General features: G+C 42.7%; 7 protein-coding genes and 1 long non-coding RNA gene across 21 annotated transcripts; 3 read left to right on the top strand and 5 right to left on the bottom strand.

The window, feature by feature from the left end:
* Window positions 1-14,546: 14,546 nt before the first annotated feature.
* On the bottom strand, window positions 14,547-24,263 carry LOC112230388 (U2 small nuclear ribonucleoprotein B''). 2 transcript variants are annotated; one of them, XM_024396675.2, is made up of 7 exons: window positions 24,174-24,263; window positions 23,750-23,829; window positions 23,395-23,567; window positions 23,018-23,152; window positions 16,527-16,565; window positions 15,579-15,667; window positions 14,547-14,938 (listed from the first exon to the last, which is right to left on the bottom strand). In XM_024396675.2, the coding sequence occupies exons 2-7, from the start codon at window positions 23,811-23,813 to the stop codon at window positions 14,779-14,781; spliced, it is 660 nt and encodes a 219-aa protein (XP_024252443.1). In that variant the 5' UTR covers window positions 23,814-23,829; window positions 24,174-24,263; the 3' UTR covers window positions 14,547-14,778. The 2 variants fall into 2 exon arrangements, with proteins under 2 accessions (XP_024252443.1, XP_024252442.1); XM_024396674.2 differs by having other exon boundaries at window positions 24,046-24,185.
* A 28-nt stretch (window positions 24,264-24,291) lies between these two features.
* LOC112230387 (kinesin-like protein KIF16B) lies at window positions 24,292-51,501 on the top strand. 11 transcript variants are annotated; one of them, XM_024396667.2, is made up of 28 exons: window positions 24,297-24,711; window positions 26,186-26,255; window positions 26,434-26,547; window positions 27,866-27,982; window positions 29,739-29,836; window positions 30,803-30,912; window positions 31,114-31,256; window positions 31,708-31,876; window positions 32,218-32,349; window positions 34,675-34,850; window positions 35,449-35,514; window positions 35,689-35,748; window positions 35,912-36,031; window positions 36,174-36,225; window positions 36,369-36,506; window positions 37,263-37,345; window positions 37,682-37,770; window positions 38,830-38,862; window positions 39,223-39,276; window positions 39,544-40,908; window positions 41,444-41,602; window positions 43,317-43,422; window positions 43,513-43,560; window positions 43,881-43,931; window positions 47,882-48,007; window positions 48,160-48,249; window positions 48,356-48,439; window positions 49,200-51,501. In XM_024396667.2, the coding sequence occupies exons 1-28, from the start codon at window positions 24,665-24,667 to the stop codon at window positions 49,368-49,370; spliced, it is 4,071 nt and encodes a 1,356-aa protein (XP_024252435.1). In that variant the 5' UTR covers window positions 24,297-24,664; the 3' UTR covers window positions 49,371-51,501. The 11 variants fall into 11 exon arrangements, 10 of the variants coding, with proteins under 10 accessions (XP_024252431.1, XP_024252432.1, XP_024252433.1 ...); XM_024396668.2 differs by lacking the exon at window positions 43,513-43,560; XM_024396671.2 differs by lacking the exons at window positions 47,882-48,007; window positions 48,160-48,249; window positions 48,356-48,439; window positions 49,200-51,501 and adding exons at window positions 44,430-44,483; window positions 44,572-44,679 and having other exon boundaries at window positions 24,295-24,711.
* An 11,370-nt stretch (window positions 51,502-62,871) lies between these two features.
* On the bottom strand, window positions 62,872-75,397 carry ndufaf5 (NADH:ubiquinone oxidoreductase complex assembly factor 5). Its single transcript, XM_024396677.2, has 11 exons — window positions 74,952-75,397; window positions 74,810-74,850; window positions 74,608-74,671; window positions 74,126-74,173; window positions 73,806-73,909; window positions 73,638-73,677; window positions 73,262-73,459; window positions 73,032-73,092; window positions 72,770-72,853; window positions 63,417-63,499; window positions 62,872-63,330 (listed from the first exon to the last, which is right to left on the bottom strand). Exons 1-11 carry the CDS (start codon window positions 75,276-75,278, stop codon window positions 63,244-63,246), a joined length of 1,137 nt encoding a protein of 378 aa, XP_024252445.1. The 5' UTR covers window positions 75,279-75,397; the 3' UTR covers window positions 62,872-63,243.
* A 292-nt stretch (window positions 75,398-75,689) lies between these two features.
* On the top strand, window positions 75,690-87,706 carry LOC112230392 (ESF1 homolog). Its single transcript, XM_024396681.1, is given in 17 exon segments — window positions 75,690-75,774; window positions 79,628-80,076; window positions 81,508-81,845; window positions 81,963-82,076; window positions 82,191-82,221; window positions 82,224-82,299; window positions 82,391-82,543; window positions 84,607-84,715; window positions 85,140-85,308; window positions 85,550-85,717; window positions 85,936-86,063; window positions 86,140-86,230; window positions 86,355-86,440; window positions 86,593-86,736; window positions 87,030-87,093; window positions 87,096-87,165; window positions 87,167-87,706. Coding segments are annotated over 16 exon segments (2,319 nt in total). The 5' UTR covers window positions 75,690-75,774; window positions 79,628-79,652; the 3' UTR covers window positions 87,321-87,706.
* Window positions 87,707-87,777: 71 nt separating this feature from the next.
* Window positions 87,778-92,275, bottom strand: LOC112230391 (BTB/POZ domain-containing protein 3). Of its 2 annotated transcripts, none has more exons than XM_024396678.2 (5): window positions 91,941-92,275; window positions 90,515-90,761; window positions 90,229-90,319; window positions 89,801-89,919; window positions 87,778-89,585 (listed from the first exon to the last, which is right to left on the bottom strand). In XM_024396678.2, coding segments are annotated over exons 1-5 (1,491 nt in total). In that variant the 5' UTR covers window positions 91,942-92,275; the 3' UTR covers window positions 87,778-88,552. The 2 variants fall into 2 exon arrangements, with proteins under 2 accessions (XP_024252446.1, XP_024252448.1); XM_024396680.2 differs by lacking the exon at window positions 91,941-92,275 and adding an exon at window positions 91,095-91,768.
* Window positions 92,276-95,883: 3,608 nt separating this feature from the next.
* On the bottom strand, window positions 95,884-96,827 carry LOC112230395. The gene is made up of 2 exons (XR_002950315.1): window positions 96,736-96,827; window positions 95,884-96,541 (listed from the first exon to the last, which is right to left on the bottom strand). It is a non-coding gene; the product is annotated as an uncharacterized LOC112230395 (long non-coding RNA).
* Window positions 96,758-130,850, top strand: LOC112230393 (ERO1-like protein beta). 2 transcript variants are annotated; one of them, XM_024396682.2, is made up of 16 exons: window positions 96,758-97,257; window positions 100,239-100,358; window positions 103,787-103,870; window positions 106,635-106,676; window positions 118,139-118,221; window positions 118,396-118,469; window positions 119,351-119,471; window positions 121,110-121,156; window positions 121,712-121,726; window positions 121,823-121,849; window positions 122,737-122,829; window positions 123,243-123,489; window positions 123,803-123,872; window positions 127,385-127,471; window positions 128,203-128,336; window positions 128,738-130,850. In XM_024396682.2, exons 1-16 carry the CDS (start codon window positions 97,087-97,089, stop codon window positions 128,796-128,798), a joined length of 1,476 nt encoding a protein of 491 aa, XP_024252450.1. In that variant the 5' UTR covers window positions 96,758-97,086; the 3' UTR covers window positions 128,799-130,850. The 2 variants fall into 2 exon arrangements, with proteins under 2 accessions (XP_024252450.1, XP_024252451.1); XM_024396683.2 differs by lacking the exon at window positions 96,758-97,257 and adding an exon at window positions 98,178-98,462.
* A 415-nt stretch (window positions 130,851-131,265) lies between these two features.
* On the bottom strand, window positions 131,266-138,196 carry LOC112230394 (G protein-coupled receptor 137Ba). The gene is made up of 7 exons (XM_024396684.2): window positions 137,394-138,196; window positions 135,086-135,135; window positions 134,756-134,978; window positions 133,854-134,003; window positions 133,513-133,641; window positions 133,044-133,162; window positions 131,266-132,292 (listed from the first exon to the last, which is right to left on the bottom strand). The coding sequence occupies exons 1-7, from the start codon at window positions 137,850-137,852 to the stop codon at window positions 132,181-132,183; spliced, it is 1,242 nt and encodes a 413-aa protein (XP_024252452.1). The 5' UTR covers window positions 137,853-138,196; the 3' UTR covers window positions 131,266-132,180.
* Window positions 138,197-143,440: the final 5,244 nt, after the last annotated feature.

Raw genomic sequence — 143,440 nt, 5'->3', positions numbered from 1 at the left:
TCCAATTCAAAGTGAATTTCTCTGGCCCTATCAGACGAAGTGATTGTTCGGATGTAGCATTGTTTGAATGGCCAATTTCTCTTGCTTTTGCTCAGGCAAAGACTGTGCTCTATCATGCTGGGACAGAATGAAAGCATGCCCTCCAGGTGAATGGCTGACTGATCCCACCTGAGTGTCTCAGATCTCCAAGGAGACAGAGGTCACCAACAAAGTAGTGCAGATCAACACAAATACCTGTGGGCAACAGAGCTGTCTTGGCCTCCTGAGTGGCGCAGATGTCTAGAGGTGTTACTACAGACCTGGGTTCATTTCCCAGGCTGTGCTACAACTCTGGGTGTTCCTTTCCTGGTTGCGGTCCTCACGAGAGCCAGTTTCATCATTAACGCTTGATGGTTTTTGCGGCTCCACTTGAAGAAATGTTTAACGTTCTTGAAATGTCCCAGATTGACTGACCTTCATGTCTTAAAGTAATGATGGACTGTCATTTCTCTTTGCTTATTTGAGCTGTTCTTGCCATAATATATACTTGGTCTTTTACCAAATAGGGCTATCTTCTGTATACCACTACTACCTTGTCACGACACAATTGATTGGCTCAAACACATTAAGAAGGAAAGGAATTCCACAAATTAACTTTTAACAAGGCACACTTGTTAAATGCATTCCAGGTGACTACCTCATGAATCTGGTTGAGAGAATGCCAAGAGTATGCAAAGCTGGCATCAAGGCAAAGGGTGGCTACTTGGAAGAATCTCAAATATAAAATTTATTTTAACACTTTTTTCCTTACTACATGATTCCATATGTGTTATTTCATAGTTTTGATGTCTTCGCTATTATTCTACAATGTAGAAAATAGTAAAAATTAAGAAAATCCCTGGAATGAGTAGGTGTGTCCAAACTTTTGACTGGTACTTTACATGATATACATGGAGTACACAGTGCAATTAAATGTTTACTTGCAGGTTCACCTCTCGACAATGCAACAACATAAAAATTTTGAAAAGTAAGTCCCTAAGTGAATAAAAATAATATTAAAAATAAAAGCTCAATCAAATAATTTCACCAATTTAGTAATGGGCAGTTTTTTTCTCTCCAAAGAGTTAACCAGCCTAGATGGAAATAACAGACGTGAGCCAATTATGTTTACCTGTGGAATTAAATAAATATTTTTATTTTATTTATTTATTTCACCTTTATTTAACCAGGTTAGTTGAGAACAAGTTCTCATTTACAACTGCAACCTGGCCAAGATATAGCAACTCAGTGTGACACAGACAACACAGAGTTACACATGGAATAAACAATAAACAAGCCAATAACACAATAAACAAGTCAATGTCACAGTAGAAAAAAAAGAAAGTCTATATACAGTGTGTGCAAAAGGCATGAGGACGTAGGCAATAAATAGGCCATAGTAGCGAAGAATTACAATTTAGTAGATTATCACTGGCGTGATAAATGAGCAGAAAAGTAAATAAAATGAGATGACGTAGGTAGATTGGGTGGGCTATTTACAGATGGACTATGTACAGCTGCAGCGATCGGTTAGCTGCTCAGATAGCTGATGTTTAAAGTTGGTGAGGGAAAGAAAAGTCTCCAGGTTCAGCGATTTATGCAATTCGTTCCAGTCACTAGTGTAACCGATGTGAAATGGCTAGCTAGTTAGCAGTGGTGCGCGCTAATTGCGTTTCGGTGACATCACTTGCTTTGAGACCTTGAAGTAGTGGTTCCCCTTGCTATGCAAGAGCCACGGCTTTTGTGGAGCGATGGGTAATGATGCTTCGTGGGTGTCAGTTGTTGATGTGTGTAGAGGGTCCCTGGTTCGCGCCCGGCAAGGGGACAGACTAAAGTTATACTGTTACATTGATGCTGTTGACCCAGATCACTGGTTGCTGCGGAAAAGGAGGAGGTCTAAAGGGGGGTGAGTGTAACCGATGTGAAATGGCTAGCTAGTTAGCGGTGGTGCGCGCTAGTAGCGTTTCAATCGGTGGCATCATTCGCTTTGAGACCTTGAAGTAGTGGTTCCCCTGGCTCTGCAAGGGCCGCGGCTTTGGTGGAGTGATGGGTAACGATGCTTCGTGGGTGAATGTTGTTGATGTGTGCAGAGGGTCCCGAGTAGAGGCGAGGGGACGGACTAAAGTTATACTGTTACACTGGCAACAGAGAACTGGAAGGAAAGGCAGCCAAATGAGGTGTTGGCTTTGGGGATGATCAGTGAGATATACCTGCTGGAACGTGTGCTACTGGTGGGTGTTGTTATCGTGACCAGTGAACTGAGATAAGGTGGAGCTTTACCTAGCATAGACTTATAGATGACCTGGAGCCAGTGGGTTTGGCGACGAATATGTAGCGAGGGCCAGCCGACTAGAGCATAAAGGTCGCAGTGGTGGGTGGTATAAGGGGCTTTGGTAACAAAATGGATGGCACTGTGATAGACTGCATCCAGTTTGCTGAGTAGAGTATTGGAAGCTATTTTGTAGATGAAGTCGAGGATCCTGCTGATCCGAAGTCGAGGATCGGCAGGATAGTCAGTTTTTCTAGGGTAAGTTTGGCGGTGTGAGTGAAAGAGGCTTTGTTGTGAAATAGAAAGCTGATTCTAGATTTTACTTTAGATTGGAGATGTTTAATATGAGTCTGGAAGGAGCGTTTACAGTCAAGCCAGACACATAGGTATTTATAGTTGTCCACATTATATAGGTCAGAACCGTCCAGGGTGGTGATGCTAGTCGGGCGGGCGGGTGCGGGCAGCGAACGGTTGAAAAGCATACATTCGGTTTTACTAGCGTGTAAGAGCAGTTGGAGGCCACGGAAGGAGTGTTGTATGGCATCGAAGCTTGTTTGGAGGTTAGTAAACAGTGTCCAAGGAAGGGCCAGAAGTATACAGAATGGTGTTGTCTGCGTAGAGGTGGATCAGGGAAGCAAGAGCGACATCATTGATATATACAGAGAATTGAACCCTGTGGTACCCCCACAGAGACTGCAAGAGGTCCGGACAACATGCCCTGGGATTTGACACACTGAACTCTGTCTGCAAAGTTGTTGGTGAACCAGGCAAGGCAGTCATTTGAGAAACCAAGGCTATTGAGTCTGCCGATAAGAATACGGTGATTGACAGAGTCGAAAGCCTTGGCCAGGTCGATGAATACGGCTGCACAGTACTGTCTTTTATCGATGGCGGTTATGATATCGTTTAGTACCTTGAGCGTGGCTGAGGTGCTCCCGTGACCTGCTCGGAAACCGGATTGCACAGCGGAGAAAGTACGGTGGGATTCAAAATGTTCAGTGATTTGTTTATTAACTTGGCTTTCGAAGACTTTAGAGAGGCAGGGCAGGATAGATATAGGTCTATAGTAGAGGTCGAACGATTCATCGGAATGGCCGATTAATTAGGGCCGATTTCAAGTTTTCATAACAATCGGAAATCAGTATTTTTGGGCGCCGATTTGCCAATTTTATTTTTTTATTTTTTTATTAATTGAAATGTTTTTATACCTTTATTTAACTAGGCAAGTTAGTTAAGAAGACATTCTTATTTTCAATGACGGGCTAGGAACGGTGGGTTAACTGCCTTGTTCAGGGGCAGAACGGCAGATTTTCACCTTGTCAGCTCGGGGGATCCAATCTTGAAACCTTACAGTTAACTAGTCCAACGCAATAACGACCTGCCTCTCTCTTGTTGCACTCCACAAGGACCGGCTGGTAAACTAGCACACACTGAAAAGGTGACAGGTTAGTGGAGGAGTGGCGGAGGGAGTTTTGAGCCATCTCTGCCCAGGGGAGAAACACCGCCCACTCCCCCAGCCGGTCCTGGCAATAGGACCGCAGAAACCTACCCACCCCTTGGATGACTCTTTCCAACTGCCCGTTGCTCTCGGGGTGAAAACCTGAGGTAAGGCTGACCGAGACCCCCCGGCGCTCCATAAACGCTCTTCAGACTTTAGACGTGAATTGGGGACCCCGATCAGAAACTATATCCTCAGGCACCCCGTAATGCCGGAATACGTGGGTGAATAGGGCCTCCTCAGTCTGTAGGGCCGTAGGGAGACCGGGCAATGGAAGGAGACGGCAGGACTTAGAAAACCAATCCACAACAACTAGGACCGTGGTGTTACACCGCGAGGGTGGAAGATCCGTCAGGAAATCCACCGAGAGGTGTGACCACGGTCGTTGTGGAACAGGAAGGGTTGTAATTTCCCTCTGGGCAGGTGTCTAGGCGCCTTGCACTGTGTGCACACCGAACAGGAGGACACATAAACCCTCACGTCCTTGGCTAACGTGGGCCACCAATACTTCCCAGCAAGACAGCGCACTGTCCGACCGATGCCAGGATGACCAGAAGAGGGTGAAGTGTGGGCCCAACAGATCAAACGATCGCGGACATCGAGCGGAACATACTTACGCCCAACCGGACACTGGGTAGGAGTGGGCTCTGAACGTGACGCCCGTTCGATGTCCGCGTCCATCTCCCACACCACTGGTGCCACCAGGAAAGAAGCTGGAATAATGGGAGCGGGATCTGCGGACCACTCCTCTGTGTCATACATCCGGGACAGTGCCTTAATGTTCTGGGAACCTGGTCTGTAGGAGAGGGTGAAAGAAAAACGGGTGAAAAACATGGCCCACCTTGCCTGACGAGGGTTCAATCTCCTCGCTGCTTGAATGTACTCCAGATTGCGGTGGTCAGTCCAAATGAGAAAAGGGTGTCTGGCCCCCTCAAGCCAATGTCTCCACGCTTTCAGAGCCTTGACAACAGCCAACAACTCCCGGTCCCCCACATCATAGTTTCGCTCTGCCAGGCTGAGCTTCTTCAATAAGAATGCACAGGGGCGGAGCTTTAGTGGCGTACCCGAGCGCTGAGACAGCACAGGCCCTATCCCTGCCTCGGACGCGTCCACCTCAATGAAAGCTAAGGAGGGATCAGGATGAGCCAGCACGGGAGCCGAGGTAAACAGAGCCTTCAGGTCACCAAAAGCCCTGTCCGCCCCAGCTGACCACTGCAGTCGCACCGGTCCCCCCTTCAGCAGTGAGGTAATGGGAGCCCCTACCTGACCAAAACCCTGGATAAACCTCCGGTAGTAGTTGGCAAACTCTAAAAACCGCTGCACCTCCTTTACCGTGGTTGGAGTCTGCCAATTACTCACGGCTGAAATGCGGTCATTCTCCAACTCTACCCCTGACGCGGAAAAGCGATACCCTAGGAAGGAGACGGACTTTTGGAAGAACAGACATTTCTCAGCCTTGATGTACAGGTCACGGTTCCAACAGTCGACCAAGCACTCTGCGTACCAGGGACACATGCTCGGCGCGTGTAGCGGAGTATATTAGAATGTCATCTATATACACCACTACACCCAGCCCGTGCAGGTCCCTGAAAATCTCATCTATAAAGGATCGGAAGACTGATGGAGCATTCATTAACCCGTACGCATGACGAGGTAGTCATAATGCCCAGAAGTGGTGCTAAATGCTGTCTTCCACTCATCTCCCGCCCGGATACGCACCAGGTTGTAAGCGCTCCTGAGGTCCAATTTTGTGAAGAAGCACACCCCGTGTAATGACTCGGTCATACTGGCTATGAGCGGTAGCGGGTAACTGTATTGTACTGTGATATTATTTAAACTTCGATAATCAATACACGGGCGCAAACCTCCATCCTTCTTCTTCACAAAATAGAAACTCGAGGAGACAGGTGAGATGGAAGGCCGAATGTATCCCTGTCCCAGAGATTCGGTGACATATGTCTCCATAGCCGCCGTCTCCTCCTGTGACAGAGGATACACGTGACTCCTGGGAAGTGCAGCATCTACCAAGAGATCTATCGCACAATCCCCCTGTCGATGGGGTGGTAATTGGGGTGGTAATCTCTTTACAGAAGGCGAGTGCCAAATTGGCATATTTGGGGGGAATGTGCATGGTGGAGACCTGGTTTGGACTTTCCACCGTAGTGGCACCTAAGGAAACACCTACACACCTCCCTGAGCACTGACGGGACCCTCCCTTGAGAGCCCTCTGTTGCAACGAAATAGTGGGATCATGTGAAGCCAACCCGGGAATTCCCAACACAACAGGGAACGCAGGAGAGTCGATTAGGAAGAGACTAATTTGCTCCCTATGACTCTCCTGCATTATCTTAGTGAGCGGAGCTGTGACCTCCCTAATTAGCCCCGACCCCAAAGGACGACTGTCTAAGGCATGTATAGGAAAGGGAACATCCCTAATCTCATAGCAAAGGAACGGTCGATAAAGTTCTCAGCTGCACCTGAATCTACTAGCGCCTTATGCTGGGAACGTGGGGAAAAGTCAGTAAATTCAATCGACAACCACATGTGTGCAACAGGGAGCTCTTGGTGAGTGGTGTGCCTTAACTACCTGGGATGACCCACCAGCACTCTGCCTGCTACCTCTACCTCCTGGGGAATCCCCCCAGCACCAACCAGCAGTGTGCCCTCTGCGGCCACAGTTGGTGCAGGGAATGGTCCCCCCCTCCGGTCCCCCTTGTTGCAGCGCCTCCCAACTCCATAGGTATTGGATCAGGAGCGCTGGGGGATGGAACTGACGGACCCCGATCAGGACGTCCGCGGGAGGACAACAGGTTGTCCAACCGGATCGATAAGTCCACCAGCTTTTCCAGTGTAAGGGTGGTGTCCCTGCAGGCTAGCTCCCGATGAACATCCTCTCATAAGCTACACCTGTAGTGATCGATCAGGGCCCGCTTATTCCATCACGCGCCGGCCACCAGAGTTCTAAAGTCCAACGCAAAATCTTCATCCCCTGAGCACTCCTCATCCCCTGACGTAGATGAAATAGGCGTTCCCCCGCTGCTCGGAAATGGCGGGCGAACTCCTCATAGTCATCCAACGTCTGACCTTCCCTGCCCCAGATGGCGTTGACCCATTCCAGGGCTTTACCGGTCAGACAGGAGATAAGGGCTCTCACTTTCTCACGTCCCAAAGGAGCTGGCCGGACAGATGCCAGATAGAGCTCCAGCTGGAGTAGGAACCCCTGACTCCCTGCAGCTGTCCCATCAGTAGCCCTTGGGAGTGAGAGCTGAATCGCACCGGATCCTGATGATGGAGAGGCGGACATCACGGTAGGTAGTGGTGGAACCTGAGGAGACGACACAGGGTTCACAGGAAAAACCCCTCTCTCCGATCGGTCCATGGTTTGCAGCACACGATCCATGGCTGTACCCAGACTCTGCAGCATGGTCACGTGCTGCTGAACGCGCTCCTCCATTTGAAGCGGAGGGCTGGCTGCACCTGCTGACTCCATGTATGAGGTGCGTGATTCTGTCAGAGTCTATCTAGAAGATAGCGAAGGAGTCAGGCGCAGGTCACAGGTAAGAATAAAAAAAACACTGTATTTACTCAATCCAAGAACGTAACAAAAATCTCGTTACGAAACAAGGACAAAACAGGACTCCAACTCCAACACACGAAAGACAATCACGCACAAAACAGAAAGGGAAACCAGAGGGTTAAATAAGGAACATAATTATGAGATGGGAACCAGGTGTGTAAACAGACAAAACAAAAGGAAATGAAACATGGATCGGTGGCAGCTAGAAAGCCGGTGACGTCGACCGCCGCCCAAACAAGGAGAGGGAACAACTTCGGTGGAAGTCATGACAGGCACCTATGATAAAGTACAGTCCAAACTGTGATCTACATGCAATGTACTGGATGTGTTGGGTGAAACAGTGTGGAAATAGGGAAACACACACAATACAACATTATTTCTATAATTTCCATCATTTGGTAAGCTGTAATACGTGATCTAGTCTATTCTTTGTGAAAAACACCTGGGCTATAAATTAACAATATATAGTTTTAGCTACCATCTAGATAGGTAGCCTACTGCATAGGCAATTAGCTATCCCTTCACCCAAAGCTAGCCTACATTTGTATCAACTCTACCCAATTATATATTGTATCAAAGTTATTGTGATGGAAATGTTGTACATGTGCTTTTCTTATAACTCATTTCTGTGTTCTATTCATGTGCTGTTCTATAAACTGAATTGGTCCACTCACACAGACAGCATCGTGAGGAAGGCGCAGCAGCGCCTCTTCAACCTCAGGAGGCTGAAGAAATTCGGCTTGTCACCAAAAGCACTCACAAACTTCTACAGATGCACAATCGAGAGCATCCTGGCGGGCTGTATCACCGCCTGGTATGGCAACTGCACCGCCCTCAACCGTAAGGCTCTCCAGAGGGTAGTGAGGTCTGCACAACGCATCACCGGGGGCAAACTACCTGCCCTCCAGGACACCTACACCACCCGATGCTACAGGAAGGCCATAAAGATCATCAAGGACATCAACCACCCGAGCCACTGCCTGTTCACCCCGCTGTCATCCAGAAGGCGAGGTCAGTACAGGTGCATCAAAGCTGGGACCGAGAGACTGAAAAACAGCTTCTATCTCAAGGCCATCAGACTGTTAAACAGCCACCACTAACATTGAGTGGCTACTGCCAACACACTGTCAATGACACTGACTCTACTCCAGCCACTTTAATCATGGGAATTGATGGGAAATGATGTAAATATATCACTAGCCACTTTAAACAATGCTACCTTATATAATGTTACTTACCCTACATTGTTCATCTCATATGCATACGTTGATACTGTACTCTATATCATCGACTGCATCCTTATGTAATACATGTATCACTAGCCACTTTAACTATGCCACTTGGTTTACATACTTATCTCATATGTATATACTGTACTCGATATCATCTACTGTATCTTGCCTATGCTGCTCTGTACCATCACTCATTCATATATCCTTATGTACATATTCTTTATCCCCTTACACTGTGTATAAGACAGTAGTTTTTTTGGAATTGTTAGTTAGATTACTTGCTCGTTATTACTGCATTGTCGGAACTAGAAGCACAAGCATTTCGCTACACTCGCATTAACATCTGCTAACCATGTGTATGTGACAAATAAAATTTGATTTGATTTGATTTGATTTTATAAACACATTTCTGTGTTCATGCAAGTGGATGACTGAACGAATCCTCACTATCAGTAGCTGCAATTTGGCAGTATGCCCAGACCTTGTTTTGAGAACGAAAGATATCTCAGTTTCAAGGTCTCAGCTTAGAGAGAAGACGCCCCTTGAGTTATTGGTCTGTCACATGTTATGAACCAGTATTGGTCGGTGACATGAATGAAACAAAACGATAATGATGAATGAATTATGCTAAATCATGCAAATATAATTTGTCTGTGTATAGCCGCATATAAGACAACTGCTGGGATTTCCCAAGCAGAGCTCCTGATTGACATGTGTACTATGGTGGATTGAGTTGGTTGGAACCTCTCTGGTGCGCTGGCAAATAAACAATGATTCATATTAAAATTGACTTATTATAACATTATTATTAACATTATACACTGCTCAAAAAAAATAAAGGGAACACTTAAACAACACAATGTAATTCCAAGTCAATCACACTTCTGTGAAATCAAACTGTCCACTTACGAAGCAACACTGATTGACAATAAATTTCACATGCTGTTGTGCAAATGGAATAGACAACAGGTGGAAATTATAGGTATTTAGCAAGACACCCCCAATAAAAGAGTGGTTCTGCAAGTGCTGACCAGACCACTTCTCAGTTCCTATGCTTCCTGGCTGATGTTTTGGTCACTTTTGAATGCTGGCAGTGCTTTCACTCTAGTGGTAGCATGAGATGGAGTCTACAACCCACACAAGTGGCTCAGGTAGTGCAGCTCATCCAGGATGGCACATCAATGCGAGCTGTGGCAAGAAGGTTTACTGTGTCTGTCAGCGTAGTGTCCAGAGCATGGAGGCGCTACCAGGAGACAGGCCAGTACATCAGGAGACATGGAGGAGGCCGTAAGAGGGCAACAACCCAGCAGCAGGACCGCTACCGCCTTTGTGCAAGGAGGAGCAGGAGGAGCACTGCCAGAGCCCTGCAAAATGACCTCCAGCAGGCCACAAATGTGCATGTGTCTGCTCAAACGGTCAGAAACAGACTCCATGAGGGTGGTATGAGGGCCCGACGTCCACAGGTGGGCCCGACGTCCCAACACCGTGCAGGACGTTTGGCATTTGCCAGAGAACACCAAGATTGGCATATTCGCCACTGGCGCCCTGTGCTCTTCACAGATGAAAGAAGGTTCACACTGAGCACGTGACAGACGTGACAGAGTCTGGAGACGCCGTGGAGAACGTTCTACTGCCTGCAACATCCTCCAGCATGACCGGTTTGGCGGTGGGTCAGTCATGGTGTGGGGTGGCATTTCTTTGGGGGGCCGCATAGCCCTCCATGTGCTCGCCAGAGGTAGCCTGACTGCCATTAGGTACCGAGATGAGATCCTCAGACCCCTTGTGAGACCATATGCTGGTGCGGTTGGCCCTGGGTTCCTCCTAATGCAAGACAATGTTAGACCTTATGTGGCTGGAGTGTGTCAGCAGTTCCTGCAAGAGGAAGGCATTGATGCTATGGACTGGCCCGCCTGTTCCCCAGACCTGAATCCAATTGAGCACATCTGGGACATCATGTCTCGCTCCATCCACCAACGCCACGTTGCACCACAGACTGTCCAGGAGTTGGCGGATGCTTTAGTCCAGGTCTGGGAGGAGATCCCTCAGGAGACCATCCGCCACCTCATCAGGAGCATGCCCAGGCGTTGTAGGGAGGTCATACAGGCACGTGGAGGCCACACACTCTACTGAGCCTCATTTTGACTTGTTTTAAGGACATTACATCAAAGTTGGATCAGCCTGTAGTGTGGTTTTCCACTTTCATTTTGAGTGTGACTCCAAATCCAGACCTCCATGGGTTGATAAATTTGATTTCAATTGATCATTTTTGTGTGATTTTGTTGTCAGCACATTCAACTATGTAAATGAAAAAAAGTATTTAATAAGAATATTTCATTCATTCAGATCTAGGATGTGTTATTTTAGCGTTCCCTTTATTTTTTTGAGCAGTGTAATAATAAATTACATTTGTTGAGCACTTTTCATTTACAGATGTAAATCACAAAGCTCTTTACATTGAGAGCAATCATTAAAATTAAAAAAAGCTTTAATAAAGACCTGAAAACAAATGAAAATATAGCTAGCGGTCTAGTACTATACATTATACACAAAATAATAAGGGAGGTGACAAGGACAAAACAACAGAACTTGAAAATAATGTATAAGACCAACAACAGATACCACAAGATAGATCACATAAAGCGAAAGCCAGTTTGAAGAAGTGTTTATTGAGCTCAGACTTAAAGGCAGTGGTGGTCTGGGGCGCGCAGGGGTGTGGAGACAGTAGAATGCTCGGTCACCCATTGTTTTTTAGGCGTGTCTTTAAGTGAATGTGAAGACTGCTTGGGGCTGAGGAGTTTTTGATGACTAACAGGAGGATTTTGAAGTTGATTCTGAATTGGATGGGTAGTCAATGGAGAGAGGCTAGAATGCGGGCGATGTGGGCAGATCTCCAGGTTCCCTCGAGGACACCGGCAGCTCTGTTCTGCACAAGCTGCAGCCTGTGGAGGCTTTTTTAAGGGGAGACCACCATGGAAGACATTGCAGTAATCGAGTCCGGAGAGTTTGTATGAACTCTAGCTAGCCAGTAACATTTGTATCAACTACAGCAAGTGATATCTGTATCAATTCTACTCTTGGAACTTTTGAAGAAAATAGCTACCATTTTGAATTTGCAGACAAATTGCATTGACACTCAAATTTGAATACGAGTAAAGTACAAATACAGATTAAAGAAGGAAGTAACTCCAGAAATAGTTTGGTCTTCCTGCCAACAGGAAACAGGAATGAAATATCAATATGACCAGGCAGGGCCAGCAGCAGTGTAGGAGGATATATACAAATAACATGGGAACAGTAATTGTTCTATTATAATCAGATTGCCTTGTGACGTAATGTGGCGGGCCAAACCCTCCATCCCACCTAAACAGGCTGAAATTCCAGGCTTTTTTTCCTCTTCAAATAGCTTACACAGAAAGGGGATTGTAATAATTTTCACAATTTCAGAGTGTTATTTCAACCTCATAGTGTGGAAATATCATTTAACAATATATATGTTTTTAACTGCATTGCCCCTTTACTGATTTTGGGAAAGTGTTCGCATTAAGTATAAACAATAAATAAAATGAACAACTTATTTCTTCAAAAAATGGAAATACATTGGATTGGATATTAAACGATTGATTCATTGAAAGAATGAATCATGTTATGCCTAATGAACACGTTTTCCTCGTGGATCAGTGTTAGGGTATATTGCACTTTCTTGAGTTGGACATCTTCCCATTAAGAGTCTAATTCAATTCCTGAAACCCCAACCTGAAAGGGATACTCAAACTAAAACAGCATGCCTGTCATTTGTAGGTAAGTACCCTTTTCACTTTAAAATAATAGTGTAGCATCTTCCTCATAGTTGAACTACTAAAGAGTTTCAGTCATTAGCAATCCACACAGGAAACAGGTCTGGAGCACTGAGATAATTAAGCAATTAGGCACGGGGGGGTGGGGGGGGGTGTAGTACATGGTTATAAACTGGTTACCAATGTAATTAGAACAGTAAACAGTACTTTTTTTTTGCCATGGTCATACCCACAGCTTTCAGCCAATCAGCACTCAGGGCTCGAACCACACGGTTTATAATACAGTATATTCTGTCAAAGGGCATTTTTGCCACACATCGCTGACTGAAATAATGCATTTTGCCCTCACATTATGTCCCGTTTGATACCAAAACCCAATAGAATTGTATGCATTGGGTAATAAAATAGCTTCATTGTTGTTCATACGCATGTTTATGCATGCGGCTTATTTCTCATGACAGGTGGCAAGATTTACTTGGTGGGCTGACAGAGGAGTAGTGTGAGCATTCTAATTGGGTATATAGAACAATTCAGATTGGAAAAACACCCTATTCATAGTCAAATAAACCCATACTGTTTCTTTTACATTTTTATTTGAAATAAGGTTCCTGAAACTGGTGGATTGCGTATCCAGGCCAGCACAGTAGCCTACAACTTGGGTTGGTTTAACATGGCCTGGCTCAGTAGTATGAAAAGGGTGCTAGACATTTTAGCCCGACGCAGTTTGCTATTAATTGAATAAGTAAGATAAATTAGGTATTTCTCAGATGGTAACAGTGTCTCTCTAACCATTTGGTCGATCTCTCTCTACTAGGCTACAGTGCTTTGCGCTGTCACTGACAGCCATGCAGGTTCATTGTTCCAAGCCCATTCAAAGGATGTGTCCCAAATGGAAACCTATGGGGCCCTGGTCAAAAAGTAGTGCACTATAATGAGAATAAGCAGTGGGACCCAAACCATCAGTCACTGTGATTGCACCCTATCACAGCCTGCACTTTGAGCCAACAACTGAGTGTGTATGTTTTTGTGGTACCTGCCAGGTAAAGTAAAGTTTAAATGACCCTGAGGACTAGCTTTGGGGAAATGACTCTCTTTGAGGCCAGTCAGTGCTAATATAGAGCAGGATATATAACTACAGCTCAAGCAGACCAGTTAGAAGTGGAGCAGATCAATATCCAATGTCCTAAATGGCACCCGATTATGTAAAAAGTGCACTACTTTTGACTGGAGCCCTAGTCAAAAGACAGGCACTAAATACGAGAATAGGGTGCCATTTGGGACATGGACATACAGTATGATCTTTATGAAAATGATCTTAAACCAGTTGGACCATTTACCAGATTCCCCCTCATGGAAAATGTGTTCTATCTTCGAGGCACTTATCATAGCATGCGACAATCGAAAGCAGTAAACATCTGGACTCATGTCATCACGTTTTATAAATCTTTGGGAGATAATCTGTTTCTCATTTTACCCATCTCTCTCCATAGCTCCAGGGAGCATACACAACTTGATGACATCTGCATTATAATTATTCATTGGGAAATTGCTGAACCCATTGTCTGCACTAGCTTTCATCAAACATTTGATCAATATGTTGTGTTCTGACTATATACTCGTAGACAACATTATTGATGTGCCTGTCTGTTGAGATGCCGAAGTATTGCGAAGGCACGCAGACAGCGCTAGATCCGAATAGTCTGAATGAATCGCGGTGAATTGCTGGGAATGCGGATCAAAGGAGCTTTCTATTAACCTCCAATTCAAATTTAGGAAGTCAATCCAGCCACTTTTAAGTATTGTTTTGGGCCAATGACTGCAGGAGAGCCCAGATGTTTCACCCAACAACAGAACTGGTTAGAGGGGTTTCAACTGAGCTGTAATAACTGTATTCAGGCTGTTAGCATATGACTGGGATGGGAACTATGACAATTTACACACTTGATCACTGGACCAATGATTGGTATCCCCAACTACGTGAATTTGAAAGAAAACAAATTTCACGTTTATATGTTTTCAGAGAATAAGGATGTCATGACACGACATTTTTTACATGTTATTGGGCTTGAATCTACAATCACCATCTGTCCTTTTGGGGCCTTCAGGACCAGGGATAGAAACTTGGAACATGTCAGAGGAAGCATCTTAGGCACCACAGTTGCACAAAACATCTTTATTACTGTGCCATACAAAAGAGAGGCGATGTTTAGAGGATTCTCTTCACAGTCCACCTCACAGCGACTGCACAGAAATCAGTCAAAAAAAACAACAAAAACTCCTGGGAGATTCCACAGCCGATACAAAAAAACAAAGTAAAAATCAGGGGGTCCAACCCATCTCTAACCCAGAGTCCAATGTGTGTTCCCTGTCCAGTGACGTCATCGTGGGAACTACTTCTTGGCATAAGTGATCTTCATGGCGCATTGGGCCGTAATCCGGAAGCCCTGCAGTGCATCTTTGGCCACTCCCGCCTGGCCCTCGCTCTCAAACTCTACAAAGGAGATGTCGTGTTTGCCAGGGACGAGTCGCACCTCTTTGAAACCAGGGAATCTATGAGGGAGGCGAAATGTTCAGAAATGTAATGAATAGAGCTGACATGATCTCCCTTTTCTACATGGTAGATAAGCAGGTTTGTTCGACACAATGCATTTCTATCTCAACGTCCTGTACACCCTCTTGAACAGAGCTCCAGTTGCCATTCTGCAAAATATCATATATCAAAGACTTCACCACCTGGCAATGGTGAAGTCTGAATTATATAAAGCAGAGGTTCTTAAACTTTTTCAGCTCGGAGATCAACATTTTTTTCATTTTACCTTTATTTAACTAGGCAAGTCAGTTAAGAACAAATTCTTATTTTCAATGACGGCCTAGGAACAGTGGGTTAACTGCCTGTTCAGGGGCAGAAATGAGAAATTGACCGTCCTCCTGTGACCCAAATCGTCCTCCAACGACCCAAATTAAGAAGAAATAGTGTGTGATTATACGTGTATTCTCATAACTCACAACCTACCTCTCTCACATGCCCAAGGGCTCCTACCCATATTTTAAGAAACCCTGATATAAAGCAACTACTGTATATTTCACAAGTTCACGAGCCAGACTCAATAACAATTGCTGCTGAAAAATGAATGCAATCAGGCATCTAGGCGAGTTTACTCATTTGACAACAAGATCATTCAATACTCACTGATTGAACAGCATGGAGAGCATCATTTCATTTGTTTCCTCTGGCAGGTTATTAAGGAATAAAATGTAGTTGGGTGGATTGTCTGGAACCTAAAAAGACAAAGAAATTAGTCTGTGATTGTCACATAAAACCTTCCTATGGAACATTTTTGCAGCTTAGTCAATAAGCAGACCAGACTATCTGTAGCCCTCCAACAGTTAAACCAAACAGGGCGTATCAAAACAGTAAAAGGCTCCTTAAGTAGTGAGAGAAGAGATTTTTTGCAAGAATACAAGTCACTTCAACATTGCGCTTATTAAGAGTCCATCATCACTAGTGATTTAGTCCGTCACACACAGGGGACGTATGCTGAGTAAACACAACTCCATTATACATCTCAATGGAGTTGAGTTGTGACGCGTGTCAGCGGAGTGTACCCCCTATTCAGTCGGTATCAGTCGATACTCGAAAAAAAAAAATGCATTCTTTACTGTGTAACTTGTACCTATGTTTCTCCTGTGTAACTACGTTATTTTCTTTGGGTGGTGCAAACCATATTTTTCAAACAGCATTTTACGCGACCGCCGCCCAGGGAGCCGTTGTTTGTCAACGGAGAAGGCGCAGCCACGTCACTGCGCGGCAGATTCTTTTTTGGGGGGGCAGGGGATGCATAGAACGTAATTTCTTATCAAAAACTATGGATTCCAACTCTATAACAAATCAGGACAAGCATTTAGCATTAAATCATTTATAGAAGTATCATGTGATAGCGCATGTTCAAAGTCACTAAACTTCATATTCTATTGGAAAACAGTGGATTACACAGAGCAATCTGACAGACGTCACATAAAATTGTATCTTTTATCAAACACTTACAGATGGCAGCAGGAAAAGAACACAGTTACACAGGACAAACCGTTTACTCAGCAAACTAGGTTATAATTCTTGATAGGGCTAAAAAAGGCTTACCTGCATGGTTGTTGGAGCATTGTTTGTGTTGGCTGATCCCTGTTAATAGAAAGGATAAACAAGTTATGAAAATAGCGTTGGAGTACAATTTCTGACTACATTCAAAAGCGTACAGGATGGCTATGCGCAATAGGTTGACAAATACTCGTGCCCTATGGCAGGGGTAGGCAACGAGATTCAGCCTCGGGACAAATTGTCAGAGCGGATGGTCAGGGGCCAGAGCATAATTATAACAATCTAAGTAGTGCCTTCTATTTTATTTTGCACCGTCTCTACGCACACTCACAGGACTCTACACACTCATTTTTATTTTACCTTTATTTAACTAGGCAAGTCAGTTGAGAACAAATTCTTAATTTACAATGACGGCCTAGGAACAGGGGCAGAATGACAGATTTTTTTCCTTGTCAGCTCGGGGATTCGATCTAGCAACCTTTCGGCTACTGGCCTAGCGCTCTAACCAGTAGGCTACCTGGCACCACTCATGCACCATGACACTCAAACACACACACTTCATTTGTTAACACATATAACATGTACACACGTCTATACTGACACACGTACTCACATATACGCTGCTGCTGCTCTATTTATCATATATCCTGATGCCTAGTCACCTTACCCCTAAACACATCTACTACCTATTTCTCCAGTATCCCTGCACATTGTAAATATGGTATTAAAACTGACCCTGTAAATAGCTTACTTACTTTCTTGTGTTCTTATTATTTCTGTTTTTGTTCTACCGTATGTTATTTTTAGTACTACATTGATCTTGATTACTGCATTGTTGGGTTTAGAGCTGGCAAGAAAGGCATTTCACTATACTTGTGCACATGACAATAAAACTTGAAAAATGTCATACATTGAAATACATTGAGACACGATCACATACAGTCGAAGTCGGAATTTTACATACACCTTAGAAAAATACATTAAACTCAGTTTCACAATTCCTGACATTTAATCCTAGTAAAAATTCCCTGTCTTAGGTCAGTTAAGATCACCACTTCATTTTAAGAATGTGAAATGTCAGAATAATAGTAGAGAGAATGATTTATTTCAGCTTCAATTTCTTTCATCACATTCCCAGTGGGTCAAAAGTTTAAATACAGCATTGCCTTGAAATTGTTTAACTTGGGTCAAACGTGTCAGGTAGCCTTCCACAAGCTTCCCACAATAAGTTGGGTGAATTTTGGCCCATTCCTCCTGACAGAGCTGGTGTAACTGAGTCAGGTTTGTAGACCTCCTTGCTCACACATGCTTTTTCAGTTCTGCCCACAATTTTTGTATAGGATTGAGGTCAGGACTTTGTGATGGCCACTCCAATACCTTGACTTTGTTGTCCTTAAGCCATTTTGCCACAACTTTGGAAGTATGTTTGGGGTCATTGTCCATTTGGAAGAACCATTTGTGACCAAGCTTTAACTTCCTGACTGATGTCTTGATGTTGCTTCAATATATCCACATATTTTTCCTCCCTCATGATGCCATCTATTTTGTGAAGTGCACCAGTCCCTCCTGCAGCAAAGCACCCCCACAACATGATGCTGCCACCCCTGTGCTTCATGGTTGGGATGGTGTTCTTCAGCTTGCAAGCCGCCCCCTTTTTCCTCCAAACATAACGATGGTCATTATGGCCAAACAGTTCTATTTTTGTTTCATCAGACCAGAGGACATTTCTCCAAAAAGTACAATCTTTATCCCCATATGCAGTTGCAAACTGTAGTCTGGCTATTTTTAATGGTGGTTTTGGAGCAGTGGCTTCTTCCTTGCCGAGCAGCCTTTCAGGTTATGTCGATATAGGACTTGTTTTACTGTGGATATAGATACTTTTGTACCGGTTTCCTCCAGCATCTTCACAAGGTCCTTTGCTGTTGTTCTGGGATTGATTTGCACTTTTTGTACCAAAGTACGTTCATCTCTAGGAGACAGAACGCGTCTCCTTTCTGAGCGGAATGACGGCTGTGTAGTCACATGATGTTAATACTTGCATACTATTGTTTGTACAGATGAACGTGGTACCTTCAGGCGATTGGAAATTGCTCCCTAAGGATGAACCAGACTTGTGGAGATCTTCAATTTATTTTCTGAGGCTAATTTCTTTTGATTTTCCCATGATGTCAAGCAAAAAGGCACTGAGTTTGAAGGTAGGCCTTGAAATACATCCACAGGCACACCTCAAAATATGTCAATTAGCCTATCAGAAGCTTCTAAAGCCATGACATAATTTTCTTGAGTTTTCCAAGCTGTTTAAAGGCACAGTCAAAGTGAATTTAAACTTCTGACTAGAGGTCGACCGATTAATCGGAATGGCCGATTAATTAGGACCGATTTCAAGTTTTCATAACAATCGGAAATCGGTATTTTTGGGCGCCGATTAAAAAAAACAACGTTATTTAATCTTTATTTAACTAGGCAAGTCAGTTAAGAACACATTCTTATTTTCAATGACGGCCTAGGAACGGTGGGTTAACTGCCTCGTTCAGGGGCAGAAAGACAGATTTTCACCTTATCAGCTCGGGGGATCCAATCTTGCAACCTTACAGTTGACTAGTCCAACGCAATAACGATCTGCCTCTCTCTCGTTGCACTCCACAAGGAGACTGCCTGTTACGCAAATGCAGTAAGCTAAGGTAAGCTGCTAGCTAGCATTAAACTTATCTTATAAAAAACAATCAATCAATCATAATCACTAGTTAACGACACATGGTTGATGATATTACCTAGCGTGTCTTGTGTTGCATATAATCTGACTGAGCATATAAACATACAAGTATCTAAGTATCTGACTGAGCGGTGGTAGGCAGAAGCAGGCGCGTAAACATTCATTAAAACAGCACTTTTGTGCGTTTTGCCAGCAGCTCTTCGTTGTGCGTCAAGCATTGCGCTGTGTATGACTTCAAACCTATCAACTCCCGAGATGAGGCTGGTTTGACCGAAGTGAAATGGCTAGCTAGTTAGCGTGCGCTAATAGCGTTTCAAACTTCACTCGATCTGAGCCTTGGGGTGGTTGTTTCCCTTGCTCTGCGTGGGTAACGCTGCTTCGATGTGGTATGGTGGCTGTTGTGTTGTTGGTTCGAGCCCAGGGAGGAGCGAGGAGAGGGACAGAAGCTATACTGTTACACTGGCAATACTAAAGTGCCTATAAGAACATCCAATAGTCAAAGGTTAATGAAATACAAATGGTATAGAGGGAAATTGTCCTATAATAACTACAACCTAAAACTTCTTACCTGGGAATATTGAAGACTCATGTTAAAAGGAACCACCAGCTTTCATATGTTCTCATGTTCTGAGCAAGGAACTGAACCGTTAGCTTTCTTACATAGCACATATTGCACTTTTACGTTCTTCTCCAACACTTTGTTTTGCATTATTTAAACCAAATTGAACATGTTTCATTATCTACTTGAGGCTAAATTGATTTTATTGATGTATTATATTAAGTTAAAATAAGTGTTCATTCAGTATCGTTGTAATTGTCATTATTACAAACAACGTATTTATTATGATTATTTTTTTATTTAAATTATCGGCTATTTTGGTCCTCCAATAATCGGTATCGGCGTTGAAAAATCATAATCGGGCGACCTCTACTTCTGACCCACGAATTGTGAAACAGTGAATTATAAGCGAAATAATCTTTGTTTCATGACTCCAACCTAAGTGTATGTACATTTCCGAATTCAACTGTAGGTCTCTTGGGAACATATTTCCTAAATTAAACAAATTTTAGCTGAATTTTAGCTGAATGATGATGGCTGGTGATTTTACAGTCTTTTTTACCCAAACAAATGGGGCCAAAAAAAGCCTGCAGTTGAGCAGGTTGCCGGGCTCTGGTCAAAAAGATTCACTATAGTATATGGTATAGAGAATAGGATGCCATTTGGGACGCAGTCATATAGCCTATGTGCCGATGCTGGCACTAAGACAGTGCTCAATGAGCTGTTTTCAGCCATATGCAAACAGGAAATCACTCATCCAGAGGCGGTGCTCCTAGTGGTTGGGGACTTTAATGCAGGGAAACTTACATCCATTTTACCTCATTTCTACCAGCATGTTAAATGGGCAATCAGATGAAGAAATAAAAAATAAAAAAATACACTCGAGACCACATACAAAGCTCTCCCTCTTCCTCCATTTGGCAAATCTGACCATAATTCTATCTTCCTGAATCCTGCTTACAAGCAAAAACTAAAGCAGGAAGTACCAGTGACTCGGTCAATAAAAAAGTGGTCAGATGAAGCAGATGCTAAGCTACAGGACTGTTTTGCTAGCACAGATTGGAATATGTTCCGGGATTCTTCCGATGTATTGAAGAGTACACCACATTAGTCACTGGCTTCATCAATAAGTGCATCGACGACGTCATCCCCACAGTGACTGTAGCATACATACCCCAACCAGAAGCCATGGATTACAGGCAACATCCGCACTGAGCTAAAGAGTAGAGCTGACGCTTTCAAGGAGCAGGAGTCTAACCCGGTAGTTTAAAAGTAATCCCACTATGCCCTACGACGAACCATCAAACAGACAAAGCGTCAATACAGGACTAAGAATGAATCATACTACACCGGCTCTGACGCTCACCGGATGTGGCAGGGCTTGCAAACTATTACAGACTACAAAGGGAAGCACAGCCGAGAGCTGCCCAGTGACACAAGCCTACCAGACGAGCTAAATGACTTCTATGCTCGCTTCGAGGCAAGCAACACTGAAACATGCATGAGAGCATCAGCTGTTCTGGACGACTGTGTGATCAGGCTCTCGATAGCCGATGTGAGTAAGACCTTTAAACAGGTCAACATTCATCTGGCTGCAAGGCTGGATTACCAGGACGTGTACTCTGGGCATGCGCCGACCAACTGGCAAGTGTCTTCACTGACATTTTCAACCTGTCCCTGACTGAGTCTTCAATATCAACATGTTTCAAGCAGACCACCGTAGTCCCAGTGCCCAAGAACATTAAGGTAACCTGCCTAAATGACTACCGATCTATAGCACTCACGTCTGTAGCCATGAAGTGCTTTGAAAGGCTGGTCATGGCTCACATCAACACCATTATCCCTGAAACCCTACACCCACTCCAATTTGCATATCGCCCCAACAGATCCACAGAAGATGCCATCTCTATTGCACTCCACACTGCCCTTTCACACTAGGACAAAAGGAACACCTATGTGAGAATGCTATTCACTGACAACAGCTCAGCGTTCAACACCACAGTGCCCTTACAGCTAAGAAACCTGGGCCTACAAAGCTAAGAAACCTGGGAATAAACACCTCCCTCTGCAACTGGATCCTGGACATCCTGACAGGCCGCCCCCAGGTGGTAAGGGTAGGTAACAAAACATCCGCCACACTGATCCTCAACATGGGGGCCCACCAAGGGTGCGTGCTTAGTCCCCTCCTGTACCCCAGGTTCACTCATGTGTGCATGGCCAGGCACAACTCCAACGGTAACACAACAGTAGTAGGCCTGATCACAGACAACGATGAGACAGCCTATAGGGAGGAGGTCAGAGACCTGGCTGTGTGGTGCCAGGAAAACAATCTCTCCCTCAACGTGATCAAGACAAAGGAGATAATTGTAGACTACAGGAAAAGGAGGACCGAGCATGCCCCCATTCTCATCGACGGGGCTGTAGTGGAGCAGGTTGAGAGCTTCAAGATCCTTGGTGTCCACATCACCAACAAACTATCATGGTCCAAACACACCAAGACAGTCGTGAAGAGGGCACAACAAAACCTATTCCCCCTTAGGAGACTGAAAAGATTTGGCATGGGTCCTCAGATCCTCAAAAGGTTATACAGCTGCACCATCAAGAGCATCCTGACTGGTTGCATCACTGCCTGGCATGGCAACTGCTCGGCCTCCGGCCGCAAAGCACTACAGTGGGTAGTGCGTACAGTCCAGTACATCACGGGGGCCAAGCTTTCTGCCATCCATGACCTATATACCAGGCGGTGTCAGAAGAAGGCCATAAAAAATGTCTTAAGACTCCAGCCACCCTAGTCATAGACTGTTCTCTCTGCTACAGCACGGCAAACTGTACTGGAGCGCCAAGTCTAGGTCCAAAAGGCTTCTTAACAGCTTCTACCCAAAGGCATAAGACTCCTGAACATTTAATCAAATGGTTACACAGACTATTTGCATTGCCCCCCTCTTTTATGCTGCTGCTACTCTCTGTTCATCATCTATGCATAGTCACTTTAAAAACGCTACCTTCATATTACCTCACCTAACTGATACCCTCGCACATTACCCTGTACCGGTACCCCCTGTATATAGCCTCGCTACTGTTATTTTACTACTTTAATTATTTGTTACTTTTATTTTTCACTTAACATTTACTTGTCTTAAAACTGCATTGTTGGTTAAAGGGCTTGAAAGTAAGCATTTCACTGCAAGGTCGACACCTATTATATTCTGCGTACGTGATAAATAACATTTGAAAATGTGATTTGATATACTATACTAGTCTCACCAGTGCTGGTTTCTTGGCCACGTTAGCCACTTGATCTTGAGCCTTCTTCTTCCTGTCCTTCTTCTTGTCCTTGTCCCCAAATGTGCCTCTGATTTTGGAGATCACCTCAGAGTCTGTCTTAGCATACTGAATGCGCTGAAAATAAGAGACAAGTACAATAAGATTTTTGCTTAGCACAGACCTGGGTCGTATTCACTAGAAACCAAATGGAAGAAAACAGACCAAAAAGCGGAGGAACTGCCTGAACTTGTCCACTAAGAAACTCCCCATTTTCACAGCAAAATGTTTAGCTGCTACGGTGCAAAAAGTTTTGCTCATATATGGTAATGAATACCACCCTGTACTACTCCCATTTGTGAAACTAAGTAGTAACTTACCATGGGCTTATTGTAGAAAGGAAAACCTTGAAGTTGACGCAGTGCGTTCGTAGCCGAGGCAAGCTCTTTGAACACCACAAACGCCTGCCCTCTCATCTTCATGGTTTTCATGGCAACAATGTCCATGACTTGCCCAAACTGAGAGAACAGGGCATAGAGTGACCGCTTCAGTTCTAGAAGGCAACAACAAAAAATGTTACTTAACTGTTGTTACTTATAGACAATTTACACAGACAAAGAAATCTATGTAAACTTACTACAGCTCCAGTACAAGAGGATAAATAGCTATCTATTCCTGAAGGAACGCTGTAGCTAGAGACATGATCTTGGAACAAAGTTGCAATGTGATTCTTACCATCCTTCTTGATCTTATCATTTACATTATTGATGTAAATGGTGTGGTTTGGTCGAATATCCATGATTAACAACTTTCACCTGGAACAACAAAACAAAAACATAGCCACATTAGCTGGGCACTTTTTTTAAACAAAATGAACAAATAAAGAAATAAATGAAAAACAAGCGGGGTACATTAGCTTGCTAGCTAGCTTTAGCTACTACTGGCTAGCTAGTACAGTACAATGAATGAAGCGGTGAGGCACGCTAACTAGCATTAGCTAGCTATTTAACATTTCTAGTAAGCTTCATCACCTCGAACTGATAGCTGGTGCCGCTGACCAGACAAATGTACAGACTAAACAGATCTATATGTATGCAAACAGAGCATTTCCTGAGCCCTGATTGCAGATAAACTGACTTGAGACTGTGAGAACACTCACCTCTCTCTACACACTTTCAAGAAAACACAGGAAGTAAATGTGTGCGCGCTGGTTCATGGTTCTTCTTCGGTTAATCAACAGTTCTCTACCGCCACCGTCTGTACAGGAGTGTAACTATTTTCCCCACGAATGTAATTTGTCCTCACCAAGTACCCGTATCAGCTTTGTGATTTACTATCGTATGACACTTTGTGTGTTTGATTATTTTTTCTGTGACGGTAATGTTAGCAGGCTAATATAAAGTGCACGCTCAAGTCTCAGGGAGGCGCATAAAGTAGCTAGCCCTCTTCTTTTGAAAGTAAACTTGGCTCTGTGTGTAACCGGTCGGGTTGTACAAAGGAAATTGGAAACAGACTCAAGATACCGAATCGCGCTTAGCCAGCTGGTTTTGGGTGCTAGCCACATTTATTTGTACTTCTCACGATTGGGTTGTTCCTTTCAAGGATACCTGGATCTAGTAGCAGGTGACGCCGACAAAACAGGGATGTGCAATGGCATCGGTGCGGGTGGCTGTCCGGCTCAGGCCTATGAACAGACGGTAAGTAAAGAAAAAAAAAACATGCTAAACATAAACGGCCAAATTATGCTATTGTTGTTACTGGTTATATTGTTTCCTTTGAAGAGAGGCGCCCGGCTGGACACTGGCTCACTGTGATACATTGTAACCATTTCGAACGTCTAACAGTTTAACACATTCTAATTTGAATGGCCATGTTGCAGTAACACTGCGTATTATATTTTGTCATAACAAGCACTGACGTTGCCACAACGGGGTCTTCCAAAATTTAGAGGGAGACAACATTTGGGATTTAAATGCCAACCCCACTCAAGGGAGCACGGGCCCACCACACACCACATTGATCATCTACCAATAAGAACGCCTGGAGGTTGGCACACACACACAGTATTTTAGGTAGCAGACAGCTGGCAAGGTGACGGGTGAACAGGTTAACCAACAAAACAAACATGAAGAATAGGAACTAGAGCTACCATTGCTGTGCTGTGTCCGGTATTAGGTGTTAGTATTAGCAGCCACCCAGGGATTATGGGATACCTTAATTTTCTGATCTCTATCAAGAATTGCATGGCATTTAAAAAAAATCACAAACTATTTCCTACAGTAAATAGGATGCATACATAGCTGCATGATAGAAGACAACCACCCTGCCACTTACTCTACACATCTATGCTGGGGTGGCAGGTAGCCTAGTGGTTAGAGCGTTGGGCCAGTAACCGAAAGGTTGATGATCAAATCACCAAGCTGATAATGAAAAATCTGTCGTTCTGCCCCTGAACAAGGCAGTTAACCCACTGTTCCTAAGCCATCATTGTAAAAAAGAATTTGTTCTTGCCTAGTTAAATAAAATAAAAATGTTAAATGTAGGTGTGTGAAATATTATGTACAGATTCCAAATAAGATCCACTATGAATCTGTGGGGAAAAACAAGGAAGGATTCTGAAGGAAGTGACCTTTGACACATTTTTATACCAATTGGCCTAGAGTATAACCTGATCCAGTTGGCATTGTGTTAATGGTAATCTGTTAGGCACCAGAAAGTACGGTGTTATTTCATTACAGTATGTCATACTGGAAAGGCCACTAATAATAAAAGCTTGAACTGAATACTTCCACAGAGAGACTAGGAATAGTCATACCAAGAGACGTTTCCTCCAGACTTTTAGTGATCAATTAAGCAAATATGAACTAAGAGGATTCAGTTGGCATTCTTCCCGACCCCAGACGGCATACACTAGCCCGATCTTAGAGAGAATGTAGTCTTCTGATTAATTAATCACAGTAAATGTATGTTGTCTTTTGTTGCTAATGTAATTGGTACCTTTCTTGTTGGTCCAATTTGTGAATCACAAAGTACTGCATTTTGGTAATCATTTTTTAAACTCTGATGCTCCTTCATTGGTTCACTGTCTCTGTTGCATCCTGGTTTGGCTCAAAGATAGGTGAAGGTTAGTTATTTGGAATATTAACCTGTTTTATGTTTTGATTTTTACAGGGAGAAGGACTTGACTGCCAAAAACATAATTGAAATGAAAGGGGACAAGACCACCATTACAAACTTGAAGGTCATTTTAAGTTTTAAACAGCATTTCTATTGCAATAATAATCAAGCGTTGTCCGGGTGAGGGTTTGACCGGGGTAGGCTGGGGTTGCCATTGTAAATAAGACTTTGTTCTTAACTGACTTGCCTACTCCACTTTGTCTTTACAGTATATTTCATCCTATTTTGTTGTATTGAATTAGATACCAGATGGCATTACCGGGGATTCGATGAGGGAGAGTAAAAAGACCTTCACCTATGACTTCTCCTATGACTCTGCTGACAGTAAAAGCAACACCTTTATCTCCCAGGAAAAGGTAAATGTCATATTTCAGTCGGAAAATGTTATCTGGACTAACACTTTCTGTTTAAAAAAACCAAACATTTTTCAAATGATTTTGTTGTTGTTGTCCATATCAGATTATAGTCAAAGCAGCTTACATTTGCCTCTGTTCAGCGGTCATTTACATTTTTTTTTTAAACTTGTAGGACATTTTGTTATGGATGGAAGTTCATTGAGTCAAAACAGTTGGCTAATGTTCTGATAGTCTAGTATGCATGTTGACTCCCAAGCTTCTGACATAAGATATGACTTACTGTTGCGCAACCTTTAAAAAAAAAATCGTAATATTGCATCATACAGGAGTCAAAGTAGATTTAATTTCTTACTGGTACAGTACCTTATCACACACACTTTTTGGGAGGCTGAAACAGAATAACTTAGAATCTCTGTGGGCCTGAATGTATTGCATTTTTAATGTGGCATTAACATAAACAGTCATGACATTTTCATCTGATTATCAAACAATTAGAGGACAATGCTCCTGTAAGCCTGGCTATTTGCACACGTTCCTCCACTATAAAATAATTCCTGAATGCGTACAGTGCACTGTGCACCTGCCATTTGATGAATGGAAGGAGACATCAGTAACAAAACGCCAAGAGGTGTAATGAATGACATTCAGTGATTTTTGGTTTTTGATTAGGCTTACACTTGTAACCTGAATTGATGCGTCCACTGTCCACATGCATCTTGGTCACAGCCACTCACCTCTGCCTTTGCAAAATGTGTTATCGCCAAACCACATCGCATCTTGAAGCGTATTGCACACAATTGCCAACTTTTCATGTGGATGACATGCGGTAATGATAAATCATTTTTTTGAGGTCTACAGTTTTCTTGGAATCTTTGTTTTAATTATTGTGATATGTTCAACCGGTACAGCGTACCCCCACTATTTATTTTGACGGTTCTCTGTCCTGGACCTTACTGGCTTACTTTCACCCCTGGCATCATGTCAGTGCAGTTTCTATAGTAACACAGCCTATGAGCTAATTGTTATAAATGTGTTTTAAAACTATGCATACATGAATTCCATATTTTTGACTTTGTACTGTATTGGCTAGATTCTTTCTTTCACTGACTGCTTACTGTGAGATCTGTTTGAGGTAGTTAGATCTGGGGCCTGTTCAGGAGGTCGCAACTTTACAGAACATTCAGATCTAAATGTACTGTTTGGAACAAATGAGTGCCTGTCATTGTAAATTGTATCAGCTACATTACATTCCAATTTGCCAAAGCTCTGAACATTTCACCTTATTGAACAAGCCCATGTTTGCCCTCTTCCTTTGCAGGTGTTCAAAGACTTGGGCTCAGATGTTCTCAAGGCTGCGTTCCAAGGCTACAACGCCTGCATCTTTGCCTATGGCCAGACCGGCTCGGGGAAGTCCTACACCATGATGGGAAATCCAGTGAGACAAACATTCCCTTTCTTGGCCTGTGGTCATAAAACATATCGGAGTAGGAGCGCTGATCTAGGATCAGGTCACCCTTGTCTATATAATCTTGTTCATAATTATCCTACTCTGAGACGCTTTATGAATACAGGCCCAAATCAAAGACTGGGCTGTGTTCAGCAGTTCACAATGTTGTGGAATGATTAAATATACAGTACCAGTCAAAAGTTTGGACACGCCTACTCATTCCAGGTTTTTTCTTTATTTTTGTACTATTTTCTACGTTGTAGAATGATAGTGTAGACATTACAACAATGAAATAACACATATGGAATCATGTAGTAACCAGTGTTAAAAAAATCAAAATGTATTTTATATTTGAGATTGTTCAAAGTAGCCACTTTTGGCATTCTCTCAACCAGCTTCATGACGTAGTTACCTGGAATGCATTTCAATGAATAGGTGTGCCTTGTTAATTTGTGTAATTTCTTTCCTTAATGCATTTGAGCCAATTAGTTGTGTTGTGACAAGGTAGGGGTGGTACACAAAAGATAGCCCTATTTGGTAAATGACGATGTCCATATTATGAGAACAACAGCTCAAATAAGCAAAGAGAAAGTAATGATGGACTGTCATTTAAGACATGAAGGTCAGTCAATCTGGACAATTTCAAGAACTTTCTTCAAGTGCAGTCGCAAAAACCATCAAGCGCTACGATGAAACTGGCTCCCATGTGGACTGCCACAGGAAAATAATCCTCAGAGTTACATCTGCTGCAGAGGATAAGTTCGTTAACTGCAGTTAACTGCACCTCAGGTTGCAGCCCAAATAAATGCTTCAGAGTTCAGGAAACAGACATCTACATCAACTGTTCAGCGGAGACCGTGTGAATCAGGCCTTCATGGTCAAATTGCTGCAAAGAAACCACTACTAAAAGCACACCAATAATAAGAAGAGACTTGCTTGGGCCAAGAAACACGAGCAATGGACATTAGACCGGTGGAAATCTGCCCTTTGGTCTGAGTCCAAATTTGAGATTTTTTGTTCCAACTGCCATGTCTTTGTGAGACACAGAGTAGGTGAACTGATGATCTCAGCATGTGTGGTTCCCACTGTGAAGCATGGAGGAGGTGTGGGGGTGCTTTGCTTGTAACACTGTTGGTGATTGGTTTAGAATTCAAGGCACACTTAACTAGCAGAGCTACCACAGCATTCTGCAGCGAAGAAAAACCCTTGAATGAGTAGGTGTGTCCAAACCTTTGACTGGAACTGTATAACGTACAACAATCATGCCTCTCTGACATGGAGATAAGGAATCAGGTCTACTCTGTTCATGACATTTCTGGAACTTTCCACAACATTTGCCAACTCAACAGAGCTGTTGTTTTTATTATCAGACTATTGGGACTTCAATCAGTCGTGGAGACCCTAAGCAAATATCACAGTGACGAAGGAGGGCTCTGACAGTCCTGTCTAGGGGAAGTCTAGGGGAAAGTGATTAGGGGAAAGTACAAGTCAAAGTTCAGTGTCAGTTTTCTCTGTGGCCTCTTGTATTGGATTGTTTTGGAGAAAGACTAAAGCCAAACATGTGACATATTAAGAGTTTTCCCTGTAATGAGTAATGGATTATTTTAAGATCTATTCTGTAACATATCAACAGGTTTCTTCAATCCAGTCCTCCACTGAACAGGGTCAATTATTGTCAGGTTTAACGTCAAATTATCGTCTGCGATTGATTAAGTGTTTGATCTATGGATTTATTTTTCATCAGGGAGATGCTGGTCTCATTCCACGGATATGTGAGGGTCTGTTCAGCCGGATTGCTGGGATGACTCGTTGGGATGAGGCCTCCTTCCGCACCGAGGTCAGGTAAGAGAACTCTGTCCATTGTCATTCTCTGGAATAAAAAAATAAAAAACGTTTTTATTTAACCAGGCAGGCCAGTTGAGAACAAGTTATCATTTACAACTACGACCTGGCCAAGATAAAGCAAAGCAGTGCGACACAAACAACAACACAGAGTTACACATAAACAAACATACAGTCAATAACACAGTAGGAAAAAAATCGACGTACGTTGTGTGTAAATGTAGGGAGGTCGGCAATAAATAGGCCAGAGGAGAAATAATAAACATTTAGCATGAACACTGGAGTGATAGATGTGCAAGTAGAGATACTGGGGTGCAGAAGAGCAAGAAGATAAATAACATGGGGATGAGGGGGATGAGGTAGTTGGGTGTGCTATTTACAGATGGGCTGTGTACAGATACAGTGATTGGTAAGCTGCTCTGACAGCTGATGCTTAAACTTAGAGAGGGAGCTATGTCTCCAGCTTCAATTAAGAAGCTTAAAGGAATAATCCACTCAAAAACAGTACTTTTGGTATTTGTTGCATTAGTCCACTTTTGATACTGTGACAAAATGTTGTGCATGTCAGCAATAAAGTTTTCAAGATTATATAATTTTCCAAACACACATTTTCACAGCCGGCGTGATGCGTTTTGCATCATATGATGCACTGGCTGTATTTCTACCTGTTTGAACGGCAATAGGTCCAATACACACGAATTACCCTGGGAATCGATAGAACATTGCTCAGAGATGCACTAAAAAGTTATAACATTAAAAATTGGATAATCTTTCCTTTCTAATGGTGGCTCAATGATCCTTTTTTAAAATGTAATAAAAAGTGATTGCACATGATCAGTAGACAATCCAGCAATTCGTACCTCATCCAAGAGATGACAAAAAGGGTCCCTTAATAATAATTGGTAGATATCATCAGGCTAAACTTGACCTCTGAATGACCTCTTTATATCCTCTCAATGTCATCAGCTACCTGGAGATCTACAATGAACGTGTCAGGGACCTGCTCAGGAGGAAGTCCACCCAAACCTACAACCTGAGGGTGAGGGAGCACCCAAAAGATGGACCCTACGTGGAAGGTAAGACAACAATATGCTTTTTAGATCATAATGAATGAGATTTATAGGCGCATATGGGACCTAATTTGGTATTTTCTCTATTCATTCTGAGACCGATCCCACACCTGTCCTGTAAGGCAGAATGGTGGCTCCCAAGCTCATTATAACAGTGGATATCTCTCTGTATTATGAACTCCAATGTTAAATCCAATCTGACCCCAGACCTGTCCAAGCACCTGGTGCAGAACTACCACGACGTGGAGGAGCTGATGGAGGCGGGCAACATCAACCGTACCACGGCCGCCACGGGCATGAACGACACCAGCAGCCGCTCGCACGCCATCTTCACCATCAACTTCACCCAGGTGGGCTGCTAGGCAAGCTAATGCTACAGCTACCACTAGGCTAGCTAGCTACGGTACTGCTACTCCAGGAATGCTCAACTCCAGTAAACAAAGGCCGCAGTGTAGTAGTCCTTGTTTATTAGTTAGGGACTGATTCAGTTACCAAGTGAGTGGACTCTTAGCCAATCAATGAAATTGATTGAGAGAAATAAAAAAGTAGCGGGACTGTGGCTTTGGAAGACTGTATGCTGCATTATATGCTGTATGTTAACCCTTAAAGGGGTTGCCACTAACAGCATCTGTGATGGCACTTATCCATATTAGGAAAAATTAGATGCATACAGTGTTGATTGCACCCACCGTTTAAGTGCAAAGTTTTGACTCAAAGTTCTTCATCAGACTTAACAATATTAGCCTTTCAGCCTCTTTGAAATCCTTCAGGGTTTTTACGCGTTTTCTCCCTCCTCTCCAGGCTAAGTTTGATGCGGAGATGCCCTGCGAGACAATCAGTAAAATCCACCTGGTGGACTTGGCGGGCAGCGAGAGAGCAGACGCCACCGGTGCCACTGGAGTCCGGCTCAAGGAGGGCGGCAACATCAACAAGTCACTGGTCACCCTGGGCAATGTCATCTCCGCTTTAGGTGGGCAACTGTTATACCAACTGTTATATCATTGAGACAGCAGATATGAAGACGTATTCGTTGAAGTCTCATAATATTTTTTTTTGTATGGAATGAAACCCCTTATCTGGCAATGTCTTTTAGCTTGAATATGCAGGCCACAATAATACATTTTCCCCTTTACAATATTTGAACCACAGCAGTGTTCCAATGTCTGTTGATTTGGCCATTGATCAGACCTGGATTCAAATACTACTGAAATCTTTCAAATACTCTTGAGTGTTTGCTCTAGCCTGCCTGAAGTGCCAATTATTTTTCTTATTGATTGATTGATCTGAAATCTTTTCCTTGTCTTGGTCCAGCGGACCTGAGCCAGGACGGAGTGAACACCAACCTGAAGAAGAAGCAGGTGTTTGTGCCTTACAGAGACTCTGTGCTAACGTGGCTCCTCAAGGACAGCCTGGGAGGCAACTCCAAGACCATCATGATCGCTAGTAAGTCCTTAATAATGCAAAATGTCTTGCATTTAATCAAACGTTTCCAATCCTCCCCTTGAAAAGCCCCAAATACACCGGACTAGGAACCCTGGTTTTTACCTGTCTACTTCAGTGTATATATGGGGAATCTTGGATTGTCATTAATCAGATCCTGAGCCCAGACACGCTTATTACTGGGATAAAACAACGGTGTCGCTGTGGATCTGACTCTTCTGGACCCTTCTTCCCGACAGCTAAATGTTCCGAATGCTTCTGCGCATGTATGGGATTCTCTACTTTAAACACAGTCTCTACTCTACTCATAGACTCGAATGGTGCTCGTTTAATGAAGTTGGATCAAAGCTTAATCAATGTCTGCAAGATATATCATCTATATATAACGTATAATGTTACTTTAGGACAAAAGCACTTTCTTATGAGATTTTAGGATGATTGTGCAAAAGATCAACAATTTTCTCTCGTGGCCAAAACTCAACAGCAAGTCCCACTAGGGACTTGTGCTTTGATTTAAACTAAACACAGGTAGACTATCCTATAGGTTAACACAATTTGCTCTTTGTAAATAATTAAAAATAACAGAGTGATTCTGAGACCCAGGGTGACCAGTGACTTGTTGATGTTGCCGCCCTCCTTGAGCTGGACTCCCGTGGCACCGGTGGCATCCGCTCTCTCGCTGCCCGCCATGTACAACTCTCTGCAGAAGGACTACTTTGAACAATTTCCACATACAATTTTACAAAAACACATTTACTTGAACAGTGCGATTGCAAAGTTTTGTAACAGAATGACAGTCTGTCTCAGCATCATTTTGTTACTGTGGAATTGCCCATATCCCCATAAAACTGATTGAGATCAAATGGTTGAAGAATTAACATTCACAATAGACCGTAAGAAATGTGAAGGGAGGTGATCGCAAATTCAGAATTTGTTCAACGTGAGCTGTAATTTACGGTTTTTCTTACAAAAACATTACAAGAACATAGTCTTTTGTCTAAAGTAACACTTAGCAAAATTAGGTAAATTAAGAAAGCACTCTTTTTGTTTAACCTCATTAACCACGTTTCCATCCACAGTTTTTATGCACGTAAAGTCATCATAGAAGGGAAAAAAGAAATCAAGACATCTGTGATGGAAACAGAAAGTTTCTGTACAATTGTATAAATGTCAACATAATTTGTTCGTTTGACATGGTGGGATCTTTTTGTGTCTGTAAAATTAATTATGGAAGAAATGGCGGTGGAAACGCCTTTATGTGCAAATATTGATATAATAACCATCATATCGAAGTAAACCTGGGAGTCATGCGATGACATGGTGTGTGGTTCTCCCCACTACAACTCAGGAAACCATGCAGTTTATTAGGCTACAAATTAAATAAGTTATGATGAACTTCAAAGCGTGGTGAAAGTGCACAGTATGAGCTTGATGCTCCTTTCAAATGAATGTTGAAGGGTCTGATTCTGGTGACATGATCGATGCTCGACTGCCGTTTGACAAATTAAAATATTCTCGCTCTTATCCATGATAATCACGTGCTGTTTTTGGCTAGAGCGCACGTGCCAAGACCAGAGAAGGCACATTTGCTATTTAATTGCACAGTTTTTGTGACAAAACTATCCGTAGATTTGAAAATGCGATGGAAACATATCTAACTTTCAGAGAAAAAAATATTTGGTGCATGAAAACTGAAGCAAAAAAGTTAAATTTGTGTGCACTACGTCATCACGCACTGATAAAAAACAAGTCCGTTTGGTGGAAACACACCACTGGTGTGAAAATATGCTAATTTTCTTTGAATTTTTTGAATATTCTCATTAAAATCTGTTGCCAATTGGATGGAAACCTAGCTATAGTCAACATGGTTTTTACATGGCATTGTACATTATGTATTTTGTATGTTTTCAGTGTGTTTTCAACTCACTAAAATTACAAAGTTAATTTAACTGATTTAACTCTGGCAGTCCAAGCATGTGCAGAACGTGTTTTGGCTCTTCGGCTCAGGGTAAAATGGATGATGGGGACGGTTACCTAGAGATCTTCAGCCATAAAACAATAGGGGCCCCAATTCTTTACAATTTTACCACAGCAGGAATCATGAATCTGCTTTGCAGACATTGTTGGGTTCCTAGTCCAGTATACTTGGTGCTAGAATTTGTGAACATGGCTTTCTAAACCCTTGTTAAAGCTGACTTTATGTATATGAGGCTTAAGTTTGGGAGTGGCCATAAATTAAATATCTGTGATATGTTTGCAGTCAAAGATGTAGAAGTGTTTTGTAGTACGACAAAGGTTTCAAAGATGTTTTGCTCTCATTTGCGGCAGCCATTTCACCTGCTGACGTCAACTACGGCGAGACGCTGAGCACTCTGCGCTACGCCAACCGTGCCAAGAACATCATCAACAAGCCCACGATCAACGAGGACTGCAACGTCAAGCTCATCCGAGAGCTCAGGGCCGAAATTGCCCGACTGAAGGCCCTTCTGGTCCAGGGAAACCAGGTGGGGATTTGTCACACTGACCTGCATTGTTTTGTGTGTGTGTTGATGGTTTAGGGCAGTGGATCTCAATCCTGGTCCTGGGGACGCAAAGGGGTGCACATTTTAGTTTTTGCCTTAGCACTACACACCTGATTCAAATCAACAACTCCTCATCAGGCTTTGATGATTTGAATCAGGTGTGTAGTGCTAGGGCAAAAACAAAAATGTGCACCCCCTTGGGTCCCCAGGACCAGGTTTGAGGACCACTGGTTTAGGGCATTGGAACTCAACTATCCTGTCCACTACAACATTTTCTCTGTATGTATTTATTTAAAAAACAAAACCGCTCTACAATACACTGCCTTACAAGTTACGTAAAAAATTGTTAGGGTACACAAATGGGTATAGCAAAAATGTGTTTTGGGCACTTTTTTATAATGCATAACTAGTACATTATGTTTTATTCAAATGTAACATGTCCACCTTTCCAGCTGCTGGCCTATGACCTTGTTGTGTTTTTAAATGTCTCATCTTATCTAACTAGGTCACACTGACTTAGGGAGTATTGATGTGTGATTCAATAATGTATTGATTGTTGGTTTGTTTTCATCCTTCTCAGATTGCACTTCTTGACTCACCCACCGCTCTGAGCATGGAGGAGAAACTACACCAGAACGAAGCCCGAGTAAGGCCATGTGGATGGTTCTTTTACGAGTAAAAATTAACACGATTACCCCAAATAAGCTATTGATACTTTGGAAGTGCAGTGTTCTATTCTTCGAATCCATAAACAAACAAGTCAAGCATTACAGCAAGTTAATGATATTCAAGAAAAATATTTTTGCACTTTCTGTCATAGGTGTTGGAGCTAACCAAGGAGTGGACTAACAAGTGGAATGAAACTCAGAACATTCTCAAGGTGAGTGGGTATATATTTGTATAAAATGTCAAATTCAGTTTAGTTCACAGAAGCACTCTGGTTTTATGCCTTTTTATATTATAGTCGGCTGTGAAATTGAATTGACCTAAGTCAGAATCATCAATCAATTCCTAATGACTGACAATTGATGTCGTCTTTACAGGAAGAAACCCTTGCCCTGAGGAAAGAAGGAATCGGTGTCGTCCTCGATTCGGAGTTGCCTCATCTAATTGGTATCGACGACGACCTCCTAAGTACTGGCATCATCCTCTACCATCTAAAGGTTATTCATTTGACTCTTTAGTTATTTTTACACTTAGTTTTTTTCTCAGATTGCTTCACATAAGGTCATTTGTCCTCCTATTAAACTTAAATAGAAGTTACATGGACTTGACATACTGTATCGCTTTCATTTGTTTTTCTAGGAGGGCAGGACGAATGTTGGTCGAGATGATGCGTCGACTGTTCAAGACATTGGTGAGTGGCCTCTGTTACATACTCTATCCGCTGTCGTACTTTGCTACAAATCACGACAAAGAAATAATTGATAATGCTAATGCAGGCGCACACACACACACACACACACACTGTCTTTCCCTCTCATACTCTCTCTTCCCTAGTTCTCCATGGGCTGGACCTAGAGAGTGAACACTGCATGTTTGCGAACCAGACCGGCACCGTCACACTGGTTCCACTCAATGGGGCCCAGTGCTCCGTGAATGGAGTGCAAGTGACAGAAGCCTCCCCACTAAACCAAGGTATACGCTTTTGGTGGCACGTTATTTTGACTGTCTGGATTTTCCATTTGTAGATGCTCTACAGATGGTCATAGGCTACTATCAACAAACTGTTGATAAGCAACTGCTTGCTACGCTTACGGTTAGAGTTAGGTTTAGAATAAGGGTGTGGCATATCATGAAGCTGATTAAATAGCATGATCATTACAAAGGTGCCAGTTGCCAGATAATTTAATATTGATTTCTCTACCATAAGCCACCTACAACGTTATTTTAGAGAATTTGGCGGTACGTCTAGCCGGCCTCACAACCGCAGACCACGTGTATGGTGTCGGATTGCTGATGTCAACGTTGTGATGGAGTGCCCCGTGGTGGGGTTATGGTATGAACAACCGACACAATTGCATTTTATCGATGGCAATTTTAATGCACAGAGATCCATTGTCATGCCATTCATCCGCCACCATCACCTCACGTTTCAGCATGATAATGCCCGGCCCAATGTCGCAAGGATCTGTACACAATTCCTGGAAGCTGAAAATGACTCAGTTCTTCCATGGCCTGCATACTCACTAGACATGTCACCCATTGAGCATATTTGGGATGCTTTGGATCGACATGTACGACAGCGTGTTCCAGTTCCTGCCAGCCAACACAATGATTGTTCTGTGAATGCCCAATCAGTAGTAAAACCCACCCATGTGCATTTCCCTTCCTATGTATTTTTTCCCCCTTATTATCTTTATTCCATGTTTATCGTTCTATTGTGTTTGATAGGTGCTGTTATCCTTCTGGGGAGAACCAACATGTTCCGTTTCAACCACCCTAAAGAGGCAGCTAAACTAAGGGAAAAGAGGAAGGTAACACCAAAGGCTCTATGTCTCTCAAAGGCCTTTTATAGAAGCTTATTAGTGGCGGTATTATTAATTTGTTGTTATTATTATGTGTGGATGACCTGCTCCCCAAGGGTTTAAATCAAGTAAGTCATGACTCATATAGCTTATTACTCATGTAGCCAAGCATTTCGCTGCACCGGCGATAACATCTGTGTACGTGATCAATAAACTTTGATTTGAAATAACCATCTAGTGGAAGGGCACGTTTACTGTAAGCGTTGTAGGATGCAGGCGACTTGACCAATGAGTCATTATGAGGTCAATGATCATGTTGAACTTAGTGTTGGTAATTTTTTCCAGAGTGGACTGCTCTCTTCCTTTAGTCTGTCCATGACCGATCTCAACAAATCATGTGAGAACCTCTCCACAGTAATGCTCTACAACCCAGGGTGAGTGTATGTATCACCTAATCCCAAATCGGCCCCTAGCCCCTACTGTCTATGCACTTGTGGAGATCTGAGAGGATTGGATAGGTGTAGGCAATATGGCGAAAACTCCACCTAGCCTATCAGAGGGCAAGGATGAAGCTATTCCCATATTGCTTATACTAATCTATTCCTCTCAGATCTCCAGAAGTGCATGGGGAGTAGGCAGTAGGGCTGGTTTGGGATTAGTCAAATGTGTGCTCCAGGGCATGAATGATTCCCCCAAACTCCCTCTGCGCAGTTCCCTCAGGAGTTCGTAAGCGCTCCTTTTCCTCCATTCGCTTCGGTCCGTTGCTGCTCACCCGCGTGACCACAGACTGAAGCAGTGGATTGGTTGGAAAAATACAACAACAAACAATTGGGCTGAAATACAATGTTACAGTGCCCAGTCAAAGACATCAGTGTTCTGGTAGTTTATGTGTAGCTCAAAGTGGAAATAGGGAAAATATTTACTTTGGATTGGAGGGAGGTCTGTAACATTGCAACTGCTGTGACTCAAGCCAAAATCATGTGAGCTGGTCATGCTGCACGTCACAAATGCCACATCACTCAAACTGTATGGCCTTCATTGATTCTATTACTAACTCTCCAAATCTGAGCCAGAGATGAATTTTGCTTGTACAGAACCTCTAAGCAATACGTTTGTTGTACAGCACCCCTTGTGGAGGATGCAACTAGTCTTCATTTAAGTTTTGTACAGTACAAGTGATGCCATAGCACTTACTCCTATTTAGACCTAAACCTGATTTTTTTTTAAATACATTTTTTTAAACAAAAAAAACCAACCTAGTATCACCAACTAGGTATCTACTAGGTAGATATGCACGCACAGACAAAACCCCCCGACTATTAATAGGTCCAGAGCAACCATGGATATTCTGAGGAATACACAGCCAGTATTTAGTGAACGTTGGTAATGGTTATGGCTGTGTTTGAACTCTCTTTGTGTGATTATTGCTCTTCATTGAGTCTCTAATTTTATAAGTACAGTAACTAATGCATCTCTGACCCCTCCCTCGGCAGTCTCTTCACTGAAAAGGGGCCTATCTATCTCAGGTAGACCCAACCAGAGTGTTCAATGTTCACTGCTTTGTTTTAACAGTGCTTGTGAAACATCATTTTCACTTTGTCCCGCCACCACCATGTTTGAACATAAGCCGCCATCGTCTCGTCTTGGTTTTATTATGATTTTGCACATCGCCTCGCTTGCTTCAATCACTGTTTTCGCACAAAATGATGACATCAAGCTTTGACATCCATTGCCTTGTATGAAGCTCTTCAGTCATTCCATGTGCCAATTGCAGCCTTCATTTCTGTTATCATGCTGTCTCGTTGAGTAATACTGGTGTATGTGTGTGTGTCCAGTCTGTGTCATTGTTATTAAGCCAGCTAAATGATAATGGTGTACTTGCCTAGGTTGGAATTTGAGAGACAGCAACGGGAAGAGCTGGAGAAGCTGGAACACAAAAGGTGTGAGGGGAGACGCACACAAACATGCTCATATTTTGACTAAATAAGGCCAATAATGCTTACTTACTAGTCACCTGTAATGCACCACGTTGTAGGAATGGTGTGCTTTAAAAGCAAATATGCTGACATCACATGATTATTGTAGACTCTTATTGTTAATACCAATCGTTCAAAAAAATACCTTGTTTACTATGCATGTGTTTGGCGAATGACCATAGCGTATTGCATAGTGTTTCATGATTTTGTTTGTATTTGCCTGGGTTGCAGGAGGCTTATTAAGGAGATGGAAGACAGGCAGAAGTGTGAGAAGGCGGAGCTGGAGCGCCTGCAACAGGAGGTGGAGTCCCAACGCAAGGAGTCGGAGCAGGTGCAGCAGCGCATCCGCCGCCAGGAGGAGACACTCCGCTGCCGCAGCCAGGACATCGAGAGCCGCCTGCGCGACCTCCTGGCTGAGAAGCAGCGCTTTGAGGAGGAGCGCCACCGCGAGACCAAGGAGCTGGAGCTACACAGGCGCCAGCGGCGAAAGCAGCAGGAGGAGCGCGAGGATGAGAAGTCGCAGGACGAGGAGGCGCGACGCCATAGTGAGGCGGCAGAGCGTGCCGAGCAGGCGGAGATCTTCCGCGAGCTGGAGCGGCTGAAGCGGGAGCACGAGGAGCAGGCGGTGCGGCTGGAGGCAGAGAGGCGGAGGCTGGAGGAGCGCGAGATGGAGCAGCTAGGCCTGGTGGGGCGCCTAGAAGAGCAGCTGAGGGAGCGCCACGAAGCGGCAGCTGCCCTGCTGACCCGCGAGGACACCCGGCGCCTGGAAGAGGGGCGACGTGCTTTGGCCGAGATCCGCTCCGCCCTGCTCTGCGCCAAGGAGGCCAGCGGGCGCTCCGACTGCGACGGAATGGGCGAGGAGGCCGGGCGCGCCGCCCAGGTCCGTTACACGGACTTCAAGGCAGCGCAGGTGGAGGAGCTGGGTCAGTTGGAGGAGGGTCTCCGGCTGCAGAAGGAGTGCCTGGAGAAGGAGGTGGCGTCAGAGCGCGCAGCCCTGGCCGTCCTGGTCCACGCCCACAAGGAGCGGCAGCGACAGCTGCGAGAGACCCAGGAGAAGGGGGCACAGGACTCCTCAGAACTCTCCCAGGAGGAGCAGCGGATGCAACAGGCCGAGCAGCGCCTCCTCTTCAAGGAGCGCCGGCTAGCCAGCCTAACCGACAGCCTCCTGCCGGCGGTGGCTGAGGAAAGGCAGAGGGCGGAGGAGCTGCTGAAACTCGGAAGCTCCTCTGGCGCTGGCAGCATTTCGAACATCTCCTTGGGACTAGACAACACCCTGTACCAGGTGGAAAAGGAACTTGAGGAGAAGGAGGAGCGCCTTACCTCACACTGCGCCAGCGCCGAGCAGCTTCAGCAGCTGCAGGAGACGTACGAGTTCACGGCCAATGTGGCGCGCCAGGAGAAAAAAGTGCGGCGCAAGGAAAAGGAGATCCTGGAGTCACGGGAGAAGCAGCAGCGTGAGTCCCTGGAGCAGGCAGTGGCGCGCCTGGAGAGAAGGCACTCGGCGCTGAGGCGCAGTGTCTCACTGGACCCAGAGAGTGTGGAATCCAGGCACACGGCCTCCGTTCTGGGGCCCGCGCGGGAACTCGACCAAGAGAGGTGCGCACGCTTGTTATTCACTGTCACTACAGATACATCTGTAGAATCAATGAATAGTACAACATTTGTCCTCTAGTGGAAGGTGTGCAGTAGACCCATTGCTATCCACATAATTATAGAAAATGTAGATAAGCTGATGTCAGAAAGTTTCAAGAGATGATGGATGATGAGGGATGGTAAATGAGTGTCGTCGATGAGTGATGATGGTATTACCACATTGGTCAATCCCTCCTGCCTAAAATGGTGTTCCTCAATTGGTAATATGATTATGGACATGATAAATAAGTAACTCTGCCTTTTTATAATTATATTGTACTATCACAACCGGACGTAATTGGGAGTCCCACAGGGCAGCGCACAATTGGCCCAGCGTCATCTGGTTTTGGCCAGTGTAGGCCGTCATTGTAAATAAGAATGTGTTCTTAACTGACTTGCCTAGTTAAATAAAAAAGTAGTTTTGTGGAATGAGCGTATTTAGCATGACTCTGTGGGTCGATAGACACATGACGACTCCATCTTCTCTCCACATCCTCAGGATGGACCGGGAGATCCAGAAGCTGAAGCAGAGAATCAATAAAACTGAGGGAAGTGGAAGGAGTCACACTGGGAGCGGCGATGAAAAGACCAGTCTCAGCACCCCCCCTGTCAGCCCAATCCAGAGCCTATCCCCAGTGCTGCCGATCACCGATGACGGGTACAGTGCCTTCAGAAAGTTTTCAAACCCCTTGACTTTTTCCACATTTTGTTGTTTGCACAGCCTGAATTTCAAATGGATTAAATTGAGATTTTTTTTGCCACTGGCCTACACACAATACCACGTGGAATTTGTTTTTAAAAATGTTTACAAAAAAAACTAAACAATAAAAAGCTGAAATGTATTGAGTCAAGAAGTATTCAACCCCTTTGTTATGGCAAGCCTAAATGAGTTCAGGAGTAAGAATTTGCTTAACATGTCATATAAGTTTGCATGCACACACTGTGAGCAATTATAGTGATTTAACAGGATTTTTAAAGGACTACCTCATCTCTGTGCCCATACAGTTATCTATGTGGTCCCTCAAGCGGACAGTGAATTTCAAACAGCTTCAACCACAAAGACCAGGGAAGTTTTCCAATGCCTTGCAAAGAAGGGCACCTATTAGTAGATAAAAAAAAAATTAAAAGCACACTTTGAATATCCCTTTGAGCATGGTGAAGTTATTAATTACACATTGGATAGTGAATCAATACACCCAGTCACTACAAATATACAGGTGTCCTTCCTAACTCAGTTGCCGGAGAGGAAGGAAACCACTCAGGGATTTCACCATGAGGCCAGTGGTGACTTTAAAACAGGGTTTAATGGCTGTGATAAGAGAGAACTGAGAATGAATCAATAACATTGTAGTTACTCCACAACTAACTTAATTGACAGAGTGAAAAGACAGAAGCCTGTACAGAATAAACAATATTCTAAAACAAGCATCCTGTTTGCAACAAGGCAGTAAAGTAATACTGTAAAAAATTGCGGCAAAGCAATTAACTTTTTGTCCTGAATACAAAGTGTCACAATGTTTGGGGCAAGTCCATACAATGTTTGGGGCAAGTCCAATACAACACATTTCTGAGTGTCACTCTCCATATTTTCAAGCAGAGTAGGGGCCGCATCATGTTATGGGTGTGCTTGTAATCGTTAAGGACTGGTGAGTTTTTCCAGGATAAAAAAAAAAAGAAACGGAATTGAGCTAAGCGCAGACAATCTCCTAGAGGAAACCCTGGTACAGTCTGCTTTCCACAAGACACTGGGAGATGAATTCACCTTTCAGCAGGGCAATAAAGGCCAGATCTACACTGGAGTTGCTTACAAAGAAGACAGTGAATGTCCCTGAGTGGCCGAGTTACAGTTTTGACTTAAATCTGTGGCAAGACCTGAAAAATAGTTGTCTAGCAATGATCAACAACCAATGTGACAGAGCTTGAAGAATTTTGAAAAGAATAATGGGGAAATGTGTGGAAAGCTCTTAGAGATTTACCCAGAAAGACTCACCGCTGTAATCCAGATTCGAGCATTTATTGGATACCTATCTAATCATGTGGGTTTAAAATATATTTTTTTTTACAAATGTTAGAACATTTCTTCCACTTTGACATTTTGTGTAGATCGTTGGCAAATCAATTTTAATCTCACTTTAACACAACAAAATGTGGAGAAAGTAAATGTGTGTGTGAATACTTTCTGAAGGCACTGTATGTGTCATACTATGTAATATTCACAATGAGCCAGAAACAGCACAGGCAAATGTGTTGTAGGTTGGAGGAGAATGATGAAATGTAGATCATAATAAAGATGCAATATTTTTGGACAGTAGGGTTGACCTGACCATTGCCGATTTTTGAGTATCTTAATAAGTTTCCTTATCCGTTGACAGGATAAATGCATACATTGAGGAGGAGGTTAAGAGAAGGTTACAGAAGCTGAACCGCTTCAATGGTGACAAAAACATTGAGCTCTCGCTTTCATCTGAATCTCTGCAGGTAAGCATCAGTGATACATTGTTTTGTTTGCCTGGCAATATTAAGATTGCTGTAAAAATATAAATGATATGAAGTTCTTCAATCCTACAGGAGGACAAAGAAGTTAATGAATCTAGCTCTGTTAGATTAACAGATGAGGTAAGCCCAGGTCCTCGACACAGGGTATACAGAATGGACTATAATCTGCATGCATTTCTGATAATTCTCTACTGAGGTTACATGGACCAATCAAGTGGGGTCTTTTCCCAACCTTTCTCAAAAAAAATTGTATGTGGATGATGTTTTGCTTGGTTTGCTTTTCTTTTCCCCAATATGAGAGGAACTCTTGCTTGCCTAATGGCAAAGTTGTCCATTTACCACAGCATATGCAGTTTTGGTTTGAAATGAATTTGACATTGCAATGTATCTTTTTAGGAATTGTTTGTCATTGCTTAGAAGTGTGGTCTTATTCATTACAGGATGATGACAAGCTGCAAAACCTTGTCAACCCTAGGAAATTGAAATATGAGGTAAGGCTTGAGTTTTTTTCTGTTGGTGATGAAGAAAGCAACCAGACATTTTTAAACAATAATTTAACTTGACTGGAAATCATTCTGAATCTTCACTAACCACCACACCAACTATGAAAAAATGCATGCCGTTTATATAAAAGGCGCTTTAGGGAACATCCTGCTTACAGGAATCCCAACTTTGTATTTGATAAACATAGAAGATTCCTAAACCAAGAACGTAAGACCTTTTTATAAAGAAATTGCAAAAACATAAGAATATAAAAGAAGCAGGAAATTGGATAAAATACTCAATTGGCTAAAGGAAACCAGTCACTGACAGAGGAGGTCGACATAAGTGTAGAACCAAACCGGGTTGATATCTGGTTTTGTAAGCAAAAAGGAAAGGTCAATATTGCATGGAAGCCTGGGATGTGTAATTTTGTATTCATGCTGCATAACAATCATCAGTCTCTTTAATTGCCTTTTAAATTGTAATCTTGCTCATCTGGATTATAGTTCAATCACAACTGGATTTTTACACTTGGTGGAGGAAGATCTTAATTTACTGGGGTGAGAAGGAATACATGAAAGACTATAATTCAGAGCTGTGATCTCTGGTTTGAAGTTATAGTCATGGAATCCCCCCTTGTCCACACAGAAAGATTCCATGCCCTTGCTGTGGCGTAGCTTCCTGTGTGTCCCAGAACGTGAGACGAGCACTCACCTGGAAGGGGCTACAACAAGTTCAGAAGAAGAAGGCGGCAAAGACCGCTCTGAATTAGATAAAATTGGCAATCCAGAAAGGGAAACCAAAGTCTTGGCAGAAAATGATAGAATGCCTTATAAAGAGGGTGACAAAGCAAAATGGGGGCAGGTGGAAGTGAAGGGGAAGGTTGACCAAGCTGACTTTGAGAAGAGTAGCTGTGATTTTAAAACCAAGGACTGTGGATTTAGGTCTATAAACACCATAGTCGGTGAGGAAGGAAATAACAGCCAATGTAGGCCAGATGAGGAAGAAACCAATTTTAATTGCTACATTGTTGATGACAAGACGAAAAGTCTATCTTATTATCAGTCCATAGAAACCAGAACAGAAAACCCACTGTTGCTCTCACAGTTTGACTCTTTGGAAGGAACTAAGGACCAAGTTCAGAACACAAGCAAGACAAGTAACGACACTGCAACCGTGATCAATTCTGAATTCCCCATACTGAGACGAAGTTCAAAGAGACAAATCACCATCGAGGGCTACTTTGGTCTCAACAAGATCCCTGAAGAGTCTGTAAATGGGCAGGTGCAGAGGAATCTGAGAACTTCAGAACCGGATCTATTAACCAACGAACTGGGAGCCAAACAGAGTTACGTCCTTGGATACTTGGCAGGCAAGCTGTCTGGAGTTTACAATGACGCTGGACGATATCTGCAGAGTACACGGGATATCATTCGGCAGGTTCGAGCAGGAGAGACTTCAGCATTGACTAGTACATTCTCTCCGTACATGACCATAGTTACAAAAGATCTTCCACTTGCTCAGGAAAAGCAGCTTGAACCTTCAATGAAACCTGACTCAAGGCAGAATAAAGTTCATTTTGCCAATTTGACAGGCAATTGCCTTTTCAATGTACCTGAGAAAGGTAATGTGTCTCCAATTCCGGACATTTCATTATGGCCTAAAGGCTCTATGACTACATACAAAGACGGGGAGCCTGTAATTTATTGTCAGACGCTCGTGCAGTTTCCCACATGCCTTTCTGAATTACAGTCTCTTCCGCTTCAGAAGATGCTCTATTGTTTGTACTGTGTTACGCCCAAAATCGCTGCCATTTCCCACCACCTTTTGGGTATCTACTGGCTAAGCGTTGCCAATTGCAAACAGCCTACACCACAACCAAGTTGCTTACTGTTATCTGAAACTGACCTCTATGCAGTCTCTGCTGGTACTGGTTTAGGTAACAACCAACCTTTGGCAGTTTTTCAGCACTTCAGTCTCTTGCACATCAAAGAGATCCAAGTGAGCTTTGCTGGGCAGCATTTACGACTCCTGGGCTCCACTAAAGACACCATCTTGGTCATCTTCACCCACAGCAAAGAGCTTACCCAGGCGTTATGCTGTACCCTGCTGAAGATCCTTGCCCCGGCAGAGGTTCAGGAAGGCCCAGGAGCCCACCCCTTGCTTTGTGGAGACCTCTCGCGCCTCTCTCTGGACTGGAGGTCCCACGTTCCAGACCTCCTGCTGGATAGTGGCCTCTGTGTTACCTCACGCTTTAAGAGGATCATGGCTGATCTGCTCTACATCCTGCACGGCAACATGGAAGGACCCAACAAGCCCTCCTTGGCTAACATACACCTTCTTCTCTACACTTCCATCAAGGTGGAAAACTATTCCACCTCGCGCCAAGTTGTCCTTTGCCAGTTCTTTCTCACCAACAATCACATAGGCCTGGTGCAAGAGGATGCTGTGTTCCACCCGGAACCTCGAGGCTCAACTCTGGTTCCCATCCAGCCCCAGTTTCAGGGAGTAGAACTGCGCAGACGCTCAGACATCCGATGTGTGCTTGTGAGACACAGCGATAGATGTATGGTGCTTGACATCGTATTCTCCGTGACTCACAAAGGGCAGATTGAGACCAAAAGAAAAACCAGGAAAGGCTTAGGCATTGTCCCTCTACCTTCTGATTGCAGGCCCCCAGCTGATTCCTGGAAATTAACTTTCAGCTCTACCTTGGATGCAGCAATCCTAATCAATCACCTGTCGAACCTGATTTAAGGCTGTGCTTACAGGTCATAAAAGGATGTAATGCTAATAGGTAATAAATGGAAAGGAGTTTAACGGCCACTGCAAGCCTGAAGCGTAATGACTGTGCCGTCCTGCTGAACTCCTCTTGTTTTCTTTCAGTATTGCACTTGAGCAAGAAAGCCATGGTGAGTTGGCTAGCTAGCTACATTCAGTATTGTCAGCCAACTGCATTTCTGAGTATAGTATTCAGATAGCTAGTCTGATAACATTAGGGTTTGCATACTACAAGAGTTGAGCAACATTGTATTAAAGATTTCACTTGTAAATCTTTTTTTGTTTGAGCATGACGGTACCATCCTACCACTTCCAATGTGTATTTAAGTTTAAATTATTTGTTTTGATTAGTTGAAAATCATATTCCAAAAAAACATTATTCTTGTAACATGTCCTTTTGTAATTGTTAATGCATGTCCATAATGTCAGTAACATTTTATTGAAACTTCTACAGGGTCCTCATGAATATTGTGTTATAAGAAAAGACATGTCCATATTATAAATATAGATCAAATACTAAAATCTAAAGGTCTAACTCCAATGGCTGCTATTGATTTTAAAGTATTTTATAGTATATTTTAATGCTTCTCTTCTTAACATACTGCCATTGTGGTACACCTTAATCAAATCCTAGTCAATCCTTAATTGTCACTTTTAAGAACAATTTTACTCCTAAACCTAAGTGTTTTGTATTGGTGTAGTTAATTAATTGGATATTTCATAGATTTTCTTCCCTACTACAGGGAATAGAGTGACCTTTTGTTTAGACAGCTTAGCTCTCCCTCTCTGTTCTTACATGAATGCTCACATCAATCATTTATGGCTGGTAGAATGTGTTTTCTTCCAATATGTTTGTGTACACGTTTATGCATATTCATCATATGGTAATGTATAATATGATTTTGAGGAATATGTATGAATAGTAATATGAAGAATGTCTGAAGTATAATATGACTTGACTATGATCACTGCAATAATGTTAATAAAAGATGGTTAATTGTTTCAACAAAAAAATAAAGATGGGCTTACACAGAACACTTTGTGTTGCCTGGTTGTATCTAGCTGTTCTGTTTCGTACCTATTCACTGTTGTCATATAAATAAGACTACACCTTCCTGTCCATGTTTCTATCTCTCTCTCTCCCGTTTTCCTTTCATTCCACCCATGTCTTTCCCAGCATCGATTTGTCTCTGTCCCTCTTGGGACCAACTCCGACTGCCTAAAGGACCCTGTTAAAATTAGCATTCCTCGCTACGTTCTCAGAGGGCAAGGGAAAGATGAGCACTTTGAGTTTGAAATCAAGGTAAGCTTCTCTTGTTAAGTATCTCTCAAGATCCAGCATCATGGCTTTGCTGCCTCTGGTCTTGTATACATGTCTGACAGGTCCATATCCCTTCTCCATTGTTGAGTTAGATGTATCAGTCTTGTACTCAGTATTTCCCTCTGTCTCTTTAGATCACTGTAATGGATGAAACGTGGACAGTCTTCAGGAGATACAGCCGCTTTCGGGAAATGCACAAAACTCTCAAGATGAAATTCCCTGAGGTAAAAGACTTTTGAACTAGGAATTACCACATACTACACATCCTCTCCTAATTATACCAATTATATTACTATTATCTATAATCTTAATGACCTCCTTCCATACCAGCTTGCAGCTTTAGAATTCCCTCCCAAAAAACTCTTTGGAAACCGAGACGAGAGAATGGTTGCTGAGCGGCAGAGTCACTTGGAGGTGGGTGCTGGCATTGACACATACTACTGTGTTTCTTAAAAGTTGTAATGATTGGACAGGGTTATCAAAGTCTTGTCGGTGACAAAAGTCTGAAGGTGTGTCATTCTCATCCGTCAGTTCAGAGACCTATTTGTTCCTTGTCATACATGTAACGCAGTAGTCACCAAACTGTCGATCGCAAAGACGTTCCTAGTCGATCACCAAACATTTCTGTAGAAAAGCCAATGATAAAGCCTTTACGCTCCAATTTTTTTTGTATTAGTCTTGCGCTGTTGGTGGTCAGTGCACTTGAATCAGAAGCCCTGTGTGCCGGGTAGGCAAAGTGTTCCCATTTTGAACCATTTCATTTGTCTGAAGGGACATACTCTGCCTACCCTGCAGACCAAGAGAGCTAAATCAAGTGTACCTACTGTGCTGGCCAATCGGATAGCTCAAATTACTGTGCCTACAGCTTCAACGACCCCAAAGCAAAGTTTGATATTAGCGAGCAGGGAGAGCAGGGAACTTGAGAGGGCAGACCCTCTGCTGCTCTCTCCCTCCGCTGAGACTGACCATCAGATGCAGGTACCATCTGATACAACAACTGATCTATTTTGTTATCAAAGCTCAAGTTTTGAAATATAATAGTCTGAGAAGGCCAAGCATAGCCAATATGTTGTGATAATGTATTAGTGCACAAACCTCATTCCTACAGAACTGTTTTTATTAGGCTAATTTTGCATGTGCTTACATTTTTTGCTCAATTTTTTTGCTCCTCCAGAAATATCTGAAAAACTTCTTCAGGGTTATGATGTCGCCCTCCTCGGGCTCTCCACTCCGCACTGATTCAGACTCTGAGGGTGGTCTGCAGCTGTCCAAGCACGCCATCTGTGACTTCTCCCCGTTCTTTAAGAAGGGCGTCTTTGACTACAGCAGCCACGGAACTGGTTGAAAACATTTTGAATGAGGACGGGTTGGAGCTAGTCTGGCCCTGGATATTTTTGTGCTGTTTTGCCATTTCCTACAGTCATTGTTAAGCATTGACCATTGGAGTTGACAAGACAGCGCCAGCAGATCTGTGACCAGTCTACGATGGAGCAGCTTTAATCCCAAAACCAAAGTGTGCTGTGCCTTCCCAGGTCGCAGTCTAGGTATTGACCTCTGTACAACCAAGTTATCAGGGGCACCAAGGAACAGATATCTAACTTACTACTCACCTTACTACTTTTTCTTCTTCTAGCTCTCCGGCTTTCCTACTCACTCTCTTCCTTTCCTACTCACTTTGCTTCCTTTCTTGTTAGGCCAGTACATTTGGAAATGGTACTTTTTTATGAGGACCAAACGCATGAGAAATAGTCTTATCTTATAAGTAAGTAATGTAATGACAACAGGTGTAGAATATTTGCTATTACAGTGACACAAAATGGTTCTTAAGCGAGCCTTTCAGAAATGCAATGCAACCGCTGCCAATCTAGAAGACATTGCAAAGTCCTGGCATTAGTGACTTGCTAAGTCATCTACTCTGCTCTCTTCCTGTTCACCACAGTTTACTCAGAAATAATGTTCTGAAGGGAGGCTTTACAAAAAAACGATTTTTATGCAGCTATAATTTCGATGGCAACTCTAGTTTCTACCATTTCTGGTGATATGTAATTGAGACTGACATGTGCTGTATCTATGGGAACTGACCATGAAGGAATTACTCTTCACTATCTGTAGTATTGATAAGGGTGGGCTGTTTCTGTATTGTATGGGTCATGGCTTCTCAAACTTGCTTAAAGGGGATGTTCAGTATTTTATGACTTAATGTTAGACGGTTACTCATCCTAAAAGTAGACTAACCCAACCATGGGTTATATTTCTTCTAGCCCATAGATTACTTTCTTGGTTAGAAACCAAAAAACTGAACTTCCCCTTTTAATGTTGATATCATGTCTCATTATTGTACAATGTATCAGTTGAAAATAGTCTGAGGAGAGGTACTTTTGAGTGCAATAACAAGGACTCATGATCACTCCCAATTTTCAGAGAAATGTTGAGTTTAGTCATTTTGGTGAGCTTTCGAAGTAATAGTCTTTGACTTCACCTTTAATGGTAGCTACTACAGTAAAAAAAAAAGTCAAGCTGATGTCACATATGGCATTTGTGCAGGTTGAATCATAGTATTCAGGATTGTGAGAATAATTGTTGAACTAAGTGTGGCACATCTCTCAAGACGTCAACACTTAATTGGGTATGTTTGGGCCTAGGCAGTTGGTGTGCCTACTGGTCCTGAAAGCTGTTACTAACAGTGTTGCTCTCCATGTTTCTAACTGGGTAATAGAATTACACTTTTATTGACCACATGTCTTCCAAGTTTCACACTTAATACAATCACGGCTGCGGATTCAACACTTGACACAACACTTTCATAACTGGACATACTGTGCTAATACTTGTGTTGTGGATGTCAGTTTACTTGGGGTTAGACTTACTATGTCTTTGTAAATATGTAACAAAATATAATTATTTCTGAAATAAGTAATAAGGTGGTACAAATATACTATAGTTTCACATTAAATGTAGCATTAGTGCAAGATCTTTAATCACTCCCTTTGTAAAGCATATTGTATACATATAATGTATATTTGAATGTTTATGTGCATAGTTTTCTACATGAAGTGCTTGTAAACACACAATGTAAACTATTGACATTGAATGTCATAAAAGGGATTGTATATTATAACTGCTATAACTGATTTTGCTTTCAAAGGCTTTGATATCGTAATGATGTAAGAGGAGGACCAGTTTGCTTTACTGGTGTCCATTTTGAGACTCCAAGTTGAGGGATTGAAAGTCAGTAATATGTAAGTACTGTAGTAAACTTTTTTTGTTTGTTTTTATATAATTTTTTAGAACTGGAATATAATTAGGATTATATTGATTTTCATAACTGACATTTATGTGTATTTATGTCCTGTAAAAACACTTGGCTATCTGCAAAATAATGTACAGCAAGAAACGGATTAGTTGTACCATTTTTATTGACGTTGTAACTGACACATTTACAAAATCAATACATTTGATAAAACTCCTGCAAAATATTTTGCTGTGGCATTGTGTGTGTATAACATGGATGCAGCTCATTTAAAAAAAAAATAGGGACAGTTTATGACCTCTTGAATATCTTACAGGAGAAATACACTTACTGGTGTAATACACAGCAAGGATATCAAACTATTTCTTATTTTACTTTTTTTTTTTATTCCACCTTTATTTTACCAGGTTGGCTAGTTGAGAACAAGTTCTCATTTACAACTGCGACCTGGCCAAGATAAAGCAGTGCAACACAAACAACAACAGAGTTACACATGGAATAAACAAACATACAGTCAATAACACAATATAAAAAAAAATCTATATACAGTGTGTGCAAATGAGGTAAGATTAGGGCGCTAAGGCAATAAATAGGCCGTAGTGGCGAAGTAATTACAATTTAGCAATAAACACTGGAGTGATAGATGTGCAGAAGATGAATGTGCAAGTAGAGATCAGCTATGTGCAGTGATCTGTGAGCTGCTCTGACAGCTGATGCTTAAAGTTGGTGAGGGAGATATGAGTCTACAGCTTCAGTGATTTTTGCCATTCATTCCAGTCATTGGCAGCAGAGAACTGGAAGGAAAGGTGGCCAAAGTGGGAAAAGGCTTTCGGGGTGACCAGTGAAATATACTTGCTGGAGTGTGTGCAACGGGTGGGTGCTGCTATGGTGACCAGTGAGCTGAGATAAGGCGGGGCTTATCAAAGACTAGCAAAGACTTATAGATGACGACCTGGAGCCAGTGGGTTTGGCGACGAACGAATATGAAGCGAGGGCCAGCCAACGAGAGCATACAGGTCGCAGTGGTGGGTAGTATATGGGGCTTTGGTGACAAAACGTGTGGCACTGTGATAGACTGCATCCAATTTGCTGAGTAGAGTGTTGGAGGCTATTTTATGAATGACATCGCCGAAGTCGAGGATCGGTAGGATTGTCAGTTTTACGAGGGTATGCTTGGCAGCATGAGTGAAGGAGGCTTTGTTGCGAAATAGAAAGACGATTCTAGATTTGATTTTGGATTAGAGCTGCTTAATGTGTGTCTGAATGGAGAGTTTACAGTCTAACCAGACACCTAGGTATTTGTAATTGTCCACATATTCTAAGTCAGAACCGTCCAGAGTAGTGGTGCGGGTAGCGATCGGTTGAAGAGCATGCAGTTAGTTTTACTTGCATTTAAGAGCAGTTGGAGGCCACAGAAGGATAGTTGTATGTCATTGAAGCTTGTTTGGAGGTTAGTTAACACGGTGTCCAAAGGGCCAGATGTATACAGAATGGTGTCATCTGCGTAGAGGTGGATCAGAGAAACACCAGCAGCAAGAGCGACAAGAGTCGGCCCAAAAATGGAACCCTCTGGCACCCCCATAGACTGCCAGAGGCCCGGACAACAGGCCCTCCGATTTGACACACTGAACTCTGTCTGAGAAGTAGTTGGTGAACCAGGCGAGGCAGTCATTTGAGAAACCAAGGCTGTTGAGGCTGCCGGTAAGAATGTGGTGATTGACAGAGTCGGAAGCCTTGGCCAGGTCATTGTAGACAGCTGCACAATACTGTATTTTATCAATGGCGGTTATGATATCATTTTAGGACCTTGAGCGTGGCTGAGGTGCACCCATGACCAGCTCGGAAACCAGATTGCATCGCGGAGAAGGTATGGTGGGATTCAAAATGGTCTGTGATCTGTTTGTTAACTTGGCTTTCAAAGACCTTAGAAAGGCAGGGTAGGATAGATAGATATAGGTCTGTGACAGTTTGGGTCTAGAGTGTTTCCCCCTTTGAATAGGGGGATGACCGCAGCAGCTTTCCAATCTTTGGGGATCTCAGATGATACAGATAAGGTTGAACAGGCTAGTAATAGGGGTTGCAACAATTGCGGCGGATAATTTTAGAAAGCGAGGGTCCAGATTGTCTAGCCCGGCTGATTTGTAGGGGTCCAGATTATGCAACTCTATCAGAAAATCAGCTATCTGGATTTGGGTGAACTTGTTTGAGTTTGTGCTACAGTATGCAAATTTCTGTTTGAAAAAGCTAGCCTTAATGCTTTCCTAACTGCCCGTGTATATTGGTTCCTAACTTCCCTGAAAAGTTGCATATCGCGGACACTATTCGATGCTAATGCAGTACGCCACAGGATGTTTTTGTGCTGGTCACTGGCAGTCAGGTCTGGTGTGAACCAAGGGCTATATCTGTTCCTGGTTCAATTTTTTTTTAATGGGGCATGCTTATTTAAGATGGTGAGGGAAGCACTTTAAAAAAAAAAAACCAGGCATCTTCGACTGACGGAACGAGGTCAATATCCTTCCAGAATACCTGGGCCTGCTCGCTGAAGTGTTTTAGGGAGCGTTTGACAGTGATGAGGGGTGGTCTTTGACCGCAGACCCATTACGGACGTAGGCAATGAGGCAGTGATGCTGAGATCCTGGTTGAAGACAGCATAGGTGTATTTAGAGGGCAGGTTGGTCAGGATGATATCTATGAGGGTGCCTGTGTTTACAGATTTGGGGTTGTACCTGGTAGATTCATTGATAATTTGTGTGAGATTGAGGGCATCTAGCTAGGATTTGAAAATTTGATTTGATTTGAGGATTGTAGGACGGTCAGGGTGTTAAGCATGTCCCAGTTTAGGGCACCTGCAGGCTGTCTCTTCAGTAGATTGCAACTCCGCTCCCTTTGGCAGTTCTATCTTGTCCGAAGATGTTATAGTTAGGGAGGAGTAGGATAAGGGTACGGCTAAAGGCTATAAGAACTGGTCGTCTAATGCGTTCAGAACAGAGAGTAAAAGGAACAGGTTTCTGGGCGCGGAAGAATAGATTCAAGGCATAATGTACAGACAAGGATGTGAATACAGTGGAGGTAAACCTAGGCATTGAGTGACGATGAGAGGTTTTGTCTCTAGAGACATCATTTAGACCAGATGAGGTCACCGCATGTGTGGGAGGTGAAACAAATATTGCATAACTCATGTTCAAATGGGTGTGATTTAGAATTACAGTGCATTCGGAAAGTATTCAGACCCCTTGATTTTTTTTCTACATTATGTTACAGCTGTATTCTAAAATTGATTAAATCGTTTTCCCCCTCAATCTAAACAAAATACCCCATAATGACAAAGAAACTAGGTTTTTAGAAATTTTAGCAAATGTATTCAAAATACAAAACTGAAATATCACATTTTACATAAGTATTCAGACCCATTATTCAGTACTTTGTTAAAGCACCTTTTGGCAGCGATTACAGTCTTGAGTCTTCTTGGGTATGACGCTTCAAACTTGGCATGCCTCTATTTGGTGAGTTTCTCCCATTCTTCTCTGTAGATCCTCTCAAGCTCTGTCAAGTTGAAAGGGGAGTGTTGATGCACAGCTATTTTCAGGTCTATCAAGAGATGTTCGATCTGGTTCAAGTTCAGGCTCTGGCTGGGCCACTCAAGGACATTCAGAGACTTGTCCCGAAGCCACTCCTGTGTTGTCTTGGCTGTGTGCTTAGGGTCTTCTCCTGTTGGAAGGTGAACCTTCGCCCCAGTCTGAGGTCCTGAGTGATCTGAAGCAGGTATTCCGTTTATAAACCTGTTTTTGCTTTGCTGTTATGGGGTGTAGATTGATGAGGGGTAAAAACTATTTAATCCATTTTTAGAATAAAGCTGTAATTTAACAAAGTGGAAAAAGTCAAGAGGTCTGAATACTTTCCGAATGCACTGTAGTATTAGTGCAAGAAACGTTAATTGGACGCAGCACATATCAAGTTGAAGAAATGCCACATTGTTGCAATTCAGCGCACAATATCGAGGGGCAGACGAGGCTAGCTCGTGTGTAATCTTTTCTTATTGTTTTCATATTCTAACACAAACAAGGGATTATTCATTTATACAACAACTAACAATCTTGAAATTGACCAAGATAATACAATTACCAAGGTGGTCATGACCTCGCTGTAGAGCCCTAAGTTCACATGGTCAAGAAATTCAGGGCCACATCTCGATGTCCTCAATAGCAGTTTCACCAATGGCGGCAGCTCTCCTTTTTGACCAGTATCTCAATATGAAGATAATCATTATCGTTCACAAGCACTCCAAAATCATTGATTAAAGCAGGCCAGCATCCCGGAGTCAACTCTTCACTGTTGATGTTGAGACTGGTATTTTGCCTGTACTATTTAATGAAGCAGCCAGTTGAGGACTTGAGGTGTCCGTTTCTCAAACTAGAAACTCTGATGTACTTGTCCTCTTGCTCAGTTGTGCAACCGGGGCCTCCCACTACTCTTTCTATTCTGGTTAGAGACAGTTTGCGCTGTTCTGTGAAGGGAGTAGTACACAGCGTTGTACGATATCTTCCGTTTCTTGGCAATTTCTTGCATGGAATAGCCTTCACTTCTCAGAACAAGAATAGACTAAGTTTTAGAAGAAAGCTCTTTGTTTCTGGCCATTTTTTGAGCCTGTATTTGAACCCACAAATGCTGATACTCCAGATACTCAACCAGTAAAGAAGGCCAGTTTCACTGCTTCTTTATCAGGACAACAGTTTTCAGCTGTGCTAACTTAATTTAAAAAGGGTTTTCTAATGATCAACTATCCTTTTAAACTGATAAACTTGGCTAACACAAGGTGCCATTGGAACATAGGAGCGATGGTTGCTTTTAATGAGCCTCTGTATGCCCATGTAGATATCCCATAAAAAATCTGCCGTTTCCAGCTACAATAGTCATTTACAACATTAACAATGTCCACACTGTATTTCTGATCAATTTGATGTTATTTTAATGGACAAAAATGTGCTTTTCTTTCAAAAACAAGGACATTTCTAAGTGACCCTAAACTTTTGAATTGTGGTTTATGTGAGAGTGGATTCTCAGCCCTCATTAGCATGAAAACTAAATACAGGCACAGACTGTGTGGAAAATGATTTAAGACAGACTCTCCAATACAACCCAAGATTGCAGAGTTATGTGCATCCTTTCAAGCACACCTTTCTCATTAACCTGTGGTGAGTTATTCACAATTTTTGATTAACAAATAAGGTTTTATATGTAAGATGGTTAAATAAAGAGAAATTATTGATTATTATTTGTGCCCTGGTCCTATAAGAGCTGTCACAATCTGACTCATGGGAAGTGACTAACTCGCACTCATTCTTATGTTTAAATGTATCGTATAGTGTGTGGCAGGCTTACAATGATGGGAAAAAACAACAATTCAGAGTGCGCTGACCCCGGTGCTAGAGGGGGTACGCAGCTGGAGGTTGAATGTTTTGAAGGGGTACGGGACTATAAAAAGTTTGGGAACCACTGGACAAAGCAACACACACTTTCCAATGGGCTATGGGAGGTTGTTGGCCTTCTACTTTCTTGTTCTGCTTTGTACATTCATATTGGTTCCACTCTTTGTGGTGGGGTAGGTTGGGACCTCTTCTGCAGATTTTTATGTCACTCTTAGATCTGCTATTAGTTGCCTATTGCAGTAGTATGTACTGGAGTCTGGGGTTTTCACTAACTATAACCAATGTCTTTGTCTGTTGTTGAACCATGTTTGCATGGATCAGTAATGTGTTTGACATAGACTGTCTTGAACAGTAGGAATGTCTACCTTTTTTCCATCTATTTCTCTGCTCCATGTTACCTTACTCCCCACAGCGTGATTACAAGCTCAGGGTAGCTGCATTCTTCTCAGGCACTGTCCTCTTGCTTGATTATCTCTGTCATAAGGAACATGAATTAAGAATTACTTCTGTATCTCGAGTCCAGATCTGAGGATACAACAACAGATGGTGGACAATTGTGTAGTTTACTCCAAATACTGAGCTACCGATAACACCACAGCTTAATACTTTCACGCACCACAACGTCAAAGATGGACATGGCCTCTGAACATAATTCAAAATGTACTTCCCAGAATAGGCATTTGCAGAAATACCCAAGGACAAGAAAGTTTTAGATAAAAAATTTTTAAAAACTAGATGATTATCTCTTGGATTACTTTGAAATTCACAAAGGATGTTGGTGAACAAATATATATTGGCACCTTTCTGTTGTATCAATGACATTCAATTCAGCATTGAAAAAAGTTGCAAGTTTGTTCCACCTGAGCGAGTCTGGCCACAAGTCAGAGATGACCATGACACACAATATGCGTTTGGATCCTTTTTTGTCTTCTAATGACTCAATCTAAAATATATATATATATATATATTGGTATCCATTTTCAGTACTCCAGCACCCTACCATTTGCGAGGATAACGACACTGAGCCTTTTTCTAAAATGTTTAATGAGATTGGAGAACACATTGGGGAGGGATCTTAGACCATTCATGCATGCAGAATCTTTCCAGATCCTTGGTATAATTTGTCTGTGCTTATGGACTGCCCTCTTCAATTCAAACCAGTGGTTCCCAAACTTTTTAGTCCCATACCCCTTCAAACATTTAACCTCCAGCTGTGTACACTCAAATGTTGTTTTTTTTACCATCATTGTAAGCCTGCCACACACACACTATACAAGACACTTATTAAACATAAGAATGAGTGTGTTTTTGTCACAACCTCTTATAGGACCAGGGCACAAATTATAATATAATAATCAATAATTTTGCTCTTTCATTTAGCCATCTTACATGTAAAACCTTATTTGTTCATAAAAAATTGTGAATAACTCACCACAGATTGAGAAGGGTGTGCTTGAAAGAATGAACATACCTCTGCAATGCTGTGTTGTATTGGAGAGAGTCTCAGTCGTAAATCATTTTCCACACACAGTCTGTGCCTGTATTTAGTTTATGCTATTGAGGGCCGAGAATCCACTCTCACATAGGTACGTGGTTGCAAAGGGTATCAGTGTCTTAACAGTGCGATTTGCCAAGGCAAGTAACTGAGCGCAGCCCTATCCCGAAATCTGGCAGTGGCTTCTGATTCAATTTTCACAGAACCGCTTGTTGCAATTTCGATGAAGCTCTCTTGTTCAGATATCGGGAAGTGGACTGGAGGCAGGGCATGAAAGGGATAACGAATCCAGTTGTCCGTTTCGGGAAAGTACCTGCGTATTTGTGCGCCCAGCTCACTCCGGTGCACTATATCACGTTTGACATTGTCCGTCAGCTTGAGTTCATTTGCACACAAAATCATACCATGATGGAAAGACCTGTGTGTTGTCCTTGTTAATGCAGACAGAAAAGAGCTCCAACTTCTTAAACATTGCCTCAATTTTGTCCCGCACATTGAATATAGTTGCGAGTCCCTGTAATTCTAGATTCAGATCATTCAGGCGAGGATAAAACAGCACCCAGAAAGGCCAGTCGTGTGAGAAACTCATTATCGTGCAAACAGTCAGACAAGTAAAGAGAACTTTAAGCTCGTCTCTCAATTTAAAAAAAAAACGTGTCAATACTTTGCCCCTTGATAACCAGCTCACTTCTGTATGTTGTAAAAGCGTTACATGGTCGCTGCCCATATCATTGCATAATGCAGAAAATACACGAGTTCAATGGCCTTGCTTTAACAAAGTTAACCATTTTCACTGTAGTGTCCAACAAGTCTTTCAAGCTGTCAGGCATTGCCTTGGCAGCCAGAGCCTGTCGGTGGATGCTGCAGTGTACCCAAGTGGCGTCGGGAGCATGCGAGTTACCACTCCACTATGTCTCCCTGCCATGGCTTTTGCCCCATCAGTACAGATACCAACACATCTTGGCCACCAAAGTCCATTTGATGTCACAAAGCTGTCCAGTACTTAAAAAATATCCTCATGTTGTCCTGGTTTGCAGAAGAGGATGTCTTCCTTAATTGACCCCCCCCATAAATGTAATGGACATATACCAGGAGCTGTGCCAGGCCCGCCACGTCTGACTCATCCAGCTGTAACGCATATAATTCACTGGCTTGTATGCAAAGCAGTAATTGTTTCAAAACATGTCACTGATGCGTTGTGAAACAGTGTTGTTTGATGAAGGCATTGTCTGTATAGTTTTTGGGGTCCTTTTCCCCCAGCATTGTCCCAGCCATATCTGCAGCAGCAAGAAGAATGAAGTCCTCCACAATAGTATGGGGCTTGCCTGTCCTAGCCACTCAGTAGCTCACCATATAAGACGCTTCTAGCCCCTTCTTATTAATGGTATCTGTTGTTTTTATACATGTCTTACTACTCAAAAGTTGTCATTATCGCTCAAACTCCTGTGGCTTATTTTTCAAATTGTCATGTTTTGTTTCTAAATGTCTGCGCAAGAGTGAAGGTTTCCCGCAAGAGAGTAATGATTAATGTGATTGGATGTTAATTATTTGGCTCCCGAGTGGTGCAGCGGTCTAAGGCACTGCATCTCAGTGCAAGAGGTGTCACTGCAGTCCCTGGTTCGAATCCAGGCTGCATCACATTCGGCCGTGATTGGGAGTCCCATAGGGCGGCGCACAATTGGCCCAGCGTCGTCCGGGTTTGGCTGGGGTAGGCCGTTACTGTAAATAAGAATTTGTTCTTAACTGACTTGCCTAGTTAAATATTTGACTAGGCTACCTATATTTGACATTGTCTTATTATTTTGCTGAACACTAGATGGTTTAATTTTATTTGTTGCGAGGAAAAAAAAACACCGAAATGTATACCCCCGTTGGAAAATATAAATATACCGTTTGAAAACGGGAAGAATTTATAAAATATATATACACTGCTCCAAAAAATAAAGGGAACACTAAAATAACACATCCTAGATCTGAATGAATGAAATATTCTTATTAAATACTTTTTTCTTTACATAGTTGAATGTGCTTACAACAAAATCACACAAAAATGATCAATGGAAATCAAATTTATCAACCCATGGAGGTCTGGATTTGGAGTCACACTCAAAATGAAAGTGGAAAACCACACAGGCTGATCCAACTTTGATGTAATGTCCTTAAAAAAGTCAAAATGAGGCTCAGTAGTGTGTGTGGCCTCCACGTGCCTGTATGACCTCCCTACAACGCCTGGGCATGCTCTTGATGAGGTGGCGGATGGTCTCCTGAGGGATCTCCTCCCAGATCTGGACTAAAGCATCCGCCAACTCCTTGACAGTCTGTGGTGCAACGTGGTGTTGGTGGATGGAGCGAGACATGATGTCCCAGATGTGCTCAATTGGATTCAGGTCTGGAGAACGGGCGGGCCAGTCCATAGCATCAATGCCTTCCTCTTGCAGGAACTGCTGACACACTCCAGCCACATGAGGTCAAGCATTGTCTTGCATTAGGAGGAACCCAGGGCCAACCGCACCAGCATATGGTCTCACAAGGGGTCTGAGGATCTCATCTCGGTACCTAATGCCAGTCAGGCTACCTCTGGTGAGCACATGGAGGGCTGTGCGGCCCCCCCAAAGAAATGCCACCCCACACCACGACTGACCCACCGCCAAACCGGTCATGCTGGAGGATGTTGCAGGCAGCAGAATGTTCTCCACGGCGTCTCCAGACTGTCACGTCTGTCACGTGCTCAGTGTGAACCTGCTTTCATCTGTGAAGAGCACAGGGCGCCAGTGGCGAATTTGTCAATCTTGGTGTTCTCTGGCAAATGCCAAACGTCCTGCACGGTGTTGGGCTGTAAGCACAACCCCCACCTGTGGACGTCGGGCCCTCATACCACCCTCATGGAGTCTGTTTCTGACCGTTTGAGCAGATACATGCACATTTGTGGCCTGCTGGAGGTCATTTTGCAGGGCTCTGGCAGTGCTCCTCCTGCTCCTACCTTGAACAAAGGTGGAGGTAGCGGTCCTGCTGCTGGGTTGTTGCCCTCCTACGGCCTCCTCCACGTCTCCTGATGTACTGGTCTGTCTCCTGGTAGCGCCTCCATGCTCTGGACACTACGCTGACAGACACAGCAAACCTTCTTGCCACATCTCGCAGTGATGTGCCATCCTGGATGAGCTGCACTACCTGAGCCAGTTGTGTGGGTTGTAGACTCCATCTCATGCTACCACTAGAGTGAAAGCACCGCCAGCATTCAAAAGTGACCAAAACATCAGCCAGGAAGCATAGGAACTGAGAAGTGGTCTGTGGTTCCACCTGCAGAACCACTCCTTTATTGGGGGTGTCTTGCTAAATGCCTATAATTTCCACCTGTTGTCTATTCCATTTGCACAACAGCATGTGAAATGTATTTTCAATCAGTGTTGCTTCCTAAGTGGACAGTTTGATTTCACAGAAGTGTGATTGACTTGGAATTACATTGTTGTTTAAGTGTTCCCTTTATTTTTTTGAGCAGTGTATATTTTTAAAATATTGTTTGGGGCGTACCCCCAACTGCATTGCGCGTACCCTAGTTTCGGAATATCTGATTCAAACCATATGTTTTCAATTGGGTTCGATGTGTGCTTGGGGTTATTGTCTTGCTTGAAGATCCACTCCCAAGTATGAGCCTCCTGGCAGAGGCAAGGTTTTGGGTAAAATGTCCTGGACAGTTCATGATGCCGTAGACCTTAAACAAGGGCCTCAGGACCAGTGGTAGCAAAATAGCCCCATAACATCAAAATGCACCACCATATTTTCCGTAGGTATGGCATGTTCTTCTGTTTTTCAACGTCAAACCCACAACTGGTGTGTGTGGCCAAAGAGCTCCATTTTCATACCATCTGACCATAGCACCGGTTGCAATCAAATCGTATGTCACATGTGCCGAATACAACAGGGGTAGACCTTACCGTGCAATGCTTACCAACAATGCAGTTCAAGAATAGTTAAGAAAAGATTTACTTAAAGTAAAAGTAGCACAAAATAATAACGAGGCTATATACAGGGGGTACCGGTACCGAGTCAATGTGCTGGGGTACAGGTTAGTCGAGGTCATTTGTACATGTAGGTAGGGTTGAAGTGACTATGCATAGATAATAAACAGGGAGTAGCAGCAGTGTAAAAACAAAGGGGGGGTTGTCAATGTAATAGTCCAGTGGCCATTTGATTAATTGTTCAGCAGGCTTATGGCTTGGGGGTAGAAGCTGTTAAGGAGCCTTTTGCCCTGCGGTAGCAGAGAGACCAGTCTATGACTTGGGTAACTGGAGTCTTTGACAATTTGTTGTGCCTTCATCTGACACGGCCTAGTATATATGTCCTGGATGGCAGGAAGCTTGGCCCCAGTGATGTACTGGGCTGTACGCACTACACTCTGTAGCGCCTTACGGTCAGATGCCCAGCAGTTGCCATACCAGGCTGTGATGCAACGGGGCAGGATGCTCTCGCTGGTCCAAATACCAATGCCGTTTATCAAACTCCAGGTGGTGCTATGGTCAGATGACATGAAAATAGAGCTCTTTGACCACGCACACCAGTGGTGGGTTTGGCATTTGAGTCCAATATGTTAATATTTTGAATTCCACTTCTGACAAACAGCATTACCTTCAGATGTAAATACTGTATAAACAGTATACATACAGTTCATCAGACAAAGTGGAGATTTATATCATTGCATTTATTTTAAGAACACGAAGCATGGTAAGACAGGAACACAAGACACTAAATAATAAATGTAATGTCGAACTGTATGCATTTGCTATTAATGGGTGAGAAACTAATTCTGTCATACAGCATGCATATCAGTCACTTAAAACACACAGTGTTGTAGCCTTTCTCAATCACTGTCTGGCTTACCCTGAATCTGTGTTGATTAGTATCAGTGAAAAAGTGACATCTGACATGTCATTGAGTGGACATCTCTCGGGAACCAGTCACCTATCTACTTTAGTCGTTCGCCAATACCTTCATTGGGGAACTTACCCCATACTTTAATTTTCTTTATGCAATGGCTGCAGATGTTTTTTTTCTACGACTTGTCTTTAGTTGATGGCTGGCCGATCTTCGAGAGGTCCCCAAAAGACACATTCGCAGAGCCTCTTTTAGCTGGTTTCGCCTGCCAAGAACAAAACAGCATTCAACATCTTCACCATTGTCATTTACATAATATTTCTGCAAATGTAATTTGCGAAGATCACACACCTGTGAGTCATGAGGCTTCCAACCAATCATGTAGAGGATCTCAAATGTTGCAGGAACAGACCCATTCTCACTCCCATACATCTCTGAGGGAAATCAATCAAATACAGTATCAGCATCTAAAGCAGGGGACAGGCTGGGTTTACAACTGGCACTGGAGAGCTGCTGATTGTGCATGGTTTTGTTCCAAGCCTGCGCTAAACACACCCGATTCATCTGCTCGAGATTTGTTGAATCAGGTGTGTTTGTGCTGGGCTGGAGCAAACACTGCACCCAGTAGCTTTCCAGGACCAGAGTTGGTGATCACTTCTCTAAAGCAGAAGTTTGATAAGTTACTTCTGCTTGGGGATGGATAGAAATGTACAGAATGGGTACCTAGAGGAAAATGGGGGAGGGTCATGCTTTTTCAATTTCAGTCAAGGGGAGGGTTTAGTGTTTTTATTTTACTAGTCCAGGGGAGGGTAATGTAATTGATGAAATGACAATATTTCTCAGGGTTTTAGAATCAGTGGAGTATTAGGCTATATATCGATGTGTGCCCGATGCCACCCCTCATCTCTGATTCTCTGCTGTGTGCGCAATATCAAGTGCGCCTACAGGCTATTTAGTACGGTCTCAATCAAATAATCCATAGCCTATAGGCTACAAAGAGCATGCTCGAAAAGCACAGAAACAGAGAGCTGCTGGGAAGGTGTATATAAAAGGAGAACCGGAGTTCAACTGATAATTCTATAATTGACTTTATTAAAAATCAAAATGTTTCTTGCCCATAATGTAGGCCTATTTATCAGAGTTATCGACCTCACAATAAGCCAGGTACGAGTAACCTACATTGTGGTGCTGAAATTTGAAGCAGCAGCCGGGGCACTATTAATCGGAAATGGACAGCTCATGGTGATGAAAATAGGCAAATTCGAGTAGGCATAATTCATTTCAACATCTTCATTTTATTTACACTTCACTAACAGGGCTTTGTGTTGGAGCCTATTTATTCCTATTTAAGAAATAATTGGGAGGCCTACCTGTTTAACGGACAAAATTAGGTTATTGGCTGCTATATCGATAGATTTGTTTGGTCAATTCCTCCACCCATCCGTGCGCTCTTTGAATAGCCTACCGCCGTGTCAGTGAAGGGGTGTTAAGTTAAAACGACTCGAATTGAGGTATGAGAAGGTATGAGAAGGTATGACATAGGCATACTTGTTATTAAAGTAAATGGAAAAAAAGCATAGGCTTTTTACCTTGTTAGATTAAGATTTTGAAGAAAACAAAACAGACCCGATCTATAAACAGGGCTTTGGCATTACATATACACACACACACACAGTTGAAGTTGGAAGTTTACATACACTTAGGTTGGAGTCATAATAACTCGTAACTATAGTCTTTGGCAAGTCGGTTTGGACATCTACTTTGTGCATGACAAGTCATTTTTCCAACAATTGTTTACAGACACAATGAAATAATCTATCACAATTCCAGTGGGTCAGAAGTTTACATACACTAAGTTGACTGTACATTTAAACAGCTTGGAAAATTCCCTAAATTTATGTCATGGCTTTAGAAGCTTCTGATAGGCTAATTGAAATATTTTCAGTCAATTGGAGGTGTACCTGTAGATGTATTTCAAGGCCTACCTTCAAACTCAGTGCCTCTTTGCTTAAAATCATGGGGAAATCAGCCAACACTTTATTTTGTAGACCTCCACAAGGCTGGTTCATCTTTGGAAGCAGTTTCCAAACACCTGAAGGTACCACGTTCATCTGTACAAAGAGTACGCAAGTATAGACACCATGGGACCACACAGCCGTCATTCCGCTCAGGAAGGAGACACGTTCTGTCTCCTAGAGATTAATGTACTTTGGTGCGAAAAGTGCAAATCAATCCCAGAACAACAGCAAAGGACCTTGTGAAGATGCTGGAGAAAACAGGTACAAAATTATCTATATCCACATAACCTGAAAGGCAGCTCAGCAAGGAAGAAGACACTGCTCCAAAACGCCATAAAAAAGCCAGACTACAGTTTGCAACTGCATATGGAGACAAATATTGTACTTTTTGGAGAAATGTCCTCTGGTCTGATGGAACAAAAATAGAAATGTTTGGCCACAATGACCATCGTTATGTTTTGGGGCGGCAAGGTAGCCTAGTGGTTAGAGCGTTGGGCTAGTAACCGAAAGGGTGCAAGTTCGAATCCCCTAAAAATGTTTGGAGGAAAAAGGGGGAGGCTTGCAAGCCGAAGAACACCATCCCAACCATGAAGCACAGGGTTGGCAGCATCATGTTGTGGGGGTGCTTTGCTGCAGGAGGGACTGGTGCACTTCACAAAATAGATGGCATAATGAGGCCGGAATATTATGTGGATATATTGAAGCAACATCTCAAGACATCAGTCAGGAAGTTAAAGCTTGGTCGCAAATGGGTCTTCCAAATGGACAATGACTCCAAGCATATTTCCAAAGTTGTGGCAAAAAGGTATTGGAGTAGTCATCACAAAGCCCTGACCTCAATCCTATAGAAAATTTGTGGGCAGAACTGAAAAAGCGTGTGCGAGCAAGGAGGCCAAAATTCACCCAACTTATTGTGGGAAGCTTGTGGAAGGCTACTTGAAATGTTTGAACCAAGTTCAACAATTTAAAGGCAACGCTACCAAATACTATGTAAACTTCTGACCTACTGGGAATGTGATGAAAGAAATCAAATCTGAAATAAATGTGACATTTCACATTCTTAAAATAAAGTGGTGATCCACTTGAAGGATTAAATGTCAGGAATTGTGAAAAACCGAGTTTAAATGTATTTGGCTAAGGTGTAGTCAAACTTCCGACTTCAACTAGATGTTGGAACATTGCTGCGAGGATTTGCTTCCATTCAGCCGCAAGCGCATTACCGAGATCGGGCACTGATGTTGGGCGATCCTGGCTTGCAGTTGGTGTTCCAATTCATCCCAAAGGTGGTTGAGGTCAGGGCGATATATCACTTCTGTATGGACCTCGCGTTGTACATGGGCGCATTATCATGCTGAAACAAGCAAGGACCTTCCCCAAACTGTTGCCACAAATTTGGAAAGAATTGTCTAGAATGTCACTGTATGCTGTAGCGTTCAGATTTCCCTTCACTGGAACTAAGGGACCTAGCCCGAACCATGAAAAACAGCCCAGACCAGTATTCCTCCTCCACCAAACTTTACAGTTGGCACTATGCATTCAGGCAGTTGGCATTTTCCTGGCATCCGCCAAACCCAGATTCTTCCGTCGAACTACCAGATGGTGAAGCGTGATTCATCACTACAGAGAACGCATTTCAACTGTTCCAGAATCCAATTCGCTGTGAGCGCTTATGCACTCTGCGGTCCCATTGAGAGCTTGTGTCTTATCACTTCGCTGCAGAGCCGTTGTTGCTTCTAGACGTTTCCACTTCACAATATCAGCACTTACAGTTGTCGGGGACAGCTCTAGCAGGGCAGGAATGTGACGGACTGACTTGTTGGAAAGGTGGCATCCTATGACGTTGAAAGTCAGAGCTCTTAAGTATGGGCCATTCTACTGCCAATGTTTGTCTATGGAGATTGCATGGCAGTTTGCTCGATTTTATACATCAGTCAGCAACAGTTGTGGCTGAAAAAGCCTAATGCACTAATTTTAAGGAGTGTCCACATACTTTTGGTCATGTAGTGTTTGATATATATAAAATCAGTGCATTCGGGAAGTATTCAGAAACCTTCCCTTTTCCATATATTGTTTCATTACAGCCTTGTTCTAAAATGTATTTTAAATTATTTTTAACTCCTCCAATCTACACACAATACCCCATAATGACAGTGAACAGGTTTTTATACATTTTTGTACATTATACATAAAGTGAAATTCCTTATTTACATAAGTATTCAGACCCTTTGCTATGAGACTCAAAATTGAGCTCAGGTGCATCCTGTTTACATTGATTATCCTTTAAATGTTTGTACAACTTGATTGGAGTCCACCTGTGGTAAATTCAATTGATTGGGTATGATTTAGAAAGGCGCACACACCTGTCTATATACCTGACACTGCATGTCAGAGCAAAAACAAATCCATGAGGGTGAAGGAATTGTCCGTAGAGCTCCGAGACAGGATTGAGCCGAGGCACAGATCTGGGGAAGGGAACCAAAACATTTCTGCAGCATTGAAGGTCCAAGAACACATTGGCCTCCATTCTTAAAATGGAAGAAGTTTGGAACCACCAAGACTTTTCCTGGAGCTGGCTGGCAGGCCAAACTGAGCAAGAACCTGACGGAGGCCAAGGTGACCAAGAACCCAATGGTCACTCTGACAGAGCTCCAGAGTTCCTCTGTGGAGATAGGAGAACCTTCCAGAAGGATAACCTTCCAGAAGGATAACCATCTCTGCAGCACTCCACCAATCAGGCCTTTATGGTAGAGTGGCCTGAAGAAAGCTACTCCTCAGTAAAAGGCACATGACAGTCCACTTGGAGTTTGTCTAAAGGCACCTAAAGACCCTCAAACCATGAGAAACAAGATTCTCTGGTCTGATAAAACCAAGATTAAACTCTTTGGCCTGAATGTCAAGTGTCGCGTCTGGAGGAAACCTGGCACTATGCCTACGGTGAAGCATGGTAGTGACAGCATCATGCTGTGGGGATGTTTTTCAGTGGCAGGGACTGGGAGTCTAGTCAGGATCGAGGGAAAGATGAACAGCCCTCCCGCGTGGCGCAGTGGTCTAAGGCACAGCATCGAAGTGCTTGAGGCGTCACTACAGACCCAGGTTTGATCCCAGGCTGTGTCACAACCGGCCATACGGCGGCGCACAATTGGCCCAGCGGCGCACCCTGTAGGCCGTTTCATTGTTTTTGGTAATCAAGCCTATCACGGTAGTGTCATCTGCAAACTTGATGATTGAGTTGGAGGCGTGCATGGCCACGCTGTCATAAGTGAACAGGGAGTACAGGAGAGGGCTGAGAACGCACCCTTGTGAGGACCCAGTGTTGAGGATCAGCGGGGTGGAGATGTTTCCTACCTTCACCACCTGGGGGCGACCCGTCAAAGTCCAGGACCCAGTTGCACAGGGCGGGGTCGAGACCCAGGATCTTGAGATTAATGACGAGTTTGGAGGGTGGTATAGTGTCAAATGCTGAGCTGTAATCGATGAACAGCATTCTTACATATGTATTCCTCTTGTCCAGATGGATTAGGGCAGTGTGATTGCGACTGCGTCGTCTGTGGACCTATTGGGGCGGGAAGCAAACTGGAGTGGGTCTAGGGTGTCAGGTAGGGTGGAGGTGATATGATCCTTGACTAGTCTCTCAAAGCACTTCATGATGACGGAAGTGAGTGCTACGGGGCGATAGCCGTTTAGCTCAGTTACCTTAGGTTTCTTGGGAACAGGAACAATGGTGGCCCTCTTGAAACATGTGGGAACAGCAGACTGGGATAGGGATTGATTGAATATGTCTGTAAACACACCAGCCAGCTGGTCTCCGCATGCTCTGAGGATGCGGCTAGGGATGCAGTCTGCGCCTGCAGCCTTGTGAGGGTTAACACGTTTAAACGTTTTACTCACGTTGGCCGCGGTGAAGGAGAGCCCGCAGGATCTGGCTGTGTCAGTGGCACTGTATTGTCCTCAAAGCGAGCAAAGAAGTTGTTTAATATGTCCGCGACGGGGCTAGTTTTCTTTTTGTAATCCGTGATTGACTGTAGACCCTGCCACATACGTCTCGTGTCTGAGCCATTGAATTGCGATTCTACTTTGTCTCTATACTGACGCTTGTTTGATTGCCTTGCGTAGGGAATAGCTACACTGTTTGTATTTGGTCATGTTTCCGGTCGCCTTGCCATGATTAAAAGCATTGGTTCCCGCTTTCAGTTTTGTGCGAATGCTGCCATCAATCCACGGTTTCTGGTTTGGGAAGGTTTTAATAGTCACCATGGGTACATCACCGATGCACTTAACAGGGATAGGACTGGGACTGATGAATCCTCTTTCCGATTGTTTGGGGCATCCGGAAAAAAGTTTGTCCAGAGAAGACAAGGTGAGCGCTACCGTCAGTCCTGTGTCATGTTGCAATCTACTGCAAAGATAACCTGCAGAGTTCTGTATTACTTTCTAAGTCTGTACCCAAACAATTTGAGCTTCTACTTCTAAAAATTCACCTTTCCAGAAACAAGTCTCTCACTGTTGCCGCTTGCTATAGACCTCCCTCTACCCCCAGCTGTGCCCTCGATACTATATGTGAACTGATTGCCCCCCCCATCTATCTTCTGAGCTTGTGCTACTAGGTGACCTAAACTGGGAGATGCTTAACACCCCGGTCATCCTACAAACTAAGCTTGATGCCCTCAATCTCACACAAATTATCAATGAACCTACCAGGTACAACCCCAAATCAGTAAACACGGGCACCCTCATAGATGTCATCCTAACTAATTCTCCCTCCAAATACACCTCTGCTGTTTTCAATCAAGTTCTCAGCGATCACTGCCTCATTGCCTGCATCCGTAATGGGTCTGCGACCAAACGACCACCCCTCATCACTGTCAAACGCTCCCTGAAACACTTCTGCGAGCAGGCCTTTCTAATCGACCTGGCCGGGGGTATCCTGGAATGACATTGACCTCATCCCGTCAGTAGATGATGCCTGGCTATTCTTTAAAAGTGCCTTCCTCACCATCTTAAATAAGCATGCCCCTCAAAAAATTTAGAACTAGGAATAGATATAGTCCTTGGTTCATGCCAGACCTGTCTGCCCTTGAACAGCACAAAAACATCCTGTGGCGTTCTGCATTAGCACCGAATAGCCCCTGTGATATGCAACTTTTCAGGGAAGTTAGGAACAAATATACACAGGCAGATAAGGTCTTCAAAGGTCTTCGAAAGCCAAGTTAACAAACAGATTACTGACCATTTCGAATCCCACCATACCTCCTCCGCTATGCAATCTGGTTTCAGACCTGGTCATGGGTGCACCTCAGCCATGCTCAAGGTTCTAAACGGCATCATAACCGCCATCGATAAGAGACATTACTGTGCAGCCGTATTCATCGACAAGGCCAAGGCTTTCGACTGTAAATCACAACATTCTTATTGGCAGACTCGACAGCCTTGGTTTCTCAAATGATTGCCTCGCCTGGTTTACCAACTACTTCTCTGATAGAGCTCAGTGTGTCAAATCGGAGGGCCTGTTGTCTGGACCTCTGACAGTCTCTATGGGTGTGCCACAGGGTACAATTCTCGGTCCGACTCTCTTTTCTGTATACATCAATGATGTTGCTCTTGCTGCTGGTGATTCTCTGATCCACCTCTGCGCAGACGACACCATTCTGTATACTTCTGGCCCCTCCTTGGACATCGTGTTAACTAACCTCCAGACGAGCTTCAATGCAATACAACTCTCCTTCCATGGCCTCCAACTGCTCTTAAACGCAAGTAAAACTAAATGCATGCTTTTCAATCGTTCGCTGCCCACACCTGCTCGCCCGTCCAGCATCACTACTCTGGACGGCTCTGACTTAGAATACGTGGACAACTACAAATACCTGGGTGTCTGGTTAGACTGTAAACTCTCCTTCCAGACTCACATTAAGCATCTCCAATCCAAAATTAAATCTAGAATCGGCTTCCTATATCGCAACAAAGCATCCTTCACTCATGCTGCCAAACATACCCTTGTAAAACTGACCATCCTACCGATCCTCGACTTCGGTGATGTCATCTATAAAATAGCCTCTAACACTCTACTCAACAAACTGGATGCAGTCTATCACAGTGCCATCCGTTTTGTCACCAAAGCCCCATATACACTACCCACCATTGCGACCTGTACGCTCTCGTTGGTTGGCCCTCGCTTCATACTCGTCGCCAAACCCACTGGCTACAGGTTATCTACAAGTCTCTGCTAGGTAAAGCCCCGCCTTATCTCAGCTCACTGGTCACCATAGCAGCACCCACTCGTAGCACTCGCTCCAGCAGGTATATCTCACTGGTCACCCCCAAAGCCAATTCCTCCTTTGGTCGTCTTTCCTTCCAGTTCTCTGCTGCCCATGACTGGAACGAATGGCAAAACTCTGAAGCGGGAGACTCACATCTCCCTCACTAGCTTTAAGCACCAGCTGTCAGAGCAGTTTACAGATCACTGCACCTGTACTTAGCCTATCTGTAAACAGCTCATCTATCTACCTACCTAACTCATCCCCATACTGGTATTTATTTATTTTGCTCCTTTGCACCCCAGTATCTCTACCTGCACATTCATCTTCTGCCGATCTACCATTCCAGTGTTTAATTGCTATATTGTAATTACTTCGCCACCATGGCCTATTTATTTCCTTAACTTACCTCATTTGCACTCACTGTATATAGACGTTTTGTTTTCTTTTGTTCTACTGTATTATTGACTGCATGTTTTGTTTATTCCATGTGTAACTCTGTGTTGTATATTGCTATGCTTTATCTTGGCCAGGTCGCAGTTGCAAATGAGAACTTGTTCAACTAGCCTACCTGGTTAAATAAAGGTGAAATAAATACAATGCCAACAGTAAAGCATCCTGAGACCATTCCTGTGTGGGGTTGCTTCTCAGCCAAGGGAGTGGGCTCACTCACAATTTTGCCTAAGAACACAGCCATGAATAAAGAATGGTACCAACACATCCTCCGAGGGCAACTTCTCCCAACCATTCAGGAACAGTTTGGTGACAAACAATGCCTTTTCCAGCATTATGGAGCACCTTGCCATAAGGCTAAAGTGATAACTAAGTGGCTCGGGGAACAAAACATCAATATTTTGGGTCCATGGCCAGGAAACTCCCCAGACCCATTGAGAACTTGTGGTCAACCCACAAGAGGTGGGTGGACAAACAAAAACCCACAAATTCTGACAAACTCCAAGCATTGATTATGCAAGAATGGGCTGCCATCAGTCAGGATGTGGCCAAGAAGTTAATTGACAGCATGCCAGGGCGGATTGCAGAGGTCTTGAAAAAGAAGGGTCAACACTGCAAATATTGACTCTTTGCATCAACTTCATGTAATTGTCAATAAAAGCCTTTGACAATTATACTTCAGTATTCCATAGTAACATCTGACAAAAATATCTAAAGATACTGAAGCAGCAAACATTGTGGAAATTAATATTTGTGTCATTCTTAATTTCCTGTTTTAGTTTCTGTCTATAGGCTGGGAGCAACAAAATGGAATCATGGTCAGATTTGCCGAAAGGAGGGCGAGGGGGGGCTTTGTATGCAACGCGGAAGTTAGAGTAGCAATGATCCAGAATGCTGCCAGCCCGGAACAGTATGTATGGATGATAATAATAGTAATCAATGGTTTCATTTCAAATATGTATTTATCTAATATGTAGCTCACCTTGGTAGATTGCAGCTGCAGCTAAAATGGTGTCTCTGTGCAACATGGACTTCCTGTTCCAAGCGCAGTTGCTCTCCCCCATACCTGGAGAGTTGAGACAATGGTGAAAACTCAGCATTCAGGCACTAAACATTATTCAACTGCCTGTCCTATGAGCCTATACCTATGAGAAGATGAATAGAAACAATCCAACTATAAAAACTCAGTATGAACAAAAAGCACAGATCTACAACAGTATAACTACAGTATACAGTAGGCCTACCTTGCAGGTCACTCATGACCTCAAGTATCCCAGGATAGAGCACTTGAATTTCATCAATGTCCTACAGAAAACAAAATGTAATATAAATCGCTTGCCTCAAACACAAATATTGCGGCATCATTATAATTTCTAGCTAATCGCTAGATTCACAGCCAGAACCACAGAATTAAATAGAACACTCGTATTAGACTATATTGTAAATCTATGGCTATGGACACCCAAGGCCTCACCACTGTCAGCATACTGAAGCCTGCCTGGCCCAGCAAGTTGCCCAGGTCTGTGACGGCCGTGTAGGGGGACACGTGGGGGGAGAACCCCCCTTCCCGCTCGAGCTCAGCCAGCTGCAGGGAGCAGCGCAGCTCATACAGGGTCTCCCCGCCCACCATGGCCCCAATGAACACCCCATCTGGCTTCAGGACCTGGTTGATCTTTGGGAAGGGAGAGGGATTATAATGACAGCACAGTGATACAGACGGAAGAACCAGGATTGTTGTAATCCTGAATCCTATGCGTAATTATGTTATAAGAAGGTAACGTATTTGGAAAAACAGCCGGCAATAGACAAAGTACAGATGTAAAAAAGAATAATATGAGGCTGTCAGTTACCTGTCTCAAGGCTCCAGGGAGATCATTGATCCAGTGTAGGCTAAACAGGAGAAACATACAGTACTAGATCATTTTGTGTTGCAAGCAAGCCATACTAAACCCTGGGGAATATGACTCGGAGGGCTCAAATCGAATATTATGTCAGAATCATCTACAGGGCCAAATCACCTCAAGCTGCTGACCACCAGATCAAATGTGTTTTCTTTAAAGGGTAGAAACTCTTCATCGGCCATGACACAGTGGGTAGGGATCTCACTTCGTCTTGTGTTTCTCTGAGGAGCGAGAAGAGCGTTAGATCATCCAGAAAAAAAAAAAAAAGTCCCTCCCCTCCATAACATGCCTCTGATTTTACAGGATATTCCATCAATCTATTGATCTATAGTTAGTGGTTTCTGCTCATAAACACAATCATTCCACTTAGACTATGGGTGTTCTAACAGAATTACATATTATAATTCCTATTAGTAATTTAATTGGATATAACTCACCAAAGACTTTTCTGAGATATCAGTTAAGAAGAGCTGCTCAACTACTTCCTGAAAATGGAAGCACAATTCAATATTCAGAAAGCCATTCATCTTGTGAGTTGACGTTTTCCCTACCTTAAAGGGACAATCTACATCCATTTTGGACTTATAAATGTATGTTATGTGCCCATTGATTCTTGACGAATACAGCTAATAAATGCCTCATAAGCTTTGTTCTGTTGTACCCCATCAGAACCCAAAACATTTAAAAGCTTATTTTACTATAATGTTTGTCAACAAAGTAAATGTAAACAAACATGATATAGCCTTAAAACATGGTTAAAACTATAATTTTGATATCATGGATATATTGCATAGCTCTGTCTATGAATTTGAGAGTGGTTACATTTCTACAGCCTCCAACTTTCTACCGAAACGTGTGGGGAATGCTGTTATTGTTTCAAATGCTCCCCGCCTGTTTATGAACAACCATTGAAGGCTACCTTGTGCAAATGCTCAGCAATGTGACTTTTCCCACAGCCAATGTCCAATGCCAAAGGAAATGTCCTGTGAAAATAAGCCCAAAATGTCAGCAAAATGCACACCCTCACATGCACAAATATAAACTTTAATTTCAACAACAGTGCCATGAATGTGACAATTTTCATACACTATGTCTATGCATCACAACTTCTGTTGCCTTACCTTGCAATGTCATAGACCCTGTCTGCAACTCTGCTTCCAACCTGCAAATGAATATGAACAGTACCATAACACATACATTTCCTTGGATAAAAGAGAGCTAGGATAAGACTAAATATATCATACAAATACAGCTACAGTATACCTCATCTCTCAGATAGTCATATTTGTCACTGTCTTGTAGCGATGCAGCCCATTTCTTCTGTCTCCTCTTCATAGTCCTGTCAAATACATTCATTGTACCTCCAGCCCTGCCTGACAACTGCCTCTGAATTTCAGTCCATTGAGAACACCGAATTTTAGAAGACAGCTCTCTCACCGGTGGAAACATTGAATGAGCTGTCATGGCATTTCTTTGCGAATGAGCTGCATCATGTTGTTGAGGGACCAGCAATCTAATGCTGCCTTTTTTCAAGACTCTCCGGCAGACACAACTACCATTGAGAAAACGACTACCTATTGCATTGTTCATTTTTACAAATTGTTTACCGACTAACGCGCTAATATGTAGCAAACCATTGCATAACAAATAAATGTTTGGTGTGTTCTTCCAGTCAACCACATTGAATGACCTCGACACAGTGGACAAACATAAAACATGGAACTGTTTTTTCCTCGTTTGATAGAAAACGTGGAACTGGATTTCAGTCTGTTCCCTCGCTTTACCGCCTCTTCTTGTTGTAAAGGCTAATGCATATAGTGCGGATTTCATTTTAAAGCTCAAATGATACATTTATATTGGTAAATGTATTTATTGAATTTGAATACATGATGTATTGAATATGTACTGAATTGTGGTTTTGTACTGCCTGGCTTGCCTTATGTATTGAATATGGACTGAACTGTGGTTTGGTACTGCCTGGCTTGCCGTATGCAAAAAGGGGTGGGACAAGAAAAAGGTCACGAAAGTGGTGCATGTTGGGAGAACACGTGGATAGCGGTACAATTTAATCGCAAAAGTTGTTTTGGTAAGTCTCTATTCACCAAAATATTTTTGCACGCTTTATCTCTGCCAAATATTTCTCCGTTTACACTTTGAATCGTGTACTTTATGCTAACTTGCAGCTCTTGGAATGGCCCTCCTCAAGTGTTGTTTACATGTCTGACTCATGTATCTAACGTGTTAGCTTGCTTACTAACCCATGCAATAAAACACTCACTTGTTAGAATAGTATGCGCCCAGGGCAATATTGCACTGTGGTGCAGTGTACCTACTACGACTAATAGAGAGTAGGAATTAGCTTATGTCCCGAGTGGCGCAGCGGTCTAAGGCACTGCATCTCAGTGCAAGTTGCGTCACTACAGTCCCTGTAGTGCACATAAAGAATGATAGAGGCCTCTAGTGGCCAAAAGGTCATTTTTAGCATGGGAAGCACCGTTGAGGGCTTCCACCATTTTAATGTAGTCAACTGGGTGGGACTTCCAACTTCATTGGCTGATCCCTCCTGATGATCCGGTTGGAGGCATGTTCAACTGTGTCATCGGAAGAGATCAGCCAATCGTGAAGAAGAAATTTGACCTTTTTAAAGTTGAGATGACCACAATGGGGTGGCAGGTAGCCTAGTGGTTAGAGCATTGGGCCAGTAACTGTAAAGGTTGCTGGATCAAATCCCCGAGCTGACAAGGTAAAAAATCTTTCATGCTCCTGAACAAGGCAGTTAACCCACTGTTCCCAGGTAGGCTGTCATTGTAAATAAAAATGTGTCCTTAACTGACTAGCTTAGTTAAATAAAACATGTTACAATGGCTCTGTCACAGATGCTATAATGTAGGGCGTTCACTTGCTGCTGTACAATGTAGAGAAAAACGAGGCAATTCAAGAGGTTGTACGAAATTAATGTCAAAATGTGGTTTTCTTTGCCCTATGTCATTAATCATTATTACAATTGCTCGGCCTCCGACTGCAAGGCACTACAGAGGCTAATGCGTATGGTCCAGTACATCACTGGGGCCAAGCTTCCTGCCATCCAGGACCTCAGTACCAGGTGGTGTCAGAGGAAGGCCTTAAAAATTGCCAGACCCCAGCCGTCCTAGTCATAGACAGTTCTCTCTGCCACCGTACTGGAAACGGTACTGGAGCGCCAAGTCTAGGTCTAAAAGGCTCCTTAACAGATTCTGCCCCCCAAGCCGTGAGACTCCTGAACAGACAATAAAATGGCTACCCTGACTATTTGCATTGTCCCCCCCTCCCCATCCACATTTATTATGTATGCATAGTCATTTTACCTCTACCTACATGTACATATTCTCTCAATTACCTCGACTAACCTGTGCCCCCGGCACATTGACTCAGTACCGGTTGTCCCTGTATATAGGCTTGCTGCTGTTATTCTATTGTTTCTCTTTAATTCATTTTTATGTAATTACTTTTTTACTTCAGTTTATTATAGTAAATACTTTTACACTTATTTTTCTTAACCGCATTGTTGGTTAAGGGCTTGTAAGCATTTCACTGTAAGGTTGTATTCGGCACATTTGATTGTTTGCTACAATATTATAACCTTAATATACTTGTGTTGATCAAATAAGAACGTTAATTTGCTGGGACCGTTGCTAGTTTAGACTGTGCCACGCTTGGTTGTATCTCTTCCATATTTGGTGTTGTGAGGTGGTACTATTTGCAGGTATTTCCACTGGTTGGACAAATCAAAGTCAACTTGATACATTTTCTCCTCCAGATCCTTGGCTTTCATTGTCTATAACTGGGATCAATCTATGTTGAGAGGGGCTGTTTCTATGGCGATTTTAAAGGGAAAGACTCAAATACACAATGAAAACAGGAACAGATTGTTGTTGTGGAGGGTGGATTTTGAAATTCAGTCTTCAATCTTTGTAAATAAATATATATTTAGTCCCTACTTAGTTTTGTATTCAGTGGATTTTGTTTTTAAAAAGCCCATGTTTACACTCACGAACCTGCAGCCACTAGTTAGCTTGTGAGTTGACGTTCGAAATTAGTGCCGTTCTGCCACGGCGCAGCGCCACAGAGTTCTATTGATCAGTGACCACTTTTTGATCATGCCTGTGATAACATTCCATTCACTCTAAACATGCTAAATTCTCTGAGAAAATCATCTGTAACTTTGGAACCATATATGGTAGAAACATGACTTGTTTTTTCTGACATAAATTTCTATTGAATGGACACTTATATAAACATTGATTGAATCAATCATATTATGGGTGAACACCCTATATAGTGGCACAGATATAAAGATGAGTCCTATCTGTAACGGTTTTCTAGTGGTGATGAAGGAGAGTCGGACCAAACTGCAGCGTGTCGATTGAGATTCATGTTTAATAAAATAAAGAAACACGAACACTACACAAAACAATAAACGTAATCGAAACCGAAACAGCCTATCTAGTGCAAACTAACCGAGAGTACACATAGGACACTAAGGACAATCACCCACGACAAACTCAAAGAATATGGCTGCCTAAATATGGTTCCCAATCAGAGACAACGATAAGCACCTGCCTCTGATTGAGAACCACTCCAGACAGCCATAGACTTTGCTAGATAACCCACTAAGCTACAATCCCAATACCACCACCAAAACCCCAAGACAAACACACCACAATTACAAAAACCCCATGCCACACCCTGGCCTGACCAAATACATAAAGATAAACACAAAATACTTTGACCAGGGCGTGACACTATCTATCTCTGTGGGGGTGTTAAACTCATTCTATGGGCTTATCATTGTTAAAGTTTTAAATATGTGTTTATTACTTTTATTATTTCATTCTCTTCTCATTTTGACCTGCACTGTTGGAGCTCGGAGCTTAAGAATTTCACTATACCCTGCAATTACATCTGCGACCCTGTGCACGTGACTAATAAACTCATCTAATCTAGGGTCTGATGGTTTTTGCTAATGTTCTTTACTAATCAATTACCTTAATTCATCAATCAAGTACAGGGAGGTGCAAAAACCAGCAGACGCTCAGCCCTCTGTGGCTTGAGTTTAACAGTGACCTAGGAGCAATTCCATGGTAACAGAATTGCGTTGAGACTTTGGTATATATTTTTCACTTCAAAATGTATACCAAACAAAAACCATTTGATTTTAAAAGTTTAACAAATCATAGAACTCTGTGCACAAGGACAACTTCCACTGAACATTTTACAAGAACAACTGTGTAGATTCAAAGTTTGGTAACAGAATAAAACTGAGGAAGATTTTAATGCAATTCTGTTACCAAACTTTGCATCTGCAAAATGTTTTCAGTAAATGTTTTTATTTTTTTATTGTGTAAATTGTTCAAAGTAGTCATTGTGCATAGTTTATGCTTTGAAATCAATGTTTTTTTGTTTAGCATACACTTTAAAGTGAAAAATAGGAGACTCCGCATAATTCTGTTACCATGGAATTGTCCCTAGCTAGTTACTTTCATTTTTTTTTTGGTGGATATCAATAGACTGGAGCAAATCTACCACCTCTTACTGTAGTTAGAGTAGCTCGCTAGAGATGTAACATTTATGCGCTTCAAAAGTAAATAGCGGTAGACTGCATTACTAGCTTCTGATCTGCAATATTGAATACTTCTATTCAGTTCAGTTTGGACATCAACAGATCTGCATAATCAGAATTGAGTACTGAGCAAAATAATTGCTCTAATAAGCTTACATGTGAGGTAGGCTGTTCTTGGTTGTTACGACAAGTATGATCATATTAGTAAGTAAGAGAGTAGTGTGTATGTAGAAATGATAATAACTCATGTTGTTTTCTTTCTTAATCTCTAATCTTGTGCAACATTACCTTCCATGTTATCTAATAACTTCCATTGACAAACTGTCTGTCCTCTTTACAGATACTCCGACGACGACTTAGTCATCATGGATTCCAAAAAGGGCCAAAGCGGCGATGACCGCTTCCAAAAAGTGAAAAGGGACCCCCGCTTCTGGGAAATGCCAGAGAAAGAGCACATAATCAAGATTGACAAGCGCTTCCAGTCGATGTTCCACGACGATCGCGTCAAGCTCAAGTACACGGTCGACAAACGCGGCCGACCCATCAACCACACCTCCTCCGAGGACCTGAAACGTTTCTACAATCTCTCTGACTCTGAGGAGGAAAAGGAGGATGGAAAGGATAAAGAGAAGAAAAAGAAGACACAAGCAAAGTTGGACACTGGGGAGAGAGAGGATAAGGTAGTGGATGAGCCCCAAAAGCCTCTGAAGAAAGGAAAAGATTCACAGTCCATAAAGAGTGGACCTAAAGGAGACCAGCCTATCAGAGGAGTCAGATTGTGTGAGGAGGGTAAAGTAGAAGAGGGGACCTTATTGTATGACCTTATGACCCATAACATCAATTACACCTCAGGGCCCCTGCTAAAGCAAATGCGTTAAAAACAAATGTTTCAAGTTTTATTGTCACATGCACAAGTACAGTGAAATGCCTTTCTTGAAAGCTCTTTCCCAACAATGCAGTAATCAATATCAGTTGCACTATAAAGTAAAGTAGAACAAAAGCACACAAGAAATAAGAAGAAGAGTACAAGAAAGTTATATATATATATATACAGGGTAAGTGCCAATACCATATTTACAATGTCCAGGGGTAGATATAGATCCCTTTCTGTGTTTACAAACATTGCCGCAGGAGGACGATGCGCGCAAGTTGGTGGCAGAACAAGGGGGAGCTCTTATTGAACACTGGCAAAAAAACTCTATTTACATGTTGCTTATGAGTGCATTTCACACTACTTTTGGATTGTAATTGGATTTTATAAGGCTTCTATGAACGTCCCGCTTAATATAATGTTTGTGCCATCATCGCAAATCAACTGCATTATACTTTTAAAAAAGACTTCAACTAGTAAAATGGCTCTTTGGCTAGCTGTTGCTACAGCCTATATCAATGAGCCTTAGCATTCTAGCAAACAACTGCTGCATCCCAAATTGTTATTTTCCAAAGAACACAACCAAATATAATCTTAGTGAATGTTCATGCAAGAATCAAAACATCATTGTAAGAGTATGAGAACCCCAAAAAGTTATTTTTGTTAAGAATACGTAAATCTAAGCTATGTTGAGTGGGAGCAGATGTCGATGGCTGCCGTGCGCATCTGTCCGTGACATCAAAAGGGTCTATGTATAGATATAAGGGGACTAGGCATCAGGATATATCATTAACAGAGTAGCAGAAGCAGCGTATATGATGATTGTATGTGAGTCAGTATGAAGGTGTGTGCGTGTTATGTTTGTGTGAGCAAATAAAGTATGTGTGTTGGAGTGTGAGTATGTATAGTCCTGTGGGTGTGCGTAGTCAGTACAAAAAAAAATGTATTAACATTGGGCGATGAGTTGGATTGAAGACCTGCATTAAGATATAGCTCTAGAGATGATGATGATGGTTTTTCCTTTGACATGCTTGCTCGGTCCTAGCAAAGCTGCTGCTGCAGCCAAGTGGAGACTTTATACAGTTAATTCGGAAAGTATTCACACCCCTTCCCTTTTTCCACATTTTGTTACGTTACAGCCTTATTCTTAAAATGGATTAAATAAAAAATCCTCATCAATCTACACAAAATTCCCCATAATGACAAAGTGAAAACAGGTTTTCAGAAATCGTTGCGAATGTATAAAAAACAAAACAGAAACACCTTATTTTTATATACAGTATATGCTCATACAATCTATGCATTGTTTTGAAGTTTGTTGCTGCCATCAATACATGCTGTTTTTACAGATGACGAAGAGGAAGATGACAAGGTGCATCACATTGAGGGGGACGATGTGGACCAGGCGGCCAGCATCTCAGACGGCAGTGAGGATGACGAAGATGATGACGAAGATGAAGCAGATGTGGAGAGTGACATGGAGAGCGGCTCCGAGGACGAGTCCGGTTCAGAGTTAGACGAGGACAGTGACGGCAGCTGGCCAGATCTGGCCAGGGGGAAAGGCAATGTGGAGACTAGCTCGGACGAGGACGAAGATAATGACGTGGAGGCCATCTTGAAAGGCGAGGAGGAGGAGATCCAGCACGACTGGGGCGAGCTGTGCAAGGACGCGCCGCGGAGCGAGGAGGTGAGTTCTAAGGCTGTGTCTCAATTGTCCAGAGGGACTTCTTCTACTCATTTCCTTTCATCTAAAATGGCATAAGAAATTGCATGTTCCAATGTTGTCGTTTTTTTTCTACAACAGGTAACCCAAAGGCTTGCCGTGTGTAACATGGATTGGGACCGGATGAAAGCCAAGGACCTGCTGGCTCTGTTTAACTCCTTCAAGCCTAAAGGAGGGGTTGTGCTCTCTGTGAAGGTAAGGCTCCATTAATTTGTCTGCTGGCTGTCACTCAATTATGATGGATGTGACACTGCTTCCCCAGACCAAGTCACAAATGTTGTGTATGTTTAACACTGTGTGTTTGTTTAGATCTACCCCTCAGAGTTTGGGAAGGAACGGGTCAGCAGGAACAGACCAAGGGTCCCCTGGAGCTGATGACCCTGCCGGAGGATCCGGACAAAGACACAGAGGAGGAGAAGTATGATCTAGCTACCCCATTAACACTTCCCTATCCTCCCTGTATTGTTCAACCAAAAATGAACCAGAGAATTGGTGTGTGTGTATTGTAGGATTTACAGAGAGAAGATGCGGGACTACCAGTTCAAGCGGCTAAAGTACTACTATGCGGTGGTGGAGTGCGAATCGCTCGACACAGCCGCTAAAATCTACCAGGAGTGTGACAGTTTTGAGTACGAGAGCAGCTGCTCTATCCTGGACCTCCGGTGAGGAAATAGACAGACACTCATTTATACTGAAGTGTACACTGGAGGAACATGTGTTCAATTAAAGTGTAATAGAATGTACTGTATAACTTGATAACGTAAAGCATGGTAATGGAGATGTCCTCAAAAGAGGTGGATGTATACAACACCATATCAATACATAGAATAAAATAATAGCATACATAGTAGAGGTCGACCGATTATGATTTTTCAATACCGATTATTGGAGGACCCAAAAAAGCCGATACCGATTAATCGGACTATTTTTAAAATACTTTTTATTTATTTGTAATAATGACAATTATAACAATACTGAATGAACACTTATTTTAACTTAATATAATACATCAATTAAAATCAATTTAGCCTCAAATAAATAATGAAACATGTTCAATTTGGTTTAAATAATGCAAAAACAGTGTTGGAGAAGAAACTAAAAGTGCAATATGAGCTAATGTTTCAGTTCCTTGCTCAGAACATGAGAACATATGAAAGCTGGTGGTTCCTTTTAACATGAGTCTTCAATATTCCCAGGTAAGAAGTTTTAGGTTGTAGTTATTATAGGAATTATAGGACTATTTCTCTCTATACCATTTGTATTTCATTAACCTTTGACTATTGGATGTTCTTATAGGCACTTTAGTATTGCCAGTGTAACAGTATAGCTTCCGCTCCTACCTGGGCTCGAACCAGGAACACATCGACAATAGCCACCCTCGAAGCAGCATTACCCATGCAGAGCAAGGGGAACAACTACTCCAAGTCTCAGAGCGAGTGACGTTTGAAACGCTATTAGCGCCCACCCCGCTAACTAGCTATCCATTTCACATCGGTTACACCAGCCTAATCTCGGGAGTTGATAGGCTTGAAGTCATAAACAGCGCAATGCTTGAAGCACAGCGAAGAGCTGCTGGCAAAATACACGAAAGTGCTGTTTGAATGAATGCTTACGAGCCTGCTGCTGCCTACCACCGCTCAGTCAGACTGCTCTATCAAATCATAGACCTAGTTATAACATAATAACACACAGAAATACGAGCCTTAGGTAATTTAATATGGTCGAATCCGGAAACTATCATCTCGAAAAGAAGACGTTTATTCTTTCAGTGAAATACGTAACCGTTCCGTATTTTATCTAACGGCTGGCATCCATAAGTCTAAATATTCCTGTTACATTGCACAACCTTCAATGTTATGTCATAAGTACGTACATTTCTGGCAAATTAGGCGGCCCAAACTGTTGCATATACACTGACTCTTCGTGCAATGAACGCAAGAGAAGTGACACAATTTCACCTGGTTAATATTGCCTGCTAACCTGGATTTCTTTTAGCTAAATATGCAGGTTTAAAAATATATACTTCTGTGTATTGATTTTAAGAAAGGCATTGATGTTTATGGTTAGGTACACATTGCAGCACGATCCGCATCGATTATATGCAACGCAGGACACTAGATAAACTAGTAATATCATCAACCATGTGTAGTTAACTATTGATTATGATTGATTTGTTTTTTATAAGAAGTTTAATGCTAGCTAGCAACTTAGCTTGGCTTACTGCATTCGCGTGACAGGCAGGCTCCTCGTGGAGTGCAATGTAATCAGGTGGTTAGAGACTAGTTAACTGTAAGGTTGCAATATTGAATCCCCTGAGCTGACAAGGTAAAAATCTGTTGTTCTGCCCCTGAATGAGGCAGTTAACCCACAGTTCGTTCCTAGGCCATCATTGAAAATAAGAATGTGGTCTAAACTGACTTGCCTAGTTAAATAAATATTAAATAAAGGTGTAAAAAAAAATGTTCGGCCAAAATGGTGTCCAAAAATACCGATTTCCGATTGTTGTGAAAACTTCCGATTAATCGGTCGACCTCTAATACATAGTGATGAATCTCAACATTTCTTAATATATTGCCAGTATATCATTGTACATCAAGGTATTGCACACGCTAACTACTTAGCATGATACCATTATCTGTGCTGCTAGTTCATTCTAAACATTAGGATGATGCTATACTCCCATGCTAACTGTTGTGGTGGTCCCTCCTCCCTTCCGTGGGAACAGGTTTATCCCTGATGATGTGACGTTCGACGAGGAGCCAAAGGACTTGGCCACAGACGTGGACCTGTCTGCCTACACCCCCAAGCTCTTCACCTCCACAGCAAGCAGCCACGTCAAAGGTTAGGCACACTTCGTCTTATAAACTCTTATGGTCATAGCATTAATTCCTCCATGGTCGGTCCCAGGCTTACCATGTGTCAGGTGGATGGATTATCTTGGCAAAGTAGAAATGCTCACTAACAAGTATGTAAACAAATTTTTGCCAAAAATGTTAGTGAAATATGGAACATTTATGGGATCTTTTTTTTCAGCTCATGAAACATGGGACCAACACTTTACATGTTGCGTTTTATATTTTTGTTCAGAATAAATAGGTATGAATTGTTCAGATTGAAATTAGTAGATCAATTTTCTTGTGCAGAATTTTGGGATCTCGTACATTTCCCCCAAGTCCTATCAGCTTCTTTACTTGAGAAAGGACTCTAGTTATTTCAGGATGTTTACATTTCTGACTTATTGTGTGTTTTCCACCCCAGGTGGAGTTGACCTGGGACGAGACGGACCACGAGCGTGTCACTGCCATGAACAGGAAGTTCAACAAGGACGAGCTGCTGCAGATGGATTTTAACGCCTACCTGGCCTCCTCCAGCGACGATGATGATGAGGATGGAGTGGAGATGGAGAAGGAAGAGGAGCTTCCAGAGGGTAAGAAGAAAAAGTGAAGTGATTGAAGTGATTTTGATTTGTTTTTCTAGAATACCTTTCTAACTGTATACCTGAAGAACAAAACATCACTTAAAGGTTATTTTTCTTTGTGCTGGTAGATTATTGCCCCTGAGGAAAATCACTATTACTGTAATTTAAAGGAGAGATGTTATTTAACTTGTTTTTATGTATATTGCATATGTTTGTTGCATTGACTTTTATCTCCCCTTTGGTCACCTAGTTAAACAGCCAGAAGAGGCCAGCAAGGAGGTGGAGAAGGAGGCCAGGAAAGGGAAGCAGAGCAGTGGCAAGCAGATAGAGAAATACAGAGAGATGCCGAAGAGCATCCAGGAGAAAGACAAGAAGAAGGAGGACAAAGGCATGGAGATGGAGATCACATGGGTGCCAGGTAGGGCCAAAATATATATTTTTTCCCTGTGTCAGATCAACTTTTTCATTGTCAGTAGTGCAACTTTCCATTATGGCAGTGCGACTTTTCCCCATATGTCAGAACGACTTTTTCCTTCTGTCGGCTAGTGTGACTGACTCTTGTCAGTACAAATTGCATTTAGTTGGCACAACCAACCACTAAGCAGCCTCATAATGCCACCATCTTCCTCACCTCAGGACTGAAGGAGACAACTGAACAGTTGGTGAAGAAGAAGCTAGAAGGAAAGGACAAGCTGACACCCTGGGAAGAGTTCATTGAGAAGAAAAAGGACAAGAAAAAGCAGAAGATGACCAAAGGAAAGCATGTGAGATCACTAGATTAAAGATTGTTAAGTCTCACACACACTGTACTGGAGAGTGACAGACTTTTCTTTCCTTCAGGAATCAGATGATTCGGACCTCAGTGACGATGCGCTTCCTCCAGACGTTGACTTTGATGACCCCTTCTTTGCTGAAGAGCTTGGTTCTACAGGTGAGTTGTGTCATGAATCATACTTAATCAGTTGCCACATTTACTCAAGTGCACCGGTAAAACGTATCACAATATGCTTTTCTGAATGATTTGACCATGACTTGTTTTTTTCCTCATCTCCCAGATCTGAAAAAGAAAGCAAAGAGCAAGAAAAACAAAAAGGTGGAGGAGAGGACACCTGAAGAGAAGGAGGAGTTGGAGAAACAAAAGGTAGGTGTCAATGACGTGTTGTTGACAGGATTCTTTTACACTAATGCAATGGACTTAATACTGTTACTGGTATTCAGAACTCTGCACATTACATTTTGTGAGAAGATGTCTAGACACGGTTTGTGAGTAAGCTAATCAAAATGAACCCACAGGCTGAGATGGCCCTGCTCATGGACGACGACAAGCACAAACACTTCAACTACGACAAGATCGTAGATAAGCAGAACCTGAGCAAAAAGAAGAGGAAGAAGCTTCTGAAGAAGGACAACACGAGTCTGGAGGAGGATGACTTCCAGGTCGGAGCAGCCTTTTGGTTTCTTTTCATGGCAAAGAAATAGCTTGTATTTTGACTTGTTTCCTACCATTGTTTCCCATTGACATCAATGAATGATTTCGTAAAAGTCTCAAATCAGAAGCTTCATGAATACACATTGATATTGATATGGGATTTAGGTTGAATAAGGTGGAATTGGTACACATACAACTTTGCATACCATTTTCCTGTGGCACAATTGGCTTTACGGTCAAGGCTTTTTTGTAGACTTCAATGAAATCTCAACCCCCCCAATCCCTTCTCTCTGACTGACAGGTGGACGTGAAGGACCCTCGTTTCCAAGCCATGTTTACCTCCCACCTCTACAACTTAGACCTGTCCGACCGGGCTACAAGAAGACCAAGGCCACCCAGAGCATCCAGGTCGAGAAGCAGCGCCTCAGGGAGGAGCGCCAGCGCGACCAGGACAAGGCGCTCAGGAGCGAAGAAACAATTGCCAGTGGCTGAAGCCACCAAGAAAATGGACCCCGGACTGTCCATGCTTATCAAGTCTATTAAGAACAAAACAGAGCAGTTTCAAGCACGAAAGAAACAGAAGACAATGTAGGCCTCTTTAACTGGACTATTGGGGACTACGTTTCTGGGTGAAAAGCTATAGACTGCAGCCTTACGCTATCTCTTTGTGTTGAAGCGACTGTTGGTGTGTGTGAGAGAGAGGCCTGAGACAAGCCTTGCCCACTTTTATTTTGAACTATCACTCTACAAGAGGCCTAATCAGGAACACGAAGTTGAAGATAGTTTGAATGTGTAATATGCTAATTAACATTGAGACACTTGTATAAAACATGTTCTGGGGGACTGCCAACAGTAAATGGTGGTTTCATGGATCTCTGAATAGTATTTTTTACTCTTGCTCTAAATTATACAATCCTGCTCTATAGCCCCAGTCTGAGCCCTTAAAAATACTTATATATTAAAAGACACTTCACACAATTTTACAGAACTGGTTCATTTTAGATATTCAACAACAGTACACATTCAGAGGTCCATTGACACTGTCAAACTCACAGCACGGCGACACTTTATACTGATTTTCAGAGAAAACAAGGTCAAAAATAAAGTGTATACAAGGAAGCAAGATAAAAAAAAGGCAGTCCCATTTGAAAAGAGGAACAATAGTAGTGCAAACAAAAGTTAGCTATATACATACAAGGGCCGACACTGAGACAGCAACATACATCAAGTATCTTAAACCTCAGCACAGGTTTACATTTCCGTTTGATGTCTATTCTCAGTTGATTAATCTCACAGAAAACCCAAGGGTAAACTTAGAGGTAACAATACAAAATCTTAGAAATTGCACCATCAAAAATGTTTAAACTATTTATCAAATTACAAAAATATTTGATTATACCCTAAGTATCCTCTACATCAACGTCGATTTTTGCACAGGTTGAAATATCCTATATTGAAGTTGTAGTGTTTTCCTTAAAATTATAGGAATGTTTGAAGTAAAAACAACAAAAAAAGCTACCTACAACATACTAATAATCTTGTTAAATGAGAACAGTAAAACAAATGAGTAAACAGTTAAATGTGAACAAATGCCTATCCTTCATTTAAAATAAGAACATTTTTGGTCACTTCAACCCAGTCCTACACTAGGTCCGACATACTCATAAGGCAATTGAATATTGAACTAAATGAGATGTTTGTTTTTTCCAAACCAGGTACACTTTTAAAGCCATAGTTAAGAGATGATGCTTTCTGAACATCCGGAGGGGTGTGTTTACTGTGACTGTAAAGAAGTAGTGTTACGTTTCCTTCACGTTCGACACCTCAAGCGTAAAAGATGAGCTCAGGGATTTGCCCCCCCTGCACACCTGTCCCGTTGGTGCTGTCTGAAGAGCACTGGAACTGGAAGGTGACCTTGCCACACTGCACCTCAGTCATGCCCTCCTGGCCAAAGTAGCTGAGCTCGTTGCCGTCCAGCACTACGCTGGCCGTGTAGAATGTGTCGGGCTCGATCTGCACAGGGTATTCAAACCACACTGGGAATGTGCTGCTGGAGCCGTCTGAAAAGTACTTGATGAGGCTCTGGCCCAGCGGCACGCCCTGCCTCTTGAGTTCAATCTTGGCGCTGTACTCTGCTGAGCCACAGCTGGAGCCGTACAGGCCGAAGCCGGCGATGAACACTCGCTTGTCCACGGCGAACTGGATGCTGTCGCAACGGCCCCGGTAGCGCCACTGGTTGCTCCGGTAGGCGCACGACTGGAAGCGGTGGCAACGCTGTGGCGCCAGGCCCTTGCGCGGCTTGCTGGCGAACAGCAGCTCAGGCTTCTTGGCGGCCGTGTACCACAGGAAGATGTCATTGGTCTCGTTGAGAGTCAGCACACCCGACTGTGCCGCACCATTGGCGAAGTCATCCAACGTCATAGTGGGGATGCGGATCAGGTAGATGGCCTTGCCCAGCGCCAGCCGTTTGTTCTCAATGGTGGGCGTCAGGTCCTGGCGCTGGCATTCGGCTTCGGCCCAGCTCAATGCCGCCTCGAACACCACCATCTCCTTGGCGTTGAGCGTCTCGCGGCGCAGGATACTCTCCAGGGTCACCGAGTCGATGTCTGTGAAGCCCTCGGAGCGCAGCGCCAGCTCGGCTTGGGCGTCAATCACCTCCCAGCAGCGCTGCATTAGGTCGGGCTCCTCAAACAGGCAGCTCTGGGATAGCAGCACACAAGCGTTCTTGGCACTCAGGCTCGTCTCCAGGAAGTTGACGCAGGCCCGAGCCAGGTGGGGCACAATGTACTTCTTGGCGGCGTAGAGCGTAGCCAGGACCGTGTCGGCACACAGGTCGATCTCGTCGCAGTAGATGTACCTGCCAGAACAGAGTGGGGAGAGTCAGATGAGGGCTCGACAAGTTCACTTCAACTTCTCATTTATGGGAAGGCTAAACTTTATAATTTCACATGCCCTTGCATTGTCTGCTGACTCGTCAAAGGAAGACATTCTAACCTGAATACGACATTCTAAAATGTACAATGAACACTCGGACTGCATCTAATGAGACGTCAGGAGGCGCCGTCCACTTACTTCAGCATGGCTAGGAACGAGGGAGGCTCCACATCAGGGATACGGATCTCTTCCTTGTCCTCTGCCAGTTCACCATAAAACATGGCGTGGAACACAGAACTCCCCACAGCCAGCACATACTGAGGGACAACATGGAAGATAGGGAGTCACATGAGAAAAATAATAGGAGCAAGTTATAGTGGGAGGACAGATAAGGGACAGAAGGTGGAGAGAATATACATTTACACATGAATTATGTAAGAAATGTAGAGATCTGCAAAAGGATTTAGCATAAAGAGGCAGGTGTGGAGAAATATCAGCCTATTGCATTTTATTTTACATTTTGGTCATTTAGCAGATGCAACAGATAAATCTGTCTGTACAGGTTGTGCTTGGTCTTGCTCGGTTAATTACTCACATACATTGGACAGGTTTAAAGGTGACATTACCTTGTGCCCAGGTACTTGCTGAGTCCCTCCTGGGGGGCCAACGACAAAGTGAACATCTGCCATCAACTCATTGTTGAACATGACTGAATTCCTGTGAAAGCATGAGTCATATGATTAGCAAACAGTGTCGATGGCATCACATTAAGCCTTTATCTGCACGTATGAGCTGGTACACCCAATAAATTGGTTTTCTTTGGCCATTTTAAATCTATTAAAATGTACACATCGTCTCTCCTCAAAAGGCATTAGATTCCCAGTTTAACTACTGCTTACTAGGGTAACCTACCTCTCTCGGATGGTAGGATAGAGCCCTTGCCAGTTGCAGCTGTGAATGGTGTTGTTGTTATTCCGGTTCTGCTGCTGGTATTGCTGCACAACTGTGTTGGTTGAGGTTGCCGGGCCCAGCTTCTTGGTGGAAAAGAGCTCTGCAGCCATCTTCACCCCACTATTTATTGTTAGGGTGATCTCATGGCAGGATGAGGCTGCGAGGGGCAATCTTTTAAAACTGCCTTTATGTGACGATCGTGGCGACACTGGAAAGGACAAAAAAAAACTAGCCACTGCAACAACGTTGTAACGTTAAATAGTACGCAAGGTAGTCTTACAATACATGCTAAAACACACACGACAAAACATCTAGCTATATTCTAGAATTAAAGTTGTTTAAATCCTCGCTTAATTTTAGACGTATTAGCTAGATAGCTACTTGTAGCTAGTTTGCTAACCCTAGCTAACTGCTGGACTGCAGTCAAAACCGGCCAGATGTGATACAGGAAGTGGCTAATGAACGCTTGTTTGTTGAATTTGGCAAAACCGGGAAAGGTAGCTAGCTATCCTCTTAACCGTCGCATTTGACGTCTAGGTACCTATCACCAATCGTAACGTGGACGCCCGACGATTGTATGAAACGTTTCCACATCCAAGTAGCTAGCTAGCTTGCTACACACAACTCGAGTGTACACAATACACATCTGCCAGGCACTACTGTTTAGGTGTCATACAAGTTTATACCACCACACTACGGGCGAAGGAGGGCTGTACTCCTGTTTTTTTCTTTGTAGAATGCTGAACATGAATCCTTTAAAAACTATTGTTAATTTTTGTAATATTGATAAAGAAGAACAATATTCAAGCTGATTGTCAATGAAATATATTTGTGTAGGTATTGAAGTTATTTCAAAAATACATGTGACAGTGTGTGCGAGTGTTTCTACTGCCTCTGCCCAGTGTTGTCTTGAGACCACATACTGACTGGCTCCGTGTCGGATACATTTTGCCTCGGACAGTGAGGCCTCATAATTTCGCCAGGCCCAATATACATACTCCTTTCTTGAAACATGAACATCTTAAAAGCCTTTAAATCTATTACAGACATGTTTGCGCAGTGGCGAACCTATAGGCCTTCAGTGTGTGACAGGTTCGAGATTCTGAAAGGACAGCAACCGTAATCTATTGGAGGGTATACGCAGGTATATATTTGTTATTTAACGAGGCAAGTCAGTTAAGAACAAATTCTTATTTACAATGACGGCCTACCCCGGCCAAACCCTAAAACGGACGACGCTGGGCTATATTGTGCGCCGCCCAATCACGGCCGGTTGTGATATAGCCTGGAATCGAACCAGGGTATGCAGTGCCTTAGACCGATGCGCCACTCGGGAGCCCTGAAGCCTTACACCCACATTTTTTCAGTTGTCATTGCTTATACTCACTTCTTAATCCCTACTGACTGATGCGTATCAAAGTAGCGTGGTGGAGGTATACGATTTACGTAGTACAATTGTGAAATCATGAACAAAGTAGCCTACACAATCGCAAAGCGCGTGAAATATATTCCCATAGTCTAGTTCAGCGGAATATAATCAATCTGCAGGCAGCAAGTGTGCAGCTCTCGACTGGTTTTAACATCGGTAGGGTAAGAAAGACGTTTCAGTTCATGTTATCTACCAGTAAATGCTAACTAAGGCAACAATGGCTATGCAAACCAGGTATTGAAAAAGTTTAGCCCGAAATGTTGGTTCGTAGTCTATTTGTGATGCGCAATTGTCATCAGGGGCGGAGACATGGATGGGCCTGGGTGGAGAGGCCCACCCACAGAGAAACCAGGCCCTGACAGGCCCATCAAATCACATTGATGTGGTTTAAACCATTTTTTCTATTAACATCTATTACATCCCATTGCAAAAAACATTGTAACCGGTGACCTAAAGTTTAAAGTGGTACTTAGAGCGTTTTAACTACTTTGCAGATATGAAACAAATAGACAATCATAACATCACTCAAAAATATAAAATTCCCAGTTTATGCTACAAAATCAACTTTATAAGAGGTTAAAAATTGAGTTATATAGAACCTATAACATACACTAAGCCAATACATTTCTTGGTAGTCCAAAAAATATTGCTGGCCTGGTACATGGTTTGCTGCATCCATTCGGGATGCACTGTTTCAGTTTCAATATTCAATATTCTGGACAAAAATGGACGAATGTAACTAAGGTTGGGAATGTCAATACCCCATCAATCAAACTAGCAAGGGCAATGATCACAAGTCAGTCATAACGTGACCAATAGGCTGGATTATCTAACTAGCTAGCTGCTAGGAGGATGTCATGCCATTGGAGGAGTGGGTGAGTGACGGACTTCTTCCCCCTCATATCGTTTTTCGGTGGCTATTCACAGCTTGAGATGCAGGTGTCATTTGGTTAGCTAGCAAAAACTTGAATGACAGTTATACAATTAGCATTTATCTTGCGTTTGAAAATTCACTCTGGCTACCTATTCCAATTTAGCACAGAACTGATGAATTTACAAATGCGCAACACCTGCTCAATATGACAGGGTCAGTAAACATAGGCAAAAAAAAAGCAAGTTAGTCAAGAACACTCTAGATAACATGAAAACAGCCTAACCAGCTCTGCTACGTTGAGTAAAAGCGTCAGAGTGAGGTGTTCTCTCATTTGTGTCTGGAAGTAGCTAGCTAGGAGGCTAGCCAACTATAGCCAGTTAGCTTGGGTGCTTTGTTGGGACAAGCATGCATTGGCAGGCAAGCTGCAGAAGGATGAGGAGGATACAGTTCTCCATCCTTTATCAGTGCAATTTTGATGGCCAACTAGCTCAAAAAGTTTGAGAGGGTTTATCTGTCAGAGCAGCTCACAGATTACTGCACCTGTACATAGCCCACCTATAATTTAGCCCAAACAACTACCTCTTTCCCAACTGTATTTAATTTTTATTTATTTATTTTGCTCCTTTGCACCCCATTATTTTTATTTCTACTTTGCACATTCTTCCATTGCAAAACTACCATTCCAGTGTTTTACTTGCTATATTGTATTTACTTTGCCACCATGGCCTTTTTTGCCTTTACCTCCCTTCTCACCTCATTTGCTCACATTGTATATAGACTTGTTTATACTGTATTATTGACTGTATGTTTGTTTTACTCCATGTGTAACTCTGTGTCGTTGTATCTGTCGAACTGCTTTGCTTTATCTTGGCCAGGTCGCAATTGTAAATGAGAACTTGTTCTCAACTTGCCTACCTGGTTAAATAAAGGTAAAATAAAAAATAAAAATCTAATGTTCCTTTGTTAGATTTGAGCTCATCTTGCTCTGGCTTGCATTATTTGTTGATCTTGTTGTGCATAACTGAGGGAGAGAGAGCCTACCTTGTCATCGTTGTTTGATCAATAGGACTGTAAAGTTCCCAAATGTAAGAGGACTCCCGTGGTATTTACACATTTGCAGAAATCCATTCAGGTATAATTCGTGGCTTCTGGCAAATGCCTTCTAATTATCTAAAGTCACACTGTTGCAACTGCCTATAAACACACAGTTCAAAATTAATGATGGCAGGCATAATAATGTGGCAAATGGCTTGTTTGTAGACAGGTCTACTGTAGCTCTGATTGGCAATAGGGTGCTGTCTGTGTAGACTCCAGTCCTGGGCAAAACAGATGTTTGTATTCGGTTTTATTTACTCAGTCAAAATGTGATTGGTTGATTCCACTGTCACTCCAAAATGCTGCTCTAATACAGTTAAATAGCAGATGCCTTTATCTAGCTTCTGATGGCCTAGCCAATGGCTGACTTAGGTAGCTAGATTTATCTCCCTAGAGACCAAAAAAGAAAAATCCAGATTGGATATTTTTCTTTTACTCTCTCAATTAAATTAAATTAAATTTGCTTTATTGGCATGACTTAACAATGTACATATTGCCAAAGCTTATTTTGGATATTTACAATATGAAAGAGAAAATGAGAATCAAAATTGTCAACGGAACAACAATAACCAAGGGTCAAAATAACCATACATTGAACAATAACAATAAGCATACAGTAGAAGACATGTGCAGGCGGGTTGATTGGTCTGTCAGACACTGTCCCTCAACCTATAGCAGTCAGCAATGTAGTGCGCTGCCAACCCACAGCTCTCTGCGTCCTCCCCCAACAGGACGGGTAGCCTACTCTCATCAGAGAGGTCTTTGAAACCTTGAATAAGGGTTTCAAATTTGGGGAAATGACACTCTCTAATTGTTTGATATTTTTCACATTTTGTCAGGAAGTCTCTCTCTCGTGTCAGTGTTAACTCTTTCCATTCCTACAAAAACTGAAGAGATTAAATCAGAGCATAATTGAAAATAATAACATAATTATCATTATTATATTATTATAATCATTATTTTATAAATCCTTAGCCCTTCTCTGAAGGCATAGAAGGCCCATTGTTCCCCACTGTGTTTGAGTTAGTAATAATTTCTTGAGTGGCTCTATTCCCTCAGCATGCTTTTTTTTTTTTACATCTGAATGTATAAAGAATCCATATGTTGTTTTGAAATATGAACACAGAAATACTGGACATTTTGAACTCTTATTATGGTGGTGATTTGACAAAATGACAATCATGGTCTTGAATTGGACTCACATTTTTCTGGTCTTAACTTGGACTTGATTTTCACCGTTCTTGGTCTTGAATCGGTCTCGAACACAACACTGCCTCTGCCCAGAGCTTCTGTGGCACAGTCCATTAGGTGCGTGCCTCTGCATCGTAGGAGCCACTGTCCGAGTCCCTGTGGCAGTCTCACTTCATCCCGCTACACTGGTGGCAGCAGTGATCACTCCAGTGGTCTCACATGGCATTGGGCAAGCATGATCTGTATGTGTTTTGGGCTTGGTGTGCGAGGACACTTGGGGGAGAAGCCTGGAGTCCGAGGCTTAGGGTAGAAGCAACAATGTGATCAACAGGGTTTCGAACCTGTGTTTCAAGAGTCTAAAATCTCCCCTTAATTAAAGGGAAACTTCAGGATTTTGGCAATGATGCCCTGTATCTCATTCCCAAGAGTCAGATGAACTCCATTTGTATATACCATTTGTATGTCTCTGTTTCCAGTATGAAGGAAGTTAGAGGTCCGTTTCCTGAGTCAATGCTAACTAACTATTGTTAGCGCAATGACTGGAAGTCTATGGGTATCTGAAGCTAGTTAGTAATTGACTATGGAATTTTATGTTGATATTTTCTCCTTGGTTTTTCTTTTATGTTTTTTTTGTGTTGGTTTTTCCTTTTTATGGTTTATGTGTGATAAATACCTGCTGAACTCTATAACTTAACTACTGTATCTATGTCTTATCTTCACTAATGTCAAAGCAACATGAGGTAATTCCAATTTCTTTATTTTTATTATTAATATGTGCAAGGCAAAATAGAATGGTATTTTATTTGCTCTTGCAGAACAGTTTAAACAACTGCCAGTAAGGCATCCAGCAGCCAGTCCTGGTCCAGGTTCTCCACCTTGGGGGGTCTGCTCTGAGGAAGATCTCATCTTCTTCCTCAGGTAGTTGCGGAACCTCTTCCAGGCAGAGAACTTTGGCTTTGCAGTGGAGAAAGCCTGGCAGCCCGAGAGCTTTAAGTCAATCTCCTTTTCATCTGCATCACCGTGGTCCTCCACTTTAGCCACAAGCAGAGTGTCCTCTGTGACGAGCTGGTTGGACAGGGGGAGGCTGACCTGGACTGGCTTCTGCTGGAGACCATGCTCCCCATAGTGCTGTAGGTCGCTCTACAGGAACTCCTTCTTCCTTCAGAGTGATAACCTCCTTACTCACACCTCGGAAAAAGGACAAAGGACCAGGAAGAGTCTCCACTCTCTGAGAAGGGATCAGCATCTTCCTCCTTTCACCAAACAGACTTGCAGCCAATCAGCTTTTCCCCAAGAGCGTCTGATGCAGAGATCTCGAGATTGTCTCTTTGGCCAGCATCCTCCAACTCAGTGCAAATCATCACTGACAATGTTTTAAAGCTTAGGGCCTAAGGAAAACCTAACTAGAGAAAAAAAATATTTAAAAATGTAAAAATAAAAGCCTATGCAGACAATACATCAGCTAGGGCTGCAGAAATGACACTGCCACAAATTACAGTGTATTTTCATTAGGCAATTTATAACAAGTCACATGAATACGTTTCCCCATTCACACAGGATGTAAAACACGCAGTAAAAACATTTCCACTGTACCTCTTTGCTTTCCGTACCCGATTCAATCGTCTTGGTTCGACAACAGTTTTTTTTTTATGGCAAACTTGGTATTTTCGGCGTTGTGAATATTATTTATAACGACTACTGATGATACTAAAGACATTTTCAGAAGTTACTTCTGAGGATACAGTCGTACAGCTGTCAGCTTTGGTTGGAGTCTCATTTATCCAGCAGTTTCATTACGACAGCTTTTCTCCGCTGTTGTTGTTGCTAGTGCGCACCACTAGCTAGCTAGTAGCACATCATTAGCTAGCCTGCCAACTAGACATCTACATTTCAAAAACTTTTCTTTGTTTTTGTCTTTCGTGGCGCGTTTCATTTGCATCAGTGATGATAAAAAACACGATACAATCCGCAGGACTTCTGGTTTTGTTGTGGTTGTTATTTGGGGACTTTGTTCTGGTTTGGTTTCACAACAGAGTCAAAACCGAAACGTACAACAACCAATATTCTTCCAAAGAAGATGCTCCTGACAGTCAAGACCAGAGCTGTTTTTGTCACGTAAGTACTTACAATTTACAATATATTGCAATATCAATGTCCGTTTAGGAAGGCTAAATGACTACGTTGGAGGAACATTATTCTAGCGTTTTCTACTGTCATGTTAATTTGACGTCATCATACCCACATTGCTTGCAGGCGCCCTTCTATTGCCTTATCCAACTTTATGGATAGCAAGGCATAACATGTATACATTAATCATGTGGTTTATTTTGCCTTGCACATCGATACACACTGACTTGTCAAAATAATTATTAAAATAGGTGGTTAAAGATACTCGCAGCCAGCTATTTCCTGAATTCAACAGAGTGTTTATTGTTATTGCTGTACATTGTAATTTGACACTTGTGCGCATCTCAAAACGACTGTCGTAATCGAACTTGCCCGTGTCATGCGAATATCTGATCATAATTCACCGAATCTGCAACTTCCAGTCTCACAAATGTGTTTGCAGGCCTATGTCGTGCAATGTTATATTGCTGGGTATGTTTTCTTGATGTTTGTCATTCGTGCCAACTTTTGAAAGAAGTTAGTTACTGAGTTGAGTGGTTGTGTATGTGATCGACGGCTGACTTGACTCACATATTGCAATCCGAATCAATAAGTGTCTGTATTTTTTTTTATACTGTGGCACGTGCCTTTATTTCATTCTAACAAATTGCACTTGCATTAGTAATATGAGAAGACCGAGACGTGGTGTCGTCTGATTGGCCAATTAGTTTGTGGGAGATGTAGTGTTCTCTTCCGTGAGTAATACTTGCTTTAAATGTCCTTGAACCGAAGTAAAGACTACAAATGTCAAGTATAGAGGCGGGACTAAGTTTGACAGCTGCTGACATATCTTGTTTGGAGGCGAGGCCTGGGCCCGAGAATTATGCACGAGGAAAAATAAGTGGTCTGAAATGACAGCTCATCCCATCAACTCTGGCAAACTCTCACCTGTCCATTGAAGTAGACTTCAGCTGTCCCTTTAGGGACATAAAAGACAGAGATATTCTCATAAGCCTGGTCTTAGTTTTGTAATTTAAAACTGCTGTTAAAGATAGCAGCTCCTCAGAGAAATAGGCAAATGAAACTATATTTTTAATAAACAACAAGGGAAACCACTCAAAGGTTTTGAATTCACCGGCATGCTCAGAGGACTTTGTTACTTATGGACGGCTTCACTGCTTCCCATCACATTCTCTGGACAGCTACACTCGGAGGTCAGATATATGGGGTTGTTTCCATCGGTGGGCTATATGATGCTTGTGTTGGCTTTTTCTGGAATATTGTCAAAATGACACAGAATAAACTGAAAGAGAAATGTCTTTCTGCTGCTTGTAGCCAGTTTGTGAAACTAATTGTCAGTAACAACTGGTTAGATAGGCTACTCAGTTTTCTCCAGATCATGACACACAACCACTGATGTGAAAGTGCCTGAATGGTCTATGCAGTGCTAAGCCATTAATTTCATAGAATTCTTGCAACATGCAGTCTTGTGCAACTTGTTCTTATAAAATACCGTCTGTCTCTGCTTTGTCTGTTGACAGTGACACGCATACCTTTTCATATGGCTGTAATTACAATATACTCATGAAACAAGTTTATATACTAAAATATTTTCTATGACACCATTTGCATTGATTGGGTCTAAACCTGAATACTTCATGATGAGAGAGAGTGGAAAGGCTTGAGTGCCTGCTGGACCAGAGCAACGCAGTCTTTCTTTCACAAAGCAGCTGTCTGTTTCATTATGCATGGGAGAATTAAGCCGTTTGTCCGCAGGTATCAGATGCATGAAAAGGGAAAGGTGGAGGGAGAATGGCAAACGTTTTGGTAACATAATTTTGGTCAACAACCTCAACCGGCAGCTGTGACGAACGTTGTCACAAAAGTGTTTTGTGTTGTTCGAGCGCCAGGAAGTGGTCTTTTATCTGGCTTCCAGCTCTCATGTCTGAAAGTGTCTGTGTTGAAAGAGTATATGGCAATTTTATATCAGGCTAAATATGTGTAAGAGGAAGTTAAGATTTGCAGGCCAGCTTTTGCACTCATTTCTGTCTCTCTCGCTGTCTCCCCCCTCTCTTTCTTTGTCTGTATTTAATATCTTCCTCTTGCCCCTGGCCCTCCATTTGCACCAAAGTGTCCCAAAGCTGAGGGAGGGAATATTATGGAGGGTGTAGGGCTTAATTAGACCTTCCGATAGCCACTTTGACAAGTCAGCGTTGCTTCCGAGCAGAATGTTATCCCAACAAAGTGTAGCCTAAACACATGGTTAACGGTCCGGTCTGCAAGTAGCCTAGTTTTAAAATGGCCCGTGATATGCTTTATGAATGTAAAATATGGCCCGCCAATGCACGATAGAACATAGTGCGGCTGTTGTGGATCATATCTTTTGAACAGTAATGGCTAGAAACAAGCTAGACTTGTTTTACTGTCAAACGTAATGCTGCTATTGTTTTTAATTTTGTAAAGCAGCTTGTGTTTCCTAACGAGGCATAGGGTATCTGATGGCGACTGGTTAGCTACAGGGAAGCAAAAGAGTCACCTGTGCGATGTGTCTAATCAGCGGCGGCTATTGAGCGGAGCCTGTCTGCCTAACCTGCCCACGCTCATCTCTTTTTTCCCCCACAGCTTACCATCTGATGTAGACTAGGCTTGTGTGGCGGGTCCTTCCCACGGTGCATCTGTACTGTTAATATTAATTGTGTTTATCACTGAAAAGCTTTCAATCTCTCCAAAATATCTTGTCCAGGCCACTTAGTAGTCTGATTTTAGCCACAGAGATAATTTAGTCTTGTCTCATTTTAGCCAACTGAAATGAACAATATTTTTTTGTTTAGTTATTGTTTTTCTTGGGTCTGTTTAGTCCATTATAGTGTAGTCAATTGCCACTGAAAAATAAGTGTTTGACAAAATATTTTAGTCACTAATTTTGTTGACAAAATTAACACTGGTGTACACCCATAATTCTTAAGGCGTTTTCCGGTTGTTTCCCTCAGTTGACAGGCGTCTTGGATGACTGCTTCTGTGACATCGAGAGCATTGATGTCTTCAACAACTTCAAAATCTACCCCCGCATTCAGAAGCTGACCGAGAGAGACTACTTCAGGTACTACAGGGTAAGTACTAAATAGTAGGACCCAGCAGTAGAGTACGAGGAGCAGTAGAAATGTCCTTATCATCAGACCGTAAGGTTTTGCGTTTGTCTTTGCACTATAGCTTAAAAAGTGTCCTAAAGGTAATCCCTCAATAAACACTCCTACTACTGTGGATTTACCCTAATTGACAACCTGTATTTTCAAATGAGTTTGTAATTTTTTAAACTATACCTTTGTTTGAGCTTCAATGGCCCTTAACCCGTAGTACTTAGTGCTTATAAAGGGTCCCTCCCCAATTCCGTTCCTTGCTAATCTGAAACAAATAGGCCGAGCAAATGTTTTCCAGCCTACCCCATAGTTTGTTGACGCTGCTCTGTTGTGTATTCACTGCTTTGGATGTCTCCACCCGGGACTACTGTTCTAGTTGGAATAGGTCTGCTTCAGGGTTGACTAAATTGACAGCGAATAGACATTCTTGAAGAAAAAGTTAATTGTGCTACTCCTATTTACGTTATAATGTCCATGGGTGTATTCACTAGGAACCAAATGGATGCAAACGGGCCGAAATAAGATGGGACTAACCTGAACTTGTCCAATAGGGTTGGTTGTTTAGCAACTAAACCGACGCGTGCGCAACTATGGTGCAAAACAGACCGGGTTAACTTAGATTGTTGAAAACTTTTATAAATGAGTTCTTGTCGTGTCTCAAATAAATTGTTACAGTTGTTGGTTATCTAGCTGGCTAATTTTAACCATATTAGCGTAGGCATGACATGAGTCAAAACAACATCGCAACGAGCTAAAAACGAGCCACCTACGATTCCCCACATGGCAGCTTCTTGTCATTGTTGCTAGCTATCAGAATCATAACCCCACACAGCCTTCTGCCTCATTGATGCTTGAGCATCATTTTTGTGATGTTGCCAGCCAACCCTTCTATAAGAAAGGCTTGTTTTCGTTGCTAAACATTTTCCATTGCAAAACTTGCTTGGGCCCTAGTTACAGCAGAAACACATATACCTTACATTATAATTATTGTATGTGATACTTGTCAGGTACATTAAGTGTGAAAATTAGATGCTCCTCATACTGGAACCTAGGTATTAGAAAGAGTGCACGAGGATGACATCACCGTGTTGATGTAACTGAATCTTATAGGGAAATACAGTAGGCCCAGTCCAGTGGTGACAAACCTTTAGTCATCCATCTTTCCCAATCATCCTCTTTTGCATCCCTAGACAGTCTTACAAGTTGCCCATTTGTAGAACCTGATGCAAATATGATATCATTCTCTATGATAACAGCACTCAACCTGTTACATTTGTATAACTGCTCAAACGCTTTCCCGACACCTAGAATCCATAAGAAACATTTAGGCCCATTTGAGTCACTTGACCTCTCTAGTACGCTAGCGTCCCACCTCGACAACAGCCAATGAAATTGCAGTGCGCCAAATTCAAAACAACAGATCCCATAATTCCTCAAACATGCAAGTATTATCCACCATTTTAAAGATAATCTTCTTGTAAATCCAACCACAGTGTCCGATTTCAAAAAGGCTTTACTGCGAAAGCACACCAAACGATTATGTTAGGTCAGTACCTAGTCACAGAAAAACACAGCCATTTTTCCATCCAAAGAGAGGAGTCACAAAAAGCAGAAAGAGAAAATGAATCACTAACCTTTGATGATCTTCATCAGATGGCACCCATGGGACTTCATGTTACACAATACATGTATGTTTTGTTCGATAAAGTTATATCCAAAAATCTCAGTTTACATTGGCGCGTTATGGTCAGAAATGCATTGTCTCAAACAAACATCCGATGAAAGTGCAGAGAGCCACATCAAATAACAGAAATACTCATCATAAACATTGATAAACGATACAAGTGTTAAGCATGGAATTATAGATAAACTTCTCCTTAATGCAACCGCTGAGTCAGATTTCAAAAATGCTTTATGGCGAAAGCACACTTTGCGATTTATGTTAGGTCAGCTCCTAGCCACAAACCCATACAGTCATTTTCCAAACAAGGAAAGGTGTCACAAAAGTCAGAAATAGCATTCAACTTTGTCACGTACCTTCGAACTTCATCTGGTGGCACTCCCAGGTCTCCATGTTAGACAAATGTTAATTTTGTTCGATAATGTCCCTCTTTATGACCAAAAACCTCCTTTTTGTTCGCGCGTTTTGTCCAGTAATCCAAATGCAGAAGGCGCGTGCACTAATTCCAGACGAAAAGTCCAAAAAAAGTACAATAAAAATTTGTAGAAACATGCCAAATGATTAAAATCAATCCTCCGGTTGTTTTTGTCATAAACAATCAATACTATTTAAACCGGACAAAAGCTTTGTCAATAGGAAAGGAGAAACAATAAAGGCGCGTTCACGATCAGACGCATGGCTGATGAATAGAAATGACCACTGGCCACTGATTGAAAGTGCTATATCTCCCTCGTTTTTCAGAGTAAAAGCCTGAAACAATGCCTAAAAACTGGTCACATGTTGAGGAAGCCATAGAGCTCGTGAACTGGGTCCTAAGTCTTTGTATGGGTCCTAAGTCTTTCAATGGAAAAACAACCTTTCAAAATAATAGTACTTTCTGGTTGGATTTTCCTCAGGTTTTCAACTTGCCATATCAGTTCTGGTATACTCACAGACATTATTTTAACAGTTTTGGAAACTTTAGAGTGTTTTCTATCCAAATCTACTAATTATATGCATATCCTATCTTCTGGGCCTGAGTAGCAGGCAGTTTAATTTGGGCATGCTTTTCAACAAAAAATAAGAATGCTACCCCCTACCCTAGTGAAGTTAATCTTTTCACAAAGGCAGTTTTTTTTTAAAGTCGCTCAATGTGAGTCCAGCTGTTGCGTTCATACGCCATTCATACACACCAAGCCATCTCATTCTAAAGGCAGTGTATTGCCCTTTTCCCACTGTGAACATCCAATCAGGAACTCTGAAAAGGAAGAATAGACTCATAGGAACATCATTAATATTTTCAGAATACTCATCTGGCCCCTAGTGTGATATTCCAATTTAAGTTTCTGTCTACAACTGACCAGTAAGCTGCTGCTCTACTAGTCACCATCCCATTGACTGAGCAACATTTTGACCCCACAAAATCAGGGTGTCACCTTTATGATTATCAGGTATTCTCCTCATACTGTCGCCTTCGAATGAGGTTGACGTATCCAATGACGAGCACATCTAGCAAAGAGGTCACCAGCAACAACAAGGCCCCGTGGTGTTTTCGGCGGAGCTCGTCCCTGAAATGCGTCAATGGAAAGAGAATCTGAATCAGATTTTGACATCATTATTTGAGTGAATTTAGCCTAGTTGTTCTGTCTTGCCTGTCTCCAACACATCACATCTCTGTGTGACGCAGTCACTTTCATAGCATATACCATGCCATCTCCACTCTTCCCTTTTCTTCTCACAGGTCAACCTGAATAGGCCCTGTCCCTTCTGGGCCGACGATAGCCACTGCTCCATCAAGGACTGCCAAGTGGAGCCCTGCCCAGAGGTCAGTTCAACCGACCCACAATAATCTACTTTGGTCTCCATATCGACTCCTAGTATTAATTACCCACAGGCACCTCCTGTAGGTCTGAAATGGTTAAATAAGTATTGGAAATGTGGTAAAAATTCCACGTGGGCTACAACAAGGTGGTGCTATTATTGCTATATTTTTTTTATTTTTAAAACATTTATTTCACCTTTATTTAACCAGGTAGGCCAGTTGAGAACAAGTTCTCATTTACAACTGCGACTTGGCAGCGTGAGTGAAGGAAGCTTTGTTGCGAAATAGGAAGCTGATTCTAGATTTAGTTTTGGAGATGTTTAATATCTGGAAGGAGAGTTTACAGTCTAGCCAGACACCTAGGTATTTGTAGTTGTCCACATATTCTAAGTCAGAACCGTCCAGAGTAGTGATGCTAGTCGGGCGGGTGGGTGCGGGCAGCGATCGGTTGAAAAGCATGCATTTAGTTTTACTAGCATTTAAGAGCAGTTGGAGGCCACGGAAGGAGTGTTGTATGGCATTGAAGCACGTTTGGAGGTTTGTTAACACAGTGTCCAAAGAAGGGCCAGATGTATACAGAATGGTGTCGTCTGCATAGAGGTGGATCAGGGAATCACCCGCAGCAAGAGCGACATCATTGATATATACAGAGAAAAGAGTTGGCCCGAGAATTGAACCCTGTGGTACCCCCATAGAGACTGCCAGAGGTCCGGATAACAGGCCTTCTGATTTGACACATTGAACTCTGTCTGAAAAGTAGTCGGTGAACCAGACAAGGCAGTCATTTGAGAATCCAAGGCTGAGTCTGCCGATAAGAATACGGTGATTGACAGAGTCGAAAGCCTTGGCAGGTTGATGAAGACGGCTGCACAGTACTGTCTTTTATCGATGGCGGTTATGATATCGTTTAGTACCTTGAGCGTGGCTTTCCTAACTGACTGCGTGTATTGGTTCCTGACTTCCCTGAAAAGTTGCTTATCGCGGGGACTATTAGATGCTAGGCGGAGCTTTACCTAGCAAGGACTTATAGATGACCTGGAGCCAGTGGGTCTGGCGACGAATATGCCACAGGGTGTTTTTGTGCTATTCGAGGGCAGTCAGGTCTGGAGTGAACAAAGGGCTATATCTGTTCTTAGTTCTACATTTGTTGAAAGGGGCATTATTTAAGATGATGAGGAAATTACTTTAACCTCAGTGAAAATGCAGAGCGCCAAATTCAAATAAATTGCTATAAAAATCTAACTTTCATGAAATCACACATGCAAGATAGCAAATTAAAGCTAGACTTGTTGTGAATCCAGCCAACATGTCAGATGTTGAGTTGGACTAGGGGCTCCGCAGTGAACATAAACAATGATAACTATCCTAAACAACAGTATACAAGGCATTAGAGAGAGGCATAAAAAGTGGCATAAAGCAATCACAGGTGTTGATTGGGAGAGCTAGCTAAGTCAACAACGGGTAAGACAACAGCTAATCAGCTAAGACAACAACAACAGGTAAAATGGTGATGAATGGGCAGAGGGTCAGTTAACTACACACAGGGCCTGAGTTCAAGGCTGGGGCCGACAGATAAACAAAATGGAGTACCGTGATTAATGAACAGTCCAGCAGGCATCAGCTATGTAGCCAAGTGATCATAGGGTCCAGTGAACAGCAATAGATGAAACAGGGAAGCCGCTAGGTAGTCGTTACTACGCTAGCAAGCGGGAGACACTGTGTTCAAAAAAAAGTTAGCAGGTTGGGGCTAGTAGAAGCGTCTGCTCTGACGTCCGGCAAAGGCCGGTTGAGGGCACAACGGATGGAATTACGTCGGCAGACCAGTCGTGATGGAACGGCGGGGGCTCTGTGTCAACAAAGGGTCCAGGCCATTTGGCAAAAGAGGTATTGTAGCTGGAGTAATTTTGTTTGCTAGCTGGGAGATGCGCCTGGCTCTCGGCTAACTGGTGCTAGCTTCGGGACCAGGGCGTTAGCCACTATAGCCACTCGGTAGCAGCGATGATCCGATGCAAAGGTCCAGAGCTTACGGCAAGAATCCGGTGGTGTAGTTGATTCTAGTCGTGTTAGTGAAGAGTCCGGGAGGCATCAGCTGTGTAGCCGAGTGATCATAGGGTCCACTGAGCAGGCCTGGAGATGGACCTGGCTCAAGGCTAGCTTTGGGGCTGGGCCACGCGGTGGTGGCAGCTAGCTAGCTGCAACGATCAGGAGTAATGGTCCAGGGCTTAAGGCAGGAATCCGGTGTTTTAGTGGAGAAAAACAATCCGATATGCTCAGGGTTGATAACACGCTGTGCAGGCTGGCAAGTATTATCCAGGCTAAAAGCGGCTGGTGTCTGTGCTAAAGGTAAAGGCCGCTTCTGATGGAGGTTCTAGCTATAAGGTCTAAAAATAGCAGATCCGTATCACATTGGGTGAGGCGGGTTGCCGGAAGGTATATTTAATTTTAAAAAGGAAGAAGAGATTTAAAATATATACAAAAAGATGAAAAATACAAAATTTACACGAGAGAATGACAAACAAAGTCTGCACTGCTACGCAATATTGCTAATCATTCTATTTTTTTTTATTTTTTTTTTTAGATCTAGGCCTACAAGAAGAGACCAGGGCTATGGGCAAATTAACCCTAGTGGGTTAATTTACAATTGTTAATATAGTGTTTCCCGAGTCTTTGTATTCTAATCTGTGTTTTCTGTTAATTATAGCTTAGCCTCTGACCTGCGTTCTGCATTGTTGACAGTGATGTCCCCTTTGTGTGTGTTTGTTTACAGAGCAAGATTCCAGTGGGAATAAAGTCTGGAAACTACAATAGGGTAAGCCGCTCTCTCCCCAGATAGACAGATGGCATTCACTCAACAGTCATTCAACTGTAATGAATACAAACACACTCTACAAACACATTAAAATGAAAGGAAAGAGAATGTACCATATGCACTCTCAATTTTCATGCAATATGGCCAAGAAACAGGAGTGTACTTACTATGTTTTAAAAGAATTAGGGCAAAGGAGTAAGTTAAACAGATTATACTGTGTAAATGTATGGTTGGAAGAATGTATTATAGTTGAGGGGGGGTAAGCGAGGGACATGATTGTTGGCAAACACTTGGGTCGTGTTCAGTAGGCATGAAAAGGAGTGAAACAGGTGGGTACTATCTGATTTTTCTCCAATTACAAATGCTTGTTTTTGTTCTCTTCTACAGAATGTTTTGATACAGTGTGCACTAATGAACACAACCCTGGTATAGTGCCTTATGTTTGTCTTGTAATGACTCACAAGTGTTTGTTGGATATCTGGACTGATTGCCAGTCAAGGTCAAATCCTGCTGTATCTTTAGTTAGTGGGAAAAGGTTATGTTTGGACACATCGGTTGAGCTAGGGGTAGTTACATGGCTATAGGCTACATTATGTGCAGGGCAAGGTTTGTTTTTCAACTTTAATGAAATCAGCCACATCCCACAGATTTTCGACCAACAGCGTTTAGCCAGACAGCTCATCTGGCTTGACCTCCCGAGGCCTCTGCTTCCTTTATTGTGTGGTCTGTTGCGTGAGGATTTTTGCCACATCACCCCCAGTGTTAGGGGTTAGCACTAAGTGTGCTACTGGAGACGTGTTAGGCAAAAGGCAGATTAAATTCGCAGTTAGCGCTGTGGTGATGCTCTCCCACAGCTGAAGGCTAGAGACGCTATGTGGTTGGCGACGTGGCCATGCCATAGGACAAAGCACAGCAGGTGCTTGTGTGTGAGGTCATGAAGAAACATTAGCTGACTGCACATCAGAGTTGTTTATTTAGCTTTTTATGCTTTGTGGCATGTGGCGTTAGCTTAACCATTTTTTTTAGCTCCTCCGGTATTTTTTCTTGACTGACTTTCCATTTAAAAAGATTAATCCTATTGCAGACAGTGTGTGCAGAGCTCGAGTTGAAGTATACAGAGTAGGGAGCCCTGTATGATGGATTTAGCCTAGCCTAATTGATAACAAAGATGGGTCGTTCCATTTGATTTCAATCACCTTTTGACTGCATCCCTTTTGATTTTAACAAAACTTTGAATACATATTTGTCCATGGTCGAAGTGGTCAGAAAGTAGCTTTTTGGACTTGAATGCCAAAACATTTAGGAGATAATGGTGCTCAAAGATGACCCATGTTGCATACCCCACCCTACCATGAGACATCCATGTCTTCATCACTGGAAAAGATAAAAGGTTGAGTTTGATATAATTTAAACGCTTATAAACAGGGTTGTCAAACTATTGTATAATTTCTTGACAAAGATATATACATTTATTTTAACCTATATGTTGTATCTTAGACCCGATTTTACATAATCTGAGGTGTTTGTGTTGTGCCCGCCACAGCATGCTCTTGAATACAGGTTGAGTGTCATGTTTTGGGTGATAAATTATTTAAAATGGGAATACAATTGAAATGTCAACTTTCAAATAAATGGTAGCACAAGGATGGTTGGAGGTCCACACATCAGAGACTTAAATAAGAATATCAGTTGTTTTAAATTATACTGTCAATGTTCTATTGGAAACCTATTGAAATCATAGAAATATAGATAATAGAGTATACATTTAAATTCAATTAACATTTAAATGATGTACCAACTAAATTTTAATGTACTAGGGTTTGAGCAGTATCCAGATTTCCATACCTTCACACCGTGCTTGTGCCATCCTGGGATATACGGTATTACCGGTAGTGCACATAAGGGGCGCTATGAATTTTTTTTCTTCAAACGTACAAAAAAAGCCCAAAAAACATCACTTACCAGAATGCTAGCAAGTACTATGGAATTATTATAGTGGATGCTAGGTAAATGCTAATGAACGCATGAAAACATTTACTACTAGGACAGACAACCCAGCTCATAAAGTTATGCAAGTATCTCAAAACACAGTTTGCAGCACGCACAAAACAAAAATTAGGCAGCCGGGATTCTTAATACAGGAGGGGATTGTCTCTGCTGCTCTTACCAAGAAGCTTGAAGCAAGCTAACATTAGCAAGTTATCAAAATGAACAAGTTAGCAAAAACCCAGCTGGATAGAATTTATTTGGCACATTATAGATAGTTAAGGTAATAGTTATAGGATATATAGCTGGCAAACATTAGTAGTAAATTTACAAGTGTAACTTGATCACCGCACTTAAGTTGCGCAGCAGCAGTGACTCACGCGTTTTGTTAGTTGTGCTTCTTTGTAAACAAACACACGTGACTGGCTCAAACCGCTGTTTTGGGAAACTAGTACCGGTAAGCTTCATAATGATGAAATATTATCTAACGGGCGAAATTATGAACGCGATTTTCTTTATCTATTACGTAGTGGACAAGTTGACTGCAGGTATTTATTTAAAAAGTAATACTATTCAAAGGCCAAAAACCGTCACTTGCCAGTATGCTAACAAGTACTAAGGGATCCTCATGGAGAATGCTAACAAAATAATAACAAGCGCATTGCAAACATTTTGTAAATTTTTTCTGACCTAAACTATACAAGTAACTCAAACGCTACTCACAGTTTGTTGCATGCAGGGTTGCCACTTTAGTTTTAGAAGTGGGGGTATACAACCTAAAGCTCATTTCCGTGTACACAATTCAATATGCCGTCTCTATTTAGAACAAAAAGTAAGCAAAAATGCCCACAGTCATCAAGCTAGGTAAGAGATCATTATTAAATATGTTTAAGTGATTAGTAAGACTGAACTAGATCAGATGTAATTCAACAATAAATATTGTGTTGCACCTAACATATGGACAACTTGAAAAAACAGACTTTTGATTTCTATATTAGACATCCTATCAGACCGACCAGCCAGCCCTGGCCGCCTGCATGCCCGACCCCCACCAGTCTAGTCTATAACTCATCTCTCTCCCAACACAATTTCCTTCCCATTTCACACCTTATTTTAATTCCAAAGGGAAAGTTTTTTTGGGGAACCCCCCTACTGTAGAGCTCTTTTTACTTGTGCACAATATAGCTGGGTTGCCCCGTCTTGTCCCTAGGGGTTCAACATCCTGCAGCTCCCCAACCCAACACACCCCTCTCAGCTTTAGGATCTTAGTGAAACATTAATTATTGGGTTTGTTTGTGTTAGGCTGAGCAGGACTGAGCAGCCCAGCAGCTAGGGATTGCCTAAATAGGTATATCCCTTGACGTGGGCATGTTTTCAATACAGACTCCTTTGTCGTACTGTCATCCCTATAAGGCATCTAGACCTTATGAGAGTTGCCCAATATACTCCTAATCGTATGATAAATCAAATCCGATACATACATTGCATTTGGAAAATATTCAGACCCCTTGATTTTGTTGCGTTACAGGCGTATTCTAAAATTGATTATTGTTTTTTTTCTTCATCAATCTACACACAGTACCCCTTAATGACAAAGCAAAAACAGGTTTTTAGAAACGTTTGCTAATGTATTAAAAATAAAAAAAACAATCACTTTTTACGTAAGTATTCAGACCCTTTACTCAGTACTTTGTTGAAGCATCTTTGGCAGCGATTACAGCCTCGAGTCTTCTTGTGTATGATGTTGTATTTGGGCAGTTTCTCCCATTCTTCTCTGCAGATCTTCTCAAGCTCTGTCAGGTTGGATGGGGTGCGTCGCTGCGCAGCTATTTTCAGGTCTCCAGAGATGTTCAATCGGGTTCAAGTCCAGGCTCTGGCTGGGCCACTTAAGGAATCTCTGAGACTTGTCCCGAAGCCACTCCTGCATTGTGGCTGTGTGCTTAGGGTTGTTGTCCAGTTTGCCCCCAGTCTGTGGTCCTGAGCGCTCTGGAGCAGGTTTTCATCAAGGATCTCGCTCTACTTTCACCTTAGGGATGGTGCCAGGTTTCTTCCAGATGTGATGCTTGGCATTCAGGCCATCTTGGTTTCATCAGACCAGAGAATCTAGTTTCTCATGAGAGAGTCCTTTAGTTGCCTTTTGGCAAACTCCAAGCGGGCTGTCATGTGCCTTTTTACTGAGGAGTGGCTTCCATCTGGCCACTCTACCATGAAGGCCTGATTGGTGGATTGCTGCAGAGATGGTTGTCCTTCTGGAAGGTTCTCCCATCTCCACAGAGGAACTCTGGAGCTCTGTCAGAGTGACCATCGGGTTCTTGGTCACCTCCCTGACCAAGGCCTTTCTCCCCTGATTGCTCAGTTTGACCAGGTGGCCAGCTCTAGGAAGAGTCTTGGTAGTTCCAAACTTCCATTTAAGAATGATGAGGCCACTGTGTTCATGGGGACCTTCAATGCTGCAGACATTTTTTGGTACCCTTCCCCAGATCTGTGCTCTGACACAATCCTGTCTCGGAGCTCTACAGACAATTCCTCCGACCTCATGGCTTGGTTTCTGCTCTGACATGCAGTGTCACCTGTTGGACCTTATATAGACAGGTGTGCCTTTCCAAATCATGTCCAATCAATTGAATTTACCATAGGTGGAATCCAATCAAATTGTAGAAACATCTCAAGGATGATTCATGGAAACAGGATGCACCTGAGCTCAATTTCGAATCTCATAGCAAGGGTCTGAATACTTATGTAAATACGGTATTTGTTATTTTTAATAAATTAGCAAAAATGTCCCAAACTTTTTTCACTTTGTCGTTCCTGTGGATTGTGTGTAGATTGATGAGGAAAAATAATATTTAATCCCTTTCAGAATAAGGCTGTAATTTAACAAAATGTGGAAAAAGTCAAGCCGTTAGAATACTTTCCAAATGCACTGTAACTTGCCATTGTGGTAGGATAACTAACCTCCCAATTAATGGCAATACATTTCTTTGCCGCTACAAATGCTTGGGAGTCCCATAGGGCGGTGCAGCGTCATCCGGATTTGGCCGGTGTAGGTCGTCATCTTAAGTAATAATTTGTTCTTAACCTTTTATTTAACTTTATTTAACAAACATGTCAGTTAAGTAAAATACCATAACATATGCAAATATGTCTCCTTTTGTGTTGTACACGTCCAGCAGAGGAATGACATTTCCGAGTGCATGTAATTCAGTTTCACTGGCATATAGTACGTTCTGTGAATGGCCTTAAACTGCAGTAATTGATGTCTGAGATGGTATGAACATGACTGGGCATTCAAACATATCTGTATCCATTCATCATCATCAATAGCTTCTACTAGGTCTTCCTCACATTTTTGTTTTAGATGTTTTGTGTCATCGGGAAAAAGCCTTGATACAGTGTGAAATCAACTTTGGACGTTTGTCAGACTGCCTTAATATAGCATCTGGCTGGTCCAGTGTTTGCTGCACAGAGAGAATAAAGTGTTGCAACTGCAAAAATGCACCTCACCTCCATCACAGACTGGTCTTCCCTGGCTGCCTGACCCTGCTGATACCCCTGTCACCATCTGATCCTCTTAAAATGAGGCATTACATAGAATTACCTTGGTGTCCATTCATGCATTATATTATCCAAGAATATAATCAATGGTTGAATAATTGAAATTACCATTATTCCCAGATCCCAGACTGTAACCCTAAACTTAAGCTGCTGTCCTGTAGCTACTGTAGGTCTACCCATCAATTCAATATTTAACTTTGTATCATTCACTGATATTGTTAATATACTGTAAAATTCACCTGAGCTCCGTAGACATGTCTGACCTAGGGCTGTGGCAAGCTTGAAATTTTGTCGCCGGTGATTGCCAAGCAAATATCTGTAGGTCACATGGTAATTGACTGTTAATTAACAAATACACATTTAGCATCTCCTGGCTTCTAATAAATCCATGTAATATAGCCTACATCTTCACAATAAATCCATTATTTATTTTGGACAGGTCTGAAGAAGCATGATATGAAGAGAATAGCTTACTCTGAGTTGTCCTTCTGTCAGGTCCTGATATGGCTATGCCAAATGGCTGTGGGCTACACTAGTTAATTTAGCATTATTTTACAGTATGAAGAATACAATTGAACAAAGCTAAATAAAAATATAAATATTGTCTTCAAATGATTTGAGAGAGTGCGCACATGCAGCTATTTGTGTTGAGCGGTTAACAAAGAAATAGGTACTCCTATATGCTTAATTTAGAGTTACATTAATAACTTTAGTTGTTCTACAAACGTTGGGCTATATGTTTCGATTTTTAATACATTGGATTCTAATGATGATTGGAAAAAAGTAGCTTGACATGCATGAACTCTGCCTTGTTTTTTGCGTAGGCTGTACACACTCCAATAGTCTCTCATTCCCAATTTGACACCCACTTGATAATGTCTCGAATTTCACGGCTGTGCCGTAATGCACCCTAACTTAATCTATGCCTTTTGTGGCCCGGAGTGCTGCTTTGTGCCCTTGTCACTGAGTGTGCTGCGCAATGGAAGCCCTCTCACTCACTTGGCTCTCCGTCACGCGATCAGGTCTTTCTCACAGGCAACAAATGAAGATGGACACATCGGAGACGCATATGCTTGTCTTTATCCAATTCCGAGGTGCATATTGGGAAAAATAATCCACATTTACTTTCAGCCAACAAGATGAGTAGGCCTAACGAACAGCAAAAGCACTATCCTATGGCAATCTACTGTCCCCCATAGTACAAAAGTTGACCTATTCTATTCCAGGAATAAATATTCCATACATAGTCTGGGACAGTTGTGGGATGCGACCGATCACAGATTAATACAACCACTAGCATCAAAACACCTTTTTATGCAATGTGGCTGACGCAACAACACATTTAGCTCAAAATGTTGATAAACTATTATGCTGTTTCTTCACATTATAGGCGCAGCAATGCGCACATGGTAGTAGGCTATAAGCATGAATGTTCCATTAGCGGAAAACACCGTTATCGAAAGTGACCACAAATGCGATTTATGCATGTAATGCAATTAAGCTTGTATTATAAAGGTGCATTTTTATGGTGAAAATGATCTTCCCCAAACTTGAAACTCATGCGCTGCTTATTTTTATGGTGTTAGGCAGTTAGGCTTACGCCCCTTGTAAAGCAGATGAATGTGCTTAATTTTAAGAAGTTATTTGGCCACTTTAGTTGTGATACAAACCTTATTAAAACAGTCTCATGTAGCCTAGCCCATAGGCCTATGTTTAGAAAAAGTTGTAAAAAAGAAGCCAGTTTCTTATGCTGGGCATCATTCACAAGTGATAGGCTAGTATTGTGTCCCATCATACTTTTCTTGATTTAATCTGGTCTTACATATGCAAAATAATATATGTGTGACATTTGTTTTGATTTAGAATGGACCATTATCATGCACCTGTTTCGAAACCGGGGCAGTGGGAAAAAATACATGTCATCTATGCACTTAAATAGTGAATGGAGGACGCTTTTCTCCGTGGTTTATTTTCATGTCAGCCAGGTAGGCTATTCTCCTGTTGTAAATATAAGCAATGTGCTTAATATTAGGATGGGATCCTCCTTTTTTAAATTATTAGCGGCACTGTGTTTTCTTCCACAATTGCAAAGCCTATAAAAATGTTACGTAACATGAGCTTGTGGAATGAAGTGTTTGATTAGATTTTTAAATACATTTGCCTTGATGTCAGAGTGGTTTAGAGTTACAGTAGAGTGCCTGAGTACCAGGCAGTTAGCAAGTTTGGTAGGCTACTAATGACCAGCAGCAGCATCAGAGCTTGGAGAAGCCTAATTACAGTGGCTAAACGGTCATGTGGAATTTGACTGCCTTCATGACTCGTGACCGCCAGTGTGGCAGTAATACGGTCACTTCAACAGCCCTAGTCTGACCCTGCTGGGGCCCCTGTCACCATCTGATCCTGCTAAGACATGATGAGCATAGTGTTGTGTACTGACTGCACTAGAGGGCTGCCTGCGGGTCCCAACAGACATCATTGCGGCTCGATCTGGAGGGGGTGGTCAGAAAGATGAAAATATTTTTGTGGTCCCACAGATAATTTGAAAACGGTCCTCTTTCTGCTTTGTATGTGTTAGGTAGGCTATTGCATTAAAACTATGTTTTTGTATTATTATTATTCACACACCCAGAATTCACTGCTTCAACTTCAGTAGCCTACCTCTGCTAGTTGGGAATGAGAGTTCAAGTGCGCCTAGTAAGTGTGGTCTAATTGAAATAGAGTAGGCTTCCTATGTGGGCGGAGTTAACTTGAATGTAAAATTAACTTCAATCTGATTAGACGGTGGTTTACTACAGTTTCTGTAAATAAATATTGATAATGGAAAGAAGTGGAGGGCGCTCAACCAACGTAAGTCGAAATGCAATCCAAAAAATGTAATCATCATTGAAAAGAAAAGGCACCACGCGCGCGTAGGTTAGGCTACTATAGTGAGTGAGTGAGGGAGCGTTGCGCCTTTTCATTTTCAATATGTATTGGTTACCCATTTCTTTGTCTCTGCCGGCAAATCATCCTCCTAAAAGGTAGGCTATATCATATAGGCTTATGCAAAGCATAGCAAGTGTCGCTGTCATCATTCTTGTTGCTTCCAGTTCATTAGTCATACCTGCGAGATCAGGTGTGCGTGTGGTCTCAATTAAATAGAGTAGGCTATAGCCTATACATGGGCGGAAAAATACAGGCAGTTATCTTTCCAAGCAAATGTACTTCCTAAACAAGCCTATGGTTAGGCTATAGTTTTCTACATTGCGTAGAAATAGGCCTAAATATTGATCACCCATATTTCTCCATCTGAAAATCTTCCCACTCCTAAAAGAGAGAGTGCAAGTCTCTCCAACTCTGCTTTCCTCAAACTACATCTAGCATATTGGCTGATATAGCCCAGTAATACAATATCACATTTTATTTGTCACATGTGCCAAATACAACAGGTATTTCACCTTACAGTGAAATTATTTACAAGCCCTTAACCAAACATGCAGTTTAAAAAAATACCCACAAAAAAATAAGAAAAAGAAATTAAATTAAAAGCAGCACTAAAATAACAATATCAAGGCTATATACAGGGGGTACCGTGCGGGGGCACCGGTTGGTCGAGGTAATATGTACATGTAGGTAGAGTTATTAAAGTGACTATGCATAGATAATAACAGAATAGTAACAGCAGTGTAAAAGAGGGTGGGGGCAATCCATATTGTCTGGGTAGGCATTTGATTAGATGTTCAGGAGTCTAATGACTTGGGGGTAGAAGGGGTTTAGAAACCTCTTGGATCTGTAGTTGGCGCTCCGGTACCGCTTGCCGTGCAGTAGCAGAGAGAACAGTCTATGGATTGGGTGGCTGGAGTCTTTGACAATTTTTAGGGCCTTCCTCTGACACCGCCTGGTATAGAGGTCCTGGATGGCAGTGGTTTCATTGTTTGATTCAGGTCTAGTGTGAATGAGAAGAAGAATAGCTAACGTTAGCCAACTTTTTGCCAGTTCTCTCTCTAACGGTACATTAACTGGTGAAACCCAGCCAAGTTAATTTACTTCTGAAACGGGACAAAACAAAGGCTACAAAACCTTTCCATACAAACAACAGCTGTTAGATAGGGATATGAGGTAGCCATTATTACTATCTGACGGATAACTAGAGGCTAGAGCGGACCTGGCTGTGGTAGGTACTACTAGCTAGCGTAGCTTATTCATTCACCTCAGTCGAGAGGGAATGAAATATTAGCTAATGTTACTGTACATGTCAATTACAACACTAGCTCACTACTGTGAATAAACACTAGTTTTTTTCTGTTAAATTCAACAGCAGTTACCTTGCCAGCTACATCAGTCAACTAAAGAGTAGCCAATTTCTGCTCCGCTTGCTTTTAAAACTCAGTGAAAGAACTCAGCCTACTCTTTGGTGTCCGCTGGGTCCTAAATCTAGCCGGCTGAACACTTCAAACAGCCTACCTGACAGCTGGGAGGCGTCAGCACACTGTCGCCGCTTTTTGTATAACATTGCAATGATGAAACAGTGACAGTTGAGCACCTGGTTGCATGCACAAAACTAATATTAGCCATCAAGTCCCTTGATCCAGAAGGGTATTCTCTGCTGTTACCATGCAAATGCTTGATTTTGGAAGAAGCTAACCACTTTGCTAGAGAGCTAACTAGCTACTAAATTAGCAAACCAAATGCAGAACTGCAGAGCATTTAGCACACTTAACTTAATAATTAAAAGATATCTAGCTGGCAAACATTTAGTTGTGAATTCCATACTGTAATTAGATCACCAGGCGCATGCTGCATGACAGTGAGGGACTCACAAGGCTCTCTTTGTGTGCTTGTAAACAAACACCACGTGACTGGGGACTACTGTAAGCTAAATAATAAGGTGAAATGAAGAACGCAATGTTCTTTATCTCCTAACGTATTGCACAAGTTGACCGCAGGTATTTACTTAAAGTAGCTACAAATATTCAAATGTATAAAGATTTTTTTTTTTTTTAAGGCATTGAAAAACCATCCCGTGGATTTTTCCAAGTACGTCGGTATATATGGTATACCGCCCAAGCCTATATATTCAATTTATTTTATTTCCACATTACATTTTTCAAACATTTTAGTAATTTAGCGGACACTCTTGTCCAGAGCAACTTACAGTTATTGCATTCATCTTTAAGATAGCTAGTTGAGACAACCACATCACAGTCGTAGTAAGTACATTTCCTTAGACTTTCACAGCAAAGTCGGTGCTAGTAGGAAAAGACAAGTGGGGGGGTAAGACTGCGATGTCTTATTTCTGATACTGTTTGAAAAGGTATGGTTTCAGATGGAAGATGGGCAGAGATTCTGCTCTCCTAGCATCCGGGGGAAGCTGGTTCTACCATTGGGGTGCCATTGTAGACCGTGATTGAGTAGTCTTGGAGCGGTCAGGCCTTCCCCGGGAGGATGCGCAGCTCTGTCTTGTCGAGCTTGAGGGGGTGGGCTAACATCCAAACTGATATCCAAAATATGCCAGGTTGGCAGAGATGTGTGTCGCCACCTGGGTGTCAGAAGGGAGGAATGAGAAAAGTAGTTGTGTGTTATCTGCATAGCAATGATAGGGGAGACCATAAGAGGATATGATAGAGCCGAGTGACTTGGTGTATAGAGAGAAAAGAGGAGCGGGCCTAGAACTGAGCCCTTGGGGACACCAGTAGTGAGAGCATGTGAAATGGTTCAACTTTGAGCACCTTTATCTGTTTTGGCATTCAGGTCCAAAAAGTAACCATGGGCAAATATGTATGGAAAGTTTTGTTCAAATCACAAGGGGTGCCATCAAAAAGTGATTGAAATCAAATTGAACTACCCAGATGGAGCATTTTTCTTAGGCTACCCATTTTTACTTTAAAGTTAGCTTATTTTATCTAGCTAATGCTCTTTTCTTTTTCTATCCTTGTGGCCAGTATTCCCAGGTGGCCAACGCCAACACAGACATAGTAGATTGTGAACAAGCCCAAGACCTGGGGGCAATTAACAGCACCCTGAGGTAAGAGCACACGCATGCTACTTCCCTAAAAGGCCTCATACATACATGGGCATCAGCTTTGATAAGAAACCACTAAACCAACACTCCAAAATATAGTGGTTATTTCAGATGAATGAAAGCATTGTCCGATGCTTTTGGTTGCTGTATTACTTTTGCTCCTCCTCTCTCCTATAGTAACTATAGTAAAGAGGCCTTTGAGGACTGGGCCCGGCATGATGACGCACAGGACCACTTCTGTGAGCTGGATGGTAAAGGCCCACTGTTCTTCCACTTCAATGCTCTTTTTAGACGGTGCCTATCTTTTACATTCATATGGGATTGAGGCTGGTGTATTTCTTCTAGCATTGGTGCTAGAGTGGGGTGTTGCAGAAACAGTACGTTTTTACCTGCTACACTGGAAGTGGAACTTTAGTCCAGTGTGCAAGAACCACTTTTATAAATTGTTCTCTGGCTACGCGACGAATCTTGAAACTTTAACCAGAGCTTAATTATACGCTCAATTATTTAATTATACGCTTAATTATACGCTTTAGAGAGGTGGAGACTTTGCTAGTGTCATTAGAATATCTTCTAACACGTCTCCCCCCAGAACATCATCGAGCATCTGACTCAATTGTCTGTGGAATTGCAAAATATTTTATTTCTGAGTGTCTGAGATTATACGTTCACCAACGCGAGACTCTCGTGAAGCCACGCTTCTTACATAACAGAAGCTTCTCAAGGTCTGCAAATAATGTGCATGTAGTGTCGCAGGGCAGTAATGCATTTTGGTCTTTGACAGTCACTTTCGAGGTGTGAAAACATCTGACAAACTTTTATATATATATACATATTTTTTTTTAAATCACCTTTATTTAACCAGGTAGGCCAGTTGAGAACAAGTTCTCATTTAGAACTGCGACCTGGCCAAGATAAAGCACAGAGTTACACGTGGGATAAACAAACGTACAGTCAATAACACAATAGAAAATCTGTATACAGTGTGTGCAAATGTGTGAAATTCCCCTTTAACAAATACCCCTTTTAACATTGACAAGATACATTTGATAAGGTGTATCGCAATAGTGAAAGGGATTCATCTATCCATTCATCCCAATGTTCTCTCATTCATTCTCACACATTCTGTCAGATGAGACGTCACCAGATGCAGACTATGTGGACCTGCTCCTAAACCCGGAGCGCTACACTGGCTACAAGGGCCCCTCAGCCTGGAGAGTGTGGAACAGCATCTACGAGGAGAACTGCTTCAAGTGAGACACACACAAAATCCATTTTTGTACATTTTTTTAAATTTGACCTTTATTTAACTAGGAAAGTCCGTTAAGAACAAATTCTTATTTTTTAATGACGGCCTAGGAACAGTGGGTTAACTGCCTTGTTCGGGGACAGAACGTAGCCTTGGGGCGGCAGGGTAGCCTAGTGGTTAGAGCATTGGACTAGTAACCGAAAGGTTGCAAGTTCAAATCCCCGAGCTGACAAGGTGCAAATCTGTTGTTCTGCCCCTGAACAGGCAGTTAACCCACTGTTCCTAGGCCATCATTGAAAATAAGAATTTGTTCTTAACTGACTTGCCTAGTTAAATAAAAGGTAAAAAATAAAAATATATTTTTTTAAACGTGCCCCTGAATGCAGTTTTACACAGAGATGAACTAAATCTCTCCCATGCCTACTCGTGCACAGCCCAATCACACACACCACATAAGCGACATGTACCCTAATCTGTAGCTAGCTGACATATTTCAGCTTCTTCCCTCTCTTCGATGGTCTGATGTACAGTCAGGTCCATAATTATTGGCATGTGTTCATCAAAGATCCACCACCACATTTTACTGCAGGTACAAGGTACTTTTCTGCACATGCTTCTGTTTTCCAAAACCACCACTGGTGTGTGTGGCCAAAGAGCTATATTTTTATGTCATTTGACCATAGCACCGGTTCCAATCCAAGTCACAATGTCGTTTATTGAACTCTAGGCGGAGCTATGGTCAGATGACATGAAAATATAGCTCTTTGGCCACGCACCCCAGTGCTGGGTGTTTGGCATCACAAAAGGGAAGCATATGTAATAAAGTACCTCATACCTATGGTAAAATTTGGTGGTGTATTGTTGATGTTATGGGGCTGTTTTGCTTCCACTGGTCCTGATACCCTTTTTAAGGTCAACGGCATCATGAACTTTACCAACTTTACTCTGACATTTGTGCCAAAAAACCTGGTTGGGTTTATAGTCTTGCTGGAAAATCCATTTGAGGGATTTTCCAGCAAGACTATAAACTCAAGCACTAATCAAAATCTACAAGGAAATGGTTACTTGACCACAGAATCAACATTTTGCAATGGCCATTTGCCTCCAGACTTGAACCCCAATGAAATCCTGTGCTTTGAATTGAAGAGGGGGCAGTCCATAAGAGCAAGAGAATGATCTTTAAAGATTCTGTATGGAGGAATGGTCTAAGATCCCTCCCAACGCTTTCTCCAATCTCAAAGCATTTTATAGAAACGTTCAGTGCCGTTATCCTTGCAAGGAGAGGGTGCTATACTATTAAAACAGGCATGCCAATCATCCACTGTGTTAGTATAAAATAATATAATTTCCCTTTTTTTTAAACAAAGAATATAGCTCAGTATTTATGTAATTTTATAGTGTTGTTTTTGCTCATTTTTGCTTGTAAGAACAAATTCGTATTCACAACGACTGCCTACACTGGCAAAACCCTAACCAGGACGTTGCTGGGCCAATTGTGCACCGCCCTATGGGACTCCCGATCACGGCCGGTTGTGATACAGCCCGGGATCGAACCAAGTGTGCCAATAATTATGGACCTGACTGTATGTCATTTTGATAAATCCATAGAGTATAGTGTCTGATTGTCCATTGTGGTTTGCAGGCCCAGATCAGTGTACCGGCCCCTTAACCCACTGGTTCCGCCCAGAGGTAAGGGATGCTCTTCTAGCTTACGGCCTTCACCATCATGGATTGTCTTGTCTCCATTTTTCTTCTCAGGGTGGCCTGTGTTTTACAATCTGAAGCCAACATCTAGTTTTGTTTTACGTTTGCCCTGTGTATTCACATGCTTTCATTTCACTATTAGGTTATAATAATAGTTGTTATATTGTTAATAACCAATATATTAATTATGAACTATATAAATGGTTATTTATTGCTAGTTTTCCAGAATAATTTCCAGAGATGTGTGTGTGCATATTCAGCTTCTGTGTAATAGATCATGTCCTCTCTATCAGCTTACCTGCTGGTAATAGATCATTGATGGTAATAATGATAGCATGGCTTTTGTTCATGTTTTCCTTGTAGTGTTACTTGAGTTATTTCTAAGTAAATACTGTACAGTGTTCCCCTCCAGAAGTCAGGGTGGGTTTGTGTGCGTGCATGCATGCGCGTCCTCATGCATGTGTAATATTAATAGCCTACAGTGCCTGTGTAACATGCCTTTGTCCTCCTCTCCCTTTTGTGTTTTTTTCATTCCCATAGGAGGAGATGATGATGGTAAGTTGGAATCTATGTATATTGAATTGTGCTATTTATAATATGCTTTCATGAATGCAAACTGACAAGGCCTGTTGTCGTCTTGTATCCGTGCAGGCGAAGGCTTTTACAACTGGCTGGAAGGTAACTTTTTTATTTTTTTATTTCATCAAATAATTTGTTTAAAATCTCTTCAAATTAGCATTATTTTCACTTTAAACACACAATATATTTTGGAATGAAGCAGTGGCACATCTTTGTTCAGCACTGTTACACTTTATAGAAATTTCCCTGTATGGGACGCCACAGTAGAAACTTCTAAATGAATTCCACTAGAATGGGGTTATTTTTGTTATTTGTTATTTAGTCCATTACAGAATCACTTGAATGTTACATGTCATCGTCGAATGCCCCTTAACCACACCACTCAGAACAGCCACTCGCATCTAAACCAATTCAGCCGAGACTCTCGCCAACTTTTTTTTCTTGTATAATGGGTTTTCAACATCTCTCAGGTTGTGTCCTGTGCGTTCCAAATGGCACCCTATTCTCTATGTAGTGCTGCACTACATTTGGGGGACTCTGGTCAAAAGTAGTGCACTATATAGGGAAAAGGATGCCCAAAAAAAGCACCCTCTTTGTATGCCTTCATTCATGTGTTTTTGTTCACGCACACAATAGTGGTGGAAACCTCTTTGGGTGGGCTACAAAGAAACCATACACAGTTTCATTCCTTGGCTCTAGTATAGAGAAGACTATGAAATAAGCCTTTGTTGTGAATGTCCCGTGACGTGCAGACACACTTACTGGACCAAGAGAGGGGACTCTAGTCACTCAAATGTGTTGAGTCGACGACACACACATACACAGTGATGGCAGACTATTTCTGAACTAGGGGTGTGCGTTTGTGCGTATCTCAAGCTTTCTTGTTTTCTCCTCTCTTTCTCTCACCCTCTCCCTCCCTCCTCTCTTCCCATCACCCGTCTACATACTCTTTCTCGCTCTCTTTTTCAACCCTTCCTCCCCTCTAGGTCTGTGTTTGGAGAAGAGGGTGTTCTACCGGCTCATATCTGGTCTCCACAGCAGCATAAACATCCACCTGTGTGCAGAGTATCTATTGGCCGGTAGGAAAAACAAACCACTTCCTCTATAGATGTCAAAACAGTCACCAGCATTATATGGTCATAAAATTATAATTCTTAGAATAGAAGAAGCCCCTCGGGTCATGACAATTTGGATGACGAACCATGTCAATTTGGGTGGTGGGTGTAGTAATGTGTGTGGAGTATTGGTGTTTGTGTAAAACCAATTGAGCGTTTTCTATATATTTACTCTACTTTTGTAAGTGTTCTTGTATTGGAATACTTTCATACGGGTCTGTTTTATCATTCTATAACTGATTCAATGTGTGTTTACTTCTTCGTTACATCAATTCATAAAGGTTTCTAAATCAGTGGTCCCAGTTTTTCACCCCAACGTCATCAGTCGTGCCAACATCTATGTCACCCTCACTATTCACTCTCTCTGTTCTCGTCAGAGGGCTGGGGCAAGTCCCTGTGGGGCCCCAATGTGCAGGAGTTCCGCCAGCGCTTCGACCCGGCCGAGACCAAGGGCGAGGGCACGCGGCGCCTTAAGAACCTCTACTTTCTCTACCTGATCGAGCTGCGTGCCCTCTCCAAGGTGGCGCCCTACTTCGATCGAGCCTTCGTCAACCTGTACACGGGCGACCGTCAAGAGGACCAAGCCTCCAAAGAGTTACTGCTGCAGTTCTTCAACGAGACCAAGTTAGTACATTCTTTTTATTTTTTCTCTTCTATTTATAGAAGAGATAGTGAGAGAAGAGGGTGACAGTGAAGAACAATAGAGAGAGGTTGTGTCAAAAGGCAGTAGGCTAGATTCAAACCTATGCCAACACTGTAGAGCATTACAGCTAGACCAACCAGGCCACAATACCAATTGAGGTCTTAAGGATCATTCGCGCTACTGAACTCTAGGGCTTCAATGAGACCATGAGTTTCAGTTCAAGTGGTCGGTTTTGATTGTGAATTAGAGGGGATATTGTCGGCTTCGAAATAACTGCCTGTTCTCGTCTCCCAGAGCTTTCCCAATGCACTTTGACGAGAAGTCCATGTTTGCTGGGCAGAAGATCGAAGCAAAAACGTTGAAGGTGAGTTCACACATCTCACTTTCATTTCACTGTTAGTACTAACTAACATGTGCCATAAGCCCAGTCCTAGAATAGGTTTGACCCCTATCTCAATGGTTTGGTCCTTTGCATAGCTTTGTACAGTGGGTATTGTACAGTGGGTCTATTTGGACTGTGGAGAGCAGATGTGTCTATGCAGATTTTTGTGCTAGCTCACTGCACGAGCGGCTAATCAAATGGGCCAGTATTCGGTCAACAGACAGTGGTTTTATACACTGTGTAATGATTTTGATGCATCCATTGAACTTGACTTGACACTTCCAAGATATGGGCAAGTAGGCCTACATACTGTACATTTCAAATCAAATACATTCGTATTTGTCACATGCGCCGAATACAACCTTACAGTGACATGCTTGCTTACTTAACCAACAATGCAGTTTTAAGAAAAAGACCTACAAAAATGTTAAATGAAAGTTACAACGGCTATATATATACAGTGGGTACCGGTACAGAGTCAAGAGTGCAGGGAAACCGGTTAGGTAATTGGGATAATATGTACATGTAGGCAGAGTTATTAATGTTACTATGCATAGATAATAAGAGAGTAGCAGCAGTGTAAAAGGGGGGGCGGCAATGCAAATAGTCTGGGAAGTCATTTTATTAGATGTTCAGGAGTCTTATGGCTTGGTGGTAGAAGCTGTTTAGAAGCCTCTTGGACCTAGACTTGGCGCTCCGGTACCATTTGCCGTGCGTAGCAGAGAGAACAGTTTATGACTAGGGTGGTTGGAGTCTTTGACAATTTTTAGGGCCTTTAGGATCTGAGAACCCATGCCAAATCTTTTCAGTCTCCTGAGGGGTAATAGGTTTTGTCATGCCCTCTTCATGAATGTCTTAGAGTGCTTGGACCATGTTCCTTGGTGTCCACATCACCAACAAACTAACTTGAAGCTCTCAACCTGCTCCTCTACAGCCCCGTCGATGAGAATGGGGGCGTGCTCGGTCCTCCTTTGTCTTGATCATGTTGAGGGAGAGGTTGTTGTCCTGGCACCACACGGCCAGGTCTCTGACCCCCTCCCTATAGGCTGTCTTGTCGTTGATCAGGCCTAACACTGTTGTGTCTTCAGCAAACTTAATTATGGTGCTTGAGTCGTGCCTGGCTGTGCAGTCATGAGTGAACAGGGAGTACAGGAGGGGACTGAGAACGCACCCCTGAGGGGCCCTCGTGTTGAGGATCAGCGTGGTGGATGTGTACCCTTACCACCTGGGGGCGGCCCGTCAGGAAGTTCAGGATCCAGTTGCAGAGAGATGCGTTTAGTGCCAGGGTCGTTAACTTAGTGATGAGCTTTGAGGGCACTATGGTGTTGAATGCTGAGCTGTAGTCGAAGAATAGCATTCTCACATAGGTGTTCCTTTTATCCAGGTGTGAAAGGGCAGTGTGGAGTGCAATAGAGATTGTGTCATCTGTTGGGGCGGTATGCAAATTGGAGTGGTTTTAGGGTTTCTGCGATAATGGCCATGACCAGCCTTTCAAAGCACTTCAGAGCTACAAATGTGAGTGCTACGGATCGGTAGTCATTTAGGCAGGTTACCTTAGTGTTCTTGGGGACAGGGACTATGGTCTGCTTGAAACATGTTGCTATTACGGACTTAGACAGGGAGAGGTTGAAAATGTCAGTGAAGACACTTGCCAGTTTTTCAGCGCATGCTCGGTGTACACGTCCTGGTAATCTGTCTGGCCCTGCTACCTTATGAATGTTGATCTGTTTAAAGGTCTTACTTACATCAGCTGCGGAGAGCGTAATCACACAGTTGTCCGGAACAGCTGATGCTCTCATCCATGTTTCAGTGTTACTTGCCTCGAAGCGAGCATAGAATTAATTTTGCTCATCTGGTAGGCTCGTGTCACTGGGCAGCTCTTGGCTGTGCTTCCCTTTGTAGTCTGTAATAGTTTGCAAGCCCTGCCACATCCGAAGAGTGTTGGAGCCAGTGTTGTACAATTCGATCTTAGTCCTGTATTGATGCTTTGCCTGTTTTGATGGCTCGTCTGAGGACATAGCGGGATTTCTTATAAGCTTTTGGGTTAGAGGCCCGCCCCTTGAAAGTGGCAGCTCTACCCTTTAGCTCAGTGCTGATGTCGTCTGTAATCTATGGCTTCTGGTTGGGGTATGTACGTACAGTCACTGTGGGGACGACGTCATCGATGCATTTATTGATGAAGCCAGTGACTGATGTGGTGTATTCCTCAATGCCATTGGAAGAATCCCAGAACATATTCCAGTCTGTGCTAGCAAAACAGTCCTGTAGCTTTTCATCTGCTTCATCTGACCATTGATCGAGTCACTGGTGCTTTCTGCATAAATGTATGCTTGTAAGCAGGAATCAGGATAGAATTATGGTCAGATTTTCCAAATGGAGGACGAGGGAGAGCTTTATACGCATCTGTGTGTGGAGTAAAGGTGGCCTCGAGTTGTTTTTCCTCTGGTTGCACATGTGACATGCTGGTAGAAATGAGGTAGAACGGATTTAAGTTTCCCTGCATTAAAGTCCCCAGCCACCTGGAGCGCCACCTCTGGATGAGCGTTTTCCTGTTTGATTATGGCCGTATACAGCCCATTGAGTGCTGTCTTAGTAAATAGAGGGCTACAAAGAATATAGATGAAAACTCTCTTAGCAGATGGTGTGGTCTACAGCTTATCATGAGATACTCTACCTCAGCAAAACCTTGAGACTTCCTAAGATATTGTGCACCAGCTGTTGTTTACAAATATACGTAGACCGCCACCCCTTGTCTTACCAGAGGCTGCTATTCTATCCTGCCGATACAGTGTATAACCCGTCAGCTGTATGTTATTCATGTCGTCGTTCAACAACGGCTCGGTGGAACCAAAGATATCTGTTTTTAATGTCCTGTTGGTAGGATATACGTGCTTGTAGTTTGTCCACTTTATTATCCAGTGATTGTACGTTGGCCAATAGTACCGATGGAAAAGGCAGATTAGCCGCTCGTCGCCAGATCCTCAAAAGGCACCCCGATCTCCTTCCGCGATACCTTAGTCTCTTTCTCCTGTGAATGATGGGGATGAGGGCCTGTTCAGGTGTCTGGAGTAAATCCCTCTCGTCTGACTCATTCAAGAAAAATGATTTGTCCAGTTCAAGGTGAGTAATCGCTGTTCTGATGTCCAGAAGCTCTTTTCGGTCATAAGAGACGGTAGCAGCAACATTATGTACAAAATAAGTTACAAACAAATACAATGTTGTTTAAGAGCCCATAAAACGGCAGCCATCCCCTCCAGCGCCATCTTCTAAGGCTGACATGAAGTCATAATACCTAAGGTAATGACAACCGACTTGGTGCGAGTGTATGTGTGTTTGATTCCTCAGCCGCACTGATTGTCTAAATCTGTTCAAATTATACTGAATGAATGCAGGTGTTTGCAGGCTATTTATCCACATTGAGCCTAGCTCGTACCCCCACAGGAAGCAAAGCCTGAAACATTCCCATCTCTCTCTCTCTCTCCCTGTTTTCCCAGGAGGAATTCCGGCTACATTTTAAAAACATTTCCCGGATCATGGACTGTGTGGGCTGCAGTAAATGTCGACTCTGGGGGAAGCTACAGGTATGCCATTTTGGGACTCTTGTCCTGCCTCCTGTGGACACGTGGTTATTTTTAGCGGTAGTTACCCGCTTTGCTGTGCAGTAGTTAGCTGTTATGCAATAAGTGGGCAGGCAGTGCTATTTGTAGATGTGGTCAGACAATTTTTCATTTCTCTGCATATCAGTGTTATTTAGTTCATTTGCAAATTACAGTGCAACTTCCTTCAGTTTAATACATACTGTAGAAAATATATCTTAAATTCTTGATGTATGAAGATTTAACTAAAAGAATACTTCTCTGATTTCAAATTGACCCCGGCACATAACACAGGGGCACCATTTATAAGCAGTAACAATACCCTTAGGACAATAACCAAAACCAATGGATTTTGAGTACAGTCAAGAGGAAGAAACGATATGGAATTGTACCCTATATCGTGGGACAGTGTTCGATCTGATGATGCATTTAAATATTACATACCAGTATCCACATCCAATGTTTCTGAGCATTTGCTGGATATCAAATATTTTCATAAGGTAAAAAGAGACTCCACTCCGCACATTGAAATCCACGCTCCCATGTGGTTTATGGGCGACAATGTTTTATCCACAATTAAGATTAAGAAACATTTAAATTATACGCTCATGAAACCTTGTTGCCAATAAACCACATGGGATCATGGATTGGCGTGTGTGAGATCTCAGGCTTTCTCACATGATTAACCCATGGCTCCCCCAACCCCCCCATTGCAGACCCAAGGGCTGGGCACGGCGTTGAAGATCCTCTTCTCTGAGAAGGAGATCAAGAACCTGCCGGAACACAGCCCCTCTAAGGGTTTCCAGCTGACACGCCAGGAGATAGTGGCCTTGCTCAATGGCTTTGGGAGGTTGATACCACTTTTATACACATTGTGTCTTTATGGTTGATACTACTGCTTTGGAAACTGGGTTGTGTTCATTAGGGCACACAATGGAAAACGTTTTAAAACGGAAATTGAAAATTACCATTTCATGCTGGACAAATCCAGGTAGTCCTTCCGTTTCAGTCCGTTTTGTTCCCTTTGGTGTGTAATGAACACAGTTGGCCTCATGACGGGTGATTCAAGTAATGTTAGCATCTAACTCGTTCTCACTCGCTCTTTCTCTGTCTCACAATTTCAAATTACTATTAGCATGACATACATTTAGTAAATATAGCATACATTGTCATAAATAGTTTCACAATCTCTTTCTCTCCCCATCTCCTCCCCCTTCTCTGTTTCTCCCCCTTCTCTGTTTCTCCCCCTAGGCTCTCCACAAGCATCCACCAGCTCCATAGTTTCCGTGCCTTGCTGAAGGAGAAGAGGTAACACCCCCCAACAGCACTACCACCTCCCGGCCACCAGGTGGAGCCAACCCAGAGGGAACTGCAATAGTCTTATTCCTACCCAGAATAAGATCAAGTTCAGGGACTTCAGGATCGACACTGAACCCCCATCCCCTCCTCCTTCCTTCTTCCTCTATGTACAACTCTCCTTCTCTCCTCTTCCTTTCCAGAGAGCAACGGCACTCTAAGTCTGAGAAATCTGTACCTCTGTTTCCTTTCATTGTTACTACTTTTGTGGATGAAAGTGTACACTATGTCAGGCATATTAGTTGTGAGCTAAACCCATCCTTGAGTGAGTGTGGGTGTCTGTGCGAGTGTGTTATTGAAGGTGTGTGTGTGAGAATACTTTTTTGTCGTTGATCGCCAGTTGCAGCTAAATGATAACGAGAACTAGGGATAACGAGAACTAGAATTCATTCCGTACTTTTACGAGCATAAACTTGATAAGCGCAGCTGCTTTTTCCTATCCTAGAGGTGTAACCTTTTTCTCTGTGTGAGTTAGTGCATCGGTTGAAAGAACGTCTATGTGAGCGACTATGTCTGCTTTTGCTTTTGTCTGTGCATTTAACTGTGCTGTTTAAGGGGTGTTTTAACATCTCCATTTGGCAATCCAGTCTTTCTGCACATATTATATAAAGCCTCATTTAAATGTGAAAAAAAGAACAATTTACAGATTAGGTATCTGTTGACAACGATACGCTTGCATTACTTTTCTCATACCTATTCTATTTGGTGGCAGAACGGTTCCTGGTGTTTTATTCTTATTTTATTGGTTTTATGAAAGTCGAGACTAGCCAGGGTGATGGCAATCCCAAATGTGTAAGAGGTGTTTCCATGGCAATGAAAAGCCACGCCAGTATTTGTTTCATAGTTCACTTAAATAAGCTGTCATGCTGTGAAGCTGCCATGTTGGAGAAGAGTACTGTTAAAGTATAATGGAGAATGTAGCCAATGGTGTGAGTAGAAGCAACTCGAAACAAGCAGGGGGGGTTTGTTCCCCCGTGATGGTCAAGTTCACTGGGGTGACTTGGTGAGCTTGCCATGTAAATCAATTCAAAATGGATACACGTAATGGCATTTAACGTCACACAACCTTTTTATACTGTTATGCCCTTCAGGACTGGGACGATACCAGTATGGCGATACTCGTTAGTATCGTGGCAAGGAAACATAACATGAAGCGTGTTTAACTTCTTTAGGAAAACAGCCCAAACGTTCCACACACTATACATGTTTGATTTCTGTCTGAAGTAGGTATTTCACCATGTGGACCAAAGATTTTATGTTGCCTTTTTTCTTTTCTATCATGTCAAAGCACATTTGAGTTTTTCCACCATATAAGTTTAGTTTGTGCATCATCACCCCCTTCGGTAACATTTGGTAGAAAATGTTGCAAGTGAGGTTCGCCTTATGTGTAAAGATCAAACTATTGGTAGCCAGACAATACCTGGGTAGTACTTTATCACATTTTTGTAAAAGAAAATCTCGATCCAATCAAACAAAGGTAGACATGGGGTCCAGTAAGTAGGATTTGAGTCAAGTGCTAGCTAGCTGGTGCTTATGCTAACATAAAGAGCAACGCTAATGTCGCCGTGAATGCTATGGAGATTGAACAAGCTGTTCCTTTGCTTAAAGTGAAGGAAATGGACAAGATAATATTTTATCTTTGAGGAAAAGCGTGTGTGTCTGTCTGGGCCTCGCATGCTTTCTAAAACCCCAGAACGTCCTGTGCAATCCACTTGTCTGCCTTAAAAGTTCCAAAAAACTGTTTTGAAAAAAATCATTAAAGCTTGAGCCTGCTTTCTTGGATGAAATTCACCATTTTGTCTCCAATGATCTCCACGCTCTTCTGCTTTCTCCTATCTCTGCCTTTGTAACATTCAGAATACCCAGAAAGTTGTACTATTTGTAAAAGGAAAATGACAGAACTTTTTTCAAAGCTGTATGATTATATAATTAGTTGCACCTGTATTGATGTGTATTCTTGTTTAATTATATTTATTTGAACAGAGGAATAAATATTTCTGCATCTTTATGCATCTTTTTCAGATTTGTACCATGATCCATTATGTACAAACACTTTCAGAACAATACTATTTGACCTCACCGTAACAGAAAGGTATACTATATACCCCTCAAACTCAACTCGGGACCTCAAAACCATTGTTCCCCCTTAATCAGGGACTGATTTAGACCTGGGACACTAAGTGGGTGCAATTAATTCATAGAAAACCAGCAGGCTCTGGACCTCGTAAGGTAAAATTTGAATACACCTGCTCCATACGCTTCATTTAATATTTGTAAGTCATTTTTACCAATAAACCATGAAAAGGGTTCTGTTATTGGGACTTGTTCTGACCTTTCCTATCATAAAGTAAATTGTAGACAATGTTGGGGTACAATTCAGTTTCATCTAGTGACTAAATCAAGAACAGTAGGATATCCTCACATTGAGTGTCACACCCCAAATGTCCTTTTATTCATGGTTATGTGTCAATACCGATCACGATACATCCACAGACAGAAAAGCAGACAAATAAATAGAGCATCTGATCAGTGAAACTTTCTCCATTACATTAAAAACTTCCTGTTAGAAATATAGAATCCATCTTTTTCACCATCACACCGCCAATAAATTAATGTATGTTCATAGTCATATTTACTGTGGATATAGATATGACATGATTTTGTTTATTTGTGTCATTGTTCTATACAGGCTTTAGTATATTGATATTGTCTAAGGTCAACTACCTTGATGTATATGTTTGTGCATGACTTAGTGCTAGCTTATAATATGGGTTTATTTCACAGGTTTTCTAGATGACTTTCTAAAAATGTCTAGCTGGTTCCCAAACTGTGGGGTGGTTGATAGGGGGATGCAGAGTTTTTTAAAAAAATTTTTAAGGGATTCAGTCTGGCTTTCAACTTACTTTTGAAAGTTGTTATAGTAGAATGCACAAGGCACAATTTTGGGTAGTGTATCATCAGTTTTCCTCTTGTCATGGCAGTCATTGAATACCGTAGCGCTATTTTATAACTTGTCAGAAATGTCCAGATCAACTAGCCCATGTCGGCTAACGGGATGTTCCCCAATGATGGAAGGGGGGCACCGAGTGAAATAATGATAATGTAGACCAGTGGTTCCAAAACTAAGTGACTAATGCAATACGGTGGCTGATGATGGACAAAATACAGATGCTGTCAAGAAGTGTCAAAGTTTACAAAGTGCATTGCGGTGCTGTACAGTGCAGTGTGGACTGGTTCAGAGTTAGGGTCAATACCATTTTTTTGCTTTTCAATTTGGAAAATTCTGAATTTGAATGAATTGAAATGGAATTGACCCCCTACCCTGTACTTGTTAAGTCTCAGTATGGATGGAGCTCTCCCATCACTGGTGCCAACCGTTGTTCGTCCGTCCCCGTTTGTACAGTGAAACTGCTGTTGCGGCTGCCCCAGTCGTAGCAGTCTGTAACTAGGCTATGGCACAAAAGATAAACAAATCTTTGCGTTACTATTATTACACTGAACAAAAATATAAACGCAACATGCAACAATTTCATAAATTTTACTGTGTTACATTTCATATGAGGAAATCGGTCAATTTAAATAAATTCCTTAAGCCCCAATCGCTAAGGATTTCACATGACTGGGAATACAGATATGCATCTGTTGGTCACTGATAACTTAAAAAAAACAATGGGCCTCACAATGGACCTCAAAGCATTTTTGTGCATTCAAATTGCCATCGATAAAATGCAATTGTGTTCGTTTTCTGTAGCTTATGCCTGCCCATACCATAACCCCATCGCCACACACGCGGTCTGCATTTATGAGGCCTGTTGGACATACTGCCAAATTCTCTAAAACAACATTAGAGGCGGCTTATGGTATAGAAATTAACATTCAATTCTCCCAGCAAAAGGTGCACCTGTGTAATGATCATGCTGTTTAGTCAGCTTCTTGATATGACACACCTGTCAAGTGGAAGGATTATCTTGGCAAAGGAGAAATGCTCACTAACAGGGATGTAAACAAATGTGTGCACAACATTTGAGAGAAATAAGGTTTGTGCGAATGGAACATTTCTGGGATCTTTTTTATTTCAGTTCATGAAACCAACCCTTTACATGTTTCGTTTATATTTTGGTTCAGTGTAGTTCTTTCAGTATATCTTTTAAATCTAAAACACAATCGAAAGTAACCTATCCCCGTCTTGACACTACTGTACCTTGCTGAGTTCTGAGGGGGGATGCTCCACGCCAGGTCATCGTCGCTATCGTACCGACGGGGGTTGTCAAAGAAGTAACCTCTGGAAGAGAGCACGTGGTTTGGGATCCCTGATCCACTCTGCAAAGACAGAGCGTACCGAATAAGATAAAGAAATCGGTAACGCTTTATTTAAGAGCCCAGTTTAAGCTGGTACTTACCTGGTGTTTTCATGAAGAAATGTGGTAGCAACGGACACTTTCTGGTACTTATCTCAGAATTGAACACAATTGGTAACTAACTGGCGTCAAATGGTATTAGCTTAAATAGTGATGCTAGCTTCAATGAATCTCAATGAAACCGAAGTGTAAGTGCAATGCAATTATTAGGTATTTACTGTTGAAACAACTAGCTGGTAAACAGAAAGCGTTTTTACAAATCATTCAAACATTTCCAAGCTTCTCCTCCTCGTCACCGGAGCACACACTCACCCTGTCCTGTGGCAGCCTGCGGACCCTGAAGAAGAAAACCACCAGGGAGGTTGGCAGCAGTTCCCAGACAAAGAGGATCACCCCGAACACGATGTAACCAGCGTCCCCCAGAGTGGACCTCAAGTCAGCCTGCACAGAGAGAGAGAGTGTGCGCATTTGTGTGTTTATCCCTCCAGAGGATCCTCATTTGTGGATCGTTGGTGTTAGGCTGTGTTTTGTCTGGCGAAATGTATTTGACTTTTGTCCCACATATACTGTGTTTGTGTCTGTCTGTCACTTTCTCTTTTCTCTCTCTCTCTTCTCTCCCTAATTCTGTGTCTGGGATAGCGTGTCATCCTTACCTGGTCAGACACGTTGTACCAGTCGTAGTCGAATGAGTTGATGGTCTCAATGTCGGTCAGAGCCAGCACCACCAGGTTGTAGCAGGCCCGTGATGCGTACAGTAGGACCACCAGGACGCCAATCAATGTCACCTGACACACCGACGTTCCCTGCAACCAATGGTGAGGGAGGTCATGGTCATGAACTATTATCTGTCACACCCTGATCTGTTTCACCTGTCTTTGTGCTTGTCTCCACCCACCTCCGGGTGTCACCCATCTTCCCCATTATCCCCAGTGTATTTATACCTATGTCCTTTGTCTGTTGCCAGTTCGTTTTGTTTGTCAAGCCTACCAGCGTTTTCCCTCGCTCCTGTCTGTTTCTAGTTTCCCCCGGTTTTGACCATTCTGCCTGCCCTGAGCCTGCCTGCAATTCTGTACCTTGTCACATCTCACTGGATTATTGACCTCTGCCTGCCGTTCTGTACGGTTTGCACTCTGATCTGGAATACCGACCTCTGCCTGTCCTGACCTGTCGTTTTGCCTGCCCCCTGTTCTAGTAATAAACCTTTGTTACTTCGACACTGTCTGCATCTGGGTCTTCCCTGAAACGTGATACCAATCAGCATTAGTATTTACGAGGGTTCACCGTTTAGTGCTACCGAGTTCACACATTTTCCCACCTCCAAAATATATACAAAGACGTTAAATAAAATAGAAAACTTTGTGTCCTACTTTCAGAAAAGCATGAAGCAGACTTAGTCATTCTTAATGGAAGTCTGGGGCTTTATGTATCAATTGTCTCAGAGAAGGAGTGCTGATTTAGGATCGCATGGACAGGCAAGACCTGATCCTTGATCAGCAATCCTACTCTGAGATGCTTGATACATACAGCCCCTGATCTACAAGTTCTGAGGTCCTACCTTGGACTCGAGGTATATGCTGGCCAGGGACATCTTAGCCACCTTGTAAAGGCAGACGGACAGCGAGATGGCACAGAGCACGAAGAGCGTATCGTTGATGGTGACTCTGACCAGGACAATGGTCTTGACCTCGGTGGCGGTCATCTTAACCAGCAGGGCACAGGCCAGGTTGACCACCAGGAAGAGAAAACTGACCGCCAAGAAGACCAGATAGAGGGGGAGCCTATGGAAGGAAAGATACATAAATCTCTGGGCTCTAGTTACAGCCTTTGAACTATGTGAGGGTCCTGTATGTGGACAGGAAGAGAGGGGTAAACCCAGTCTACTTACTTGTATTTAAGGAGCTCTGGGGTATACTTGGACTTTGCCTTGAAGTAAACCTGTTTTGGGTGACATCAGAAAGCAAGTTACACTTTGGACATTTTCCCCCAAGAAAACAACAACAAACAATCAACAACGTGGCCGCTCAGCTGAAGAACCAGTTCATGAATGAATTCTGTCTCCAGATTAGATACATTTGAAGGGATCCCGAAGAAATACAAACAAATTGGACCCCTTTTTCGCCATGTAGACTGCCTCTTATCAGTTAAAACCATGACGTGATGTTAACAGCAGACAAGTGAGGCCCTACTGTATTATCTTTTAATAGCAATGTGTGAAGGGAGACAAATGCTGCCAATATATGTATTATTGCTCTCTATACAGAGCAGTGGGCATGAGGATGTCAAGCAAGTGTGTGATTGCTGGTGTCTGCAGACAACGGCTGTGTAAGTCTCTATTGTGGGCCACCCCTTTTGAGCCGTGTTCCTCTTTAGGTTTCCTTCCTCCTAGAGAGTTTTTCCTGCCCTGTGCTTTCGCTTCTGCTTTGCTTGCTCTTTAGGGTCTGAGCCGGGTAACTGTAAAGCACTTTGTGACAACTGCTGATGTGAAAAAAATCTCATTTAATTACGTGCCTCTGATAATGATTCATCATCTGTACTGAACAAAAATATAAACACAACATTCTAAAGTGTTGGTCCCATGTTTCATGAGCTGAAATAAAAGATACCAGAAATCTTTAGCACGAAAAAGCATTTTTCTCTCAAATTTTGTGGACAAATTTGCTTACTCCATGTTAGTGAGCATTTCTCCTTTGCCAAGATAATCCATCCACCTGACAGGTGTGGCATATCAAGAAGCTGATTAAACAGCATCATAATTACACTTGTGCACCTTGTGCTGTCGACAATAAAAAGAGCACTCTAAAATATGCAGTTTTGTCAAACAACACAGCGTGCGGTTGGCATGCTGACTGTAGGAATGTCCACCTGAGCTGTTGCCAGAGAATTGAATAATACCATAAGCCGCCTCCAATGTCGTTTCAGAGAATTTGGCCGCACATCCAATCTGCCTCACAACCGCAGACCACGTGTAACGTCCATGAAGACCACGTGCTCTTCATGGAACAATCCCGGTTTCAACTGTATCGTGCAGATGGCAGACGTCTCGTGGGCGAATGGTTTGCTGATGTCAAAGTTGTGAACAGAGTGCCCTATGGTGGCAGTGGGGTTATGGTATGGGCAGGCATAAGCTACGAACAACTAACACAATTGCATTTTATCAATGGCAATTTGAATGCACAGACGAGATCCTGAGGCCCGTTGTCGTGCCATTCATCCGCCACGATCACCTCCTGTTTCAGCATGATAATGCATGGAAGGCCCCATGTCGCAAGGATCTGTACACAATTCCTGAAAGCTGAAAATGACCCCATTGAGCATGTTTGGGATGCTCTGGACTGACGTATACGACAGCGTTTCCAGTTCCCGCCAATATCCAGCAACTTTGCACAACCATCGAAGAGGAGTGGGGCAATATCCACAGGCCACAATCAACAGCCTGAACAACTCTATGTGAAGAAGATGTGTCGCACTGCATGAGGTCATACTAGACTGGTTTTCTCATCCACGTCCCTTTTTTTTTTAAAGGAATTTGTGACCAACAGATATACTCCCAGTCATGTGAAATCCATAGATTAGGGCCCACTGAATTTATTTCATTTGACTGATTTCCTTAAATGAAGTGTAACTCAGTCAAATCTTTCAAATTGTTGCATGTTGCGTTTATATTTTTGTTCAGTGTATCTAAAAGCAGCATGACTTCTTGTCTGACCCGTATTGCCCACACCTCACCACGACGCCCGCTATGATATATTGTAAATAACTAGTTGTATGAATATATAATTTCTAAATGCTGTGTGCACATTGCACAATAAGGTGGCTGTGCTAAGCTATTAAATAAGGAAAACGTTACTAATCTTCCTTTGCCGGGCCTTCATACCTTTACCCTCCTGTCTTTTTCTTGAGATGCCCCCTCCACCCCACTGCCTTCACACCCCTCCCACCACTTACCTCTTCTAGGGGAGCTTTCCCCATAGGATTGTATATCCCCCTTATTGGGGATGCCACCATTTCAGCAAAATCAGAAATACCAGTCCACAGCTATTCTGTATACACAACACTCACACATCAATGTATATTCATATTAATACTCTGAACTACTACCTAGACAATGAGACTAAAAAAAAGGGCAGATTGGGCCTTGTGGCCCCCTGAGACCCCCCATTCCCTCAATGTGGCCCCTGGGAGCCCACCCTCACCTGGGCGCAGTAGAGGTTCATGAGGCTTAGCGTGAAGAACTGCAGGCAGACGGGGAAGCAGTAGAGCAGCCAGAAGGTGAAGGGACCCAGCGCGTTGGCCGTGACGCAGTCACGGAAGTAGAAGGAGAAGAGGAGGGCGCGCAGCGCGGCCCACAGCAGACACAGGAAGAGGAATGCCGTCTGGTAGCTGAAGCGCTTGTGGCGGTATCGGAGCACCAGCCACAGCTGGGCATAGATGAAGGCAAAGAGGAGCGAGTAGAAGACAGTGTAGGCCACGGTGAGGCCAAGCTTGACGTAGGGCGGGATGGCCGGGGCCATGGTGGGCGGAGGAGGCAGGGAGCCGTTACCGGCTGCTGCTGTGGATGCCGGTTCTGGTGCCGCTGACACCCCCCCGACGGTGCCTTGCTCCACCACCGGGGATGATGACTCCAGGGACATGTCCATCGCTTCTCCATTCATCCTCTGTTCCTCAACGAGGGAGAGAAAGAAGGGAATCCTTTTTTCTTCTGTCTCTCTCAGGCAATGTATTGCTGGTAGAGACGATATCTCTCCTCCATGGAGCCTTTGCTTCAGACACACAACCCTGCTGTCTGACTCAGTGAGAGGGAGGGAGACAAAGGAGGGAGGAGAGGGGGAAAAGAGACACTCCCCTCTTTTTGCCGGTGCTCCTTGGAGAGTGGTTGGAGGCTGATGTCACATGACCGTGGCTCGGAGCGTTTCAGTGGCCGAGGGCTCGGCAGGAGGCTGTGATGCATTTGAAGAGGATGGAGGGAGGGTACAGATGGATCGAGAAAAAGAGAGCGCAAGAGAGAGGTGGGAGGGAGCGAGGGATAGGTGCACTGACTGTACCTTAGACTACGTGCTGGAGGGACCTGTCATCTGCTCCCATCCCCCTCTTTCGTCATAGACAGCATCATCATGCAGTCTGTGCCAACTGTCTTTCTGTCGCCCCTCCCCCATTTTTCCCCTCCTAATTTCTTATTTCCTCCATCCACACTGAAGGTTGTGTAATGGATGTATCAGTGATGGTGGGTGCTTTTAGAATATGTCAGTTAACCATTTGGTTGTGTAAGAATTTTGTCCACAAATATACCCACAATTCTATTATACACCGAGTGTACAAAACATGACATAGACTGACCAGGTGAATCCAGGTGAAAGCTATGATATGATCCCTTATTGATATCACCTGTTAGATCTACTTCAATCAGTATCGATGAAGGGGAGGAGACTGGTTAAAGAAGGATGTTTAAGCCTCGAGACAAATCAAATCAAAGTTTATTTGTCACGTGCGCCGAACACAACAGGTGTAGACCTTACAGTGAAATGCTTACTTACAGGCTCTAAACAATAGTGCAAAAAAGGTGTTAGGTGAACAATAGGTAAGTAAATAAATAAAACAACAGTAAAAAGACAGGCTATATACAGTAGCGAGGCTATAAAAGTAGCGAGGCTACATACAGACACCGGCTAGTCAGGCTGATTGAGGTAGTATGTACATGTAGATATGGTTAAAGTGACTATGCATATATGATGAACAGAGAGTAGCAGTAGCGTAAAAGAGGGGTTGGTGGGTGGCGGGACACAATGCAGATAGCCCAGTTAGCCAACGTGCGGGAGCACTGGTTGTTCGGCCCAATTGAGGTAGTATGTACATGAATGTATAGCTAAAGTGACTATGCATATATGATTAACAGAGAGTAGCAGCAATGTAAAAAGAGGGTTTGGGGAGGGGTCACAAAATGCAAATAGTCCAGGTAGCCATTTGATCCAAATTGGAGTGGGTCTTGTGTTTCTGCGATAATGGTGTTGATGTGAGCCATTACAAACCTTTCAACGCACTTCATGGCTACGGACATGAGTGCTACGGGTCTGTAGTCATTTAGGCAGGTTGCCTTTGTGTTCTTGGGCACAGGGACTATGGTGGTCTGCTTGAAACATGTTGGTATTACAGACTCAATCAGGGACATGTTGAAAATGTCAGTGAAGACACCTGCCAGTTGTTCAGCACATGCCCGGAGCACACGACCTGGTAATCCGTCTGGCCCCGCAGCCTTGTGTATGTTGACCTGTTTAAAGGTCTTACTCCCGTCGGCTACGAGAGCGCGATCACACAGTCGTCCGGAACAGCTGATTCTCTCATGCATGCCTCAGTGCTGCTTGCCTCAAAGCGAGCATAGAAGTGATTTAGCTCATCTGGTAGGCTCGTGTCACTGGGCAGCTCGTAGCTGTGCTTCCCGTTGTAGTCTGTAATAGTTTGCAAGCCCTGCCACATAAGACGAGCGTCGGAGCCGGTGTAGTGTGATTCAATCTTAGCCCTGTATTGACGCTTTGCCTGTTTGATGGTTCGTCGCAGGGCATAGCAGGATTTCTTGTAAGCTTCCAGGTTAGAGTCCCGCGCCTTGAAAGTGGCAGCTCTACCCTTTAGTTCAGTGCGAATGTTGCCTGTAATCCATGGCTTCTGGTTGGGGTATGAACGTACAGTCACTGTGGGGACGACATCCTCGATGCACTTATTGATAAAGCCAGTGACTGATGTGGTGTACTCCTCAATGCCATCGGAAGAATCCCGGAACATGTTCCAGTCTGTGATAGCAAATCACTCCTGTAGTTTAGCATCTGCTTTATCTGACCACTTTTTTATAGGCCGAGTCACTGGTGCTTCCTGCTTTAATTTTTAGCTTGTAAGCAGGAATCAGGAGGATAGAGTTTGTGGATTTTCCAAATCGGATTTTCCAAATGGATTGTTTTCCCTCTGGGCGAAATTTGGGAAGAGCATTAAAGTCTTTGCGCCATCAAATCAAATCAAATTTATTTATATAGCCCTTTGTACATCAGCTGATATCTCTGCTGTGTGGCAGGTGTACAGGTGATCTATAATTGTTTTGGCCAAGATGTTCCTCTGGTTGCACATTTAACATGTTGATAGAAATTTGGGGACAGCAAGGAGTCATCATGTCAGGTAGTCCTGGGGAACTGATTTAAGTTTGGGGACAGCAAGGAGTCATCATGTCATCCTAAAGTCTCTTAGATTCACACAGGCCACTCCAGATATAACAAACTGACCCCAGCGACACATAAACTACGCCACTGGGTGAGTGGTTTGAAGCCACCTGTTTGCTTATTTCCTTATACAGCTGACTGAGTGCGGTCTTAGTGCCAGCATCTGTCTGTGGTGGTAAATTAACAGCCACGAAAAGTATAGCTGAAAACTCTCTAGGCAAGTAGTGTGGCCTGCAATTTATCACAATATACTCTACTTCAGGCGAGCAAAATCTAGAGACTTCCTTAGATTTCGTGCACCAGCTGTTGTTTACAAATATGAGGCAGGGATTGAGGCAGGGATTGAGGCAGGGATTGTACGTGTGCCATTCAGAGGGTGAAGGACCAAGACAAAATATTTATGTGCCTTTGAACAGGGTATGGTAGTAGGTGCCAGGCGCACCGCTTAAGTGTGTCAAGAACTGAAACGCTGCCTTGTTTTTCACTCTCAACAGTTTCCCTTGTGTATCAAGAATTGTCCACCACCCAAAGGAGATCCAGAAAACTTGACACAATTGTAGGAAGCATTGGAGTCAACATGGGCCAGCATCCCTGTGGAATGTTTTTGACACCGTGTCGAGTCCATGCCCCAACGAATTGAGGCTGTTCTGAGGGCATAATGGGGTGCAACTCAATATTTTGTACACTCATATGTGTATATTCTGCCTGGTGGCACTTTGGACATTTCAGCTTCAGTTAAGAAATTACTGAGGATGTGCTTTTGTTATAACATACAGTTAGGATCACCACTTCATTTTAAGAATGTGATAAAGAGTAATAGTTGAGAAAATTATTTATTTCAGCTTCTATTTCTTTCACAACATTCCCAGTGGGTCAGAAGTTTACATACACTCAATTAGTATTTGGTAGCGTTGCCTTTAAATTGTTTAACTTGGGTCAAATGTTTCGGGTAGCCTTCCACAACATTCCCACAATAAGTTGGGTGAATTTTGTCCTATTCCTCCTGACAGAGCTGCTGTAACTGAGTCAGGTTTGTAGGCCTCCTTGCTTGCACATGCTTTGCACATTATTTTTCAGTTCTGCCCACACATTTTCTATGGGATTGATGCCAGGGCTTTGTGATGGCCACTCCAATACCTTGACTTTGTTGTCCTTAAGCCATTTTGCCACAACTTTGGAAGTATGCTTGGGGTCATTGTCCATTTGGAAGACCCATTTGTGACCAAGCTTCAACTTCCTGACTGATGTCTTGAGATGTTGCTTCAATATATCCACATAATTTTCCTCCTCATGATGCCAGCTATTTTGTGATGTGCACCAGTCCCACCTGCAGCAAAGCACCCCCAAAACATGATGCTGCCACCCCTGTATGTTTCATGGTTGGGATGGGGTTCTTCGGCTTGCAAGCCTCCCATTTTTTCCTCCAAACATAACGATGGTCATTATGGCCAAACAGTTCTATTTTTGTTTCATCAGACCAGAGGACATTTCTCCAAAAAGTACAACCTTTGTCCACATGTGCAGTTGCAAACCGTAATCTGGCTTTTTTTGGAATTGTTGGAAAAATTACTTGTCCTGCACAAAGTAGATGTCCTAACCCACTTGCCAAAACTATAGTTTGTTAACAAGAACTTCAGACCTCAACTGTATAATAAGCCTACTATGCTACAGTATTTTCTGTGTCTCTGGATTGTGTCTATGTATATTTTGACATAGCCACTTGATTACCAAAACACCCTCTGCAACCCGTGTCATTATTATTTGACTCTGCTGGTCATCTATGAACATTTGAACATCTTGAAGAACGATTTGGCCTTAATGGCCATGTACTCTTATAATCTCCACCCGGCACAGCCAGAAGGGAACTGGCCATCCCTCCGAGCCTGGTTTCTCTCTATGGTTCTTCCTGCATTGTTTGCTGTTTGGGGTTTTAGGCTGGGGTTTTAGGGGTTTAGGCTTTCTGTATAAGCACTTTGTGTCATCTGCTGATGTAAAAAGGGCTTTATAAATATATTTGATTGATTGATTTTCTTCTCTTTTTATTATGCACTATAATTTGCCATTTACCTTGAAATATATTATTGTTATGATTTTTAAAATTTTGTCTCAATGAGCCACTAGGCTATAAATAAGATTTAAGTGCAATAGTCAGGTCACTGAGGAAGACATCAGCCTGATGTCGAAACGTCAGTCACCTGTCCACATCCTGTACAATGGATTAAAGTGAGCAATAAGAAATCAATCTCTGCCTTTTTTGTTGAGTGTTCCAACTCCTTTTTACCTCGAATTAGTCCTTTTGGATGATTTTCTTTGTAAACCATTCTTGTGATTTTTGTCCTTGATGTTGAGCACCCCTCCTTTCCTTTGTTTGCTGAAGCGCGAAGTGCCACCTGAACTCTATGCTACAGTATACTGTATGCTATTATATTATGTTATGTAATATATGAATGAATCATTATGTGATCTTGCGAAACATTGATTCAGCTTTATTCTTAATTTACTAAACCAGCACCATTGTGAGAACAGACTATTTTCTATTTGTAATAATAATAATAAGTGATTTTGGACTATTAGGCGTAGGCAACAGAACTTGATGAGGGTTATTTTAAGCGATGTAAGCACCCTCAGAATCATGGTGCTGAAAGGACAGCACCGGAACCAAGTGGTCACATATCGTTCTGAAATCCACTGTGCGAGAGGGGGTTCGTGGAGTTTTATGAACTTCAAGGCAGACACGCAGTGAATTTGGATCCTAGATCTCATTGGGGTGATAAGGTTCATGGATCAGTTTGTCTGCATACACGATAGAGGTGGTCCATTTCTGTAAGCTAAGCACTCAGACTGCAGGGCGAGTTCAAGTGTGTCGTACATGGGCCCCAAGCCCATAACAAACTGTTTTGAGGGACAGCCCTTTCTAGTAACCCCTCGTAGAGTTTTTTGTCTGTGGCTGTTCTTGTTAAGTCGGATTTGGTCCAACCGATCGACGGGCCTCTGCACACAAGCCTACAGTATTCATCATTTGCTCCACCGCCTGAGAGAGAGAA

The sequence above is a fragment of the Oncorhynchus tshawytscha genome, linkage group LG32, assembly GCF_018296145.1.
Source record: "Oncorhynchus tshawytscha isolate Ot180627B linkage group LG32, Otsh_v2.0, whole genome shotgun sequence".
Classification (NCBI taxonomy): domain Eukaryota; kingdom Metazoa; phylum Chordata; class Actinopteri; order Salmoniformes; family Salmonidae; genus Oncorhynchus; species Oncorhynchus tshawytscha.
Note: the sequence above shows the minus strand (reverse complement) of the source record. Positions and strands in the feature narration are given on the sequence as shown.

Coding starts and splice junctions, on each gene's coding strand:
- LOC112230388 (XM_024396675.2), bottom strand. CDS start 23,813: ATGGATATTCGACCAAACCACACCATTTACATCAATAATGTAAATGAT. Junction 16,566..23,017: donor TGGCCAAGAAACCAGCACTG/GTGAGACTAGTA, acceptor TTCTATTAACAG/GGATCAGCCAACACAAACAA. Junction 15,668..16,526: donor ATGCTCCAACAACCATGCAG/GTAAGCCTTTTT, acceptor TTGTCTTTTTAG/GTTCCAGACAATCCACCCAA.
- LOC112230387 (XM_024396663.2), top strand. CDS start 24,665: ATGGCATCGGTGCGGGTGGCTGTCCGGCTCAGGCCTATGAACAGACG. Junction 37,346..37,681: donor AACTAAGGGAAAAGAGGAAG/GTAACACCAAAG, acceptor AATTTTTTCCAG/AGTGGACTGCTCTCTTCCTT. Junction 39,277..39,543: donor GAGAAGCTGGAACACAAAAG/GTGTGAGGGGAG, acceptor CCTGGGTTGCAG/GAGGCTTATTAAGGAGATGG.
- ndufaf5 (XM_024396677.2), bottom strand. CDS start 75,278: ATGAACAATGCAATAGGTAGTCGTTTTCTCAATGGTAGTTGTGTCTGC. Junction 73,093..73,261: donor GCTTCAGTATGCTGACAGTG/GTGAGGCCTTGG, acceptor TGTTTTCTGTAG/GACATTGATGAAATTCAAGT. Junction 63,331..63,416: donor GGAAGCCTCATGACTCACAG/GTGTGTGATCTT, acceptor TGTTCTTGGCAG/GCGAAACCAGCTAAAAGAGG.
- LOC112230391 (XM_024396678.2), bottom strand. Junction 90,320..90,514: donor TATCCTACCATCCGAGAGAG/GTAGGTTACCCT, acceptor ATGCTTTCACAG/GAATTCAGTCATGTTCAACA. Junction 89,920..90,228: donor AGCAAGTACCTGGGCACAAG/GTAATGTCACCT, acceptor GTTGTCCCTCAG/TATGTGCTGGCTGTGGGGAG.
- LOC112230393 (XM_024396682.2), top strand. CDS start 97,087: ATGATAAAAAACACGATACAATCCGCAGGACTTCTGGTTTTGTTGTGG. Junction 121,850..122,736: donor CTTTTACAACTGGCTGGAAG/GTAACTTTTTTA, acceptor CCTCCCCTCTAG/GTCTGTGTTTGGAGAAGAGG. Junction 128,337..128,737: donor TTGCTCAATGGCTTTGGGAG/GTTGATACCACT, acceptor TTCTCCCCCTAG/GCTCTCCACAAGCATCCACC.
- LOC112230394 (XM_024396684.2), bottom strand. CDS start 137,852: ATGAATGGAGAAGCGATGGACATGTCCCTGGAGTCATCATCCCCGGTG. Junction 133,163..133,512: donor GCAGGCTGCCACAGGACAGG/GTGAGTGTGTGC, acceptor CTGTCTTTGCAG/AGTGGATCAGGGATCCCAAA. Junction 132,293..133,043: donor CCCCCTCAGAACTCAGCAAG/GTACAGTAGTGT, acceptor TTTGTGCCATAG/CCTAGTTACAGACTGCTACG.